This window comes from Mustela lutreola, chromosome 4, assembly GCF_030435805.1.
Source record: "Mustela lutreola isolate mMusLut2 chromosome 4, mMusLut2.pri, whole genome shotgun sequence".
Taxonomy (NCBI): Eukaryota; Metazoa; Chordata; class Mammalia; order Carnivora; family Mustelidae; genus Mustela; species Mustela lutreola.
In genome coordinates this window covers 153,938,994-154,083,172 of record NC_081293.1, presented here as the reverse complement: position 1 = coordinate 154,083,172, position 144,179 = coordinate 153,938,994, and the positions used below count along the sequence as shown (strand labels likewise).

General features: G+C 38.9%; 1 protein-coding gene and 1 non-coding gene across 2 annotated transcripts; one reads left to right on the top strand and one right to left on the bottom strand.

Moving 5' to 3' along the window:
- Window positions 1-23,883: 23,883 nt before the first annotated feature.
- On the top strand, window positions 23,884-130,438 carry HIBADH (3-hydroxyisobutyrate dehydrogenase). The gene is made up of 8 exons (XM_059171437.1): window positions 23,884-24,084; window positions 35,060-35,220; window positions 43,604-43,713; window positions 46,382-46,503; window positions 115,734-115,867; window positions 117,906-117,982; window positions 124,983-125,139; window positions 129,492-130,438. Exons 1-8 carry the CDS (start codon window positions 23,994-23,996, stop codon window positions 129,648-129,650), a joined length of 1,011 nt encoding a protein of 336 aa, XP_059027420.1. The 5' UTR covers window positions 23,884-23,993; the 3' UTR covers window positions 129,651-130,438.
- On the bottom strand, window positions 92,180-92,261 carry LOC131831026 (small Cajal body-specific RNA 18). Its single transcript, XR_009353541.1, has one exon. It is a non-coding gene; the product is annotated as a small Cajal body-specific RNA 18 (non-coding RNA).
- Window positions 130,439-144,179: the final 13,741 nt, after the last annotated feature.

Sequence of the window (144,179 nt, the reverse complement as noted above, 5' to 3'; positions counted from 1 at the left end):
GTCAAACTGATCAGCTAAATCAGACTTACTATCGTTTTAACATTTAAACGATTAGGATAATATCATTTTGGATCTTAATTCCACGTGACAGAGACAGAGGAGAGACCGAGAAGGCATGGAGATTTGCCAAGAATTTGTTACCTGGATAATATAAGACTTTAGTGCTTTTACCTGAGGCTTTCCTTGCCCTATTTTGGGGTGGGGAAGAGGAAGATACCCCTTCGGAAGCAGTATCTTTCATTATCCACTTGAGACATTCCTCCCAGATTTTTACAGTCTGGAGATAGGACTCCAGTTAGGAGAGAAGTGTGTAAGTTCTAGGAGGTGGGAAAAGGGTGAACATGGAAAGGTCTGGGAGTCCTCGTGGGGAGGGCTGTTGAGGAAAGAGATGTGTGGAAGTTGAGAATCTGGAAATAGATTGCATTAAAACAATGCAAACACTGTGTGTTTTTAAAAAGACAGTCTTCATGAAATGCCCGGAGTATGAGTACCCAGTTTGCAGTCTGCTGCGCTAAACCCTTTTCAGAAGAGAAGTGTGTATGCTACAAAGATACAAGCTAGGAGACAGCCTTCCAGTGATGAGATGCTCAAATAGCATTGGGTATTCCAGAAACTCAATCTGACTAAGGGAACTTCTTTAATGCTTCCCATTATCAGAACAGTTCCCATTCCATGGCCTATGTCTCATATTTTGATACAGAATTTCTAGAAATGAAGAAGGCTGTAAGACAGAACTTTATATCTGGAATGATGGAAGTAAGGGAACAGCAATGAGATTATTTACTGCTTTTTTTTTTTTTTTTTTTTTGTCTTGGCTTAAGTGGCATAAGGCACCTTCTGATTTGATGTTTTCACTGAAGATGCTAGGTTATTCTGTCACATTAAGTGAAAACTTTTTCCTCCCAAGTACTTTACATGCTCTATTTCATTTAATCCTCACAATAAACATATGAACTCTATGTTGTCATGCTAATCCTACTCAGGAGCTTGTTAGTGAGCTCAGAGAGCTTAAGTGATTGGCCCACAGTTCCGCAATTAGTAAGTGGTAGAGGCAGGTTTTATTATAAATGGCTCATAGTCCTTAATTCTTTTTTTTTTTTTTAATTTTATTTATTCATTTGAGAGACAGAGAGAGAGAGCACAAGCAGGTGGAGCAGCAGGCAGAGGGAGAGGGAGAAGCAGGCTCCCTGCTGAGCTGGGAGCCCGATGCGGGGCTCCATGCCAGGACCTGAGCCAAAGGCAGATGTTTAACCATCTGAGCCAACCCAGGCAACCCGGGCCTTAAGTCTTTAATGTTACTCTATACCACAGTTATTGATTTCTTTCTTAAAAAAAAATTAATTTAAATCTAGTTAGGGCGCCTATATGGTTCAGTCAGTTGAGAATCTACCTTCAGCTGAGGTCATGATCCCAGTGCCCTGGGATTGAGTCCTACATCAGGGTCTCTGCTTAACAGGAAGTCTGCTGATCCCTCTGCCTCTCCCCACTGCTCATGCATGCTCTTTCTCTTTCTCTCTCACAAAAATAAATAAAATCTTTAAAAATAATAGTAATAATTTAAATTCAATTAATTAACATAGAGACATTAAGCGAAAAATTAATACCACGTGTCAGAGGGGTTGAAAGCAGGCAAAAATTGTTTCCCACTTTGAGAATACCAATTTTACAAAAATCTAACCTCAATAACAGGAAAGCAACCATGTCAAATGAATACTTCAAAAAAGATATCCTTTGGGGTGCCGGGGTAGCTCAGTAAGTTAAAGACTCTGCCTTCAGCTCAGGTCATGATCCCAGGGTCTTGGGATAAAGCCCCGAATCGGGGTTCTCTGCTCACAGGGAGCCTGCTTCTCTGCCTACCTCTCTACCTACTTGTGATCTCTCTCTCTGTCAAATAAATAAATTAAAAAAAAAAAACCAACTAAACTCTTTAAAAAAACAAAACAAAACCTTATGTCAAAATGTTAAAAACTTTATGTTAAACTTTATGTTACTTTATGTTAAATATGTGTTCATTTTATAATTCTTTCCGACAAAGCATTACTTTCCGTGTTATTCTCCGGGAATGGTAAAAACATCCAAAAAGAGAGAGCTAGCCCTGAGGAAGGGCAGGAAGGGCCAGCTCTCTACTGGAAGTAGATGTTTGTTGCTTTTGGTTTTTCAGTACTCTTTCATTTTCAGATACGATTGCCCCACTTCCCCCGGAATATTCTACTTGATGTAGGCAAGATGTTAGAGTTCAAAGCCAACAGCCAAGAAAAAGTTCTTGAGACCTCTTTGGTTCAAAAAGGTGGTTTTATTAAAGCAAGGGGACAGGACCTGCAGGCAGAAAGAGCTGCACCGGGGTCACGAGGAGAGGCTGATTATATACTTCCAAGTTGGGAAGGGGTTAGGGATAGTCTAAGTCTCTAAGGAATTTAGAAGTAGGACCTTAAGGGAGTTGGCTATTACTGGGAAAATGCCATTTATTTATTATGTCTAATAAAACTTGAGTCATGAGATCCTTCAGATGTGTATCAGTGAGTGGGTCCTGTGTTTAGGGAGTAGAGATAAAGGAAGTTTCCAAAGGAACTTTTATATGTTAAAGTAGACTTGCAGGATCCTGGAGGGTTGGACTAAGATTGAGTTTTGCCCTTGGCAAAGTATTAACATCGAGGCAGCTGAGTCCCTAGAGGAAGGTCACTCTGCCTGTTTCAAGGATGTGTCAATGTGTTGTAGGTATTAAAGAAATTTAATATTTTTTTCTTCCTTTGTTTTCTGCATCATACTTCCCTCACTCCACATGATTCTGTCTGCCATTTATGCTCCCCCCATTATAGAAGTTGGCATGTGGTATAGGTCTAGTCTGTTATACTGTCGCATCCTCCTGACTATACACTGGCCCATGGTAGGTATAGGCCCAAGGTGGGCCAGTTAGAGTTCTTCTCTGGTATGTTTATATGAAATTGGGACCTCTTCAATGAAGTTGCCCAAATACAAAAGTGCTGAGTTTTGTTGAATTTCTTATGGAAGATGATAAAGAATAGAGTTTTTCCAGTGGGACCTAATACAGACCAAAATCTAGCAGTGCACATATGAACAGTGGACCGGGAAAGATAGAAACACACAAGTAAGGACACATGAATTATTAAAAGAGCTTGAGCTTTCCCAGGCCCTGGACTGGTATTCAAATATTTACTTTCACCACAGGTAAATCTGAGACAGGGACGCTCCCAGTAACATATAAATCACAAGGTCTAAAAACCAGTGGCCAACAAGTGAGCTTGCTGGGAAAGATGAAACAGGAAAGTCCTGTTATTTCACTTTTATGCAAGCAGCATGCCAATGGGCTGGTTTGCATCCATGGAATTTCTTGTGCTGAAAGGAACTGTGTATGCAAGGAGAGAGGGGTGCTAGGTTTTTAGATGAGATGTAGGCTGGTTCACCATCAACTTTTCCAAGGCTTGGAGCAACCTGGGGGATGGGATTGGTGTGTGGAGGGGTACTGAGGCAGCCGTGATACCTGTGTTTCAATAGTGCCACCATGTGGCTGTGACACCAGCAACAGCCTTGCCCTAGCCCAAGAGACCACCTTGATGGACCCGCTGAATTTCTAGTTTTCTCTTCTGGAGGTCACTAAGTAGGGCTAACCACCCAGTCCCTGGGGTCTAGATTTATTACGGTAGGCGATGGGGAATGGTTATAGAGAAGAAAGATATTTTCGTGCTCTCAGAGAAGTATTATTTGGATAACAAAAGTAGATGGGTCCTCATTTTGATACTGAGGTCAGAGAACTGGGGGTTAAAGGTAGTGGGGTACTAGAGTTGGCTTGTGTCTGTGAGAGCTGATTGCTAAACTTTTAGCGCCCCCATAGGTCAGATTTAATGACAATAGATGTATTAGGAAAAGAGCAGATTGGGAGGTAACTCCATTTGTCAAGTCCAGTTGCGGCCACATGTTGGCTACAGATACAAAAATTTAGTAAAAATCAGTACAAGCATTCTCTAAGAATCCATCAGCTATGTGGAAGTTACAAGTTTTCTTTATCATTTTCTCATTACTTGTAAATTGTATGGCACACATCCTTCATTTATACACATTTATAATAAACATATATTTATACATACTTTTTCCCTAAAGAGTTGGCTGTTAAATATTTACTAGCACACTACTGCTTATACATTTTATATTTATAATGGATTGCTTAAAATAACAAAATATAAATAATTTAAGTAATTTCATTCGACTCACCCACTTAGTTCGAGAATAATGTGACTTCATCTCAAGTCATACTCTATCAATGCTACAAAAAGTTCAGGCTGTTACCAATGCTTAATAAGAAATCCCATATAGTTATTTCCTTAAATGTTTTGATAGTAAGTAGGCAAGTAAATTCCTATGATGTCTGTGGTAATACTTTAAAACCATCCTGAGGGCGCCTGGGTGGCTCAGTTGGTTGGACGACTGCCTTCGGCTCAGGTCATGATCCTGGAGTCCCGGGATCGAGTCCCGCATCGGGCTCCCCGCTCCATGGGGAGTCTGCTTCTCCCTCTGACCTTCTCCTCACTCATGTTCTCTCTCACTGTCTCTCTCTCAAATAAATAAATAAAATCTTTAAAAAAAAAATAAAAATAAAACCATCCTGATATGCTAAGTGCCTAATAGTTCCATAGTTCTAGAAAAAGACATTTTGTTTCCACCCACATAGTTCAAGTTTACATGACCACATAAGTGGTTAGAGCTTACCATGAGCTACTTTTTTGTAGAAAAAGCACACAGGTGAGGAGCACCTGGGTGGCACAGTCTGTTAAGTATCTGACTTTTTGTTTCAGCTCAGGTCGAGGTCTCAGGATCATGAGATCAAGTCCCATATTAGGCTCCATGCTCAGCACGGAATCTGCTTGAGATTCTCTCTCCCTCTGCCCCTCCCACTTGTATTTTCCCTCTGTCTAAAATAAATAAATAGGGGCACCTGGGTGGCTCAGTGGGTTAAAGCCTCTGCCTTTGGCTCAGGTCATGATCTCAGGGTCCTGGGATCAAGTCCCACATCGGGCTCTCTGCTCAGTAGGGAGCCTGCTTCCTCCTCTCTCTCTCTGCCTGCCTCTCTGCCTGCTTGTGATCTCTCTCTGTCAAATAAATAAATAAAATATTTAAAAATAATAATAATAAATAAATAAATCTTTTAAAAAAGAAGAAGAAGAAAGAAAAAAGTAGGCAGGTGAGTTCTTATCCATGACGACAAGCAAAACAATTATTTTGAGACTAAAAAAATCAAAAGAATTATGGAAAGTCTTTGCAAGTCAAACTGCACTGTTTGGTCAGGATGGAGTTAATATGATAGTAAAGAAACAAAAATCAAAAAAAGGAAATAAAATCAGAAGACTGAAGAGAATAGGATGAGAATCACCAACAAATGGAAAATTTTTTGTTTTTGTTTTTGTTTTCTTAATTTATGGAAGTCAGAAAAGAGATGAAACTATATGATGGCTTTAACAGAGGGAAGGAAGCTACAACCCAGATACAATAGGGGCGGTAGGAATAAATCTGTTCAAGTAGAACCTCAGAGATATTCTGGACTTGGAAACTTGGAGTCAAACTGTCAAGCAATAGAACAAAATAAAGATATTCAAGGACTCAGAGCTCCCTTTCATGAGAAGTTATTCGTTGTACTTGAGAAAAAAACAAGGAGAGAAATCAGAAAGACAATGACCTAGAATACAGAAAACATGGAACTAACCCAGTCTTCAATCAACAGAAATCCCAAATGATTGCTAATGCTGCAGGTCTAGAAACAAGACTTTCTTTTCTTTCTTTCTTGTTTTTTTTTTTTTTAAGATTTTATTATTTATTTGAGAGAGAGAGCACATGAGAGGGGGGAGGGTCAGAGAGGTAAGCAGACTCCCCGTTGAGCAAGGAGCCTGATGTGGGGCTCGATCCTGAGATCATGACCTGAGCTGAAGGCAGACACTTAACTGACTGAGCCACTCAGGCACTCTAGAGATAAGCCTTTCCAAATTCAAGCAAGTATTCAAAGGAAACTGAAAATAAATAAATTAACATAAATCAATTCCATGCTACATATAGAGTAAATAAGTTGTTGGAAGATATTTGGATATGGTGAAGAAGGCATGTTCCATTTCTCAAAGGAAAAAATGGAAAGAAAAGAAAGGCAATTAGAAACTCCAGGAAAGGGACACCTGGGTGGCTCAGTTGGTTAAGCTGCTGCTTTCGGCTCAGGTCATGATCCCAGAGTCCTGGGATCGAGTCCCGCACTGGGCTCCTTGCTCAGTGGGGAGCCTGCTTCTCTCTCAGCCTCTGCCTGCCGCTCTGCCTGCTTGTTATCTCACCACCCAACAAATAAATAAATAAATAAATAAAATCTTAAAAAAAAAGAAAAAAGAAACTCCAGGAAAACAAACAAAACTCAAATAAAGCCGCAGTCCAAATATTACCCATAAAATGCAGTGTAATTTTGAGCAATTGGAATAGCTTAAGGAAAAACAGTCTATTTGACTTGTGCTGTGTTGGGCATGTGACGCACTCTCCCACATAGGGAGCTGAGTCCTAGAGGCAGCTGCCAACAGCCAGGTAACTAGCTGATATTGGTTACAAGACTTTCTCTACCTCCATGATGCTCCTCACTATTAATGGGAGCTACCACTGCAATGCCTGAGCCTACTACTATTTCCACCTGCATAGTTCCCAGCACCAGGCTGCAAAAGAACAGAAGACCTCAGCATCCTGTAGTACTAGGAGGGGATTTTCCTTGAGCAGAGAGGCTTGAGGCATGCTGTGGAATGATCTCACCTGCAATCATTTCCAGAGCTAGAAAACTGGGGCCTTACTGGTTTTTAAATCCTGGTGAGAAAAAGTGCCCATGTTTTCTCTGGTGCTGATAGTTTGGGGAGGCTCTCAAATCAAAACAGGAATGAGAAGAGAGGCACACCTACAGTTATTAAATATTTCTCCATGTCCCAAAAAAAGTGTATGCATTTTTTTTAAAGATTTTATTTATTTATTTGACAGACGGAGATCACAAGCAGGCAGAGGCAGGCAGAGAGAGAGGAGGAAGCAGGCTCCCTGCTGAGCAGAGAGCCCGATGTGGGGCTTGATCCCAGGACTCTGAGATCATGACCTGAGCCGAAGGCAGCGGCTTAACCCACTGAGCCACCCAGGTGCCCCTGCATTTTTTAATAGATATATTTATTTATTTGAGAGAGAGAGAGCACACGTACGTGGGTGAGGGGAGGGGCAGAGGGAGAGGGAGAAAGAGAATCTCCAGCAGACTCCCTGCTGAGTGTGGAGTCTGACATGGGACTGGATCCCACCACCCTGAGATCAGACCTGAGGCAAAATCAAGACCTGGACATTCAATCAACTAAGCCATCCAGGTGCCCCTATTTAATTTAATTTAATTTAATTTTTATTTCATCTTTTATTTTAGTAACTACTCTCAAAAGCCCTTGTAAAGAGGTTCTATCAACTTTGGCAATAACTATTAAAATATAAAACGTATGTACTTTCTAACCCATTTATTGCATTTCTAGGAATTTATCCTCAGATTTACACTACACTCATATCTTTATCTAAATATATAAATTTAAGGATGTTAATTTCATCATTATTTATAGTGGCAAAAATTAGAATTGGTTAAATGAATTGTGGTACCTCCTTACAATAGAATATCAGGCAGCCTTTATTTTTTTTTTTTTTAAGATTTTATTTATTTATTTGACAGAGAGAGAGATCACAAGCAGGCAGAGAGGCAGGCAGAGAGAGATGAAGGGAAGCAGGCCCCCTGCTGAGCAGAGAGCCCCATGAGGGACTTGATCCCAGGACCCCGAGATCACGACCTGAGCCGAAGGCAGTGGCTTAAGCCACTGAGCCACCCAGGCGCCCCTCAGGCAGCCTTTAAAAAGAATGAGATACGGCAGACCTGTACCCCTGGGGATAAAAATATATGTTTATAAAAAATAAAAAAATAAAAAATTTAAAAAAAAAAAAGAATGAGATATGGTACTTGAATGGATCAATCAGTTAGGAGTCTAACTCTTGATTTGGCTAAGGTCATGATCTCAGGGTCTTGGGATCCAGCCGTGGGTCAGGCTCCATGCTTATTGGGGAGTCTGCTCTCTCCCTTTTCCTTTCCCTCTGCCCTTTCCTCCAGCATGCTCTCTCTTTCTCCCTCTCTCTCTCAAAATAAATAAAATCCTTAAAAAAAATAAAAAGAATGAGATAGGGTGTGGGGTAACTGGGTGACAGGCATTAAGGAGGGCACGTGATGTGATGAGCACTGGGTATTACATGCAATTGATGAATTACTGGACTCTACATCTGAAACTAATGATGTTCTAAATGTTGGCTAATTGAATTTAAAAATGAGATAAATCTATATGTATGATTTGACATGATCTCCAAGATACACAAAGTACAGAAAGCAAGACTTTAGAGCAGTGCCTATACTGTTTTTCTATTTGAATAGAAACAAGGACATACACATATATGTGTGTGAAATTACTCTGTATTGACTCTAGAGAGTAGATAATATTTGAAATGAGATGGACATTTACTTTGATTGTCCTTTTACACTGACTGAATCTTACCATATGCTCATCAAATTTTTTGGTAAAACTTTAAAATATATTTTTAAAAGATTTTATTTACTTGACAGAGAGAGAGAGATCACAAGCAGGCAGAGAGGCAGGCAGAGGTGGGGGGGGGCAGGCTCCCTGCTGAGCAGAGAACGGATGCTGGGCTTGATTCCAGGACACTGGGATGATGACCTGAGCTGAAGGCAGAGGCTTTAACCCACTGAGCCAAAGAGTGCCTGACTGATTTAGGCAGGCGAGCACATCTCTCTCTCTCTCTCTCTCTCTCTTTTTTTTTTTTTTAATTTCATTAATTTTTCTGACAGACAGAGATCACAAGTAGGCAGACAGACAGGCAGAGAGAGAGGGAAGCAGGCTCCCTGCCGAGCAGAGAGCCCGATGCGGGGCTCAATCCCAGGACTCTGAGATCATGACCCATGCCGAAAGCAGAAGCTTCAACCCACTGAGTCACCCAGGCACCCCGAGCACAGGTCTCTTGATCTTGGGAGTCATGAGTTTGAGTTCCACACTGAGTGTAGAGATTACTTAAGAAGAGAGACAGAGGGGCACCTGGGTGGCTCAGTCATTAAGTATCTGTCTTCCAGTCGTGATCCCAGGATCCTGGGATTGGGCTCCCTGCTCAGCAGGAAGCCTGTTTCTCTCTCTCCCACTCCCCCTGCTTGTGTTTGCTCTCTCACTGTGTCTCTCTCTGTCAAATAAATAAATATAATTTAAAAAAAAGAAACAGAAGGGGTGCCTTGGTGGCTTAGTGAGTTAAGGCTCTGACTTTGGCTCAGGTCATGATCCCAGGGTCCTGGATTGGGCTCTTTGCTCAGTGGGGAGCCTGCCCCCCCCACCCTGCTTGTGATCTCTCTCTCTGTCAAGTAAATAAATTAAAAAACCTTAAAAAAGAAACAGAAAAAAGAAAATATTTAAAAAGTGAAATAAAATTAAAACTAACTTACCAGACTTCCCCTTGTTTTATTGGCTCATGTATCTGGGAATTCATGGGTCCACGTAATGCAAGTCCAGAGTGATGCTGGTTTCAGGTTCAGTCTAATCCAGCCTTCCAGGACTGTTATTCCTCTGTGGGTTGGATTCATCCTCCTACTGGTTTTTCTCATGCTACCTTCACATCTGTGATTCTCTTTCAGAGACAAGGACAACTCTTTCTCAGAAGATTCTGCATGTTTCTTCTCATTTCTTATCGGCCCATCCTGGTTTATATGTTGTTCCTGAACCAGTCCCTGGGACCAGAGGAATGCTATCTGCAGATCAGCTTAGGTCTGGGTTCTAGCACCAGTCACTGTAATGAAGGAGATGGCATTTCCCTTCATTCCCAATAGCCTTGCTCTGGATCAGGGTGTGACCATTTCCCCCAATACGCATGTGAAGAGTCATACTGGTTACCTGAATTAGGATATGGTTAGAAAGCAGAGATGGATATGGGTATCAACCAACAAAATGACCACTATTCCCACCCTAATCTTCTTCAGTGCTGATATGAAAGTCTTTTCACTGTTGCCTGCACAAAACCACCCCAGTTCATCAAATTATTATCAAAGAAAACCAAATAATTTCTCCTCTGCAACAACAGAGTAAAGCCTGACAATAATGATCATAATATGTCTGCTGAAGAGATATGACTTATAAGATGCACTCTCATTTGATATAGATTCAGTCATTTGTTATATCATCCTGTCACTTAGGATGTAACCATTGGGGGAATAGTACTATATCCTTCAAGAGTATCAGGCTTGGAGAAACTGTAGAATAATGATCATCATGGTTAATGTACAGTAATTTACAAACCCCAAAGTGGAATTAATTCATTAGGTTCAACTTTCTCTCACTAGTGATTTGCTACAAAGAAACAGTATAAAATGATAGAAAGACACCCACAAAAAGCCTGACAAGTAAGCAACAGAGTATTTCCTTGCTAATAACAGGACCAAGTTAAAATTGCTATGGACATTCTGCCTGTTCTAAATCTAGTCCAATTTAGAGTAAATATTGGTACTCTCAAGGAAAGGGACAGCAATTCTAAACCTTTTGGTTTATCTGTTTTTCATAGTATGCCCAGCAAGAGATTATATTCCTAAAGGACTGTATAATGCAAATAAAGCTGAAAGTTTCGTGTGTGCCACCTACAAGGCAATTATTATTTTTAAAAAGATTTTATTTATTTATTTGACAGACAGAGAGAGAGAATACAAATAGGGGGAATGGCCTGAATCTTCCTGCTGAACCGGAAGCCCAATGAGGGCCTCAATCCCAGGACCCTGGGATCATGACCTGAGCGGAAGGCAGAGGCTTTAACCCACTGAGCCACCCAGGCGCCCCAAGGGCAACCGTCCTTTTAAGAGGATGGCCTGAATATGAAATATTCTAGCACATGGTTCATAGATTCTTGGCCATGAGTTTAGGAGTGAGGGGAAATAGACTTGGACCTGGAGTTAACATACCCTACAAACATGGGGCCCTGTAAAGGCTCTGTAGGAAAGGAAACCATTTGGTGGTTTGTACTATTCTATTGCATTTTGTGGGTACATGGTTGCAGGTATTATCTAGCAGGTGCATGGTTGAGTGTTCAGTGCCAAATGTGAGCAGGAACAGATGACACATAAATTATCTTTATCAGTAGTCCCATCAAACCTGAGATAGACCCAGAAGAAAAGAAATATGGTTTATGATTGAATTGCATGACACTATCCCCTAGCAGGCTTAGGGGACAGGAAAAGGAATAAGAGCTCCATGGGAATCACCGACTTATCTGTTGGCCAAGAGTATCCTTTATTTGTCGGACTAATGAAAGAAGTTATGTTGCTTATGGGACTATTAGATTCCCTAATGAGTCAAATTAGTTCTCTTGAGAGGGTCCCAGTAGCCCTCTCAGTTTGCACCCTGGCATAGAAGAAAGGCCTGGATCCAAGCTCTGTCTACTGGGACATATAACTAGCCAGAGTTGCATGGGAGGACTTCCTTTCTTCCATGTCACACTACTGTCAGGGTTTCTCCAGAGCTCTGCCAAGCATGGACAGATGTAGGAATAGTTGCCTATATGTTGTGGGAATGCTGTCCACAGAAGTCAGCCTCTTTGACGCTCTGAAAGGAGGCTTAGATATGTGTCAGACAACATAGAGACATGAAACTCTGCCTTGTACCAAAGAAGTTGAGACAGTGGGAAAGGTGAGGCCCAGAAACTGGCGTGGCACTGGCTTTCTCCCATCAAAACTCACCTCAGTGCTCAGTGTCAGGCATTCTTCTCTAATGGGTCCTTGCCATGTTGTGGGAGTAATCTGGAGAGCGTTTGCCGGGCTTAACTCTATAGTTTTAAGCCGTTGATTCAGCTGTGTACCAGGAACAAAGTACACAGAGGCATTTAGGATCAATCAGCTCTGATCAAAGCCCTCAGTGGGCTTTAATTCTGTCAGATTCCTGCTTTGCTTTCCCATTTTTGGTTTTCTTTCTCATTTTCTGTGTGGCTGCAGACCTCTGGGCTTGGCAATATGTCTGGGAGCCCCAGATTCAGACTCTTGGCTCTCCCTCAAGGACTTTGCCTTAGACCTGTTCTACCAGATCTCCTCTACTTGTACTTCCTCAGCTATTCGAAGAAGCGTTATAAACTTTGAAAGGCAAGGTTAGCCCTTGGCTATTGTTTGGTAACTTGGATTTCCTAAGGGTTCCCACTGTCCTAACTAGTAAGAATGGCTCACTGTACCTAAACTGCTTTGTACCAATGATACAGTTCATACCAAACACCTACTTTCCTTCTGGAGTCTGGAATTTTGTGCCAGGCAGAGGGCGCCCATGTGATCAGCCCCCAGTAAAAACTTTGGGCACTGAGGGGTGCCTGGGTGGCTCAATCCGTTAAGCGTCTGCCTTCGGCTTAGGTCCTGATCCCAGGCTGCTGGAACTGAGTCCCACATTGGGCTCCTTGCTCAAGAGGGAGTCTGCTTCTCCCTCTGCCTGCCACTCCCCCTGCTTGTTCTCTCTCTCTGTCAAATAAATAAATAACATCTTAAAAAAATACACACAAGTGTAGCAAGCTTTAAAATGAAATAAATAAAAAACGGACGCCTGGGTGGCTCAGTCGTTAAGCAACTGCCTTCAGCTCAGGCAAGAACCCAGGGTCCTGGGATGGAGCTCCACATCGGGTTCCATGCTCGGCCGGGAAGCCTGCTTCTCTCTCTCCCCCACTCCCCCTGCTTATGTTCCCCCCTCTCTCTCTGTCTCTTTCTGTCAAATAAAGAAAATCTTAAATACATACATACATACATAACAGCTTTGGGTACTGAGTCTCTAATGAGATTCTTTGGTAGACAACATTTTACACATCAGAACTCACTGCTGGGGAATTAAGTGTGTCCCATATGACTCCACTGGGAGAAGATTCTTTGAAACTTACAACATAGCTTCCTCTGGATTTTGATCCTGTATCTTTTGCCTCAGGTACTTTGGCTTTGTATTTTTTTTTTCTGTAATGAATCACAGCTATGAGTATGACTATATGTTGAGTCCTGAGTCCTTCTAGTAGACCCCTAAAACTTGGGGTGGTCTTGGGGTCCCTTGACATGTTAGGTAATATATAGAACCCACTAAAGGAAGACTTGAATGTGAATGATTTTTGGTTTGGTTTTCTTTCTTAAAGAGTTAGGAGTTAGAAACCCTGGCTAGGCCTGACATTACAGAATGTGTTGGGAGACCCAAAGCATGAAAGCTGAGACTAACCCTATGTGGAAAATTGGCTGAGGATGTGAACTTCTCAAAAGACACCTGTTAGGAAAGGTTAGATGGAGTACACTCATGAGAGGTCAGTGTGGGGAAGGCCAAGGAAGGTTTGGAGGACTCAGTATGGGGAAAGACGAAGCAGGACCCTCCCTAAACAGAATTAAAGGCTATGTCCCCCAAAAAGGCAATAGAGAGACAAGGCCTTATCTCAGTAACACTGACGGAGTAGGTTAAAATCTGAAAGTCAGTTGAAAAAAATAAAAAGGAAACTAGTGTTAGTACAAGGGAAAAACTTCTTAAGAAATATCATTCTCCTTAAAGCCACAGTCGTGAATTATTTTAGGGACAAAGTGTTTACAAAGAGAAGAGTAAAAAAGGATGGAGGGAGTTATTGAGAAGGATTTTCACTTTTCTACCCTAGGAAATGCAAACTGTTTGTGTATTTCTATGGATAAAGTAGATTAGATATAGCACTGAATACTTTTTAAGTACCAAGTATTGGAGATTACACTACACAATGCACTAGGCAGTGTCAGATTTCTGTCTCATGGAAAAGCGGGGTTTAATTTGTCAATGAGAAGGCAACATGATTTTTTTGAAATACAAAATGAACTTGGACTTTGGAATCAGATCGCCTGGTTTTGAGTTCCAGGTATTATGAACTATGTGATCTTAGACAAATTAATAGCCTTTTTGTGCTCTGATCATCTCATCTTTTTTTTTTTTAAAGATTTTATTTATTTATTTGACAGAGAGAGATCACAGTAGGAGAGAGGAAGGGAAGAGATCACAGAGAGAGAGGAAGGGAAGCAGGCCCCCCGCTGAGCAGAGAGCCCGATGCGGGACTCGATCCCAGGACCCTGAGATCATGACCTGAGCTGAAGGCAGCGGCTTAACCCACTGAGCCACCCAGGCGCCCTGATCATCTCATCTTAAAATGCAAATAATAATTACTATTATTATTTGTGCTCATAATAATTATAATTATGATTATTATTTGTGCTTTCTGACAAATAATTATAATCACTTCCTAGGGAAAAGACTGCCTGAATTAATCCAGGTAAAGAACTTATAGAACACTTAAGGTGTCTGACATATGGTGCATGCTCAAGAAATTGCAGATGTTATTATTACTGTTATAAGACATGATTACTGTGCTCTTAGAAAGTGAATTCATGGGATGTTCTAAATACCTCAGGGTCATCATGTTATATCCTGATAACTTGAGAAAGACATAAAATAAAACACCTAGAAGTTGGGTCGCCTGGGTGGCTCAGTCAGTTAAGCTGCTGGCTTCAGCTCAGGTCATGATCCCGGGGTCCTGGGATCCAGTCCTGCATTGGGGGGGTCCTTGCTCAGTGGCAAGCCTGCTTCTCTGCTTCTGCTTGCCGCTCTGCCTGCTTGTGCTCTGTCTCTCTCTCTCTCTCTCTCTCTCTCTCTCTGACAAATAAATAAATAATTAAATTCTTTTAAAAAAAATCTACAAGTTTAGTATAAAATGAACCAAAAGTGGTTCACCTGAAGGATAGCTTGAAGGCTCAGAAAACTGTAGTGTAACCGATCTGAAGTTATTATCCTATCTTAAAAACGTGTCAATCAAAAAGCTGTTGTTCATCTTCTGGAGGATAAAACAGGCCTTTAGGTTTTATGACTCTTTAAAAAAACTGGAGAGCCTGATGAAGTGCTTCCAACGTTCAATTTACCAAAGACTGACACAAGAAATATCTGTCAAAAACCACCACCATCATGTCATAAGAGAAAAGATGTTTTACCACCAAAAAAATAATAAATAGTATATTCTCAGAACAAAGACAGTTGTTCCCAGAAAGTCTACAGTCTCGGGAGATATTTTTTTTCCCCCCAAAATAGGTGAAAATCTTATTAAAGACAAGCAACACTCTCTTGGACCAGCCCTTGGGATTAAAAAAAAAAAGCGTCCCAGAGGCAAACATTGGTAATGTCTGTTGTTCAGGGAAAAGGAAGGGTTAGGATTGGGGTTGGGGTCAGGAAAAGGAAGCCGTACCTTCTGCCTTTGACCTATTTTTGCTCTCAGCTGCAACACCATTTCGGATGTGAAGATAGAGATAGGAGATTTTAGCTTTTGATTTTGATCCTGTCCCTGTGGTTACAAAACTAAAAAGCTAATCACTATACATTTAACTCATCTGTTTCCCCTTGTTTTGATTTTACGATCAGGAAGCAGCCTTCTAAGTTCCATGCAGGTCTCCATACAGGGAGAGAATGACTTTACCACATGAACTTTAAAATTCTCTGGCAAGTCACTGAAACAGCTTCTGATGAATTAGCTTTCCATGTAGCTTTATTATAGGGGATGGAATATGCTAACTATGCCTGCTAGGGTATTGCTGTTTTACTTTTCCTAATAAATTAATCAATTTGCTTTCTGGTGTTAACTTTGGTCTCTTGTAATTTTTAGCCAACTTGTCCCAGTCTATCAGGGCCTGAAAGTCCTAGATAGCGAGAAAACGAAATTTCTAAGGTATGGAAGCAGCTGATCTTTTCCCAGACACCGGCATATGAGCCCTGTATTATTATCCGTCAAGCCTTACCTACTCTTCTGATGTTTACAAGGAACACATAAAGAAGGACGGTGGCTTTATTAGCCAAGGGACAAACTGGTGCTACAAAAAAAGACCCCAAGATACAGGGACTTGACTAGTCTAGGTAAAAGATTCAGGGCTGACCTTGTTATCCTGGTCCATATTAGCAGAGCCCAGGTTCCATCAGAGACCCAAGTTCTTTCCATCACTCTCTGAGTATTGCCTGAACCTGTAAATGATCCCCATCAAGTGTGTCCTAACCTTCACAAATTTACATTCTTAGGCACACTGTGGGTGTGTGATTAGTTTTAAAAAATTACCTCCAAGTTAAATCACATGCCTACAAGAGTGTATGACATGTACATGTTTAGTAAAAACATTATTATTTAAAGATTTTATTTATTTATTTGACAGAGAGAGATCACAAGTAGGTAGAGAGGCAGGCAGAGAGAGAGAGGGAAGCAGGCTCCCTGCTGAGCAGAGAGCCCGATAGGGGACTCGATCCCAGGACCCTGAGATCACGACCCGAGCCGAAGGCAGCGGCTTAATCCACTGAGCCACCCAGGCGCCCCCATTATTATTTAAAGAAGAATGAAATGATCATCTGGACCTATCACAAAGTTTAAAAACCAGAATTTTGCTAATAGCTCTGCAGATTCCCGTGTGCCTCTCCCCAGTCACCCCACTTCCTCTTCCTCCCAGAGGTAACCTCTATATTGTAATTGGTGTTAATCATTCTCTTACTTTAATATCATTTTACTACATGTGTATGTATTCATACAAAGAAATACTTTGTTCTGCCTGTTTTGAGCTCTCTATAAAAGTACTTTTTCTTTTGTGACTCACTCAACATTGTTTTTGAGGGTCATGCATGTTAATGAGAGCCGTGATATTGCGTTCATTCTCACTGCTAACATGACATTCCATTTTATGCATACATCACAATGTATTTCCTTGTTCTGTTGGATATTTGCATTGTTTCCAGTTTTTTGCCACTGGAACAACAATATTAAGATCTTTCCTGGGGGCACCTGGGTGGCTCAGTGGGTTAAAGCCTCTGCCTTCAGCTCAGGTCATTGGCCCAGGGTCCTAGAATCGAGAGCCCCATTTTGGGCTCTCTGCTCAGCAGGGAACTTGCTTCCCCCGCCCCCTCTGCCTGCCTTTCTGCCTACTTGTGATCTCTCTGTCAAATAAATAAATAAAATCTTAAAAAAAAAAAAATCTTTCCTGCACAGGGCTCCTGATGAACATATAGATGCATTTCACAAAGCTGAATTTTTAAAAGTGGAATTACTGAGTTTGTGTAACTTCACTGGGTAATGCCAAAGAATTTCCCAATGTCGTTGACCTAATTTACACTCCTTCTAGCTATGTAAGAAAGCTCCTGTTTCTCTGTCTCTTCTTTGTGATTTTAATATGCATCTCATGATTATTAATAAGAAGTTTGTTTATATCTTTTATTCTATTAGCTGTTTGTATGTTTTATGTAGATTTGTAGGATTTTAAAATGTATTGTGGTGGGGCACCTGGCTTGGTTCCGTTGGTATAGTGTGTGACTCTTGATTTAAGATTTGTTTGTGAGGGGCACCTGGGTGGCTCAGTGGGTTAAAGCCTCTGCCTTTGGCTCGGGTCCTGATCTCAGGGTCCTGGGATCGAGCCCCGCATCGGGCTTTCTGCCTGCTTGTGATCTCTGTCTGTCAAATAAATGAATAAAATCTTAAAAAAAAATAAATAAAAAGATTTGTTTGTGAGTTTGAGCCCCACATTGGGTGTGGAGATAACTTAAAAATAAAAATATATAGTGGCTACTGATCCTTTGATGTTTTTGGGTGTTGCAAACATCTTTTCCAGTGGCTTGTTTTTCCACTTTCTATTTGTTATATTTTGATGAGCGGATGTTCTTAATTATAATACTGTTGAATGTGTTAATACTTTTCTTTATTGCTTGCGTTTTTGTGACTTGTTAAAAAAATTCTTCCTTATTCCAAACATACTCTCCCACATTTTCTTTTAATAGATTTAAAATTTTGTCTTCTATACATAAGTCTTCTGTTCATCTGGAATTGATTTTTATGGATGGGGAGGTAGAAAAGGCAAAGAAAAGCAGAGATAAGAAAAAATATTTTTAATCCTGCATTTTGTTTTCCTATGCATGTACATATATATATGCATATACTTACACACACATACACTTAATACAATACAAATTGTATGTGTATATATATATCATATATTTATACTTAATACAATACAAATTGCAAAATGTTGCAAGAACAGCTTTGTATCTTGATTTTTAAAATTTATTTATTTATTTATTTGTCGGAGGGAGAGAGAGAGACAGCACTAGGAGGGGGAGCAGCAGGTAGAGTGAGAAGCAGGCTCCCCACTGAGCAAGGAGCCCAATGAGGAACTCTTTCCCAGGACTCTGGGATGGTGACCTGAGCCAAAGGCAGATGCTTAACCAACTGAGCCACCCAGGTGCCTGTATCTTGATTCTTTCAGTTAACATTATATTATGAGAATTCTCCTATACTACTAAAACTTAGGAAACAATATTTTAAATGTTTTCATAAATGTATGCATGTTCCCAACTTGATCTGTATTTTTTTTAGATTTATTTAATTTATTTATTTGAGAGAGAGAGAGAGAGAGAGAACACATGAGCAAGGGGAGGGGATAGGGAGGGGACCTCAAGCGGACTCCAGGCTGAGCGCAAAGCAGGACATGGGGCTCCATCACACAACCCTGAGATCAAGACCTGAGCTGAAATCAAGAGTGAGATGCTTAACTGACTGAGCCACCCAGGCACCCTGATCTGTATTTTTAAAAATTATTATACCTCACTGTGTGTTTGTAAGATTGTTCTAAGCTTGTGTTGTTATGGGAAAGAAAATCCACAGCTTTATTAGCTGAGGCTCTCTACATGTTTTCTTTCTGACTACAGGTCTTACATAGAAACTAAATGGGGAAGCATTCTTTTTTTTTAATTAAAGAGAAAGAACCCCATGGGATTGTTCAGTAATAACCCCAAAACTATCACCTATCAGCACCCCTTTCTTCAATTCAGTCTCTTTACTGTTTCTCCTTAGGATTTAAACATACTCAAATGTCTTTCCTCTTTAAAATGAAAACAAGTAAATAAAGGCCTCCCTTGACATTTACATCTCTCTAAATTCTTCCCTTCATAGGCCAGGTATTATGAAAAAGCAGACAGTATTTGCTGTCTGAATTTCTCCATTTTGCCACTGGTCATTCTCTCCTCGATCTACGGTGATCTGGCCCCACCGTTTCACTACATCTGTTCTCCCTTACTAAAGCCAACACTAACTCTGAGTTCCAAGAGCCAATAAAGACTTACCTTTATGCACTTATCACTTACATGGTAACAACTGGCACTGTGAACTATTCCCTCCTTGAACTTTTCTCTTGCTGTGACTTCTTGGATATTGCTCCTTATGTCTTTCCTCCGTTGGACCTTCCCTCTCAGTCTTCATAAGCTCTAATTCTTCCACAGACTTCTTTCGGTGTTCTCTGGAGTTTTATCATCAGCCATGTTCCTTTATTTTTAATTTTTTAAAAATACTAAAAACTCGGGACGCTTGGGTGGCTCGGTTGGTTGGACGACTGCCTTCGGCTCAGGTCATGATCCCGGAGTCCTGGGATCGAGTCCCACATCAGGCTCCCGGCTCCATGGGGAGTCTGCTTCTCCCTCTGACCTTCTTCTCGCTCATGCTCTCTCTCACTGTCTCTCTCTCAAATAAATAAATAAAAAAAAAATCTTAAAAAAAAAATACTAAAAACTTTTTTTTCTTAAGTAAACTCTACCCCCAACATGGTGCTTCAACTCATGACCCCAAGATCAAGAGTTGCATGCTCTACAGATTGAGCCAGCCAGGCACCCCAAAAATGTTCCTTTAAAACGTTCATAATGATCCCACCTCCACCTATGACTTCCTTTACCATCTCTTAGCCTGTGACTTCTAAATATGAATCTCTAACGTGGATTCTCCATCTGGCCAACTGCCCTTGGACACATTCACTTCAAACTCTATATAATCCAGTTCCCCATATTGGGAAATTGCATTTTCGACTATTCTGTCACCCAAGCCAACAACCTGGGGCTCTGCCTGGATTACTTCCCTTTCAAGTTTCCTTCAACTTCAGAGGTAACTGGTATCACTGGATTTGCCTCCCAGATACCTTTCATACCTGTCTCTTTTTCTCTATGCCCATTGTCATTGCCAGCATGGAGAGTTCCTGAGCATCTTTTATGCCTTAGCTAGCTTTCCCTCCTATGGCTGTGGCCCTCTAGATTCACTGTGTAGCAGAATCATTTGAAGAAATTAAAAACAAATTCAAATGCTCTACGACTTACTCCAGAAGCCACTTGTGCATGAGGATGGAACTTTGGTGTTTTGAAAACGGTTTAACATGACTTTGGGATTGCAAGCCACTGCTTAATACTCTTTACAGATAAATTCGGCCAAATGTAGAAATGATCTGACCCAGGAAATACCAGAGTGATCGCAGACTATGGAAATTATGGCATGGGCCTCTGGTAATCATCTCTTTAAGCAAAAACAAACAAAGCCAAAAATCTCTATTATTTTTGTTATAGTTGATTTATGGGATATTGACATCTTTTTTCTTTTCATTTGGTTTAAGATATCCTTGGTTCTTGGTACGATGAACGACTTTCAACTGCAACATGGATGTTTGGTTATTATTCTATTCTGGATCTTATTTAAACCACCTATTTTAGCTGGCTTTTCCTAGCCCTGGAAAAGGAATAGAGGGGGCATTGTCTATGTTAATAGGACATTAAGTGTAGCATTCAAGGTTCTCCATTCTGCCCATGTTGACACTGATGGCATGGGGGTGTGGTTCCTCATTACTGGTGGGCTTGGGTAGGAGTTCAACTTCCCATTAGGCTGCCATTGGTACTTCCTTAGCTGAGAGGGATAGGATAGCCTCATTACTACTCCCCATGAGGCCTCCAATGGCACCATAATGGGGATGGTTGGCTTCCTTACACCAGAGAGTGATGAAAGTCCTTACTCTCCAGTAGGTCCCTTCTCTGACTCTCTCAGCAGGGAGAAGGGTTGTCTCATTACTGTCAAGTAGGGGTGGAAGTCCAGTCCAGGCTCCCAACATAGTCTCTGTAAGGAGAGGGATCAGGGACATGTGTAGAGGATTATTTGTTATAACTCAGCAGTGGTATATAAGTCTTGGCCCTCTACTTGGCTTTCTCTGACATGACACCAGTGGGATTGAGGAATGGGGGATTGGGATGTTAGGATGTTGAAGTGTTTCATTATAGCCTGTAGAGTGTGCAAGTCTAGGCTCCTCACTTGGCCTTCCCAGGCATGGGTCATAGGTTTTTATTGTGTGGTGCTTGTCTATAGCAGAGTAATTATTTTGTAAAAGTGATATTTTGGTGTAAAAGTGATATTTTGGTAGGCTGCCCCTTCCTCATACTTTGGCTAAAGAGAATAGCCTTTCACTGGGGCAGTTTTGTCTGTGCCTCTCGGCATTTCAAGGTTTCTAGCTTTTGACTTCTCTAGCACTCAGTATGGGAACTTAAGGTTAAACAAAAACCCAAGTACTTCCCTCCGTCTTTGGGTCCAGAAGTCCCTAGCTAGTATGCCATTTTTTCTCCACGTTTCAGAGTTTTAAAAATTTGTTTTATATATAATGTCCAAAGTTTTTAGTTGTACTTATTGGGAGAGATAGAGAAAAATATACTTATTCCATCTACCTGGAAGCAGAAGCAAAGAGGCTGTAATGTCTTGAAACACAATTTCAAACAAAAGTACATGTCAGAGATCCAGGAAAAAGCTACAGTGCCCTTCAAGATATCAGGGAGGCAATCAAATAAAGCCAACATGGGTAGTAACAGCCTTTGTAAACATAATAATAGCCATAAGCACCTTCAAATAGTAATTACTTAAAAAATGATAATGCTTATTATAAACTTCTGTAAAAATCTCAGAGCCTTAATATATGAATCAGTAAAGGGCTTCTGAGAGGAGATATTAAACTACATGATGCAGGGATATGGAGAAATTGTGACTTATCTCCTGGTCTCAGTTGAGCAAAAGAGTCAAATTTTCAATGCACTCATTCCTTTTTCAAAGCCATGACATTAGTTTGGAGGGGGGAAAAAAAAGCACAAATTAAAAAGTTCTCATGCCCAGCTTTAGTTCTGCCTGCTCTTCTTTCTGAGTCCCTTTCTCCTTTTCCTCCTCCAGGCCAGGAAGACACTGCACATAGGAAGCAACCTTTTGCAAAGAAACACTCATTTTCAAGAAAAGGTCTCTATAAACCACCTGGAGAAACAAAAAGCAGTGGCACACCATAAAAATGACAAAAACGATCTGATTGGATATAAAATCTCAAGAGGACTGGGATATAAAGTTTAGGATCTGGGAGATCAATTGATATGTTGCCCTGTGTTGTAAATAGCTCTGCTATGTAGGCTGACATAATCGAAAAGCAAAGCACATTTCAGCAGTTAATTATAGAAATCCATAGGACTACATTTATTGGTTGCAGGAGGTCTATTCCAGCTAAAATCCAAATAAACTGGAGAGAGATAAGGTAGGACATTCTCCAGAAACCAATTAAACAGATTTGGACAGTAACCCAAATCTAGGAGACTGTCCCAATGCTGAAATAACTTTTCCCCTTTCCTTCCTTCCTTCCTCCCTTCATTTTTCCCTCCCTCCCTCTCTTCCTTTTTTTTGGTTGGTGCCGTGGAGAGATAGCCAAAGAAAGGAGTTGTTTTTGTACCAGTTAGAAATGTGAACCTTGCACTCTGTACTAGTTCCTGGAAACATTTTTAGCCTACCCAGAACCATGAAAGAACCTGCTTGGAAATTATCCAGTTTCTTTCCTTTTCCTTTAGGTACTTCCAACTCCATGACTGACTGGGCAGAAGTGAAAAATAAGGTCAAAGTCAAATCTGTTGATTTTACTGCTCAGATTAAAAGGTTGGGTAAGCACAATCTAGGCAAATGAATAAATAGAATGAATCTGGGGGTGGGGGTGGACACCTTGGGATTTCTATTGCCCTAGACACTCCTCACTGTTTTTTCTCCTATACTACCTTTCTGCAAAGGTTGCAAGTCTTGCTTTGGAGTGTGCGGGCCTCACAACCCTTTTATGGGGTTAGTGGAGATGGGAAGCCCTGCAGTTGTTGCCAAAGGGTTCAGAGACTCAAATATGTACACTAAGCACAGAAAGAAGAATGAATAGCTCACATACATATAGGCTATTTTTTTGGTATTTTCATTTCTCCTTAGTTTTTGCTTACAAAATGCAGAATTTTCAAAACATTAAAGAAATATATATCGGAATAGAGTTCCTAGAAATTCTACCCATCAAATAGAATAATGTTACCAACTTGTTTTCCTACTGTTTCTCAAATTTATGGAGAATTGTTGTGTTAAAGTGAAATGCGTATCAAAGTTATCACATTAGTGGTAGATTTCTGTTGTTTTTCAATGAACAGACACTAAAAATACAAGTACTAACTAACATTAGGAGATCCGCGTATTATTGAACTTAAAAATGGGTCCCTATACTTAGCCTAGGAATTTCTGCTTTTGCATAAAAATTACAGCAGCTGCGACGAATCAGTTTTATTCTCGTCTGCACCGAGGCAGCACGAGCAGTTACACCCTCCTAGGGGGCGGTTCCGGAGGGTCAGGCGCTCGTTGGTGCCAACAGTGAGTGGCAGCCACCGCCTCCCGCACACCCGCTGCGTTTTGATAAACAAGGAGACTCCCGCCTGCAGTCGCTAGACGAGGGAGGAGTTTGGGGGCGGGGCCAGGGCGCTTGATGTGGGTGGGGTTCCTAAAGGCTTCCTATTGGTTAGCGAAGTGCGGAGACCTGAGAATCCTGATTGGTCTGGTTCCCTATCCGTAAGCGGACTGACGACCCCTGTCTCGCCCGGCCGCGCCTCTTCGCGTCGCGCTCCTCCCCCCGTCGGTGGGCGCCCGCCCCGAGCTGCAGAGCGCGTGCGCGTGCGGCCCCACGCCGTGGTGGGTCCCGCCCGCTCCGCGGCGCACACTTGCAGTCAGTGGGTGAGCCGGGAGCCGCGGAGGTCACCGCGGGGAGGCGGGGCGGGGGCAGCATGGCAGCCTCCTTACGGCTCCGCGGAGCCGTCTCCGGCCTCCGGTATTGGAGCCGCCGGCAGCGCCCGGCAGCGTACAGCCTTGCAGCGGGTAAGGACCTCGCGCCTTCTCCCCCCGTCCCTCCTCCGGCTACCCGCTTCTCGCGCCGTGACGGCCGAAGTGGTGTTTTCACGGGAGGCGCTGCGGTTGGGTCGGGGCTGAAAACCCCCAGTTTTGGCTGGTCCCAAGGCCTGGCCTCTTCTGCGGTCACCTCTCGCACAGCTAGTCTTCCCCCTCACCCCCCAGTAATCCCTCTCCACACCCCCGGGATCCAGATGAATGGCTTTCAGCGCCTTTTTGGGGACTTAGGAAGTGGTGGGAAGAGCTTGGGTTAAGGGAGGAATGTTTGGCTCTGGGGCGTGTTTCTTTGGAGTAAAGGCTGCGAAGACAGTTGGAGGGCCCAACCTCAGGGTGGACCTGGCCCCATCCCTGTGACTCTCAACGCCCCCAGCGATGCACCCTGGTGGGCGTGCCGTCGGGCAGTGGGGTTTGATTTTTGTTTAACCACCTTAATCGCGTAGGATGGTCTTACACGCAAGTGGTCGTCTATACAAACCAGGTGACAAGTCATTCCAGCAAAGTTTTAAGTCACCCCCTTGACTAGCACGAGTTGCCTCCTCTGCCCTGCTTTTTTGGTAACTGTGCTACCTGAAATTGGCACTTCTGTCAGATTATTAACCAAGACACTTTCGGCGTCCTTAAAATTGTGGCCTGCACATACTCTGTTTCTCCCCGCACACCATTATAACTTATGGAAGCCAACCATCGACTTAGGAAGAGGCACTTTCTTAGATGCACAGAGATCTAATCTTTGTCGTTTTCCCAATGGAGAACCTGAGGCCCCTTGGATGAATGAATTAAGGTATCCCATCAGGATCCAGAAAGTAGTTCTTGATTTTTTTTCTCATTCCTGCAGCTTCTACTACACCAGCATTCCTCTTTAATTGAAAAAAATTGGTTGATTTATGGAGACATTGCCATTGTCTTTTTGTAAAAGTTTGAGAGTGTAACAATGCACTATTGAGCAGTTTCATACTCAGGATTTTTTAAAAAGCCTTGGTACTAATATTTGTCTGATCACGTAGAAAAATACCAGGCTGGGAATTTAATGCTTGATAGCTTCCCTTCTCAGGCTCAGTAATACCTAAGCAGAACTGTGAATTTCCTGTCTGGCTTAGGCTCTATGTGATGCAAGAGAACAGCTGCTACACAATCACAGTAAGAAGATAACAAACTCACAGAATCTGCTAAACTTGAGTGTAACCAGTATTTGAGCTACATGTATGTATTGAGCTACAAAAAAATGCCTCCCACTTTGGAGATACTTAAATCTGTTAGTCACTTTTCCAGTACTAAATGTAACTCCAGTTTTCACATGAATGAGCTATTGTTTCAGTGTTGATTAGCCAGGGAAGATATATGTACTACTTAGTGGTTTTATAAGGTGTTCTAATGATATTTTAATGAACCTTGGATGTACCCAGTAGAGATATGAAAGTTTTTTGAATTCATGCTGGAAGAGCCTGAGGCCCCAAACTGTCATAGTTGCCTCTCAACTGGGAGAGCCTACCATAGTGCTGGTTAGACTACTTTGGCGTATAATCTTGTTCTTTGGGTTCTTTGACCTTTTGACCCAAAGATGTATGGAGGTAGACTTATGATGAATTTTAAATATTTCATTTTGTGACGATTGCTTACAAACATTTCAACAATTGTTTTTACTTGGAATTGTTTAAACGTTTCTGTGAATTTTAGTTCACTAAATTTACTTTTTTTTCCCCCAAAGATTTTATTTATTTATTTATTTGACAGAGAGAGAGAGAGAGACATAGCGAGAGCGGGAACACAAGCAGGGGGTTTCCTGCAGAGCAGGGAGCCCTACATGGGGCTCTCATGACCTGAGCCGAAGGCAGATGCTTAACTGAGCCACCCAGGCACCCCACTAAATTTACTTTTGTGTTACCTTTTTTTGACATTGGAGTCTTAAAAAATAAATAAATTTACGCAGAAATCTAGAGTCTAGGGACAGAAAGAAACACGTTCAAATAGTAATGTTATGAAGTGTTCTGAATTCTGTGGGAGATTTGTCTCTATTGTATGTTTAGTGTGTTTATATCATATGGATGATATTATTACAAAGATCCATGCAATTTGCTTACTAAAAAAAAGAGAACTAAAGGTTGCTAGTTAATAGCATACTTTAATTTTAAAATATTAAAAACATCAAAAAGGAAAAATAAAAGAAATATTAAACTCTACATATATTACTATTTCATCACCATTTATTTAAAAGTTTTGTATTTTATCTTAAAAGGTAATTAGTTGTAGTTTAGACTTCTTTAAACTGACAGAAAAAAATCTATAATTATAGGCCCTTTGTATTCATTGTGACTCATCAACATGTACATGGAAAAATAATTTGTATCACGGTCTTAAAATGACCCCCGACCAAAAGTGGAATGGGAAAATTAACCGGAATCATATACAGAAGTGGGAATAACTTTTTTTTGTTGTTGTTATGGACCTTTTTGTGTATATGAAATCTACTTTCAAAGCAATGCATAGTATAAATAAGATACACAGAAGTTTATTCCTTAACATTAGCCTCTAGGGTTGCACATAAAGCTCTGAAAAGCTGCATATGGTCCTTGGACCAAAAGTTGACCTTAGACTTGTGAGATTACATACTTGTTACATTATTTCTAAAATAACTCAAACAGTAAAGGCCTTTGTAGAGTAAGTCACCACCCTTAGTTTGGTTAACGCTTAGTATTAAAGCAAATAGAATACTTACGACATAATATTATGTAATAAAATAGGATAAAAGTTGTGTATACAATATAATCTCAATATAATGAGAAAATGCACTTAAAAGACTGGCAGGGCTATGCAAAATGCTAATAGTGATTATTTTTGTGTAGGGAGATTAACTTTTCCCCCATGATGATACTTTTTCATATTTTCCAGTTTTCTACAGTTTTTTTGTATTTTGATATTTAGAGTAGGCTGGTTTTTGGTAGCATTGCATGTTACGAAGCTGTAGATAACTTTGCCCCTGTATTAGAGAAAAAGGACATAACCGATAAATTTTACATCTATAGATTTAGAGCCTAATTTTGCCAAATTTTCTAGCTAGTTTGTTTACCAGTCAACCAGGGTCATTTTTGTATTGTGTTGACTGATTTCTTGCCAGCTTGATTTTAGCTATCATCTGATTCTATTTCTACACATTAATGTGAGTGATGTACTTAAAGGAAAATGTGTTAAGTCTGAAAGTATAAGAATTTAGGGTAAGAATTCTTTAATGCTTATTTGAATTTCTGCCTCTTTAGGAGCATATTCTTCATTGTCCAAGCACTCCTGATGCTTCACCTTAAGTAAGAGCTCTATTTCCTAGAGAGCATCCTCTAAAATACGCTGTGTCCCTTTTCTAACACTCTGGCTCTTCTTACCTGCTGGACAAAATGGCCATTTGGCATAGGACTTGTACCCCCATACTGCTTCTTGACTACTGATAGTAAAAGTAGCAAATACTTAATGACCTATCATGTGCCAGGCACTGCTCAGCACTTTACGTGTATTATTTCAAGGAGTCCTTAAATGTCTTTTAATAACCTGAAGTAGTGACTCTTGTTGATAAAACTTAATGTCTCGGGAAGTTAGGTAATTTCTTAGTTCAGGGGCATATGTCTAAGAAGTGACCTTGCCTGGGTTGGAACCTAGGTCTTGTATATGGCTGTCCTTCAGAGTTGTTCTTAAATATTATCACCATCAGTAAAAGCTCCTCTCTTTTGACATTAAATCATCTAATTATACTACCCTTTCTCTATCTTTGCCACAAGCAAGAATGAAATGAAGAGAACAACTGAGCCCATCATTAAAAAACTTTATCTTCACTGATTTTCATATTGGCTTATCCAAAGCTGAGCCTCAACTATAACAACTAACATCAGTGCTCTCCTACACCTCTTCCAAGATCTCACTGCTAGGAATTGCTATACTACCCATATTTCAAAAGCTGAACTAGCCTTCTGGTTAATATTACACCACCTCCTGCCCCCTTGTTGTTAACCAGTGTGCTGTATATCATTGTCATCTCACTTGGTCCTTTGACCCCTCCCTCCTTTCCCCCTCCAAATACATAGACATACTTTTCTGCACCCTCATTGCATCAAGTCCCTCTCTAGGTTTATCTGTAACCATCTCAGACCTCAGACTTAATTATAATCAGAAATTTCAGTGATGCCTTTGATAGCTTTCTAGTATTATCTTTTTTCCAACTCCTGCTCTTTTTCTGGATGACTTGTATTGCCTGTGGTCTGTGTTCCTCCTGGCTGTTCATTTAAGTAGTGTTACTACTGATAGTCAAGGAAACTTGCTGATTAGATATAATCCTTTTGTTAATCTCTGTAACATTTCTTGTTACATATTCAGATTACCCACAGCATTGCCAAATCATTGATTTTGGGCTGCCAGTGTGTGGAAGCTGTCAGTTGTAGAGAGCCAGAATTACCATTATTGGGTTAGGTTATTTGGAGCTTGCCTCTGGCTCTGAGAAGAAGGGATGTTGGAAAGTCAACCTGCAACGTTTAATGGCCGTGAATCCACTTTGCTGGATCTGTTTTATCACTGTCTTTACTCTGATTGCTTCAGAACTGACTTTATCCCCATATGTCCACTTGATGAAAGTTCTCTCTAGAAAGTCATGTAACATTAGTAAACACTGTGTACCAGTGCTTGTATTTTATTTTATTATAAAAGTAGTTAACAAAAATTGCATGCATAGAGTAAAAACCCAAAAGGTTACAAAAAATAGTCTTTTCTCTATCTCTGGCCTCTCTAGATGTAACAACTATTTCTTATGTATTCTTACAGAAATTCAATAAAAGTTAATGCATATATATTCTTTTTTCCTTATATATTATATGTAATTATATCTAATGCTCTTCAGCTTGCTTTTTTTCACTTAATAACCTATCCTGGAGATTTTTTTCACTATACTTCTAGATAACACATTCTTTTGAACATTTGCATAATATTTCATTGTATTGCTTTCCTGTGGATTATCAAGTGCCCTGTTAATGTGTATTTAGTTTACAATTTTTCTGTTGTTACAAACAGTACTATAATAAAATATATTTTTGTGTTTAGAGTTTATGTGTACTAGGAGTCAGAAAACTATGGCCTATAGCTGGTCCCCTGTTTTTGTAAATAAAATAGTATTAGACTGCAAGCTTGGTCATTTGTTTATAGCTTGTCTGTGGTTGCTTTAAAACTAGAGTGGATGAGGTGAATAGCTGTGACAGGGCCTCATGGCCCAAAAAGCTGAAAATGTTTTCTACCTGACCCCTTAAAAAAAGTGCGAGACCTCCCTGTATCATAAATTCCTAGACATGGAATTACTGGGTCAAAGAGTAGGTACATTTTAATTTTAATTTTCATAATAAAATTCAAATGTAGATAAATTTTTTTCAAATCGCTATCCAAAAGGCTGACCTAATATGTAATTCTGCAGTGTGCAGGAGTACATATTTTCATTAGTCCTTCCTTGCCTGTAATTTTATCAAAGAGACAAATTTCTTCATCTGATAACTGAAAAATGATATTACATTGCTTTGTTTTATATTACTCCAATTATGACAGAATTGAATATAATTTTAAAGTTTTTTTGTCATTTAAATATTTTCTGTACACTATTTTGTGATTTTTGTCTAATTAAAAAATGAGTTATTCGTATTTTTCTTCTAGATTTTAAAGAGCTATTTGCATGTAAACCAAAAAAGTGCTGTTTCTCTTGTGTGTTGCAGGTGTTTTTCCTGGTTATTTGTATTTTGTCATGTTTGTGATATTTTTTCCATATAGATATGTTGAGTTTTTTTCTCCTTTATTATGAAAAATTTCAAGCAAAATTATTGAAAGAATAATACAATGATATTTGTGTAATCTTTGCTTAGTGTTAACAGTTGTTAACATTTTGACCTATTTGCTTTATTTCTTTCCAATATATTCATATCCCATATCTATATATTCGTATCCCACTTGTATCATTTGAAAGTACAACGCAGACATCGTAACACTTCAGCCCTAAATAATGCAGAGTGAATCTCCCAAGAATAAGGATGGTGCTAAAATAACCAAATTATCATTACCTAAGACAATTAGCAATTCCATAACATCATTTAATATCTAGTTCATGCTTAAAGTTCTATAATTTTCTTAAGAATATCTTTTATATTGGCGCCTGGGTGGCTCAGTGGGTTAAAGCCTCTGCCTTCAGCTCAGGTCATGATCCCAGGATCCTGGGATCGAGCCCCATGTCGGGCTCTCTGCTCTGCAGGGAGCTTGCTTCCTCCACTTTCTCTCTCTGCCTGCCTCTCTGCCTACTTGTGGTTTCTCTCTCTCTGTCAAATAAATAAAATCTTAAAAAAAAAAAAATCTTTTATAGGGGCACCTGGGTGGCTCAGTGGGTTAAAGCCTCTGCCTTCGGTTCAGGTCATGATCCCGGGGTCCTGGGATTGAGTCCTGCATCAGGCTCGCTGCTTGGCAGGGAGCCTGTTTCCCTTCTCTGTCTCAGCCTGCCTCTCCGACTACTTGTGATCTCTTTCTGTCAAAGAGATAGATAAAATCTTGAAAAAAAAAGAATATAGTTTGTTCTTTTTTTCTTTCTTTTTTCCAAATCAGGATCCCTCCAAACTTTATGCATTGCATTTGATTGATACATCACTTTAATATCTTATTTGAGAGCTGTCTTCTCTTGTTCTTTTTTTCTTCTTAAAAATCTTATTCATTTGAGAGAGAGTGAGCCAGAGAGAGAGAGAGAGAGAGAAAGAGAACACAAGCCGGGGTGGAGGGGAGAGGCAGAGGGAAAAGTAGGCTCAGATCCCGACCTGAGCCAAAGGCAGAAGCTTAACTGACTGCCACCCAGGGCCCCTCTTGTTTGTTCTATAAACATGTTGACTTTTTTTTTTTTTAAAGATTTTTATTTATTCATTTGAAAGAGAGAGCACACAATTGGGGGGTGGGGTAGAGGGGCTAAGGGAGAAGCAGTCTCCCCACTGAGCAGGGAGCCCCATGTGGGACCTGATCCAAGGCCCCAGGACTACAACCCGAGTTGAAGGCAGATGCCTAACTGACGAGCCACCCGGGTACCCCAACATGTTGACTTTTTAAAGACAGATTTATTGTAATATAGTTGACTTATAATAAACTGCACATATTTATTTATTTGAGAGAGAGAGCACAAGCAGGGGGAGCAGCAGAGGGAGAGAGGGGGAGGGAGCAGCAAACTCCCTGATGAGCAGGGAGCCTGCTCCAGGGATTGATCCCAGGACCCTGAGATCATTACCTGAGCAGAAGGCAGATGCTTAACCAACTGAGCCACCCAGGCACCCCTAAAGTGTGCATATATAAAGCATACAGTTTGGGGTGCCCTAGTGGCTCATTTGGTTAAACATCTGCCTTTGGCTCACGTCGTGATCGCAGGGTCCTGGGATTGAGCCCCATGTGGGGCTCCCTGCTCAACAGGGAGTCTGCTTCTCCCTCTCCCTCTGCCCCTTCCCTCTGTTCCTGCACTCTTTCTTTTTCTCAAATAAATAAATCTTTTTTTTTTTTAAGTAAAGCATACAATTTAATGAGTTTTGACACATGTATGTACCTGTGAAACCATCACCAAAATCAAGATTGTGAACATATCCGACATGCCTCCAAATTTCCTCCTCTCCCTTCACATACACAAACATTTGTAATTATGTATTTTTACACTGGATATAGATTCCTTCCTTGATAGTTGTTGTTTCAGTACTTTAAAGATGATGCTCTACTGTGTTCTCTCTTGCCTTGTTTCTGACAAGAAATCTGCCTTATCTTTGCTCATCTGTGTATAAAGTCTTTTTCTCTGGCTGCTTTTGAGCATTTTGATTATGATGTGTCTTGGTATAGTTGTGTTTGTTTCCCATGTTGGGGTTCCTCGGACTTCTCAGATGTGTATGGTGGAGGGTTTATAGTTTTTGTCAAATTTGGACATTTTTGGCGGTTATTTCTTCATATCTTTTTTCCATCTCTACTTTTATCTCATTTGATGACTCCAGTTACGTGTGTATTTGGCTAGTTGAAGCTGTCCCACAGCTCACTGCTTTTCTTTTTATTTATTAAATTCTCTCTCTGCATGTTGTTTTGGATAGTTTATATTGTTATGTCTTTAAGAGCACTAATCTTTTCTTCTGCAGTATCTGTTCTGCTTTTAACCCAGTGTGATTTTCATTTTACTCATGGCCGTTTTTGTATTACGAAATTCAGTTTTGGGTCTTTTTAAAAAATTAATTAGTTAATTAATTAATTTGACAGACAGATAGAGAGAGTACAAGTAGGCAGAGCGGCAGGCAGAGGGAGGAGAATCTGGCTCTCTGCTGAGCAGGGAGCCCGAGCTGGGGCTTGATTCCAGGATGCTGGGATCATGACCTGAGCTGAAGCCAGTCACTTAACTGACTGAGCCACCCAGGCACCCCCAATTTTGGGTCTTTTTTTTTTTTTTTTTTTGTATCTTTCATATCTCTATCTTTGGAACAATTCAGACTACAGTTATTATCACTTTTAATATCCTTGTCCCCTAATTTTAACATCTGTGTTGGTTTAGAGTTGGTTTCTTTTTGACTTCTAAATGTTGATATTCCCTTGGGCTTTGCTCTTCAGTGTCTTTTACTCTCATTTTACCACGTTTTCAGTTCTCACCTTAAAGCAGATTGTTACCAAATATGTGTCTTTTTTTCTCATCCTATCTCTGAGATGATCTTAATTGGTTATATTTCTAAGTTTGTGGGATGTCTTCCAGCTCTTTGATAATTCAGTTACTTTATTTAAGATGGTGATAGCTTTCTTTCTTGATTTCTCCACTTAGGTTATTACTAGCCCTGTTTTCTTGCTGTCATCTTTGGTCTTTCCTTTATTCTAACCCATAATCCAATCTATTTCTATGCTATTGCTATCCAGTCTATGGCTTTAAAATGTTATGAACTGAATGTTTGCCCCCCCCCCCAATATGTTAAAATCCTAACCCCCACTGTGGTGGTATTAGGAGGTGAGGCCTTAGGGAAGTAATTTAGGTTATGAGGGTGGAGCCCTCATGAGTGGGATTAGTATCCTTATAAAAAGAGACAGGAGAGCTTGTCCTCTGGATCGCTGCTCTTGGCCTCGTTAAGATATAAGGAGATGGCCATATACAAGCCCAGAAGTGGGTTCTCACCAGACACTGGATCTGTTACCACCTTGATCATGGATTTCCCAGCTTCCAGAAGTGTGAGATACCCGATCTCGTCTAATCTTGGAAGCTAAGCAGGGTCAGGCCTGGTTAGTACTTGGATGGGAGAAGTGTGAGATATAAATGTTTGTTGTTTAAGCCACTCAGACTGTGGCATATTTGTTGAAGCAGCTCAAATGAACAAAGAGAGACCTGCACTAATAATACTGTTACTTTTATATTAGTCTTTATATAGTTTCAGTGGTTTATTTTTATTATTAGTCTTGCCTGAGGAGACAGTTCTAGAAAAATGTTGTACATTTGATCTTTGACATCATCAGCCTTAGCAACATTTTTCTAGAACTGTCTCCTCAGGCACTGGAATTAGTTATTAGTGTTAGAGTTCTCTTACAAAGTATGCTTCTCTTTCTGTTTAATATTGTAGCATTTAAATTAGGTGTCATTTCTCTGTCATTGAACCCCTTGTGGGCCAGAAAGTCAGCCACAGGACTCCTATTATACCCATGGTGTTAAACTTAGCACTGGTAGGGTGATGTTGCACAAGAATGACACCCATGTTTAATGGAAATGTTAGAGTCAAGCGTCAAGTTAAAAGGAATTAAATATGTTTCTAACCCAAGAAGACCTCTATTTCATTTTTTTAAGATTTTACTTTACATAATCTCTACACCACTATGGGGCTCGAACTCACAACCCTGAGATCAAGAGTTGCATGCTTCCCCGACTGAGCCAGCCAGGCACCCAGAAGTCCTCTATTTCTTTTCTTTTCTTTTCTTTCTTTTTTAAAATTTAAGTTCAGTTAATTAACATATAATGTAGTATTTGTTTCAGAGGTACAGATCTGTGATTCATCAGTGTTATATAATACCCAGAGCTGATTACAACACAGACCCTCCCAATGTCCATCACCCATTCCTCTCCCCTCCAGCAACCCTCAGTTTGTTTTGTTTGATTAAGAGTCTCTTAGGGTTTGTCTCTCTCAAGGCCTCTATTTCTTTTCTTTTCTTTTTTTTTTTTTAAAGATTTTATGTATTTATTTGACAGAGAGAAATCACAAGTGGATGGAGAGGCAGGTGGAGAGAGAGAGGGAAGCAGGCTCCCTGCTAAGCAGAGAGCCCGATGCGGGACTCGATCCCAGGACCCTGAGATCATGACCTGAGCCGAAGGCAGCGGCTTAACCCACTGAGCCATCCAGGCGCCCCTCAAGGCCTCTATTTCTTAAGCTTTAGAGCTTCAAATAATTTGGTTTTAGGAAATCTGATTGCATTTAAATTAAATTCAGGGATGAGCAGGGATCCATCAGTTGAGAGGATCTGAAACTCAAAGGGGTGACTGACTGTAATTAGTTGGTGTACTACACAGTTGTATAACTAGAGTCCTTGAAAGACAAAGGAAAAGTAAAGCTTTTTAAAGGTTTTTTTTTTAAAAACAGAGAACATTTCAGGGCTCCTGGGTAGTTCAGTTTGTTAAGCACCTGCTTTCAGGTCAGGTCATGATCCCAGGGTGTGGAGTCCTGCTTCTAGCTCCAAGCTCAGCCTCTCCCTCGGCCTGCTGCTCTCCCTGCTTGTGCTCTCTCTTGATATCTCTGTCACGATTTGTCTCTCTTTATCAAATAAATAAAATCTAAAAAAAAAATTAAAGTAGAAAATCTTTATTTTATTTTATTTTTTATTTTATTTTATTTTTTATCTCAGTAACAATTGACTTAACTAATACTGACTGTTTACAATAAGAAATGTCACTGCCTTACTGAAAGTAATTTATTGAAATCAGTATGTTCTAGGTCAATGGCTTCTAAGACTCCAGTTGGATTCATTGGACTGGGCAACATGGGGAATCCAATGGCAAAAAACCTCATGAAACATGGCTATCCACTCATTATTTATGATGTGTTCCCTGATGCATGCAAGGAGTTTCAAGATGCAGGTGAACAGGTAAGGCCTTTTCTTTAGATTTTTTTTAGATTTTGATGTTTAAAAATAAATATGACAAATGAGTGTACACAATGGAATTATAAACCTACTTCATTGTTAATTATATACATGTTATATATTTATTTTTGTATTGTTGTTATTGTTAACTTTCATCCAGCATCCGTCTGTGCAACAAAGATTGAGGTGGTCTGTTCTTTGGCAGGTGACTGCGAGCATTTCTCAGGTTGGGTCAAAGGGCTTGTTTTGGCTCTATATTAGTTTTCTGAGATTGTAACTTTACTGATTGTGCTATGAAAGCAGGTAGTTTGGTAGAAATAGCTTCCCATGGTATTGAGAGGCATAATTTGTCTTAGGACAAGAATAGGTTTAGGGATAGGAAACTCAGTTTGAATCCCAGCTTAGATACTTACCTGCTTTCTTACTGGGGGCAAGTTATTTCATCTGTCTTCCTCATCTATAATATGGGAATCATGACAACCTGTGTCATTAGATTATGAGGCTTAAATGAGAATATATGTAAATGTATTTCATAAATATTGTGTGGCAACACTTTGTGAATATATGTTATTGGCCATTAAACCAGGAGACAACCTAGCAACACTGTGTGCCATATGAAGTACAGAGCTGAGTGGATGAAGGATCTCAAGTGTTCTGTTTTTAGGCTGTCATGCTTGTTTGAAGAATTTCTGGACTAGAGTATATCCTACTCATTTTTAATTACAGACGTAGCACTTGCTTCAGAAACTCAGAATGCTTTGTTTCAAGACCTTGTCATGTAAAAATTTTATGATTCAGATATAGTATTTTCTATAGTACCTTAATTTCTTCAAATGTAAAATTCAAATAGCTATATAGGAAAGATGATAGCATCTACTGCTCAGTTCCTGTTTGAATTTGTTAACCTTTACCAATAACTCATATAACAGGAGATCATATATTAGTAACTGAATTTAGAGTTTTGTTTTTTTTGAGATACGAAGGAAGTTCTGTGCAAGTTGTGGAGTGGTAAGGCTGAATGTAATCCCAGAATTGGGGGAGTACTAAAAATTTTCTGAGAAATATAGAAAAAAAATGAGACAAAAAATAAAATTAAACAGCCCACTTCTGGATGATAGACTTAAAGCAAATACTAAGAAATGTAATGCCTGTGTAAGAGCAGATTAGGTTTCTAGAAATTTCTGCCTTAGGGTAGAATTCTACTCTAGGGTAGAATTTTTGAATACCTGCTGTATGTCTAACAGTCTACCTAGTGCTGCGGAGAACAAAACAGGTTGAGTTGGATCTGGCAGCGTGTTAGGTGTGTCTTGGGTGGCAAGACTCAATACTAGTACAAGGAAGTTTCTATTAAAACTGCGTTTTGATGACAATGAAGAATTGAAGCATTTTTTGAGGATAAAAAAGAATTATTGTTAAGAATCACTTCATTTCTGATAGGGAACTATAACTGTTAAGAGTCATTTCGTTTCTCAGAGGAACTACAAAAATATGTATAATCTTTGCTCACCTCCAAACAGAAATGATGTAGTTTGAAATGAATGTGGTAGAGACAGGATCTCCCAGATTCCTAAATAAAAATGAGAAGATTCTAGGACACTGGTCCAGTTATTGGATATTCCTTTTCCTTGAGATATATAAGTGGGTATGAGGAAAGAAAGAAGATGGATTGTGGGTAGCTGCTCCTCTCAGATTAGTGAAAAGTAAAGAGTTGTTTTAGCTTCTTGTCTACAGTTCCCACCCCTGCCCCCAATACATGGTGGGAAAAGTTCTGAGGCAACAGCCTGGAAGAGAGAATCTTCCTTTCCCACATCTTCTCTTCCTCACATCTCTGGTTCCCCTATGACCTTGACTTTGTGAGATCCTCTGAGTATCGATTATGACAGCAGTGGAGGGTAGGAGAATATGAAACTTAGACGAATGAAAGGAGAAGGATAAAGGATAAGAAAACTTTGAGCCTGAGGGAGAGTATCATGCCATAATAAAATGAAAACATTTATTAAATAATTTATGCTGGCAGCCTAAAAAACGTTTTTGAATAGTGGTGATGTCATTTGAACAAGTGTGATTTCCTAAGATCAGTACTTCAAAAAGTAATAATGTGGATGAATAAGTTGCCTAAAAAACGTTTTTGAATAGTGGTGATGTCATTTGAACAAGTGTGATTTCCTAAGATCAGTACTTCAAAAAGTAATAATGTGGATGAATAAGTTCTGATATATTAAAATGTCAGCACTATTATTTCATAGCTATATTTAGTTTAAAAAATTTTTGGATAAAAGAGCAAATGAGTTTCGTTCTTCTACTAAAAGACAAAGACCAGACATGGAATGGGATAGAAAAATGTAGGTGAAAACCTCGAAACTTATTGCCATTGTGCACAATAGTGCAATGAAGCGTTCAAGGTTTCAGCAGTTCAAGAGTCTGGGTTGATACTTCATTTTAAGAACAAGTGCCCCCCCCCCGCAACTGCCCCTGCCTTCTCCCAACATTGCTATGTGAGGTGAAGCTGATAAAATGGCAGCCAGAGAAAATGAGATCCCCCTGCCGCCAACGATTGCATAGACTGGATAGTTGATTTCTAATGCTGACTGTGCTTTCAGCGAGAAATTTGCAGGGAGAGAAGTTACCAAAATAGGTTCTAAAGAGCTTTGGACATTTCTTTGAAGAAGTGCATTTTTTTTTTTTTTTTTTTGTAAAGCAAAAAGTGGGGATTTTTTGTTTCTTTTAACCGTTTAACTGAAGAGTTGGGGAGTGGTCTCGCCTATGGCACAGCCAAATTTTGGGCATAGACGTTATCAGGTTCCTTTCTGTCTGCCTCTTGTCTCTGCTTTGCTCCAAGGCTCCTCCCTCCTTCCAAGAGGCTACATGATACCCCCCTGCAGTTCCAGGTGAAGAAATGCTTTAGATATTCCAACCCTGGAGGTTTTCTTTAAGCCCAGTCTAGTAGTAGAACATATTGCATGGGTTATGAAAGAAATAAAAACTTTGACATGTTAAAAATGTTTGACATGATTGGTGGTATTTAATCAATTTATTATGCCTTTAGATATTAACCTCTTCTAGGGGTGCCTGGCTGACTCAGTCAGTAGAGCATGTGATTCTTGATGGGGTTGTGAGTTCAAGCCTCATGTTGAGCATAGAGTTTACTTTAAAAAATAGTGTGAATTTGGGGCACCTGGGTGCTTCAGTTGTTTGAGCATCCAACTCTTGATCTCAGCCCAGATCTGATTTCAGGGTTGTGAGGTCAAGCCCTGTGTTAGGCTCTATGGAGGGCATGGAGCCTACTTAAAAAACAAACAAACAAACCCCCCCCCCCCCAAAAAACTTAACCTATTTTGATAGGGTATTTATACTTGGTTAAATATGATTTTGGTCCTTTCCGCAAAAAATGTGGGCATTCCTCTTTCAGTGTCCCTTTATTATATCCTTATTTCTGTTGGAAACTCAGGTTTAACCTACAAAGATGCATCATTTCAACTTTTATAATCTTTCCTAAGAATGTAACCTACATTACAAAGGTAATTATCAAGGCTTTGTTTATTAGAAATCATGAATTGATAAATTGTGAATGCAGTGGTATAAAAAACCCTGGAACCAGACTGCCTGGGCTTAAATCTCAGTTCTACCATTTGCTGGCTGTATAACTTTGGACAAATTATTTAACTCTTATTACTTAAATTTCCTCATTTTATAAGATGGTGATTTTAATAGTACCTTTTTAGTCGTGGAGAACCTGGCATGTAGAGAGTGCTATTACTGCTATTACTAGTCTACTGCTGTTGTTACGGTGGTGGTGGTTGTATCTCTGCCATTTCTCTCCCAAATCTTCATTCCCCAACACCACTCATAGAAACATACTAGTCTTGGCTGAGTCTCTGAGTCCAGAGTGCTTTGGAAGAGAACTAGAGACGTATATATTTTTTTTTAGATTTTATTTATTTATTTGAGAGAGTGAGCAGAGATAGCAAGAGAAAATAGGAACTGGGAGGAGAGGGAGCAGTAGGCTCCTCACTGAGCAGGGAACCTGATGTGGGACATGATCCCATCACCCTGAGATCATGAACTGAGCCGAAGGCAGATGCTTAACCAACTGAGCCATCTAGGTGCCCGATAGACATATTTTTAAATGAAAGAATGATGGTAAAAATTAAAACCATACTAGGAGATAAAGTGATTTGAGAGCATCCCTGTTTAAGAATACGTTCTGCACTGTCCCTTCCATCCCACTTTCATTTTACAGAAGATACCAGTTTCTTTTTAAGTGTTAGGTCAAGGGCATATGACTTGTGCTTCATTTTCATTGTCTAGGAATTTCCTTGGAGATGCTGCTGATCTGTGCCACAGTCTTGGGACTTTTACACCACTCCTGTGTGAGTTTCCTGGTTGAACTAGGCTTAATTAGATTGTCTTTTCTTTTGTTTTCTCTTTGAAAACTTGGAAGCTATCTTGTTGTTCCTGGGTTGTAAGGCTGAGCATGTTTGGTTAAGTAATTGTCTTGGGATCTAAGCTGGCATCCACTCAGGTCTTGTTAAACGAGGACTTTAAAAGCCTCTTACTAAGTGTGCTCCATCATTGTTGACCAAATGCTTTAAGATGTAGGCACAAACTGTTTTTGTCAGTTTTTCTACTGTAGTGTAATTTTGAAGTAACAGTGTGCTTTTCTACTTGGAAAGATTAAAAAACACAGAATGGCAGGTTTAACCAAGGTCATGTTCATCTTATTTCTTAGCAAGTTTCTCTTACCCACTTGGCTTACTTGGAAGCAATGCTGAGCTTAATTTATTTGGAAGAGACAATGAGATTTTTCTTTGTGGAAAGCAACTAGTTAACAGTTGTCGTCTTCTGATGGATACGTAAAAAGGAGGTGCAGTTCCCTCAGATTCCTCTGGGCCTTGATGCTCGAAGCCTCCCTCCTTCCCCTGATCCAGCAAAGCAGATTTTGTCTTTAATTTGTCCAGTCTTCTACTCCTTATATTGCATACCTGCCATTGATGGGTACTAGCATACAGATGAATCTAAATCCGGAGAAATTGACTACAAAAATTCTCAAAGACTGAAGAGATCATGGTACACAAAGGAACCAATCTCCTATAGTTAAAATTGAGATAATGGAAAAATAGAGTCATCTTAATTCATAATAATTTAGGATCTGAAGCAGATGGAATTAGCGAGAGATCTTTCTGGATGGTCATGACAGAGCAGAGCAGTGACCAAGTCAGCCAGGTCAGTGACTGTCTGCAGACAGAAGGTGCAGAAGAATCTTACTAATACTGTACCTTTGTACTGATCATATCTCATGAGCTCTTTTTCACAGAGGCTTTACCTTCCTAGAACTTAAGTGGAAAATTTCTTTACCTAAGTTTCCTTTCTACTTTGGAGATCGAAGCCCTTAAAGATAACCCAAGTCACTATTCTTACTTTATAGATTTAGGAACTGAAGCCAGAGAGGTTAAGTGATTTTCACAAAATCACACATGGGCTTGGTGGCTGAGCTGCAACTCAACCTGGGTCTTTGGCTTCCCAAATTAGTGTTCCTTTCACTGATCCATGCTGTCTTTGCTTATCCATTCAATTAGTAAATGTAATTGAAAAGACTCTAATTAGTTTGGCTCCTAAAGGCTTTTGTGGTTAGTGTCAGACTGGCAACAAGATTTGTTTTTTTCCCCCCAGCTTTTGAGTCATGGCCAAATTTTGTCAGTCAATTATTTCAGAGTCTTGAAGTCATCACACGGAAGTCAAGATGATTTGAATAGCTGGACACACCTGTCTGTGTGTCTGTCTAATAAACTTGCCTTCTGTAGTGCAAATTAGAGACTTACTATAATGTACCAAATGTATATAGTCATTAGATATGGAGCAGTTGTGGCCAATATAGTGGTGACATTCCAGCTATCACGATCATTGTGTGTTTTTTCCGGACCTGTGAGCTTTGGCACTATATAATATATAATTGAGGTATTAGCAGTACTCTGGCAATCCAGGCATCCCAAGAAGCAGATGCTAGGGATGCAGGGGGCTGATTGGGCACCCCATGCACTTGGCAGTTACATGAATTGGCACTGCCAGTTCATGGGTATGAGAAGCTTGGAGGTGTGAAGTATATATACTTAGATCTGTGAACTAATTGTTGGTGCCCCTAAGGGCACCTCTCAAGGAGTTATTTAGGTGGAATTGAATTTCCTTCCATGGAAGAGACTCACTGAATTCCTAAGAGGAAGTCTGAAATTGACTCTTAGACCTCAGGGCTTACCACAGTCTCTGAAAGATCGAGAGAGAGATGGAGCTGGGATAGAAGGAAGGGCCACTGAAATAGGTATGCCATCGTTTTACTTCATTGAAGGGGGCACAAAGAGATGAGGCTCTGTGTAACCCATATTCTTGATACAGTCCTGGAGTAGAGAAATACTGCTCCTATAACTTTTCCTATTCTTATACTCATCTTACTCAGCTCTGTTTTCCTTGAGTCAACCTGAGGTGTTTGCCAGCAAACAGTTGCCTCTTTGAATCTCAGCATTTATTTGGGTGTCAGAAAGGTTTTTACTTAACTGAAGTATGTCATTGTAATTCTACAGAAAAAACAAGGTTGTTTTTTTTTCTTTTTTTCGGAATTTTTAGGGCAAATCCCAGTGATGTATCAAAATGTACTGTTGATGTGCTACAGTGTAGCCTCTAAAAATGCCATATTGCCTTTAGAATGAAACATTGAAAGAGAGGGTATCCCTTTTTTTGTTTTAGGGTCTGAGATATTTTATGTTAGCATTTAATGTTAATATACAAAGTGTTAGGATACTTGATTGCCTGACATGTTAAAGTATGACTTATGAAATTAGTTTATGTTAAAACTGTGTTTGTCTCAAATTTGATTTCTAAGCTAATAGTCTTTGAGGGAAAATTGAATTGTGATTACCTCTAGCTCATAATACTTAGATTACACACTGTTTGCCTTTCCATTCTTCCACTTTCATCAACTGTACGTCAAAGACAAAAAGAAAACGTTAGGTATCATTCTGCCACACAAGAAGCAGAGGCATTCCCATTTCTAGGTTGCTTATATGGTAGTTCACATTTCCTAGCAAAAAATATGTCCATTTCTGATACATGTGTACATCATTCTACAGCAAAATCTTCAGTTATCCTCCTGACAGTCATTCTGTCTTTTTTTTTTTAAATTAAAAAATTAAAAAAATTAAAAACTTAAATTAAAAAATAAAAATTAAAAAAATTTTTTAAGTTAAAAAATTAAAAAAAATTTTTTAAGAGAGTTAAAGCTTTCATGACAGTTGGGGTGATGGGTTCTCTTATTTATTTATTTATTTATTTGACAGAGAGAAATCACAAGTAGATGGAGAGGCAGGCAGAGAGAGGGAAGCAGGCTCCCCGCTGAGCAGAGAGCCCGATGCAGGACTCGATCCCAGGACCCTGGGATCATGACCTGAGCCGAAGGCAGCGGCTTAACCCACTGAGCCACCCAGGCGCCCCGGGTTCTCTTTTTTAAAGGCACGTTTGAATCAAGAAGTGAGCTCCCAGCCTCTTCCGACCTCTTTGGTCGCCAACATGCTGGCCAGGCATATCAAGGGGCATGTGTGAGAGAGAGCAGGGTTTTGGGGAATGCCAGTGAAGGCATGTACATTTCTGCATGCATGCACACATACATAGGATGGACAGTAACTTTCCTTGTCAGTGTGTTTGTGGTTATCATAAGGTGGAAATGAGGGTGGAAATGAGCACACCTTGATGCCTATTTGTGTGTTTTTCTTGTATCTCCAGTTTCCACAAGAGTCCTGGTAGCTCACATGCTCAGCCTTTAATGGTGGTTCTTACAGCTTATTCAGGAGGTGCTCATATCCTTGTCCTTGACCTTTTCCTTTCCTTAGAGGCTTAATTTTTTGCCTTTTTTCCTCTTGAAAATGGAGACTGGGGAATGGTGGTAATTGGGGCTTGAGAATTTACTAGGAGATTTTGCTGTCTATGGAATCATTGGTGAATCCTGGAGTTCAGCTTCCATCTCTTTTGCACTAGATTGTTTTTCTTAGTCAAAGCTTATACCAAAAAGTATGCAGTTTAAGAATCCCAAGTTGGAGGAATCCATGAGAAGTACATCTGTTCCCAGGACTGTTGGGTTTTGCCCTTTCCCCCTCAACTCACTTCACACTTTTTAAAATAAACAGTAGATTCGATTCCATAGAAACCGCATCTATATGTGTATAAGGAATGGACTCTCTATTTTAGGCAGTAAATGTTTTTGTTTTTCATTTGGAAACAAGAATAAGTTTTATTCAGTCACTGTTGTCAGCATGCGTAAAAAGTGGATCCTGCTTGTGCTCTATAAACTGCTTCCATTTTAATTTAAGTAATGTGCCTTTGTAATTTTTTTTTTTTTTTAAAGGTAGTGTCTTCCCCAGCAGATGTAGCTGAAAAAGCTGACAGAATTATTACAATGTTGCCCACCAGTATCAATGCAATAGAAGCTTATTCTGGAGCAAATGGAATTCTGAAGTATGTATTTCTGAACTGTGGAAGTTTTCTTGTTATGATAGTCCATGAATTTCATGTTTGTTAATACTTTAGGAAATTATAGTTATGTTTGTTAAACCTTTCTGTACAGTTTTCTTACTTCTTAAAAGTGAATAATATGGTTTCTCTCTCATTGTAAAGGGTTTATTTTTTCACTGAAAGCAAGCATGTGACTTTTGGGAATAATTTTTTTTTTGTTTCTGTTTCTTTACTTAACTTTTGCATTAAACTTACACTTTCATGGCTAACATGTTTAAGAGACTTTTAAAGCTTGCATTTTAAACTATACAAATGTTACAAGCATAATTTTCTTATGGTTTATAGAAATGCAGGAAAAGGTTTCTATGAAAAATAAAACCAGACATTGGAAAGAACACCATTATTTAACATTTTATTATATTATAAAAAGTTATTGTATGTCCTCTGGGTTAGTACATCTGTAGTAAGAACTTTGAGAAGTTGGAATTAAAGGTCAGCAGTAGCTCTTTAAATAAAATGTAATTTAGGTGAGAGTTTTCTAGCCAGTACTTAGCTTCCCTGGCTTTGAGAACCTTTTTGGTTAATTTCTGTCTATTGCCAAAGCCTTGTGGTTGTTTTAGAATGACAGTGGTTGAATTTCCGATTTAATTTTCTGGTTTTACTCGTTCCTTTTTCTAACTTGTTGAATTTCAGCAAAGAACTAGAACAAACTGGTTGGCCCTGTGGACATATGTAGGGCTAAAAGAAAGGGTTTAATTTCATGAAGCTGTAATACATGAAATACGAGGTTTTTTGGGAATTGAATTGCTTTAGAAAACTAACAGACTTGGAAGCAAAAGACGCTGGGATATTAGGCAGAAAACCGATAAGATAAATGTTTAGATTTCAGGGAAGGTTGAAAGGCCCTCATTTTGGGTGGAGCCCTCAAGCCCATGGTGTGTGTGGTCCTGAGGTAACCTAGCTGTCTCATTATGGAGTCTGTCCCAATATGGCCCTGTGTTGCCTGTCATGTCTAAGTTACTAACAATTTGTTTGGAGACAAAATCCTGTGTTTATTAATATTCTTTACTAAGGAATATGGTAGCCAACTAGCAGAACAGTTTTGTCCAGGAGTGCTTTCAAAGAATGCGGCTTCAAGTTGAACTGTAATTTGCTTTTCATGGTGGTTATTTTCTTCTGGGTCAGAATCATTTCCCCATTTGTAGTACATATGTAATTTTTGAGCCAGTTTCCCGTTTGCTTAAAGATTTAAAAACTTAAGAATATTACTGTCACACAACACTGGGAAATGTAATACTTAATTTTCAGGTTACACAAAGTGAAACTTCCACATACTGAGGTGATCTATACAGAGCATGCTATTTCTTTTCTGTGGAATATACCCAGTCATTGCATTTGGACCAGATCAATTCATATGTTTATTAAAATTGTTGTTTAAAGCATTTTGTATACTATTTTTTATATAGAAAGATTTTTCTTTGTTTTTTAGCAGTGATTTTCTGTTTCCTCCTTCAATATTTATATTTATTCATTTCTAATTTTCCAGTTGTAATTATGATTAAGTGTTACCTGGGTTAGTTAATCTGTAGTAAGGACTTTGGGAAGTTTGAATTAAAGATAAGCCATACCCCTTTAAATAAATGATAACTTAGGTCCATTTCCTAGCCAGTGAAGATAGGCATAGATTATAAGGGAACCATGTGATTATATAAAATCTGCACTTACAGTATAAGTGAAAATATCTTATTATAAGAATGCCATCTACTGGGGCACCTGGGTGGCTCAGTGGGTTAAGCCTCTGCCTTCAGCTTAGGTCATGATCTCAGGGTCCTGGGATCAAGCCCCACATCGGGCTCTCTGCTCGGTGGGGAGCCTGCTTCCCCCTCTCTCTGCCTGCCTTTCTGCCTACTTGTGATATCTCTCTCTCTGTCAAATAAATAAATAAAATATTAAAAAAGAATGCCCTCTACTATTGATGTAAAATATGATAGAAGAAAAGACTGTTTCCCCACTTTGCCAAAGTATGTATATACATTTACTGTAAAGAACAGAAAAACTTTATCTGTGAGATTTGCAGGCCCATTCCTTTATTTTCCTTTCTGCTTCTTTGATGTTTTATTTTATCTTTAAAAAACTATAGTTATTAAAGAGTATGCCACCCTGAAGCAAATGGCTAAATTTCAATGGTTTATGTTTATTCTGCCTAGTGGAAATGACATGGATGTGTGAAATTTGCAATATGGCTTGTTAAAGACAAATAAAGTACTTTTTACAGAGCCTCAGCTACTTTACAAACAAAAATTTAAATCCTACAATAGACCTTTTAAAGTTATTAGGGGTTTTAAATTGCCTACCTATATTATTATGGTATTGTGTTATTCACCTGAAACCAGAATTTATACCATGGAGTTCATTAGATTATTTAGGTTTGTTTGAAAGAGTTTGGGTTTACTTTGAACTTTAATTGATCTGAAAATGGATGTGAGATTTTGAACCAGTTCTAATAATGTTTTTAATACTAAAGCAAAGACCTCCTTGATATCTGGCAGCTTTTAGCAGATTCTAATTCTTTAGGTAGTTGCATGAAATGTTTATTCAGAATTGCACACTATATTTTTAAAACTATAAAATTACAGTTTTAAAAGACTATTATTTTTATTTATTTTCTTAGAAAAGTGAAGAAAGGCTCACTATTGATAGACTCCAGTACTATTGACCCTGCAGTTTCAAAAGAATTGGCCAAAGAAGTTGAGAAAATGGGAGCAGTTTTCATGGATGCTCCTGTTTCTGGTGGTAAGTGGCAGCTAAAATCTATGCATACCTGTTTTTGTTTGTCTGAAATAGCAATTACAGTTTTGTGGTACCCAAGATATACCCAGTTATTTTTAGACCTGTTACAGGAGTCTCAATTTCCTCATTGAAAACAAAAATAAAACAAAACTCACTTTTGTTATTTAGTATTCTCAAAATACATTAACTTGCTCTAAGTCCAGGCAAAAGGATGTCACAACTTGGAAGAATTGTGAATTTTTGGTCCAGATTGCTGTGGGTAGAGCTAGAGCTATTTGTAGAAAATTTAACTTTTTCAGAACAGATTCGAGAAATAATTAATTAGCTTGAATCATTTTTTTTTTAAGATTTATTTATTTATTTGAGAGAGAGAGAGCGCGCACACAAACGGGGAGCAGCAGAGGGGGAGGGAGAAGCAGGCACCCTGCTAAGCAGGATGCCTGATGGGCTCCATCCTAGGACCCTGGGATAATGACCTTAGCTGAAGGCAGATGCTCAACTAACTGAGCCACCCAGTTGTCCCTACTTGAATCATCTTTTAACTGTTAAGGAAGTTGAGGAAGTGGTTAAAAAGAAAAAATCATTTCACAGGGGGGACTTTAGGCCCAGATGATTTTTAACAAGTGAAATGTTACCAGAGTTTTAAGAAGCAGATCATTTCACTTTTATATGAACTTTTCCAGACAATAGAAAAAAAGAGACTTCCCAACTCATTCTATGAGAGCTGAGTAACTCTGATAGTTCAACCAGAAAGAGAGAGAAATGAGAAAAATTTTAGGTCTGTATCAGTCATGAATACAGAAACAAAAAGTTTTAAAAAGTGCCTTAGCAAACTAAATCCAACCATGTATAAAAGAGATCGAACCTACAATCAGGTTTATCTCATATGTACTCAGATGGCTTAATATTAGAAAATCTATAAATCTACTTTGCTGAATTAACATATTTAAAAATCTTATGATCATCTCAATCAGAGGACAAGGATTTTCACTAATAAAATTTTAAAAGCACATTATATCATATTATATCAAATCTTAATGGTAGGTATCTGGGTATTTTGGAATGGTAGAAGCATGGGTATTATGATTTTCCATAATTTGCAAGTTTTCCAAAATTATTATGTAATCAAATATGGTACACTCATGCACACACACAAACATATACACATACATATGTAATTTGTAGCTGAAGACCAGTTTCTAGTTGGGGACTTTCTAGAAAGGTATTGAAGAAACCAATCATTTGCTCAAGACCAAGACTACATTTGTTTCACATTCCACTGCATTAGGAAATACTGTTTTCAGGCGCCTGGGTGGCTCAGTTGGTTGGACGACTGCCTTCGGCTCAGGTCATGATCCTGGAGTCCCGGGATCGAGTCCCACATCAGGCTCCCAGCTCCATGGGGAGTCTGCTTCTCCCTCTGACCTTCTCCTCGCTCATGTTCTCTCTCACTGTCTCTCTCTCAAATAAATAAATAAAATCTTTAAAAAAAAAAAAAAAAAGGAAATACTGTTTTCTATAAAGTTCTAATTTATTCTAAGAGGAAAATAAAGATTGCTAAATGGAAGATTGTCCTTTAAATTAAAAAAATCATCTCAGAAAAAAAAAAAATCATCTCAGTATAATGCTAAAAATAGCCAACAGCTAGTATGGTACATTGTTACAGTAATGACCTTGAATGGCTCACATGACCAAGCCTACTCTGTATGTCGGTGTGCTGCATTGACTTTGAGTTGAGCCATCTGACTTGCTTTGGCAGTAGTATGTTAGCGAATGTTACATAGGATAGACTTGAAAAGCACTTTGTTCATTGAGTCTTGCCCTGTCTTGCCTGTGGGGACTCTTGAAGCCTGGATTAGCTGCCTGGGACATGTGCTAACCATTAAGCATGTGAGTGAGGCCATCTTGACCAGCTAGAGTCAAGTTCCCAGATAACTGCAGCTGCATTTAGTGACCTCAGGCCCGACCAGCAAATGAACTGCCCAGCTAAGATAGTTTCAATTACTTACCCATAGAATTGTGAGCAAATAAACTCACTAAGTTTGAGAGTGTAATGGAGCAATAAATAACTGATGGAGCCAATATAGTTGATATTGCCATAATTACACACAAGTGTTTGTTACTTAATATATCAATTAGTGTGCTACCTGTGCTTGTTTAGTCTAAGCGTTATAAACCCTTTCTGAGGGAGAATGACAGTACTGTAGTTAGCATTAAAGGGCAACTTGAATGCCAAAGCTAAGTTGCCAAAATGAAATTTATTATTAAGCCAGTAGAGAAAAGAGTTTTGTTTGCTGTAAACAGGACCCAGACTTACATCTCTCTATTCCTGATTACAAAGGAGAATGTTTGCCTAAATGTTACCTAAGTAGCTGCCCTGGTGAGCTAATACGAGGTACCCATGTTTGGTAAGATCTGGAAATGTAAGTTGGTAAAAATTCAGTAAGTCTCATTGTGGTGTTCTCATGGACTGCTGGGGGTTAAATAGTATATCTAGCTTTTATGTATCTTTTGTGCTTTTAGAATTGAGTTTTATTATTAGAAGGGACTTGAGCAATAATTTAATTTTACTTTGTTATTTTATAGATGGGAAATTGAGGTCTGAAGGTTAGGGGTTCTCCACAGTTTGATGACCAATCTAGAATTAGAATCTTACTCTCCCAACTCAGGCTAAGGATTTTCCCACACTCCACCAGACCTTCTTCCCTTTAGTCCCACCCACCCTGTGGTAGCCTTTCTGTTTTTGAAGGTGGTAGCCTGCTGTTAATCCCATTTCTAACAATGTTAGATAGTGGATGGTCCTCTGTCTTCTGTCTTAGTTAACTGGCACTGCCATGTAATGAAACCTTTGGTGGGGAAGTGAAGGAAGAATTGCCTTCTTTTCTGACTCTTAGAGGTTAGCTTCTGACCTGGGAGGGGCCTAACATTTCTGTTCCAGAGTCATTTGAGAAGAAATGGTTAAGAGGACATTATTCTTAGATCAGGAGACATCTGGAGAGATGAGATTAGGTTTTAATGTATTGACCCCATCCTGGAATGTTTATTAACTGGCTATCAGGAGTCTTTTGTTCTGCAGTTGTCTTGGGATAGGATGGATAGAGGATAGAGGTTTTTGGGTCTTTCCTGTTTTGGATCCACGGGCTGGTGCTGTTTAATCAAATAAATGTCCAGAAAAAGAGAAAGTAAAGTAGTATTTTGGCATATTCCTAACATGTTTGAATTTGACTAGGATAGGATCTGTTCTGAGGTATAAGGACTTAGAGTTGAACAGGATTATACCTGAAGGCAGTGAAGCTTTTTTTCATGGCCCTCTTGTGTGTCCACATAGTATAGTGTCTATGCCACTGCAAGGACAACTGTGTTATGCTTATGTTTGTGCCTGTTTCTTCCACTACTAAACTCCAAAAAAGGCAGATACCATGTCTTTCTCAACTTTATATTTCCAGTTTATATTTCCTGGTGAGCATGTAATAAAGTATGGTTGATTTAATCAAGAATCTTCCGTTTTTAAAGTGCAGGGTAATTGTTAAATATTTTGAGCCGTCTTGCAGTTTCTCACTCCCAAGCTGTTCTCCAGTTTATTTATTTCCAGATTATTAACCTCTGAATTTCAAGTAACTGCCTCTACGTTCTAACATTAGTAAGATGAGTAGTTTCCTGTTCAGAATGTTATATTGTAATATTAGATGCCATTGGGAAGTGTGATTATGGTCAAAAAGTGGGGGTAGGATAAAATAAGTAGAATAATATTTGGAACAACTTAAAGTAAAAGTTCTTACATTAGAAGTTTAGAAATTAGTAAAACATACTAATAAAATGATTTGTAAACAAAGTGCAAAATAACATAGCACAGCAGTCTTTCCAGTACTTAGCAACCAGAAAGGGAACTCTTTAACAGTTTGATCACAATGGATGGAACTAGAGAGTATTATGTTAAGTGAAGTAAGTTAGTCAGAGAAAGACAATTACCAAATGATCTTACTCATATGTGAAATTTAAGAAGCAAAACAGGATCATAGGGAAGAGAGGAAAAAATAAAATAAGACAGAATCAGAGAGGGAGACAAACCATAAGAGACTTTTAATAATAGGAAACAAACTGAGGGTTGCTGGAGGGAAGGCTGTGGGGGTATGGGATAACTGGGTGATGGACATTAAGGAGGGCACATGATGTATTATTGAGCGCTGGGTTTTATTTAAGACTGAAAAATCACTGACTTCTACCTCTGAAACAAATAATACATATATGTTAATTAATTGAATTTAAATTAAAAAAAAAAAAAACAGTTTGACCATAGCAACATGCTGGGCATTGTAAAAAAAAATGCTGTCTTTGTCCTTTCTGGGATGGCTACTGAAACTTACTTGGACTTTTACCTTATACTCACCTGTATGGATATTTAGAGAGAGAGTAACACCTGATTTGACTTACAGTTGATTCTGGGGTAACAGAAGAATTTTTAGTTTGGGAAATGGAAAATATATTTTAAAGATTACCTAAAGACCCTATAAATGATTCCCAGTTACGTCCAGGGGGAACAAGTGGAATTTGGTATTAGATTTGGCAGTTCTTTAGTAAATATTCTTTAAACAAGGAAGAAAGGACATTGGTTAGCTCATATAATTCTCTTATCACCTTTAGTTTCAGTTTTGTTATACTTCTGTTAATAAACTAAAGAAATTCACATGATATTATGGAGAGTCTAGAACTTTTAGGGAAAGAAGATGACTCTAAAAATGAAGGTCTATTTTTTCTTCAATGAAATGTACTTAATATTATTAGATTTATATAATTCTTACAAGATTATGTACTGTTGGGGTGCCTGGGTGGCTCAGTGCGTTAAAGCCTCTGCCTTCAGCTCAGGTCATGATCCCAGGGTCCTGGGATCAAGCCCTGCATGGGGCTCTCTGCTCAGTGGGGAGCCTGTTTCTCTCTCTCTGCCTGCCTCTCTGCCTACTTGTGATCTGTCAAATAAATAAATAAAATCTTTAAGAAAAAAAAAAGATTATGTACTGTTTTCCAATTATACACTTTTTAAAAAATATTTTAAGATTTTATTTATTTATTTGACAGAGAGAGATCACAAGTAGGCAGAGAGAGAGGGGGAAGCAGGCTCCCTGCTGAGCAGAGAGCCCGATGTGGGGCTCGATCCCAGGACCCTGAGATCATGACCTGAGCCAAAGGCAGAGGCTTTAACCCACTGAGCCGCCCAGGCGCCCCCCTATTATACACTCTTATCTTTTCTGTTATGCCTTGATTCCAAGGGACACATTTCATTCTTCATTTTATTGCATGAAACACTTATTGAGTACTTTTATGTAGTGGGTATGGTCTAGGCACTAGACGTAATGCTTTGAAGATATTCAAAGTCTTTTGCCTCATGAATTATGATTTAGTAGGAATAGAGAGAATAAACAAATAAAAATAATTTCAATGATAAGTGCTATGAAGAAAAAAATGGCAGAGTAAACAGTGACTTCAGGGGAAGGTCCTTTTACATAAAATGGACAGGCTGCCTTCTCTGGGGAAGTGATCATTAAGCAGAATCTGAGTGCACAACTCCAGGGAAGAGTATTTCAGTAGCTGACTGCTCTGTATGGGCTCTGAGGTATCAACAAGGTTGGTATGTTTGTGGAACGTTTATCTTTGTATCACCAGGACTTAGCAGGAAATTGCACTCAGTGTTTATTAAATTGACTCACCTATACTTTGACTTCCCATATGTCTGACCCCATGCCTTTGTTTATCTGTTTGTGATTATCAAAGTAAAGCTACTGAGCTTTATATAAATTAGCCCATGACCCTCGCCTCAAATATGATGCCCCAGTCTGTTTACCTGTCTTGTGTAAATCATATCTTTCTGAAAGTTGTAATCCTTCTTTAATGTCACACATTGTTTAGTCACACCGTTTTGGATATGTGCTTTTTTTTTTTTTTTTTTTTTTTAGTGTGGAGAGGTCTGTTCGGTCTGCTCCAAGGGTGTAATTAGAGCCCTTCACCGTGCTTGGATAATTGAGGAATAAATTCACCGATTGCTTCATATGTCTGCAGAGTTACACAGAGATGTTGAATTGAAGTGACTCTGAAGTGGCACTTGCAGTTAGCGCAAGGCTGTCCGGGCTGGCCAGCCTCATTGATCTGCTAAACTGTATTGCTCCAGTTAGGGATTAATGTCAAAATTAAATAATTGAACTGGTGTGTATGTGTTTGTGTAACAGTTCCCGATCAGGAAACCAAACTTTACGCTCTACTTGGCTGGCTTAAGTCTTTTTTTTTTTTTTTTTTTTTAAGATTTTATTTATTTATTTGACAGACAGAGATTACAAGTAGGCAGAGAGGCAGGCAGAGAGAGAGAGGAGGAAGCAGGCTCCCTGCTGAGCGGAGAGCCCGATGCGGGACTCGATCCCAGGACCCCGAGATCATGACCTGAGCCGAAGGCAGCGGCTTAACCCACTGAGCCACCCAGGCGCCCCGGCTGGCTTAAGTCTTAGTAATTTTTTTGAGGTATTCTTAGAATATGGAGTAGTAAGCACAAAATCTATTAAGGAGTTTCTGTTAGAGTGTTAGACTCACTTTCTAAATGCCTCAATGAAAGTCTCACATAGACTCCATTATTGTTTTCAAAATCAGATTTGTAGTCTTGGCTTTAACTGCTCACTGAACTGGATATCTGCTGTTTTTCCACTAGATCTGTATCTAATTTATGGTAAAGGAACCACAAAAACAAAAATTACTTCTATTTCAGCACATAACACCATTATAGTTAAGGGTCTGTTGGCTTTTCCACTAAAACGTTTTGTTAGAGAAGTTTATAAGTTGGCAATATTACTTGGCTTTGGGCTGAAACATTGCTATTTCTGTCCAAAAGTAAATTCTTTTACCAAATTTCATACAACTGAATTTGCCTTATTTGATAATATGTGAAGAGAGAAGGGCTATTACAATAGGTCTTTTTTCATGTTCTCATAAGCTATTTGATTACACAGTGGTATTGTGTGTGGTGTTTATTCTTATATTTTAATCTTACCTCAGTAAGATTTTATTTTTTTTAATGTTTTGAAATAAATTGTTTTAACAGGGTTGAGAAAATTCATTTTCATGGGTTCTTCCCTTTAAAGAATTGTATTACTATGATGATTTTTAGTTCTTTTTACATTATTAACTTATTAGAAAATTTAAAAGCACTTCGTGGCAGGGGCACCTGGCTATCTTGGGGTAGTGAGTTTGAACCCCATGGTGGGTGTAAAGATTACTTGAAAAAAAGAAAAAAAAAGAGTTAAAAAAAAAGACATTTTGTGGCACGCACTTTTGTTTGAGAGATTTGAATTATTTGGTCTTGAAAAGTATTAGCTGAAGTAAGCCTTTCCTCGGTCTATTCTGGCAGTACTTAAAGCTTTAGTAATTCAGATAATTAATATTTTCTTTAATTTTGTTTCATGGACAAATCCATTTCCTTAAAAATGATGTAAGATTCATCAGTACCAACATACCAGAAAGGGGATAATTAGGTTAGCCATTTACATTTACCCATAATTTTACTTACCACCTTGTATCCAGTAAGTATCCTTTTTGCCTAGGATTTTCTCCAGTTTGCACAAGTAGTTCAGAAATGTTTGGTAAATAAATTCCAGGGATTTCTTTGAAATTAATCCCTAAGAAGAGGTGTCCCCCTAAAAAACCTCTTTTTACATTTTTTGGCACGCCTGATTCTCCTCTACAACAGTTGTCATGGACAGGAGTCTCTATATAAGATGTTAATGAGTTCTTAACAGTTTAGGGAAGACTGCCTACTCACTGCCCAATGTAACATAGCTGAGACAGCTTTAATAATTTCTCCTAAGAAAACAGAAGAATGGGTTAGGGAAGGCAAGGTGATCACTTCACTCATTGTTATTGTTGTTCTCATTTATTGTTAGTGATAATTGTTATTGCTAATGACAACCTAGTTTATTTCTAAGAATTCACTTTCTGGCAGTTTGCAGTTCCTCCATCTCTAAATCTGCAGGCCAGGTTTTAATTGCATTGCAATTTCCAGTCAAGTAACCATTACCGGGGTTGCTCTTGCCAGGCTCTGTCCTGTGGTGGAGGGATGCTGTGTTCTCTTCACCTGGTTATGTTGGAAAGTGCATGGATAAGGCAGGGGTCCTGTCTGAAGTAATCCTAGGGTATTTTTAATGTCCTTTAATTGCCATTCAGGATGTAAGTCAGACCAGACACAATTGGGTCTGGTCACAGCTCAGAACTGCCTACTGGTGTTTATATAAAGGTAAAGTATATTTAGCAAATAAATCCTCTGAAGCTATTATATATAGTTTATTTTTTATTAACATCTGTTGATTCCTAAGCATTGTGAAATTAGTTCCAGTATGCTTGCGTGTTAGGTCTTTATTTTGTTTCACTTGTGATCCCTGGATAGTACTGGAGGTAAAGTGGGAGAAGGAAATGGAATTAAGAATTTCACAAGGGCCTTGTCATGGCCATCAAACCATTATCAGACTTATTTGTGGTTTTCTAGATGTCTGATTTCCTTAAAGTTTGGTAATGTTAGCAGATGAAAAGTAGATTAAGTAGAGTTTAAATCCTCTCTCTATATTTGCTGTATGATTCTATTTTGTTTTGCATTGCTCTGTGTATTTTAGTTGTGAAAATTTTGAATTCAATGCGCATTTCATAGTAAGGACCCTTCCATTAGGGCCAGTGAAGGTATGACAGCAGACTTACCTCCCCTCTTCTTCCTTGCAGTGATTTTAACTTGACCTGAAGGTAGAGGATTTTTGTTGGTGGTGTTTTTGTATTTAGCTCAGATTACCACTATCAACATGAGAGAATGTGAACTTTTTTAGAAGGGTATTAAGAATTTTAAGATTTGTCCCTGACATCTTTTTTATTGAGTTATTGGCTGTTAGTTATGGTCATCCGAACATTTATCTGTTGTGGTCTCTTGAGACAGCATTGTTCTTAGGGAGGTTTTTTGTTATTTTTTTTTAAATGAAACATAATATGAGGCTGGGCATACAAATAATTTTATCATTAATTACATTCCATTTCCCCTAATTCTTATGTGTTAGGGTAATATTTGTCCTCAAGTGGCCATTTTTAATGTACTGTGTACTTATATTAAAAGAGTAGAAAAATAGTCTTGGCAAACTCTGAAATGGTTAATTGGCTTTTCCAGCCAAGATAGGTTTTATAAAACTTCCTGAAAATTAAGAAGTGAGAGGCAAAGAACTTTTCTTCTCATAAATGCCATATTTTATTAACTCTTTACCTACAAAGCTATTTTTAGTATGAATATTATCTTGCAGCATTTTTTTTTTCATTAGACAAGCAGTGGAGGAAGAAGAATAGTTGATTTATTGCAGTCAAATATCTGCAAATATTCCAATAGTTAAAAGAATTTTTTCAACATAAAATTCTAAGTAGAGATGAGATTTTTTTCCTAAAAGTAAATGAAATTTTGAGAAAGGAGTTAAGAGCAACAGCATAATGATGATTTTGAGATCTATAATCTTTAATAGCAAACTTTTAAATATAGCATTAAGAAATATTTGGTGGTTTCTATTGATCTTTAATTGGGGTGTATTTTTATATTCTTATTAGTAGTAATATAAGTTCAACAGCTTTTCCTGATAAGACATTTACATCTTAAATCTTGCACACTGCTCTCTTAAGAGATAGATGGAACAACACTGGATATTTAAAAATTAAAAGGAATAGTCTATATTTGATTCAGAAAAGTTACTTTATATAATATTCAAGGGCTAGTGGACAAAGGGGAAGAGAGAGGAAGGGAGAGAGAGGCTGAGCAGGAGCATGTGGGGGAATGAGAGAGAGAGAGATCCCATTGTCCTTTTCCACGTTAGCTGGTAGTTTGGAGTAAAACTGTAAAGTTAAACTTTTTGGAATTGTTACTACCCCGAGTGGGAATATAAACTATATTGAACAGAGTTTATTTAGCCTGTTAAAAAGTCAACCTAAAACTATAGTTAATTAGTTTACATTATTACATCACTTCTAGTTAGAGACTCAGACTGGTACAGAGTAAGAGGAGCTCTATCAGGTGAGCTGACTGCTACCCATATGGGGCTTTAAGATAATGATGAGTTTAAATTTCCTCTTAGGGCTAAGTGAGAATAAAACTGGAGGCAATAAATACTCTTGGCCAAAGCCATTAAATGAAAAAGCTGGGAATTCTCCAGCTCTTGACTTAAATTGTTTGTTTATCAGCTGGCGCCTAGTCTGGAGTCAAGAGCTGGAGATTTCTATCTGTGACAGAACTTTGAAACTCTTGCAGGACACTTTCATTTCAACTTAAGGTAACTTGAGTTTATAGCTTTGGCTTTAAAGATTACTAATGATTTACTCATTTCCTTACCATTTAACCAGAGTGGACTTTTTCCCAGGAAGGGATCTGTGTTTATTTAGGGCCTTTGTCTGCGGAGGGATTAAAAGGCAGGCCACCAGCATTGTGAACTTGATGGTAATAAAAGGTCACCAAAACACGCCATAAAAACATTCTTACCATGGAATTAATTATACAGTGTAATTTTACAAAGCAGCTCGGTTACTCCATCCCTGCCTCCCCCCCATTCTTAAACATTTCATCTTTTAAAAATTAAAGCTGTGGTATAATTTGGTTTTTGAAAAAATACTTTGCTTCTTTTATGATATATAAACATTGAAGAAATTGTCACATGCAGTTAATTGCTTAAAAATTTTAAAGTTCTTAAATAAAAATTATCATTTATTGTTAAACAATGGGATGAATAACTGGTTTGGCGAGGGTAGAGTCATCAAAGGGATGGGTGGAGCTTCAAACAGCTCAGTTTCTAAAAAAACCAAAGCCTACTTAAAAGTTTTTTTGTGCCACCAGGTGGCATTGCATCCAAACCTGCTTGTGATAAAGGAAGGTTTTTAAATTAAATTCTTTTTTGTTCAAGAGAGGTTATAATACTTTTTTCTAGATTTTGCTTTTGAGGTTGGCTTAAAAATAAATCTAATATCAACATTGATTAAATGTCTTCAAAGACCTGGAAAGATTTCTGAACTCTGCAGATGTCTGCATTTAGGTAGTTAATATTGAAATATTTGCAAAGGATTTTTTTTTTTTAAGTAAAATGAACTTTAGTAGTTGGTTATTTTTGTTTTGCTTTTCTAAACACTTGAGAGAGGATCCTGCCTATAAAACCCCTCACAAATGTTGCAGAAACTCCCCAGTACTGCAAATCACCCCTTCCCCCAACACACTCACACCCGGCCCAGCCCTTATAAAAAAAGTGTCAGCAGGTTTCACTGTATGGGAAATTTTAAAAAGAGGGAAAGACCTCTGAAAGGTGCAAGTTGGTCCTTTTCACAAGCCTGACTATGAGATTCATTAGGCAGTTCATGCTCATGTCTTAAAAGTTGCTTTTGGGAAAGTAAATTCTTGTAGTTTCCTGTACTGATTTTGAGGGAGTCTTTATTGTCTTTTGAATCAGCTCATTTTAAGAGAGTGATAATGTAAAAGCAAGGAAGAAAAACCCTCATTATAAATTTTGTGAAAGTATGATTTTTAAATTAAAATACATATTCTGTTTTATGAACCCACATATATTAATAAACTGTACAGAAACAAATTACTTAATACAGACTATCTAGGTGCTATGATATGTTGTCAGAATAAACAGTTCAGTGTACACTGTATTGATTTTTATCCTTTTAAAAAATGTATTCACCATGCAGAGATTTTTAATGCTTAGCTTTGATCATTTATCAAAAAGCTTTATGAAATTTTACTCATTTTATATTCTTACCTCTTCTGTGAGGCTTCTTAGAAGTGTGCATAACCTGTTTAAGAAATGTATATGTTTTCAAAGTAAATGTTTGACCTCCCACCTTGATGTTCTTGCTTTTAAACATACATGCACACACACACACTTCCACACACAGCAACACCCATAACCCCCTACTTCTCTATATTTTGAAAAACTTGATTGGAATGTGTGTTGTACTAAAGCTAAATATATGCGGACTTCAGTATTACAAAGAAAGAATTTTGTTTTAAAAAATCATAAAAATTTGAAAGTAGTACTTTTGAAAATAGTCTAGATAAAGGTACTCAAGACATTTGACCCTGAATATTTTACTTTTAAACTTGATACAACAGTCTGTTTCTTAGCTTTGTTGTATGCTGATATTTCTATGTATTTAACATCAAAAAGCTGAGGTGGTTTCTCTTTATAGATTGTGCCTGTGTTCTGGAATTGCCTCCTGCTGTCCATGAATTGCTTCTTGGCTTGTTTTGTTAGAATTTCTCACCAGGGTTTTTGTGAGCTCTGTAGCCACCATTTAAAAAAAAAAAAAAATGATACAGTAGACTGGATTAGCAAAAATTATATTTCCCATTCACGATGATAATTGAGTAAACCTCTTGGCTCAGCATACCAGTTTTATGTAATAGAGCCCATGCAAATCTCGTGTAATAATACGCATATATAAAATTGCCTACAATGACTGCTTTTCTAGTTATTTCTGTAATATTAATTAACTATTTTTTATAGAAATTCTAGACACCTACTTTTTCATTAAAAAATAATAGAAAAAAATCTTTACTTGTTTTAGGGTGTGTGTAATTTGGTAATGGAGCATTTAGATTTTGGCTTCTTTCATTTCAGTTGGAAATAGTATTGGTGTAAGTGAGTGTTGCCATGGGAACCTCCACATAGATATAAAAGGCAAGACTGTCTAAGTGGAGGAGGAGGAGGGGTGATGTACTAAAATACCACTGGCCTAAATGATCTATTTTATGTGTGTGTTGGGGGTAGAGGGGAAGCTAGTTTGAGAAAGGAAGAGAAAGTAGTGCAGAGAGTAAATGTTAAAAGTTAAAACCATGTACTCATGCTTCTGGAATCTCATGGGTGCAAGTGTTTTTAAATTTGAAATGTGATTCTTAATTATTTGTGTCATTTGCCTATGCTGGGAGTCTTTGCATACTTTATTTTTAACTGTGTTGATGGAACGTGTTTTTACTTTCTTGATGTTAGATAAAATAGTTAATACGTGAAATGTGATTGGAAGGTTAGGATTTTGGTTTCTGAGATGGCTTTAATTATGATTTTATTAAAAATAGTTATACTTAATTCTCAGATATCTGGAAAATTTTTAAAAACTGTATTTTGGTGGAGACGTTTGGCTTTCAAAACAAAGCTGGCTTTATAGTATTTTTAATACTAGATTTCAAAAGCTAAATAATTTTAATGTTATAAATATCACTCAAGGAAACAATGACTTACTGTATTTGCCTGTGTAATATTGTATGGTTTTCTAAAAAAAAAAAAAATAAAAACAGCAGAAGCAAGCATCAAATCCCTTTGTATCCTTTAGGAGTACATGTGTTGCTGTTAATAAATATGATGAGAGAATAGCCAATTTAACCGCATATAAAATAACATTTTTGTGTTTTGTATATTTAGATTACAAAACAGTGAAATTGTGTCCAACATGAAAAGCAACATCATCATTGCACTTTTAACGGTATGGATTCTGGTTGTCAGATACCCATGTAAAAAAAAGAAAAGACATCAACCTTACAAAAACTGTTTAAACTTACCTTTTTAGTCAGTCCAGAGAAAAAGTAAAGCTGCCAAGGTAATAAAACAAACGGAAGTTTTTAAAATAAAAAGAGTAATTTAAATTAAAAAGAGGGAGGCCGGAGCCCGGGAAGAAAAAGGGTAAAAAAGACAGCACAGCGCTCCCCAGGCCAGGCAGCATCTGATGTAAATTAACCGCAATGGAAGTGTATTGTTTCCAACTCAGCACAAACAATGCCGGGCATCTCTTCTTGAGGGGTGGATGTTTGCGTGGAAAAGGGGGTGTTGAGAAGTGGGCTGGGTTGCAGCGAGTTTAGCCATCAGGGGATTCTGCGGCATAGACCACAGCAGGATGAGAGTAAAGAATGAGAAAGTATGTTTGCATATAAAATTAACCAAGTTAAACCTTTAAGAGGTGTGAAATAATTAATAACCATGAGAGAATGCTTAGTTATCAGTGATCTTCAGAGGTTTTTGTTTTTTTTTTTTTTAAAGAGACTGAGGCCTTGAACTGTGAAATGTTCAGCAACCAAGGTATCTGCGTTGAGTACTTTGGCATAGGATATCTGTTTAGTCTTAGACTTGAATTCTTAAAAAAACAAAACTAAGAAAAATTATTTCTTAGAAAAACAGATAAAAGTGATTAAAAGTCAAGCTTATAAAAAAGAATACTTTAAGAGAATGAAAGTAAGGGCAACAACATCCCTGATTTTTCTTTCAGTTTTTGTCTACTGTGCCCTGCCCCATCCCCACCCCCACACCTCCTTGGGAAAAAAATCTGACAATCTTAATAGAGCATAAAATTGCACATGGCCATATCAATAAATAGATTATAAATAGCTTTGCTTTAATCACCTTAAATAAGTTTCATAATACAGAATTTTCTAGAAGAAAGCAACTAATATTTATTATTAAATATTTTTGGTTTGTCAGGCTACCATGCTGTAGTGTAGTTTGTGTATTTTAGACCATTTAATCCTTACAGCAACCTCATGAAATGCATGTTCTCCTCATTTTTTAGTGAGGAAGGTGAGGCTTATTGAGGAAGGGATCATATGACAGCATGTAATTATTATAAGAATTAACCCAATGTAGCAAAAAAGAAGGCATTTTAGGTACAAGATCTTAAAATGTTGCAAAGGACTAAGACCTTCAAGTCTGGTATTTATTTAGATTGTAAGAATAATGAAAAGGCTTTGATTTGTTTATTTAAAAACAAAATCAGTAGAAATACTTTTTCATGCTCTGTTGATATCACCACTTAGTGACACACTCCACCCCAAATCAAAATACAGAAAAAATTATTAGTCAACTAAAATTATTAGTCGACCAAAAAATTAGTCAACCAAAAAATTAGTCAACCAAAATTATTAGTCGACCAAAAAAGTCCACATATGTAATTTAAAGCAATTTTGTTTTTGGTTTTATATTCTTGAATCTAGTCAACTATAGGAATAAAAGAGATAAGAAAATCTGGAACTGGAAGTAAAAAACTATGTTATAAACCTGAAATAACTTCCTTGGGAGGTCTTTAGAAGTTGGGTATTAAAAAGAGCCAAAATGTATCTTATTTAGGGTATGTTTTCTCTTTTAACGTGTGTTTTAAAATTTTTCTTTTTCCAAAATAAGTTATTTAGTTACGACTTTATAAATGCCAAAAAAATGGCCTTTACACAAAGATTAGTGAGTTTCAGTGGGCACGTATACTTTTTGGTAAGTTTATAGTAGTTAACATTAAGACTTAAGACTAACAGTGTATACAGCTTATTGGTCAATAATAGTAATAATAATAGTAATAAAGAGTACTCTTCAGTCTTATTTGATGTTGCAACTATAATTTGCTATTTTACTGAATTACAATGTGTTGGGAATTGATTTTATTTTGTCAGTGTTTTTAACCCTTCTTTTTAACACGGCTCTTCAGTTATATTACTGAAAAAAAAAATCTCTCAACACCTTTTAACAAAAGGCCTTTAAGAGTAGGGTGGGGTGTGTGTGTGTGTGTGTGTGTGTGTGTGTGTGTGTGTGTGTTAATAGTTTTATCCTAATGATAAGTCTCTAAAAGATGCTTTCTATACCTAATTCAGATTATGTTTACAATAAACCAAGTGAACAAACCCATACTCATTATAGTCTAACTATAAAACATAGGTTTCATTGAAGGTTGTAAGAAAATGTGATGTTTACAACATTTTGCTTTGCCAGTTTTTCTTTGAATTTTATAAAAATCAAGTATGCTGAAGTTTGAAATGCTAATGCATATTTGGAAAACGAACAGAACCCTGAGAATTTCAGGTGTTTAAATAGTCTGACAGTCTGGTTTTATCCTTTTAGATTTCTAACTCCAAATGTGATTAGCAGTAGTTTGGAAAGAAGAATGAAGAGGAAGCCCTTTCCCTTATGTTGGTGTGTTCAACAGGGGAAAACAAACCAACATTCTTTTTACACTAGCTTAGAGCACTAAAGAAGAGCCTGGTACCAGTTCCCAGGTTTTTTTGGTCATCATATATGGAGCTTCTTTCATTTCAGTTTGTTGTCCCATCCTGTTATATCCACATTGTTTCTAGAAATGCTTTTTGGATGGATTACTGTGAAAGGAAAGGGTAGAGCAGAGAATATTGGCAAGAATTTTCTGGTGAGGGGCGCCTGAGTGGCTCAGTCATTAAGCATCTGCCTTCGGCTGGGGTCATGATGCCAGAGTCCTGGGATCAAACCCCGCAACGGGCTACCTGCTCCATGAGAAGCCTGCTTCTCCTTCTGCCACTTCCCCTGCTTGTGTTCCCTCTTTCACTGTGTCTCTCTCTGTCAAATAAGGACTTCAGAAGAAAAATACCCATTTTGGTTTTGTTAAGGGAGAGATCTGGGGAATTCATAAGTATTAGCAATTATATATGGATATAAATTTAAAAATAATAGGGGAAAATAGCACTTCAGAACAATGATTTTGATGTCCATGCCAAAAACCTCTTACTGAGTATATTTACAATATGGTTAAACATCAGAATAACCTTGAAATAAATTCCAAAATGAGGAGTTGCTGATTTTTAATTTGTAGAATGTGTCGTGTGGATATGAGGGTCACGACTGGGGCATGAGTTTTGGGAAAAGATACTATGGAAATGAGCTGTTTGTGGTTTCACGCTCTAACCATTGACCATTTCCCACTTATTTTCCATTGAGAATCATAGATGTGCATTTGTGCGAATGTGAATCTTCACCTGGTACTCCTCCCCTGCCTTGCCAAGACAAAATTTTAGCATCAAGAAATAAGAGGTTATTTTCTCTGTTCTTTTCCTCCACATCCCATAGTACACATGATCTTAAAGGCTGGGAAGCGATCCTCCACATCCCATAGTAACTTAAACTGAATTTTTTTCCCATTAGTAACAAAAATGTGGGTTGATAGACCCTCCATTTACTTACGTCTGAATTTTTAAAAAATCTTTTTTAAAAATTTATTTGTTAGAGAGAGAGAGAGAGTGAGAGTGAGTGAGCACGGGCAGATAGAGTGGTTGGCAGAGGCAGAGGGAGAAACAGGCTCCCTGCCGAGCAAGGAGCGGGATGGGAGACTCCATCCCAGGATGCTGGGATCATGACCTGAGCTGAAGGCAGCCACTTAACCAACTGAGCCACATAGGTGCCCCTACTTATGTCTTGAATTTTTATTTATTTATTTTTATTTATTTGACAGATCACAAGTAGGCAGAGAGGCAGGTAGAGAGGGAGAGAGAGAGAGATAGAGAGGAGGAGGAGGAGGAAGGAGGCTCCCTGATGAGCAGAGAGCCCCATATGGGGCTCGATCCCAGGACTCTGGGATCATGACCTGAGCTGAAGGCAGAGGCTTTAACCCACTGAGCCATCCAGGCGCCCCTGTTCTTGGATTTTTTAATATGAAACCACAATGTTCACAATTACAAAGAGAGGACCAACAACAACATTAAAATTTTTCATGCAAACCTTTTTTAAAGGGAGGAAAAAACCTTTCCTAACTGTTCCCCTCCATCTTTTGGGTCATCGATACTTAATTTTATTTGCATTATTTTACTTTCTCCTGCTGAATTTTAATCATAATTTTAAAAACTAAAAAGTGAATGTAAAGGATTCAAAATAAAGGTTAGGATGAAAAGTTTATGTACTTGCCCCTGTTTTTTTCCCTGCATTTCCCACTGAAATTCCTTAACGTAAGCTCCTTCCTTTCTGCCTTCTCTAAATTGAACCCAAGAAAGGCATTTAGTAAATATTTTTACTCCAGACCCTAAACCATAGTTTTGATGAATTCTTAAGGGTGTCTCTTCTTATGTGAACCCATGTCTTTGATAATGGTTTTTGCTTTATGATGGGCCCTTTAATTATTCTTTCCCAGGAATGATTTAAAACAAATGGGTGGGATCATTCTCATATTCTCTTAAGGTGTTCTGCATCTAACCTTGGTTTGGCAGGGGTGAATGTGTTATTGTATGTTTAGTTTGAGTTGTACTTACTTTGTCTTGGTTGTGCTTCTGAGTAGGCATACTTTTCTGCTTTTCTTTTCAGTGTTCACTCAGTATGTAATTATTGAAATGAAATGGCAATAAAGTTTGTGTGGGAAAGAAGTCCTTGTTTCCTGTCTTTGTTGGCACTTGTGGGTTCCTAATCTCCTAAGAGTCTTGGGATGTAGATCTGTACATCACAACTAGGGGTGAGTAGTTTTTATGGTGAGGAAGAGGGAAAAAGATAGTATTGAAGCAATTCCTGTTTCGGTCTGCAAAGTACAGATTGCATTTCTCTTTCAGTGGTGTTAGGTTTATGGCCCTTTTTTGGGAAAGTGCTATTAAGTGTTTGGAGACCTTTATCTTTCTCCGTTTTGTTGTAGCAGCTGGAGTTGTCCTCTGGTGGTTTTGCTAGGTATGATAAATGTTGTACTAAAACTGCTTGGTGGAAGTTTGATCTGGAAAGATTACAGTTTTTTTCAGTTTCCTGAAGAAAATGGAATCATAGTATTCAAACTGATGGAGAAACAAACCCATTAGCAGATCAGCAATAAGAATGTTTACTTTTCATAGATGCTAGTGATTTTTTCCTCTTCTTTTACAAAGTTTAGGGACAAAACTCAGAAATGATGATCAGTTTTGTCTGCAATATAAACCTTTTCCTTCAAAGCATTCAGGGAGAGATGTCTACATAACGAAGAATTGTTCCTCTTTTGCAAAATAAAAATGGAAGCAGAGATGTTATGCAGTCATTTCTCTTGTGTTCATGCGCTGTTGAAGTCTTAAACAGCACAGCCATCTGTAGTTTTATTGTGAAAAGACTTCCTTGTGCATATTTCTAATATGTTAAGAGGTATATCCCTCTTTGGCTACACCTTTTTGTTTGTTTAATTCTGATTAATTTGATTAGTATAACTTTCAGATAATATGTACTTCTAATAGCTTTTATGCAGATCTGTTGTTTATCTACACTGAACTTGAAAGGTCTTAGCTGCCACTTAGATATTGTATTGAAACAAATGTTTGATCATATCCTTTGACAAACAGGTGGGAGATTCTAACCTAACTACCTGGCATTTGAAGATACTGTTTTTTTTCTTTCTTGAGGGATTCCAATTCTAGATCAACTGGATGTAATCTGGGAATAAAGCTGTAGCCTGAACTGAATCTGTGGAGTGATTTGCAAATAATTATTATCCTCTATTTCAGTTATTTTCATTAATACTTCTTTAATATAGGGAATTAAAAGTTGACTAGATTTTGTATTTGAAACTCCCTTTTCCAGCTCCTTTATTTTTTATGTTCTAACTTTTATGTATTCTAGCTTTAATAGTTAGAAGCAGCATAGGGAAGGATAGTAGGAGTGCCTGCAGTCTTGAGCCCCTTCTTTTTACCAGTTGGAGAAAACGGGTGACGCATCATTGGAGTACTAGGTGGTCTCAGTGGTGTCTGAAGTGCTTGCAGGTCTTTGACTGTGGTTACAGCACCTGAGGTAGAGGGTGCAAATGAATCTGGTTTGGGGGGAATTCTGGCAACACCTCCCACAGTGGGGAGTAGCCTATATACCTGCTGGAAGATTATTGGCTTGCAGCACCCAGTTTTTCTTTTTACTGTGACTGCTAGGAAATCAGAGCTAGATTTTGGCACCTAGTAATAATCATCAAACCTTTTCCCAGCCTTCCCTTTTTCTTTATGGTTTCCATTCTCATTTGTAGCTTTAGCTTATCACATATTTATTTAGTCCTTACGGTTTGGTAGGCACTGGGAATACGCAGTGAGCCTGAAAGACCCGCTTTCCTTTCTCTTAGTACTTAACAGTCCATGCATTTGTGTCATATACTATCTCAGAATCCTTTTTGGAAATAGGGATATGAATCCTAACTCTGGATTTCTAGGGCCTCAGGTTTTCTTACCACTTTTCTATTTAAAAAAATCTTTCTCTGTGTACTTTTATTCCTCCTCCCTTTATCTTCATTTTCTTTGCTTATTTTCCCCTTCAGATTTTTTTAATGAAATGAGTACCCTTATCTCCCTTTTCTTCTTAAAACTTCTGTATATTCTAATTGAAGACCGTGTTAATATTTTACAAAGATTTTATTATATGTATATGCATATGCACACTGAAACAAATGGGATTTTTTTGCAACTTATTTTTTTCATTTAATGTAATTTAATGTGTCTTAATATATAAAAGATTTATGCTATTTAATTATTATAAAACATTCTATTAAGGGGACAGACTTATTATAGAATGACTACTCTTAATATTCTGGAACATAAATCTTTTCATGTACAGTGTATGTGAAGTTAATCAGTAAGAGAAATTCTAAAAAATGGAATTACTGGGTCAGAGAGCTTATATATTTTGAATTTTGGTCAATGTTGCCAGTTTTTTCACTGAAGGTAAATCTTCTATTAACAGTGTAGGAAACTACTTATTAATGCTCTTGTCAGTACTATCTTTACATTTCCAGTCTGATAGTTAAAAAATGGTATAATGTAGTTTTGATTTTCTTTCTTTTAATTTTTTAAAATTCCAAATTACGAGTTTGAGCATTTTAATAATGCTTCCTGGCCATTTTTTTGTTTGTTTGTTTTCTTTCCATTGATTGTTTCTGCCTATCCTTTGGACATGTTTTTTTTTGGATTCATTCATTCAGCAGATATTTGTTGAGTACTTAGGAGTGTTGGGCACTGTGCTGGGCATTGATCTTTTCTAATTGATATGTATGAATGTCAAATGCTCCTTCCTTTATTAAACAAATATTTATTGACTACCATGTACTAAGTACTAGTCTAGGCTTGGGAATAGATCATAGATCTCCTCCCACACCCACACCCACATACACATGTATTCCTGCTCTTAGGGAGTTTATATTTTAACAAGTGTTATTTGTGGGGAGATATATATGTTGTAAATATTTTTGACCAGTTTGTCCTTTCTTATTTATTCATCTTGTTTATGGGGTTTTTTTTGAAATATAGAAATTTTGAATTTTTATGTGGTTGAAATTACCAGTCTTACTTTTTATGGTTTCTGACTTATATGTCCTGTTTATCTCCAAGATTATAAGATTTTAAAAAAGATTTACTTGATTCACAGATCTATACCCCTGGGGATAAAAATACATTATATGTTTAAAAAAAAATTAAAATTAAAAAAAGATTTACACATTTTTATTTTGCTTTACGATTTCATTTTTTAAATTTTTTATTCATTTGGGATTCATTACGGTGGAGGGAATGAGGGTAAAGATCTAGATTACCTTTTCTTTGTATCAATTTAGTGAAAAATCTTTCACCATTGATTTTACAAACTCCAGTAATTTCATATACTCAATTCCCATGTATATTTGGGTCTATTCTAAGCTCTCTATATTCTTCTAGTGATATCTTCTTGTTGATTTTTCCATAAGTAGGACATTTTTACTTTCTGTTGCTTTATTTTCCTGTCTACCCTACCTGGGAGGATAGTCTTTCATTGGTCTTTTTTCTCTCTCAGAACTCCCCAGACTACTTTTGCTTGTTTATTGTCCTAAATAGACACAAGAGTCATTTTATCATGTTCCTCCCAAAACATTCTATTAATATCTTGATTGGGGTTGCACTAGACTATTTATGGAAAATTGATATATTTACAGAATCAAGTTTTAGATTTACTCATTATTGATATCTTTTATGTCTCTTACTAGGATTTTCAGGTTTTCTTCTTGTATATCCTAAACATTTCTTGTACAGTTTATTCCAAAGTCTTTTTATCTTTATTATTATTGTTGGTATATGTGGAGTCCTTTCTTTTTCTTTTTTTTAACATTTCCATTTATTCTTGTTCATAAATATGAGAAATTTCAATTTCTGTATGTTAATTTGAACTCAACTTCCTTTTTTTAAGGTGTTTTTTTTTTTTTTTGAGAAAGAGAAAAAAAAGTGAGCACGAGTATGGGGAGAGGCAGAAGCAGACTCCCTGAGATCTTGACCTGAGCCCAAGTTGGATACTTAACCAACTGAGCCACCCAAGGCATCCCTGAACTCAACTTCCTTTTGAATTCTCTTATGTTTCTAGTAGTTCTTCGGTTGGCCATCTTCGGTTTCCCAGTTCTAAAAATGATAATTTTAACTCACGTTTTCTAAAATTTTTAGAGGTCTTATTTCTTGCTACTAATTACATTGGTTGATACTTCTAGAACAGTTTTGAATAATAGTAGTGGTAATAGATGCACTTGTCATTTTCCTGATATTAATGAGAATGTTTTGATGGATTTGATCATAAACACAATGGTAGCTTCTGGTTGGAGGGAGTTTTTTTTTTTTTTTAAATGTTAAGGCAGTATCCCATGATAATGTGTGTTTTCATTATTAATTTCCTCAACAAATATAAATATGTTTCTAATATGGGTCTAAGACTCCATTGGCAACAGAATAGGCACAATCCTTGCCCTACTAGAATTTATAATCTAATTGAGAGGAGACAGATACTAATCTTTTTTTTTTAAGATTTTATTTATTTATTTGACACATCACAAGTAGGCAGAGAGGCAGGCAGAGAGAGAGGGGGAAGCAGGCTCCCTGCTGAGCAGAGAGCCTGATGTGGGTCTTGATCCCAGGATCCTGAGATCATGACCTGAGCTGATGGCAGAGGCTTTAACCCACTGAGCCACCCAGGCGCCCCACAGATACTGATCTTATCACAAAAAAGTTGTACGGTTTTTTTTTTTTTTTTTAAGATTTATTTATTTATTTGAGAGAGAATGAGTGAGAGAGAACATGAGAGAGGAGAAGGTCAGAGGGAGAAGCAGACTCCCCAAGGAGCTGGGAGCCCGATGCGGGACTTGATCCTGGAAGTCCAGGATCATGACCTGAGCCAAAGGCAGCTGCTCAACCAACTGAGCCACCCAGGCGCCCGTTGTACGGTATTTTTGTTGCTGTAATGCAGTGGGGATATGTTGGGCTAAAGTAGTATTTGGATAGAGAGATTTTCTTGGAGGTCAGGAGGTGTAATTGGACAGAGTAACCATTGATTTGTGACCTTCCAAGAGGGAATGAATTAACTAAGCACTGGAGAAGAATGTTCCAAACAGAGGACATTTGAAGAGAAGTGTGGTGTTGGATGAGGCTGGACAGTTGGTGTGGTGTTGGATGAGTCTTGGCAGTTGGGCTGGCCTCTCAAGCTCCTTCTAGTCATGCTACTCATTTTGTTCTTTGTACTAAGAACAGTGGGACATCTTGAACATTTTAAGCAGGGAAGCTGCACAATCAGTTCTGGATTTTCTAAAAAAGGGTAAAAGCTGGGAAACTAACTAGGAATCTGTTGCAATAGGCTGGACACATGAGGATGGCAGCTTGAGCTAGAGTTATGATTTCAGGAAAAGTTGTAACATGATGTGTGTTTGGTTGTTTTCCTTAAAGTACTTTATATTTCGGCGTTACAAGGTTAGCCTATGAAATTCACAAAGACTCTTAACTTGGATGGGACCAGTTTTGGGGATAAGAACTATCCAAGTTGGTCCCAATAGTTTGCTCTATTGTTTTTATCCTTGTCCTCCATTTCTCCTCCTCTTTTCTTCTTTTATTTCCTGATGAAAAATCTAATCCCTGTGAATCGTATCTCTATTCTTTATTCTTCTATTTATTCTTCTACCTATTATTCTATCTATTATCCATTCACCCAGCAAACATTCATTGAGCAGCTCCTGTTTCCTGTCCTCCTGGGTGCTGGGAAAGAGATGACTGGGCCTTCGAGGTTATCATCACGTATTAGATGAGGCAGATGCATATTCCTAAAGCAATACATGATACTGAATGTAACAGACATAACGTTCAAAATGAAGTTATTGATCCATTTGGGCCGTCTCATAATTGACTTTCTGGAATAGGTGAGGTCTAAATTACATTTTAAAAGATAAATAGAGGGGTGCCTTCATGGCTCCCAGGACCCTGGGATCAAGTCCACTGATGGAATGCCATGGGGAGCCCGCTTCTCCCTCTCCCTCTGCCCTTCCCACCCTAGTGCTCTCTCTTGCACTCCCTCCATCTCCCAAATAAATAAATAAAATCTGTAAACAAACAAATAAATGACAAATAGAAATTTGCCAAAGAAGAAGAGGAGGTCTATTTTCAGGCAACAGAATAAAGCACATGCAAGATGCAGAAACATAAAGTAGCACAGTGTCTTTGCTTAAGTGTGGCAGTTGGATATTTCTGGATTTTGATGTTTCTGGTTGTGAGGGGAGGGAGAAGTAGCAAGAAATGAGATGAGCCAGACTGGTAAGACACAGGAAGTTTCTTCCAGAATCACTGTATTTAGAAAAGTGTTTATTTAGATTGGGGAGTGCGGTGGGTAGAAAAGGATTGTGTGAGAAATTAAGGTAGCAGTACATTTAGTTTTTGGAAGCCCACAATGCCATTTAAAGAATGTTCCTTTTTTGAGGCTAACAAGAAAGGTGTTAGACTTAGTTTCAAGAAGGCAGATTTAGTTGTACTTTTTAGAAAAATACTGTCTTTGTAAATGCCTTATATACCTTACATTGTGTCCTGTACAAATGGTTACAGATAATAAAACTAAGTGATGAAAGCGCCTATATTGTTCAGTGGAGGCTGCCGGACCATGGGGTGGGCTCAGTGATGGACAAGTGAGCAATGAGGGCCCACATCCTTTGCCAAACTTAAAATTTCCTTCCAGGGAGAGACCTGAGATTTGTGGAGAAGTTTTTAAATGATAATTGTGATTTGTATGCAATTAATAGAATTTGTATTGTATCTCTGTTTAGAAAAGCTAAAAGCTAAGCTTAAAATTAAAAGTTGAAGGCTTAGATGAGATGATCTGATACCAAAAACTGGATGGGTGTCCCTTAGAAAGAAAAACTAATGTGGTTGTCTTGCAGCTTTAGCATCTTTCCTGAGATGTTTTCGCGTCCTATTAACCATTTCTCTGTTCCTTGAGGGAGACATTCAAGGATTGCAACCACCAGGCTGCCTCCCTGAAAGGATGGAAGTATAATTTTACTTATTCATTCTTGGTTGTATGTCTTTAATGTGATAAGAAAGTGCTTTTCTAATTCCAGTGCTAATATTATGACCAGACTTTGAAGAAAATGGTATTTCTAGTTTACAGAATTCAGTGAGATCCTTATCTAGGACTCTGAAGGAATTAACAGATACCTTCAGAACCCTCAACAGCTGAAGGGTAGATGGAGGCAGGGCTCTAAAGGGATCAGATGGGTCGTGGCTAAGTGATAGCAGATGTTCCTTTAAGAATCTGCCTGCCAGAGGGTCTGTGAAGGACTGCGCTTATTTTTGACTGACTTCCTTCTGTGGGAAACTTTTATATTTGCGCTTTACGCTTCTGAAAAAAACCAAGAAGAAACTGTTCAGATGATTTAGAAATTTGAAGACCAGTATTTTTTGCTTTGAAAAGTGGACAGATTGGCATAGGAAGGAAATTCTGATAAACAGGGCAGCAAAGTATTTAATTACAGTATGAAAGCAAGTTGGGTATAGTAAAAAGAGCACTTACATTAGGAATCTAAAGACAGATTTGAGTTCCATTGTTCCCACTACCTGTTGTATCTTTAGGTAAATTATTTGATTTCTCTGAGCCTTGACTTTTCTAGGTATAACTAAAAGTGGTTAGAATATTAGTACTGAGTGTATCTGTGTTAGATTATTTTGAGGCTTAAATGAAATAATATGTAAGATGAAAGCTCACTAGTCTGTAAAAAGACGACCATTGAGTCTCCTATGTGAGCACAGTCCTTATTGTAATGCTGTTTTTAAGGCCTTTGCTTTCTGTGAAAATCACATAATGGAATTTCTATCTTTCCTTTTTCCTTCCCCCCTCACCAAACCCCCATCTTCAGGGTTGACTTTACCAGAATGTTCTAACATAATCAGAGTGGAAAAATATACATTACTGTTTGCTTGGGGATGTTGAAACCCGGATCAGAACTCTGATTTGCAAAATAGGACTTCTAGAGCTTTGAGAAGAGGCTGTGTGGTATGATCCAATCCATGGATCCAAATCCATGGGATTTGGATTCTAGACTCAAGTTTAAGTTGCTTACTAGTTGTATAGACTTGGGCAAATTCATTCATTTCCAGAAATGAACCAAAGAATGCCTACCAGAGGGAAAACCACTGTCACAACTGTCTTCATTTTAGTTTATATAATCCCCAAGACTACATTTACAATCTGGTAAATATCTTACACCATGTGGTTGATTTCTAGTTTTCTCTTAGTTTCTGTATATAATAAAGTGGAGGCAGTGGAGTTCAGAGTTAGTTTCCCTACTGCATACTGGCCATATGACCTTGAGCAAGCTATTTAACATCTCTGTTCTTCAATTTCTTCCTATTATGGACATTATAAATAATACTTCATAGGGTTGCCTTTAGGGAAAAGTAGCTGATCGATAGTATGTGCTCAATAGTGTCAATTACTCCTATTTTATTATGATCACTACTGGAATTATAAAGGTGAAAAAAAAGTTCTTAGTTGATAAAGAATTTGAGACTCTGGCAGAGTAGTTTAAGGATGAGTCCTACCTATTGATACTGTATATGAAGATTTGGGAGAAAGATTTTGTTCACTGAATGGGAGGAGAAAAAGTTCTTTTCTTCTATTCTCCTGATTTCTTTTGTCAGTAAATGAGACTGACAAAGGACAGAATAACAAGAGAAAAGCGTACAAGTTTATTTAATATGAGTTTTACATAATGGGCAGTCTTCATAAGGAGGAAAACACCCATGTGCCCCAATGGTTAAAGTTGTTTTTGGATCAAGTTTGTTTTTTTTTTTTTAAAGATTTATTTATTTATTTGACAGATAGAGATCACAAGTAGGCAGAGAGGCAGGCAGTGAGAGAGGAGGAAGCAGGCTCCCTGCTGAGCAGAGCGGCTTAACCAACTGAGCCACCCAGGCGCCCCTTGGATCAAGTTTGATGAAGACTAGAAAGTGGAAAAATATGATAGGACAAAGGGTATCAGGTAAGGCAAGTAAATTGTGGAAAGCTTCACAAGGCGTGTTCATTGGGATTCCTTTCAGAGTTACTCTGTCTCTGGAGATAAGGATGTTCCTTTCCTCTAGGTATAGGGAGGGGAGGGTACCCCTCACTTGAGGATCTTGTGCCCTATTTCAGGGGAGAAAGAGAAGGTCGGGGGGGGGGTTCCTTCCTGCATCTGTGGTTTCTCAAATTTCATCATATGGCAAGGTGCCATATTTTGGGAGAGTGTGTTTTGAACCCTGTCACCATCATAAAAAGTAAACAAAATAAATCTTAGGGTTCTCCTAATTAAAGTATAAGCATTTTAGTAATTTCTAAATGTAGTAGAAGTATACTTCACTTACCCTTTTTTGTTATTTTGAATTTATAAGTAGAAATATAACATGCTGATAAAATATTTCATTAAATAAAAACACACCTTTTCAGTGTTACCTTAACTCCTAATACTGCCATTCCCACATTTAAAAAAAGTCTTACTGTGAGATAGCTATTTATTCTTACAAATATGAATGGTTCCTAAATTGTATATACAGTATATTTTTTACTTTTACATATTTGAGTGAAATGATTTTTCTCTTTTAATTTTAACTTGTGTAAATTTTTTGGAAACCTTTGTTTCTCAAAAGTTAAAAGATACTTGGTTTTAAGAATCATTGAAAATGAAGCATTTGAGGGGCACCTGGGTGGCTCAGTGGGTTAAGCCTCTGCCTTCGGCTCAGGTCATGATCTCAGGGTCCTGGGATCAAGCCCTGCATCGGGCTCTCTGCTCGGCAGGGAGCCTGCTTCCCCCTCTCTGCCTGCTTGTGATATCTCTCTCCGTCAAATAAATAAATAAAATCTTAAAAAAAAAAAGAAAATGAAGCATTTGAGAAGCAGTTTTTAAAAAAAAGATTTTGTTTTTTTGAGAGAGAGAGAGAATGAGAGAGAAAGAGCACACATGAGCAGGGGGAGGGGGAGAGGGAGAAGCAACCTCCACCGCCACCAGCAGGGAGCATGAGGGTGGGGCTGATCCCAGGACCCTGGATCATGGTCTTCGCCAAAGGCAGACACTTAATCAACTGCGCCACCCAGGCATCCCGAGAAGCAGTTTTTAAAAACAATTGATTTTAAGGGCGCCTGGGTGGCTCAGTGTGTTAAAGCCTCTGCCTTCGGCTCGGGTCATGATCCCAGGTCCTAGGATTGAGCCCCACATCAGGCTTTCTGCTCGGCAGGAGGCCTGCTTCCTCCTCTCTCTCTCTCTCTCTCTCTCTGCCTGCCTATCTGTCTGCTTGTGATCTCTGACAAATAAAATCTTAAAAAAAAATTGATTTTAGAATTTTAAGGGCAAGCATATAGATACTAACACTTTTTACTGTTTGATCAAGATCAGGGTAAAAAAGTAAAAACAAGTAGAGAATACAACAAATTATGCTTTTAGAGTGTTGATTTCTTAGATATAATTAATTGAAGAACTGTTAGTGATTTCTAGAAGCAAAATAAAGGAAATATAAATTAGTAAATTATCAGTTATTAGGATGATTTTGTGATATATTCGAAGGTACTATATATTTTGTTATATCTTTAAAATACTGGGGAGGTGCCTGTGTGGCCCAGTCAGTTAAGTGGCTGGGATCCTGGGATCCAGCCCCGCGTTGGGCTCCGCCCTCAACAGAGCTTGGGCTTGAAGATTCTCTCTCTCCCTCTGCCCCGCCTCCCATTTGTGCTCTCTCTAAATATAAATAAATAAATCTTTAAAAAAAAATACTATGTATGCAGGCTGATATAAAAATACTGTATATATTATACAGTTACATATATTAACAAAATTTCTTGCTTTGTATTTACCTTGGACCTCCTTTCCTTATTTATTTCTAGTTTTATTTAGAAAATTAGGCAAACCAGGAAAGCCAGTAAACTTCCGTCCCTTGTATTATAGGCTTTAAACCTGAATGATGTTTCAGGGTTGGCTTTTGCTTAGCCAGCTGTCTTCATTCTTTCATTTTTGCAGTCAACAGTGAAGTGTTATTTTTAAAGCAAAGATTCTAAGCATTTCCTGTGCTAGAAACATTCCTTAGGGAATGGGGTCCAAATATCATTCTAATACCTGTTTTCACTAAATTTGTGTTGGTATTTGTATCATTGCATGACTCATAAGCAGGCATTTACTTAGACTCTCTTCCTCCTAAGCTGCATTTAGAAATGGTTTATTGCTTTTGAGTACCCATAACCCATATCATCTCCAAATTATTTATTGGTTAAGATGAGTTATTAAAAGAGAAAGAAACCTAATTGAAGGGGGAGGCAAAGAGGGTACATTGAGAGGAGGGAGGAAAATGTAGGGAGGAAGTGCATGTTGGGAGGAGGTGTGCATGGCTGGGGAGGGGCAGAAAGGAGTGCAAAGTGCAGACCGGGCAGGCAGTGAGCCATCAGTGTGAACTTTACCTGAATTTCTTGTCACTTCTTCCTTTTTACTTAAAAGTGGGTATTAATAAAAGTACTACTACAGCATTTTTCTCCTAATAATTCCGGTTTTTTTTTTTTTTTTTTTTTGGTCCTGTTTAACTTGTTATACCGGATTTTCCTTTCAGCCATTAAGATTTAAATTTCTCATTTCTGGTAGTAAAATCATCTGTGTCAAGCGTAGGGAGGCTGCAGCTTTAACACCACTTCATGTCTGATTAGAAGGTTTTCTTTTGTAATTAATTTTCCTCTGCGTTCTTTGTGGAGAACAGTAGCCCACTGCAGAGAGGTTAGAATACCGTGGACTTTGGCTGTTCTGCTTAATGATACAAGGGAATAGCAAAGCAAGAATAAATGAGGTACTCTTTGGTGAGCAAAAAATGTGAACTGACTGTCAGTGTGAGATTGGTTCTAGGAGCAGTTAGCCAGCAGTAATAGGGCACACTTGAGTAATTGAATTTGCATAACAAGGCTTGCTGAAGAGATCTGACAGGCCTAGAGATTTGTCTAGCTAGAGAGCTCCAGATGGACGTGACCATGCAGCAGCTGGGTGGCACGTTGCTCAGCATGGACAGCACCGCCCAGACTGGCAGCTGGACCCTGGCGACTGCGGGGCTGTGGCAGGCCAGCTGGTGGCTTCTGACAGCCAGCGGCCCTGTTAGAGAGCCTTTTCATAATGGCCTGTCAGGGTACCGGACCTGCAGGGACCGGCAGGAGAATGTCACAAGTCACCAGCGAGGGTTGTTAGGCTAAAGAAATCTGTCCCAGGGAAGTAGAGGTGGTCACCGTTACATCCACAAAGCTCACACTTCCCAGAGTGATTCCTCTCTCTCCTTTTCAAAGATGCTACGGCTGTTTTTACACGTTTGCTCTAGACTGCAGTCATTCTGGATTATGTTGTATTCTTAAACGCTTCAAATCAGATTGGCCATCTTTCTGAGATCCCATGTTGACCATCAGTTGAGGTAGAAAAGAATATTGTTTTTCATGTTTCTCCCTCTGTGTTTGTATATTTATAACAAGGGCGTGTTTTCTTTCTGGGAAATTTCGGTGATAATAATTTACCTCAGATTTATTGCTCAGAGGGAAAAAAGACTTGTTTAAAGAATAAATTGCAAAGAAAGTAAGTGAACTGGTAGGAAGTCAGTGTGTTCAGATTACCCTCCCTCCTGTGCCCAGGTGGACTGCATTTATATGGAGGAATTGTATAACCACTCATCTTCTCAGATTAGAATAAACATGGAAGAAGGCCAGTTTAGTGCTTGTTATTAAAAAGTTTACGTGTGTTCTTAAATTGAGAATTTTGTCATTTTGTAACATTCCTACTCTAAAAAATCATGTAACTGTACAACAGGACTTTTTTTAAGGGCAGGAAAACTCTACTTAGAAGCATTTTCCAGTAAAGTGAGAAACTTGCTGTTAGAAGGTCTAAGCTCACTTTTCGTACAACCAAATTCTAGTGAAACAAAGCAGTCCATACTGGAGCAACTTGAACTTTATGACAGCAAGAACAGTCCAGAAGACTTACCATTTTTAACCTTCAAATTGGCAAAGGTACAGAAGTCTGTCTTTACTGGAGGTAGGGGAAATATGGAGCTCTGTTGGCTGCTGATAGGTATGCAAATTATTTCAGCCAGTTCAGAAAACAGTTCGGCTGTATGCATCAAAAACTTTAAAATACGTATATAAATAAATAACTCCTCTAGTAATTCTACTTCTAAGACTTTATCCCCCACATTGAGAATGTATGTAAAGATTTAGCTCTACGAATGTACTTAGAGCATTGTTAACACTGGTTCTCAGTGTGCTCTCATGAACCTCACGTGTTCTCTGGTTCTCATGTGTTCTTACGGATCTCCGGGGCACCATGAGGTCTACATTCCTTTCATAATAATACTAATATTACAGGGCAAATGGAATGGTGGGTAAAACTATAAGACCTTAGCATGAATCAAGACAGTGTCAGTGTATTCTTCACTGTGACACACATGTAGTTTTGCTTAAGACTGTCCTTGATGAACCAATAAAATGTGTTTTTTTAATATCTTGTGTGATGAAATGGAAAGTATGCACAAAACACGTCTGCTACTATAGATAGTGTGATTTAATACTTTTGTGATTGACATCCCAGCTAAAGTATCTACCTTTTTGTGGAATGCCAATTTTATTTTAAAGAATAACTGACAAGACATTTTATAGAAAAAGAACAAAGTGAGTCTCTTACTTCAAGGAAAGCAACTAATAGTTATTTGTTGCCAATGATAAAAATTGAATCTTTCAGGCAAAAATTAGAATTTTTGAAAACTTGTGTCTGATGCTATGATCCTGATAGCTTTCTAATGGTAAAGACTTACGATGAGATTTGTTGTATTATTGAAGAATGTGAATTACTCATATCACATTTTAGGAATTTGGAAGATCTACGTAACTCACTGAACCACTGCTTTCCAAAAGACCACTGTATGATGTTACAGAATTATGCCTGACTGGGGTGCCTGGGTGGCTCAGTGGGTTAAGCCTCTGCCTTTGGCTCAGGTTGTGATCTCAGGGTCCTGGGATCGAGCACTGCATTGGGCTCTCTGCGCAGCGGGGAGCCTGCTTCTCCCTCTCTGCCTACTTGTGATATCTCTCTCTATCAAGTAAATAAATAAAATCTTAAAAAAAATTATGCCCGATTAAAATATGCATTCAAAGTGCAAAACAGATTTTAATGTAGCAGACTGAAAAAAGTTTGTTGATAACAATTTTAGATTACATATGTGCAATTAGTCTTTATGAAACCACCATGTGTCAAGTTCTGGTATAATATTAAAGATATCCACAATGATCTGAAACATTATTAAATTAATCCTCCCTTTACCTACCACATATCCGTATGAAATCAGCTTTTCCTTTATATATTTCAACCAAAACAACATATATCTGCTTCTGCATGCAAGCTAGTATGAAAATTCAGTTGTTTCCTATTAAGCCATAATTAAAAAGATTTGCAAAATTTACGACAGAGATACTCTTCTTAGTAAATATTCTCTTGCTTTGGAAAGTCTTTTTATTTTTCATGAAAGTGTGTTAACATAATGGTGGGTTTATTATTTTTAAGTAAATTAAGAAATATTTTATAACTTTCTTAGTTTTAATTTCTAACTGACAAATACTGACAGAATCCACATAAGCAAAAGCTCTGGGGTCTTTAAGAACCACTGATTTAAAATAATGATGACTTGGAAAAACCTGAGGCCAGGAGGAGGGAATTAATAGTTAGGGATTAAATGACATAATATGAATCAAAATGATTAATAATGGACACAAAAAAACTTTGCAGCGTTTTGTTAGGAAAAGGAGATTGTAAAACAAGACACAATATGGCTTAATTTTTATAAAAAATTATTATAGATTCTCTGTTTATTACAAAGGTATTCTCTGATGCTAGGGTGTTAAGCAGTTTTCTCGGGAAATAAGGTAGGGAAAGGTTTTTTTTGTTTTCTTTTTTCTAAGATTTCATTTATTTGAGAGAGAAAGTGAGAGAGAGAGAGAGAGCACGAGCATGAGTGGGGACAGGAGCAGAAGGAGAAGCACACTCCCCGCTGAGCAGGGAGCCTGATGTGGTTACTCAATCCGAGGACCCTGGGTTCAGACCTGAGGTAAAAGCAGACGCTTAACTGACTGAGCCACCAAGGCATCCCAGCAAGGTGATAAAGTTTTAAAAACATTGTTAGAGTGTTAGGGCTGGGGTGCCTGGGTGCCCCCAGTGGGTTATGGCCTCTGCTTTCTGCTCGGGTCATGGTCCCAGGGTCCTGGAATTGGGCCCCGCATCGGTCTCTGCTCAGCAGGGAGCCTGCTTCCCTTCCTCTCTCTCTCTGCTTGCCTCTCTGCCTACTTGTGATCTTTGTCAAATAAATAAAATCTATAAAAAAAAAGAGAGAGAGTGTTAGGGCTATATCACAAGATACTGTTTCCTCCAGACTTTTGATGAAGACATCTTTTTTTTTTTTTTTAAAGATTTTATTTATTTGACAGAGAGAGACACAGCAAGAGAGGGAACACAAGTAGGGGGAGTGGGAGAGGGAGAAGCAGGCTTCTCGCTGGGCAGGGAACCTGCCATGGGGCTCGATTCCAGGACCCTGGGATTATGACCTGAGCCGAAGGTAGACGCTTAACGACTGAGCCACCCAGTTGCCCCAGAAGACCTTTTTTTAAAAAAGATTTTATTTTAAAGTAATCTCTGCACCTATCATGGGGCTTGAACTTGGAACCCTGAGATCAAGAGTCGCATGCTGTACCAACTGAGCCAGCCAGACACCCTGAAAACATCTTTTCTTTACTAGTTTTGTGACATTGTCTAAGTTACTTAAGCTGAAGTGTTTTCGCTCTTATTTTAAAAATTCAGTCAACAATAGCTACCTGTTAGGCTTGTTGAAAGAACTGAAGTGTCATATGCCTGGGATATAATAGTTGATCACTAAATATACTTCATTCTAACATTCGTCTTAGCTCTAAAATTCTGTATATTAGCAGTGTGTCTATGACAGAGGCTAATAAAACTCCTCTTGAAATCAAAATAAGTGTCCTTTGAAAACAAGAAGAGCGTATATCATGTGACTATCACTTTATTTTGGTGAAAAAAATTTTATGAATAACCTTTATAATTCAGAAAGCAAATAGCATCATACACTTGCCTTTGGTAAAAATAGGTAAGGGAGAGTATTATTTCATGAGCTGCAATTACATAGTAAGTCCCCAGCCAGGTACTGTTGTAATGTAGCCGAATGCTTTTCAGAATTTATCTCATTTAATTCTTGCTTATAATCCTATGAGGTAAGTACTGCCCCCCCTCCCATTTTGCTGATAGAAGAAAAGATTGAACAAAGAGGTTAAGGATCATGTCCTAGACATTTGTGGAGGTGTAACAAATTTAAAACCAAGCCTAGCTGACTCTGAGATTTCTGCATTTTACCCATGTAATATACTACTTCTGATTAAGAAGAAATGATAACCACCAGATGAGCACAAGAAATGGCTAGCTCTGCTCTTTACCAGCTGGATGGATTCTGAGGTAGGGAAAAGATTTGATTAAAGTTCATAAATTCTGGGGCACCTGGGTGGCTCAGAGGGTCAAAGCCTCTGCCTTGGGCTTAGGTCATGATTCCAGGGTCCTGGAATCGAGCCCCGCATCGGGCTCTCTCCTTGGCGGGAGGCCTGCTTCCTCCTCTCTCTCTCTCTCTGCCTGCCTCTCTGCTTACTTGTGATCTCTCTCTGTCGAATAAATAAATAAAATCTTAAAAAAAAAAAAAGGTCATAAATTCTAAGATCTCAGATTGACTCATTCCTCAGTGTTCAATTAAATTAAAATAGTATGTAAAACATCATAATCATTCAGTAAATGGAAGTGATTCAGTAAATGGAAGTAATTATTAACTCTGACCAAGCCAGAAGTTTGGGTTCCTGTTCCTAAAATAAGAAAAGGAAAAGAAAAAAAAAAGTCACTGTAGGTACATAATCCCTTCCTTGAAACTCTCGGAGCATTGTGAGTTTGTTTTTGATTTTTTAGGAAGATAGTAACCTTATATTTACCATATATTATGTGACATCCCTAGTAGGGTCCAAGGCAGCCCTCTGTAATCAGACACATTCTTTCTGCAGTGAAATAATTGAATATTCAAACTAAGCAGAATAAATGGAGACTATAAATAACCTCACCTCAGTTCAGGTGAGGTTTTGCTGTAAAATGAGTGAAGAAAAAGATCTTTTGCTTTTAGCAATTTTTATATAACAGTTGTAAGAAAGCATACAGTGATGTTTGAAGGAGATAAGGAAGCATGGGTTACCTGCCAATTGAAGACGACATTGTCAGGTGATAGTTCTGTTCAAAGGAGACTCTAAATCCTAAATCATTGCAGTAAGTCTTCTTGACCCCAATCTCAAATCCTAATTGTATCCAAAGAGAGGAAACAAGTACCTCTTCTTTCATGTCTCTCAAATAAATGGACCTCTCTTTTAGTAAAGCTGGGGACAAAATCAAGTACCGTATTTCTTCTAGAGGATCTCCCTTTATCAAAGAAACCATAAAAGACCAAATCTGTTTGAATTGGTCTGTCTCTCCAGATTTCTACTTACGATAGAATCTTTTTTCTTTTTGGTGAAAGTGGAAAAATGATATTCAGTGTCTTGGTCTTTAAATGCTGAAAGACCTGCAAATGCTAAATTTTCCTGAAATTTGAAAGAAACTGTGTTTATAGGCTGTGTTTGGTCATTCCTGAACAAAAGTAATCAAGCTACCTTTTGTAAAAGAAGAAGAATTGAGTATTTTAAAGGAAGGGAACTTTAGGCGTTAAAAGGATAAGAAATACAGTTGACGGCAGTGCCTGAGGGGGCTAGAACTGAAGGAGAATAATGAAACAGCCTCTTCTTCATCCCTGTCTTCCTCAGTCTCCTCTTCCTTTCCAATCCAGTTTATGTTCTGTGGTATAGGATAAATGTCTCTCTTATACCTCTTTCTCCCTATTGAATTAGATCCCATCCCGGAGCAAATCCAGCTATTCATTTGCCCTGTACCTGCCCTTGAGTAGCTGAACATGGTGGAGTAAATGGATGACCATGTTGGCCTGGTTTCACTTGTAAATTAATGATCACTGATCGCAAGTGGACTCTTAAGACAGCCTGACAGTTCATTCACTCTTTCCATCACCTAAATGATATTTCATACCTTCTCTTCTCTCTTCCAACCACCAGTGACCTTCCCCAGTGGCAACTTTCCTTCTTACTTTCACAGAGAAAATAGACAGTTATGAAAGAACATCCACATGACCCTATGATCACATCTACAAGCTGACATATACTCTGCCTTCCTGTCCCTGGATGAACCATCAGGGGTTTATCTGAAGCTAACCTCTTTACTTCCACTCCGATTTCTACCTCTCTCTCTTTCTCCCCACTTAAATCAGAATCTCTAAGAGTTGTTTCTAATATGTAGTCTGAGTTGATAACCACTCTACTAGATTATAAGCACACAAAAGTAGAGATTTCTTCTGTTTTGTTCACTGCCTAGATCAGAACATAACAGATGGTAGGTACCCAGACTTGGGTTGAGTGAATCGATGAGTGAGTGGAGGTATGAATCTTCCTAAAAAGGAAAGATATAAATTAGAATATAAATTCTGAAGAGCACAAAACATACCCAATAAATCATTTTTACCAAGTATTTTGGTAGATATATTTTACCAAATTGGAAGCTAAAAATCTTACCAGAAATTTGATTCTTAAGAGTTTTTTTTTTTACTGAATTCCTACAAATAAGCTTACCTGAAAATTTTTCCTAGAATTTTTAGGCAAATAATTCTAGTTACCTAGATAGTTTTTTGGTTTCTGGGAGCTGAGATTTTTTTAATTTATTTTTTCCTGATTTCTAAGTGCTCAGGCTTTCTTTTTAGTGGCAGTTTCACAAATGAGTGCATCTGTATAAATCCCAAGGTTCTTTTTACCCCGCACTGCTGCTTAGAAGACCTGGGTGCAGATGCTTGCTCTGTGACTTTTTCTAAATCTATTAAGGAGGCCAGGGATGGTGATTTTTATATTGAGTTATATCTATTGTGGTCTTAGTATAATTGATTGCATTTCATTCATTAAAATCACGGGAAGAATTTATTTGCTCGACACCATTATTTCATGAAAACTCACAGGAAAAGCAACTACATATATATTCTAATTTGGTTTTGTATCACTTTTCACCAAACCCTAATTTATAGAAATCTGGTTCTTCAAATAGACTTCTGTGTATTTTGAAAGTATATAAGTGCAATATACATACAGTGTAGTTTCAGTTTGGAAGTAAGTGTTACGGAATTACATAAGCTGTAACTCAGTAGCTTGCAGTATGTCATAGAAACAGTTTGTGAGAGGTGCCCTGGTGGCTCAGTCAGTTAAGCATCTGCCATCCGCTCAGGTCATGATCTCAGGATACTGGGATTGAGCCCACTTCTCCCTCTGCCCCTCCCTGCCCATCCCCAGTTTGTGTTCTCTCTCTCTCTCAAATAAATAAAATCTAAAAATAAAAAACCCAAAAAACAAACAAAAAAAACCCCCACACAACAAAAATCAGCCTGTGTGTGAGCCTTACTTCCAGGTTTCTTTACTAATATGAGTCAGAGAGTAGTAGGATAAAAATACTTAGCTTCTTTTTTTGGTGGTTGAGTTTTTATTTGTAAAACAACCCTCAGATGGAACTCAGCGAGGTAATTTCCATACATAATGCTCTGGTAGATACCCTAGAACAAATACCATTAGTGTGGTTACTCATTTGCTTGGGAAGCTATTGCCAGGGAATACTCAAAGCTACTGGAGAGAGAAAGCATATATATAAACTTGATTGTTAAAATGGAGATATAGAGGAACTCAGCAATATAATAATTTAAATTAATGAAGAATTATTCAGGTTATAGAAATTTAACTCCTGTTTTAAGAAAGTATCTTTGATTGATCAAAGTGCAGGTATTTATCTACATTGGTTTTTGGGTCAGAATTTTTCCTTCTTCACCTCCTGCCTTTTTAAAAGATAGTAAAAATAGAATTCATGAAACATTTCTAAATCATCAGTATATAGGGATTCCATTTATATGTGGATCAGTGCTCTGCTATCTAATTTATTGTTCTGTTTTTGATCTCAATTAATAGGCTCTTCCCCCAGTTTCCCAAACTTCTCTTTGCCTGAACTACTCACCCACACCCAAATATTTTTAATAAATCTCCTGAGAACAGGGACATCCTCATATGTAACTCCAAAACTATCACATCCAAGAAATTTGACATTGATTCAGTGTCATCTAATAAAGAGCCCATATACATATTGTTTTCAGTTATCCTCCAGATAAGTGGGTTTTCTTTGATCCACTGTCTAATAAAGGTTCATGCATTACATGTCATTGTTATGTGTCTTCAGCCTTCCTTAATCTAGAGCAGTTCCCATACTCTCCATTTAAAAAAACAGTCTTCCGTGATGTTGACAGTTTTGGAGTCCAGATCAATTATCTAATGGAATTTTCCTCATTCTGGATTTGTTGGATTGTTTCCTAAATATTGGTCTCAGGTGAAACTCTTGGTTACCAATGGGATCCCAATTTAAATAAAATCTTTGCAAGCTTGGCATTCATTGGTAGGGAATCTTGACTTGTTCTGCCTGTTGTCAGATGATCTTAGAGGCCCAGCCTCTCAGTGTTACAAAGAAGCAGGAGTTGGTTTACTTTTTGTAGATTCTAAAAACCTAGCTTATTGTAATGAGGAAAATTTCGTCCTGTTTTTAGTAAAGATCAGCTGTCTCTTGGGTGAACTAATGAGTTTTCCTGAAACCTGATTGTAGCATATATTCTTTCCTCTTACTTCTTGGAATCTGGAAATGACAGCATTAAATAATCTCTAATGAAATTTCAGCTTTTCAGGTTTACCTACAGCCAGAAATGGCTCATTGTATAAAGCAGAAACAGGCTAAATTGCAAGTGAATATACTACAATTCACTGAGAAAAAGGAACTTTCACACCAGCCTTCTTATACCTGTGCTCGTGGAAGGAAATATGACATTCTAAATTCTGTTTTTAGATCTTTTTTTTTTTTTAGATTTTATCTATTTGTCAGAGAGAGAGGGAGAGCGAACGAGCACAGGCAGACAGAGAGGCAGGCAGAGGCAGAGGGAGAAGCAGGCTCCCCGCCGAGCAAGGAGCCCAATGTGGGACTTGATCCCAGGATGCCGGGATCATGACCCGAGCCGAAGGCAGCTGCCCAACCAACTGAGCCACCCAGGTGTCCCTGTTTTTAGATCTTATCTCTGGTTGTTTCTGATCTTATCTCTGGTTGTTTTGAAACTTGTGTATCAGAAGTAAGTTTAACAGTGAGCTTTGTAACCAAAATGATATCTTGCTTTAACCCTAGTTAATGCTGTCTGTTTAAAAAGATAAAGCAAACATTTTAAATGACACAATGAACTATAAAATCATGTATCTCCTAAAAGATGTTTCCCTTAGTTGTAACCAATGTGTATATTTACATGCTGCCTTCAGTTCTACCTTTTCAGAACCTTACCAACTCTCACTTAGCAAAATTTGCATAGCAAATTCTCTAAAAATATTTTTACCTAAAGATTTGACTTTATATTTTCATACTAAAGAACAGTAGATGTTAATAACAGTGAGGAGTAAGTTTCTTTCTTTCTTCCTTTTTTTTTTTTTTTTTTGAGGTCAGCAGTGTTTATATTAATCAGGTTGACATTTCTTGCTGGTGGGTCATGAACTGTTGATAATAGCATTAAATGGTGATTCGGTTCTTACAGAAGGTATAACTCATTATCCAGCTACTATCTTAAATCATCACAGGAAACAACTGGCACCCCACACCCACATGTTCTGTAGAAGTAGTACATGAGGCAGTACATGTCTTTCTTTTGTTTGCATCTTTAACTTATTGGAGGCTTAGTCATATTATCTAAGGAAGCTACAGCATTGCCACTACTTTAGAGAATCAGGATCAATACCATGTCTGATTTGGGGGAGAGTGAAGATATATGCATATCATTCTTTTAATAATATATCCAAAGTCGTCTTTTCATATTGTGAGCCTTTCTGAAACCTTGTTTGAATAATGAGTATAACTGGGTAGGAAGTAATAAAATCATATGTGCTTATAGAATTGTAAGTTGGGTTTAACTTAAAGTACTACTATAGGCCTTTGAATACTTTAAAAAGATTTAATCATGCTATGGGAGAGATGATGCTTGGAAAGTTTGCTTTGTGTTATAGAAGTAGACTTCTTGATAAGTGTCATCATTATTATTTTAAAAAAAAATCTCTTTAAGAAAAATTTAAGAGGGGCGCCTGGGGCGCCTGGGTGGCTCAGTGGGTTAAGCCGCTGCCTTCGGCTCAGGTCATGATCTCAGGGTCCTGGGATCGAGGCCCGCATCGGGCTCTCTGCTCAGCAGGGAGCCTGCTTCCTCCCCTCTCTCTCCCTGCTTGTAATCTCTCTCTGTCAAATAAATAAATAAAATCTTTAAAAAAAAAAAAAAAAAAAAAAAAAAGAGGGGCGCCTGGGTGGCTCAGTGGGTTAAGCCTCTGCCTTCAGCTCGGGTCATGATCTCAGGGTTCTGGGATCGGGTCCCGCATCGGGCTCTCTGCTCAGCGGGGAGCTGCTTCCTCCTCTCTCTCTCTCTCTGCCTGCCTCTCTGCCTATTTTGTGATCTCTGTCTGTCAAATAAATTAAAAAAAAAAAAAGAAAAAAGAAAAATTTAAGAAATGAGCTGGATTTTTTTTTCACAGTTACAGTTATTAATCAATTACCTTTTAAGATAAACCTCAGTAGTATGGTATGCAGTGATCTGAAATTACGGGTACCTTTGAATTTTAAAATAAAACGAAAATAAAACGTGTTTTCAGCATGTCCCGTGTGTATAGCGAGTGATTAGATAATAGCATGACTGTCATGTTAATTTGACATAAGTTCTAATTAGATAATATAGAATGAATGAAGTTCATTCTGTTATTATCTAATACAGTTTCCAAGTATTAATAAAATGCCCCAAACACCCACATAGGGGTTCAGTCACAAATTGTTAATATGTGGAAGCAAGAGAGCTTTTTTTTTTAACCCCTTTGTATTTGTCACACAGAATGAATTTTAAAGAGAGAAGAACGAGTGAAGGCAATACTTCCCTTTATAGGGAAAAGGAATATTAACATCTTCAAAATAACAGCCTTATTTAGGTAAAAAGGTTTTTGGAATGTATGCTGGTTGCCTCTTTAAAAGAAACAATATAGCGTTAGAAGATTATGGGCCACTAGAGGTCACTGTTTAGTAATCAACTTTTAATGAACCAAAACCGTCAGGAAAGCCAATAAATTACAATGTGGATTTTTCTAATTATGAATTCATATTTAATCACTCAATGACAAGTTAACTGTGGCAGTGGTTCTATGTATTTTGCATACGTGGTTATGCTAATATACTATTCTGTTTCTCAGATGCTGGTCCTCCATCATTAGAGTAGTACACTGCTGAAGGCTTTGTTATCTAATCCTAATGACTAATTATGAGACGTAATTAACTTTGTTACCACCTCCACCCCTTTCATGGGCCAAAAGTTCTTTTAAAAATAAAGTTTCACTGTAAGGGAAAGTTACATTTACATCATCATAGGTGTAATGGTTCTGGTCCATTCTTCCCTCTCTCCCTTGTCTAAAGACTTCATGTCTGTTGGTTTCTCTTGCTTCCATCCCCAGCTTCTTGCTGTTGTTTCACCTGGTGTCTTAACTCTCTCCTTTGGGTTCTTTTTCCATTTTGGTGTGAATCAGCTGCTTTGTTTTCTTAGCGACTGAATGTTTCCCCTCAAGCTTCCCAGCCTTCATTCAGTGAGCAGTAGAATGTGACTCTCACTGCACATCTGAAAGGAATCTCAGGGCAGGCAGCTTGGGCCGAGGCAGCCAGCAAAGGGAAGAGCCCATGGGTGCGAGCAAGTGTGCCGCCCCGGTTCCTGCCGCTGCCGCCGCTATGAGCAGATGGCTCTTCTCAGCCTGTCCAGCCTGGAATCCATTCAGGAAAAGGCAGATTTCCCTACGCATGTGATAAAAATTTGTTTTCTTTCTTAAAGGCTCGGCTGGTTGCCCCAAAAGAGGCCTCTGAAACATAGCGAAAAACTGAATACTGCACATGTTGTTTCCTTTGCCTGCGGGCAGTACGACATTGTGCTCAGAGAGCAGGTACCTTGGCATGGCGCTGGTCAGGCTCCCTCGGCTTCCTGTTGCCTTCACTACCCGGTGGCCAGTGCTGTGTGCTTACAGCCACTGTTCTGGGATTTGCTTCCCTCTGCATTAGGCTCACAGCTAATACATTGCTCCCCCAAGCCTGCGCCATCTTCTCAGCCTGCCCTTCTGTGCCCTCCACAGTCTGGATCCAACTTAATTTTCTGTTGTTGTTTTTCACTACTTTTCTCCACATGCTGTAACTTCTAGCCAACCTAGACCACTCACTCTTTCTCATATGTGTACCTCATTTACTCAAGTCTCTGGCTTTTATTTATGTTTTTCTTCCACTGGGATTTTATTTATTTATTTATAAAAATCTTTTTTATTTGAGAGAGCGAAAGCATGATGAGCAAGAGCCGGAGGGAGGGGGAGAGAGAATCTCAAACAGTCTCCATGCTGAGTGTGGAGCCCAGTGCAGGGCTGGATCCCACGACCCTGAGATCATGACCTGAGCTGAAATCAAGAGTTGGATGCTTAACCGACTGAGCCACTTAGGTTCCCCCTGCTAGGATTTTAATCTTTTTTTATCTGTCAGTGTTGGCCCAAACAAATGCCTCCTCCTGTGATTTTCTCTTCAGGCAGAGGTGATCATGCCTGTGAACCATATGTAAGGGACTTACCATACCTTGCATTGTAATGACACATGTACGTGTGTTTTTCCCTCATCTACATTGTATATCCATTAAGTCCAGGGATTCTTGGCAAATAAATTAAAAATGCTAAAATTCCCAACAAAAAACCCATTTGGCAGTGTGTCTTGATTTATAATTTTATGCTGGGAAAATTAAAATAATTTTATAATGCCAAAGTTTGTGAGTTGTGGGATATCCTTTGCTGGAAATTTTTTTCACAAAACACAGACTTTTGTCCATTAAAATGCGTTATATCTGAACACTTATGAACTAAGAGTTAACTTGCTTTTCTTGATTATGCACTTTGTTATATCTTTGGGGCTACAGGAGTTACTAAATCTCCTGGGAGAAAAGTGTATTTTATACTTTGAAATGATGCTCCTTATATTTGCATAGTTCTATATTGAAGAAATTTGAGAGTTTAGTTAAAAACAACCTTTTGCTTATAAATGCTGCAAATTTCTTGTGTTCTGTAAAAATAAAAAGAAATGTGGAGGATATGTGGATTTTGAACTTCAAATTTTTTTTTTTCAGTTACTATTTTCAGTGGTTTAATGTAGTATATAAATTCCATACTATTAAACAGAGAAGTATCTGTCCTGGAGGAGTAATAAGTAAAAAGGTTCACATGCCTAAACCTATGTATCCATTTTATTATAACAGAAACTAATTTGCAGGGATTTTGTTTGTTTATAAATCAAACATGTAGAGAGTTATCTGTTTGAATTCAGAATGCACTTTTCATTGGCAACAGCATCTAATATATTTAAATCCCTGTTTTTGACTTCAAATATATTCAGCCCAGAATACTCTGAAATTATGATGTTGCTGCAGGTAAGGATTTCAGAGATCCAACTTGGGATGCCAGCTAGGTTACTAGGTCTTCCTGCCCTTTGAGAAAACTACGTACATCCTCCTCTTCTTCCTTCTAAGCTGAGGGATCTAAAAATTTTCTGTGGGGACTCACATATTCTTCCAGAATTTCAACTGTCTTATCCCTTTAGAGTTTTCCTAATTCTGTATTCCCATGATAGACTTTTCTTCTTTCTAGCCCTGCATTTTTATCTCTTGGATCCCTTTAGTCAAACTTATTCTAAGTCAAGCTCATCTTTTCTATGAAACCGTTCTTCCTCTTGATTCCCTTATTATAGCATACCATAGTTTTCCAAATTTTCTGATCTTTTAGGTTAATACTCTGAGAATAGCACTGTTCAAGAGAAATACAATGTAAGCCACATGGGTAATTTTAGGTTTTCTAGTAGCAGCATTAAAATGTAATAAGAGGGATGCCAGGGTGGCTCAGTTGGTTAAGCTGCTACCCTTCGGCTCAGGTCATGATCTCAGGATCCTGGGATCAAGTCCTGCATCCAGCTCCATGTCCAGTAGGGAGCCTGCTTCTCTCTCTGCCTCTGCCTGCCACTCTGTGTGCTTCTGGTTGCTCTCTCAGACAAATAAAATCTTAAAAAAAAAAAAGTAATAAGAAACACAGCTGAACATCATATAATTATTTAATTATTTCTCTAATTATGTAATTAAAGATTTTATTTTTAGGTATTCTCTACACCCAGTGTGGGGCCCGAACTCACAACCACAAGATCAAGAGTCGCACACTCCGCCAACTTTGCCAGCCACGTGCCCTAACATCATTTTAATAATATATTTCATTTAATATATATATTTCAATATATATTTCATTTAACCCAGTATTCCTAAAATATTATCTTTCTCATGTAATCATTATAAAATTATTGAGATATTTTACACCTTTTTCCCCCTCATGTCTTTGAAACCTAGTGTGTATTTTATACCTAAAGCACGTCTCATTTTGAACTAACTCTGTTTCAAGTTCTCAGTAGCCCTACACGGCTTATAGCTACTGTCCTGGGTGCTGCACAGCCTTTGAGTCTTTTCATTACATCTTTCCTCATCAGCCTGTGGCGTGTTGTGGTTCTGCACTGTCTGCCAAAGTTCTTGCAGTGCTTGCATGGAAACCTACAGGCTTGTCCTCCTTTCCTCCTCCTATCCTTCTTTTCCTATTGTGAGGATTATAAATGTATGTATACACACACATATATGTATATGATATAAATTGGTGGGTTGGAGTAAGTCATAGTCCTTGTTTTCAGGAGCTCACACTCTAGTAAAGTGAGATGGGCATGGAAAAAGATACTACATTATAGTACAGCTTAATAATTGCCATAAGAGGCATAAATGAGTTCCGTGATAAATTGATGCTATATTTTGGGTTATTTGTATTTATTGAATCTGATTTGTAGGCCAGTTGCTTTCCTAAAAAACTGATAGGTATTTATCATGCATTGTGGAGTTGGGTGAGGATGTTCCAAGAAAAAGAGATAATTTTTGAGGTTTGGAATTGGAAAAGGGCATGACATATTTGAAGAAGATTAAACTAGAGTCAGTGTATCTGGAGTTTTAATTGTTCCATATTCAGCTACTTACGATGTCCATCTTCTTTCCTTCCTTCCTTCCAGGAGAGAGGGAGACAGAGAAGAGGGGGATGTACAGACAGAGAGACTCTTAAGCCGGCTACACCCCCAGCGCTGAGCCTGACCTAGGGCTCAGTCCCACCACCCTGAGATTATGACCTGAGCCAAAATTGAGTCAGTTAACTGACTGAGCCACCTAGGTGCCCTGCTTACTATTTTCTAAACACATCCCATACTTTTTTGTTTTTATGTATTTACTTTCACAGTTCACTTCACCGAGAATTTCTCTCTGCCCCAAGTCACTCCCTGCCAGCATATCAGGATCTTTTTCTTTTTTTTCTTTTTTCTCTTCTGGTCTCAGTCCATTCTTAGCACACATTCCATCATCTGGTTCTAGAACTCTGATTGCTCAGTGGTCGTGTCATCATTGACCAGGGCTCACAGTCACAGCAGCAGAGGCCTCCCTAACTCTCCCTCATCTCCAGCCCAGCGTGCTGCCACTCATCTCCCCACCCCAGTCCTGAGCCACACTCCAGGCGAACAGTGCCACCAACAATGGGACTGATCATACAAGGAAAATACTGCAAGCTCATATGGGGGCTACATTGGGGACTCAGGGGTTGGGGACTCCCTGCCCTCCAACACTTGCTACACTCCCTGGGACGCTGATCGCCACCACCTCTGACCTGCCCGCCCAACCCATGCCCACCCCCCCACCCATCCCCACCCTCACCAGGCACAGCATATCAGGATCTTAATCATCTTTCCTGGCCCATGTTGATCTGATCTTTTCAGTAAAGTTTTGCCTATTCATTTTTCCTAATTTCAGTCCACAAATGGCTGTAAAGTTTTCCTCCTTTGAATTTTGAACATTTTTAAGACAACTAATTTTCTTATAATTAAAGTTAATTTTATGGTGCAATAACTCTTGTTTGGATCACAGAACTTAATTTGAACAGGAATCCTGTCTTAATTATTTTTGTATACCCCAAAGAGCCAAGAATGGGTAACTTGTATATCGAAGATATTCAGTAAATACTTAATTTGTGTATAGTAAATATCTTATGAGATGTTTCAAACAAACAAAACTAAATAAGTAAAGCACAACATTAAAGTGATCTAGAGATTCCCAGTACTTAATGTTTCCTTTTAGATTACTTTCATGGAGAGTATTCATAAACTTGATTGACTGCTGTATCTAGTTGAATGAAATTTCTTGATTTCACTTTTAAAAGTAGATGTCATAAAAGCAACATTCTGTTGTAAATTTTTAGTGTAATACAGGTACTAATGGCAAAGATGAAACCTGTTTTATTATCAGAAAAGAGTTAAAGATATCCTGGCATAAAAATAAGATGGGAATCAATCTTTCCTTTGACATTTAAGGACCCATTTTGTTTCTTTGCATAGCCATCCACTGCTTCTGGCAGTATGGTGGATTAGGTGTGTTAAAATACCCTCCTGTCATAAAACATCCACGTGCTGGATCAGTTACAGCTAGCATACTTTTAAATGCATTTCAGAGTCCTCAAAAAATAAGGGAAATTCTTAATGACTAAATAATTGAATAGTAGCCTGAAATCAGAGTGAGGGAACCCAGAAGCTCTGTCTGCTCTTGGGGCAATGTTGATTCTAGGAACCAGGAGCTTGGGGTATTTATACTCATGGGTGAAAGATCATGGTTTTTTTTAAAGATTTTATTTACTTATTTATTTGACAGATCAGAAGTAGGCAGAGAGGCAGGCAGAGAGAGAGAGTGGGGGAAGCAGGCTCCCTGCTGAGCAGAGAACCCGATGCAGGGCTCGATCCCAGGACCCTGGGATCATGACCTGAGCTGAAGGCAGAGGCTTTAACCCAGTGAGCCACCCAGGCGCCCCAAGATCATGGGTTTAATGGAAAACTCGGCCTTGTGCTCACAGAAAGTAAGAAAGCTGATCCCTGCATTCCATTCACCCCCTGTATAAAGCCAAAATACCCAGGGACCATTCCCTCAGGGAAAAGGGTGGCCTGGTGTGCCTGCTGGTAAAGGGGACTAACTGGTAAATCTATCTGTCTTTGTTGATTATAGGTTATAAGAAATAAAATACATCAGTGTCCCTTGAATTTTTGTAATTTGGCTCTCATGGATGAAGAGTTCAGATTTAAACAGTGCACCCAACTGGGAGAACACTCAATCAATACATTTAAAGGCTTTATCATTATTATTATTGTTTTTTTTTTAAGATTTTATTTATTTATTTGACAGAAATCACAAGTAGGCGGAGAGACAGGCAGAGAGAGAAAGGAGGAAGCAGGCTCCCCGCTGAGCAGAGAGCCGATGTGGGCCTCGATCCCAGAACCCTGGGATCATGACCTGAGCCGAAGGCAGAGGCTTTACCCCACTGAGCCACCTAGGCGCCCCTCATTATTATTTTTTAAAAGTAGTCTCCATGCCCAGCATGGAGCCCAATGGAAGGCTTGAACCCACAACCCTGAGATCAAGACCTAAGCTGAGATTAAGAGTCAGATACTCAACCTACTGAACCACCCCAGTGCCCCAAATTTAAGCAGTTTTGAGTTGGTAAGGCTGGTAGGGCCTGTCACCTACAAAAAAAATAAAAATCCTTCTGGAGAAAATCATCTTTAATCCAGGACTCTCAGAATTCACAAAGTAAATTCACACAGTAAATGTGAGCTAGCAAAAAAAAAAAAGGAAAACAAACAAACAAACCAAAAAAAACCCCCAGGCCCAGATAAGTTATCAGAGCAAGAGTCAATAGGAACAAACAATTCAATATCTAATACCTTACAGATACTGAAGCTCCTCAAATAGAGTACAAAATGAGTATATATAAAACATTTAAATAAATAAAAGGTGGAATTAAAAATAGGTGGAAAAGGAAGAAGAGAATATTAGAAAAGAGTAATCAAATTTTGAGGAAAAAATATTGAAATTTAAAAATCAGTAGATAAGTTAAATGACGCATGAGAGCTGAAAAGAAAATTAGTGAATTGGAAGAGAGATCCAAAAAAATAACCCAAATGCAATACTGAAAGACTTAGAGATGGAAAAGATAAAATGAAAATATGAAAAGAAAGAAAATATGAAAAAAGAAAGAAAGATTAAGAAAAATGAATATATAGCTAGGAACAAAAAGTCAAACATGCATCTGAGTGGAGTTCCATATGGAATGGAGGAAAATGGTCAACATAATAATAACTGAGAATGTTCCAGAATTGGCATAAATCCACAGAAACAGGAAGCACAAGATATACCAAATAGTAGTAAAAACAAAAAAGAAGAAGAAGAAATCTTACTAAGGGCATGGTTGTAAAACTGTAAAATACCGATAGAAGATGAAAATAGCTAGAAAGAAAAGACAGATCACCTACAGAAGAACAAGAGTTTGATACCAGACTTCCTCTGAGCATAATTGAGGTATAATTTGGTACAATAATATTTACCCATTTTAAGTTTTAAAAATTGATTAGTTTAGACAACTGATAATCATCATCACAATTAAGCATGGAATATTTCCATCACCCCAGAAAGTTCCTTCATGCCCCCCATTTTGAAAGATTTTTAAAGGTAATCTCTACACCTAATGTGGGACTTGAATTTACAACCTCAAGATCAAGAGTCATATGCTTTACCAACTGAACCAGCCAGGTACCCCTCCTGCAGGCCCCTTTGTAGTCACTCCTTGCCACCAGCTCTAGTAATCACTGATGGCTTTCTATTACTGTAGTTTTGTCTATTTTAGAATATGTAACAACATCATATAAATATGCCTGTTGGGTTCATACAATATATAGTCTTTGTGTGAATAGCAGACTTTCTTAAGAGCAACAATGGCAGCCAGAAGACATGGAACAATCTTGTCAAAGTACTGACAGATAACTTGTCAACTTAGAATTTGCATCCAGCAAAGCTATTCTTCAAGAATGTTGGGGAGATTCCAGTTATGGTTAAGATAGAATGAAAAAACACTGACCTTTTATTGAATGTAACTAAAAACCTTGGGCAGAATGCATGGAGCAGCTATTTGAGAACTCAGAAAAGTAAGTGGTAGGAGGTAGATTGGAGAAGGAGAAGAGAACCTGAAGTACAAAAGCTCTGCCAACAAACTCCCTAAAACCCTTCCCCTGCACTTTGTATTTTCCAGCCTGGAATCTAAGGCAGTGTGAATCTGGAACTGTGCATGGGTATAAACAAAACAAAACAAAAAGTTGCAAGAGAAAGGAACTTTCTGGTCTAAGAAGCAGGAACAGGGGCCTTATGAAACAATTCACTTCTTATTTTACTCTTAGCACTGCCAAACTGATGAGCCTTTCTCCTGAAATTGCAATTTTGTGGAAGCAATGGTAGCCATGCAGACTCTTAAAAATATGAGTGGGGGTTGGGGGGTGCCTGGGTGTCTCAGTTGGTTAAGTAACTACCTTTGGCTCAGGTCGTGATGCCAGAGTCTGGGATTGAGTCCCGCATGGGGCTCCTAGCTCTGCAGGGAGTTGGCTTCTTCCTCTGACTTTCTCCCCTCTTATGCTCTTGCATGCTCTCTCTCTCTCTCAAATAAATAAAATCTTAAAAAAAAAAAATGAGCAGGGGATTCCTTCTCTCTGACCAGAGGAAGTATGGTCAAAAGAGTGGGGAGGAATCCCTGTTGCTTTTTACTTTCTTTATTCTTCTTATCCTTGGCCCCAGAGACATACCTTTTTTCAGGAATCATAGGACATTATATACAGAGGACCACAAAGGGAGGATTGGAAGTGGGAGAACTAGAGTGTCCATGGGGGAGCAGTTCATAGGATGAAACTCAAGAAAGGGGTCCTGTATGTTGTATAAATTGTTGGGATCCCCCTGAGTCATACAGTATGGATCTCTCCTGAACAGCATACCAAAGGATATAAGAACTTTATGGGTTAGACAGCCCTCCAAGTATCAGATTGGCCCCTGGCTGATGCATGTGTAGAACAGATTCAAATAGTACTGCAGAGACTTTGAAAACTGAACTGACATTGGGACCACAGCTCACAAAAGGCATGTTACAATTTGGTTTGACCCTAACCTGGTTGATTGCTTGGTAAAACAAACAGACAAAACCCCAAACCCCAAATATTCTTCATAGAATTTGAACAAGACCTAGAGTCTCATGTAAATATTCCAGATATCTGTGATATGATTAAAATAAAAATTACTTGACACAGGAAGAACCAGAAAAGTCTGATAAATTCTCAGGTGAGAAGACAATCAAGATGCCAAACCTGAGATTACAAGGCAGTGACTCTAAAACAGCTATCATAACCATGTTCTGAGAAGAAAAGAAATAGAAGCAGTTAAAGCCAAATTGAAATTTTATAACTGAAAAATACAGTAACTAGAAATTTGAAAAAAAAATAGTGGGTGTGTTTAAAAGCAGAGTGGCTATGACAAATGAAAGAGTCAGTGAATTTGAAGACAGAAATGACTTGAATAGAATGTATCCATTCTGAACAACAGAGAGAAAAAAAGACTTTAAAAATAGAGCCTCAAGATCCTATGAGATAATATCAAAAGGCCTAACATTTGTGACATTGGAGTTCTAAAAGAGATGAGAGTGTGGTACAGAAAAAAAAAGGCATTTGAAGAAAAAAATGGCTGAAAGCTCACCAAATTTAACAAAAGACAAACTTATAAATCCAACAAACTCAGTGCACCTGAAAAAGGATAAAAACAAAGAAACCCATGCCCAGATATAGTATAATCAAACTGCTGAAAACCAGAGAAAAAGAAGAAAAATCTTGAAAGCAATCAGAGAAAAATGATGCATTAACGGGGCAACAATGATTGGAATGACTTCAGAGAAACTATGAATCCCAGAAGACAGTGGAACAACACATTATAGTGCTGAAACCCAAGTCATATATGGCAAAATATTCTTAAAGAATGAAGGGATATTCTTAGCTAAAGGAAAACTAAGAAAATTTACCTCCTGAAGAGCTGCTCTAAAAACATAGGTATTGCACCTAATAGAATAACCTTAAAATGCAAGATGCAAACAAGTATAGAACCACAAGGAGAAATTGACAGATATGGCATACCATCATAGTGGTGTTTACCACTATACACACACCATAAGAGGTGTATATAGAACCTCTTACCCAGAAATTGAAAGAGAAATGTATTTCCCAAGATTTGGAAAAATTAGGGACACCTGGCTGGCTGAGTTGGAGAAGCGTGTGACTTTTGATTTTGGGGTTTTGAGTTTGAGCCCCACATTGGGTATAGAGATAACTAAAAAAAAAAACAAAAAACAAAAGAAAAAGACTTGAAAAATTATTAAAAGTTAATCACACAGGGGCGCCTGGGTGGCTCAGTGGGTTAAGCCGCTGCCTTCGGCTCAGGTCATGATCTCAGAGTCCTGGGATCGAGTCCCGCATCGGGCTCTCTGCTCAGCAGAGAGCCTGCTTCCCTCTCTCTCTCTCTCTGCCTGCCTCTCCATCTACTTGTGATTTCTCTCTGTCAAATAAATAAATAAAATCTTTAAAAAAAAAAAAAGTTAATCACACAATAGACCACAAAGCAAGTCTTCAGTACTGAAGCATCTATATCTTATAGATTGTATTCTTTAACCACGTGCAATTTAATTAGTATCAAAAGCAAATAAATAAATAGATAAATAAATCTTCTGTACATTTGAAATTTAAAATCACATTTCTAAAGAATTCATATTCTTTAATCAAAGAAGTCATATAAGAAAATATATTTAGAACTCTAAAGTGGGGATGCAGCTAACACAGAACTTTTAGGAAAAAGTAAATGCAAATTTTGAATGGAATTTGAAAGTATATGATAAAGAAACAAGCTGAGTGTTACAAAAAGCTTCTAGGGGCACCTGGGTGGCTCAGTTGGTTAAGAGTCTGCCTTTGGCTCAGGTCACCATACTAGTGTGGATCAAGCCCCACATCTGCAGGGAGCCTGCTTCTCCCTCTCCCTTGGCTGCTGAGAGAGCTTGTGCTCTCTCTCTATGTTAGATAAATAAATGAAATCTTAAAAAAGCTTCTAAAATTAAAAAAAATTTCCTGAATAAAAATGAAATATATATTAAAGGATAAAATGAACTTAACAGCAACAAAAACCAAGTAACACAATTTTTAAAATGGGCAAAGGACTTGAGTAGACACTTCTCCAAGGAAAGTGTACAAATAGTCAATAAAACAATGAAGAAATGGGGTACCTGAGTGACTTAGTTGGTTAAGCGTCTGACTTTGGCTTAGACGCTTAGTTGGTTAAATGTCTGACTTTGGCTCATAATCTCAGGGTCCTGGGATCAAGCCCCATGTTGGGCTCCATGCTCAGTGGGGAATCTGTTTCTCCCTCTCCCTCTGCCCCACCCCTGCTCATGCATGCTCTCACATAAAATCTTAAAAAAAAAAAAAAAAGAAAAAAAAAGATGCTCAACATCACTAGTCATTACAGAAATGCAAATCAAAACCACAATGAGATACCACTTCAACTTAACACTCATTAGAATCTAGGCTATTTTGGGGAAAAAAATTTAAAAAAACCCACCACAAAAACCAGTATTGGTGAAGATGTGGAAAAAGTGGAAACCTTTGTGCACTACTCATGGGAAGTAAAATGGTACACCCTCTGTGGAAAATGTTATGGTAGTTCATCAAAAAATTAAACAGAGTATTACCATATAATCTAGCATATACCCAAAAGAATTGAAAACAGGAACTTGAAACGTTATTTGTACACCAGTGCTAATAGTAGCGATTTTCACAGTGACCAGAAAGTAGAAACAGCTCAGGTGTCCATTGATGGGTGAATGGATAAACAAAATGTGGTGTGTACATATAATAAAATGTTAACAGACTTAAGATGGAATGATATTTCTGATAACGGGCTCCAACATGGATGAACCTTGAAGATGTAATGCTAAGTGAAATAAGTTAGACATAAAAGGACAAATATTGTATGATTTCTTTCCCCTACCCCTTCCCTCTGTCAGTCATCAGTCTGTTCTCTGTATAGGTCTCATTCTGCTTTTTGTTTATCCTTTTGTTTTGTTTTTAAGTTTCCCTGTGTGAATGAAAATCATATGACATTTGTCTTTCTCTCTGACGTATTCCACTTAGCATAATACTCTTTTTTTCTTAAAAGATTTTATCCATTTATTTGAGAGAGAGTATGAGAGAGAGAGAGAGAACCAGTGGGGGGATGGAGGGACAGAGGGAGAGGAAGAAGCAGTCTCCCTAATGACCAGGACCTTGGGATCAGGACCTCAGCCGAAGGCAGTTGCTTAACGGACTGAGCCACCCAGGCTCCCCTAGCATAATACTCTTTAGGTCAATCGATGTTGTCGCAAATGTCAAGATCTGGACCTTTTTATGGTGTCATGTTGCTTCTCTGTCTTGGCTATTGTGCAATAAATGTAGGGGTGTCTGTATCTTTTCGAATGAGTGTTTTTGTTTTCTTCAGGTAAATATCCAGTAGTGGAATTATTGCATCATATGGTATTTCTTATTTAAATTTTTTAAGGAACCTCTGTATGTTTTCCACAGTGGCTGCACCAATTTATATTCCCACCAACAGTGCATGAGGGTGCCTTTTTCTCCACATCCTCACTAAGACTTATTTCTTATCTTTTTTATTTTAGCCATTCTGACAAGCGTAAGATGGTATCTCATTGTGGTTCTGATTTGCTTTTCCCTGGCGATTAGTGATGTTAAGTATTTCTTTATGGGTCTTGGCTGTCTGAATGTCGTCTTTGGGAAAATGTCTATTCAGGTCCTCTGCCCATTTTCAAATTGGAGTATTTGGGTTTTTTTGGTCTTGAGTTATAGAGGTTTTTTTTTGTTTTAAGATTTTTATGTATTTATTTGTCAGAGAGAAGAGAGAGAGCAGAAAGCAGGGAGTGGCAGGCAGAGAGGGAGAAGAAGACTCCCCGATGAGCAGGGAGCCCGATGTGGGGACTCAATCCCAGAACCCTGGGACCATGACCTGAGCTGAAGGCAGATGCTTAACTGACTGAGCTAAACTCAGGTGTCTTGAGTTGTATAAGTTCTTTACGTATTCTGGATATAATATTTTCTAAACCATACTTTACAGGTTTCTGTGATTTTCCTCATCTTCTGTTTTCATTAACAAATCAGGAAAAATTTTTAATAAAAATTTTTAAAACTTTAAAATTTTTAATAAAATGCTATTCATTATTTTCTACATTATAAGACCTCTTCCACTTCTCGTGTTGCTGGAAATTTCTTCTTCTTCTTCTTCTTCTTTTTTTTTTTTTTTTTTTTGTTGTTGTTGTTGCTGGAAATTTCTTACTCTCAGTTTAGTAGATGGTTATTATGCAAAGAGCTCTGGGTCGAGGGGAAGCAAACAGGTGAACAACTATAATAGAGATCAATGTGATCAAATAAAATGTGTGTGGGGGATGCACAGACAGGCTTATTGGGTACTTATGGGGTGGGGGTTGGAAATGACACTTGGCTGAACTTTAGAAGAGTTAGTAATGCTAGCTAAGCAGAGCCTGAGATGGGTGCTGGAGTTGGGAGTAAGTGTGGGTATAGCATACCAGGAAGAGACAGCATAAGCATAGGAAGGCAAGAAAGAGGAAGTTCATCTTTTGTACATAGGGGAAAAAAGGAATCATCTGATTTGGCTAGAATGTCAGGTGGTGGGTGTCAGGGGCTGAGAAGTTAATCTAGAAAGGTGAGCTGAGATCAAACTTGGAAGAACCTTGTATGCCATGCTGAGAAACTTGTAATCTTGAGGTAAGTTAGAGATGTTGAAAGATTTCAAGGAGACAGATAAGATGAATGGTTCTCATGGCATTGGTGACAGTTGGGTTCAGGGGAGAGTGTGCAGGCAGGGGAAGACCAATTAAGGTGTTGGTATTTTAGGTGAAAGATGAGCAGAGCCATGACTAGAGCCAGTAGCTGGGAATGGAAAGAAAAGTGGAGGAAAAATAAAATAATGTTTTGTTAAGTTGGTAGAGTAAATTCATGTTTCGATGTACCTGTTCTGTTCAGAGTGCATGAAAATCATAGAATATAGTAATAGAATATACAAGAAGATAAGTAGGAACATAGTTGTGCTCCAGGATGAGATACATGTCTCCATGGACCAAAATCAGACTGGAAATACAGTGTATTGAGTGACGCTAAACCATCTGCTAGCTAAGTTCTGGGTCCAGAACTGGGCAATAGTGGGTGGGAGTTCTGTTCTTAGGAAAAAAGTACTCCATGGGAGTGATGGGGACTGGTCCCAGGTACACAGCTGGCAGACCAGGAAGCTCAAATCCCCCACTGACCATTGCCTAGGGCTATAGTTTTTAGCAAGCTTTGAACCTAGGACATGGAAAGACATTACAGTGGTAAGACGAGGCACTGAACTAAGCCATCTGCTGGCTCCATGACAAGATCTGTGATTCCTAGTATCCCTAAAGAGCAGACACCCCCCAACCCCCAGCCAGTGTTAAGAACTGGTCCTAAACTGGGACCTCGGAAACCAAAAAGAGAAAACCATAAAATCATAGGGAGAAGTGAGCACAGATGGCCAGGGCAAGGGCATGGGGAGTAAACAAAAAGTTTTCCAGGCACAATGAGTCTGCAAACTGAAATTCTACATACATAAGAAAGAAAATAGACAACAAAATAACTGTACCAAAGGAATTATTAAATGATGTACTTTAGTACATCTAAGAAGAAAAAATCAGTCTAAAGAGAAAGAGAATATAAGGAACAATGATGAGCACAGAATGATTTTTTGAAGTCGTTATTAACTTTATTGACAATTTAAAAAACATGTTATTGTGTGTGTTTAAAAAGGTTAAACTAGGGGCCCCTGGGTGGCTCAAGTTGGTTGAGCAACTGCCTTCGGCTCAGGTCATGATCCCAGGGTCCTGGGATCGAGCCCCAAATTGGGCTCCCTGCTCAGTGGGCGGCCTGCTTCTCCCCCTCCCTCTGCCTATTTGTGATCTCTCTCTCTCTCTCTCTCTCTCTGTCAAATAAATAAATAAATAAAATCTTTAAAAAAAGGTAAAACTAAAACTCTGGACAGTAAGATGTATTGTGTTTGGGGGAGTAGAGTGATGTCTCCTGGCTTAATGCATACTAAGGCTCACATCATATTTAAGAGAAAATAGAAATCCTGAAAAACTTCTGATGTTATTAGTTAGTTATATGTGTTTAAAGTTTTAAAGGATTATCATTTAGAAGAACAGAAAAGCAATCGATAGCTAGAAAAAAACCACAGGAAAGTAAAGGAATTTAGAAGACTTTTATCAATACAATAAAAGGCAAGAGAGGAGGGAAAAATTTTTTCAAGGAAAAATGAAAATAAATACAAAATGTGCTAGAAATATGTCTAATCACAATAAATGTAAGCAAATTAAATTACTTTTCATGAAATTATGATTTAAAAATCTAGCTATCTACTCTTCTTGAGACATGCCCAGTTGTCTTTAAAAAGGAAAAGCTATGTCGAAAGGGAAAGAAAATAACCAACTAAGAAAGTACTAACAGAAAGAGAAATTTCAGACCAGAATCAACAGAAATTAATAGATTAGTGGATATAGAAAGGTAGGAAGATGTCAGATGACTCTAAGGTAGCATTTCCTGGAGCATAGCCCTAGGGAAAACTTAATTCTGAGGATGTTTCTTAAAAAAAGGAATTTTGTGATCAAATAAATTTGAGAAATGGTGTATTTTCCTATCCCCCTCTTGGAAATATTCAGGTTCATATTTGCATATTAAGTCGTTAAATTCTTAGACATTTAACTTTGTTTAGCAAGGTATATCTATTTTATCCGAAAATCTTTAATCAATTTGAGGAACTATTGGGTGGGAATTTGGAAATGACTAAGAAAGCTTTCAAATGGAAAAAAGAGCTTCAGGAACCAAGAATTGACCACATGGTGCTGCTGAAAACACTCTCCTTTTTTCTGTCTTTATTATTTGCTTGTTTCTGCTATGCTTTGCATGTCAACCCCATTACCTTACTGCACACACTCTTCCTGTGAGCCCTCAGCAGCCATAGCTTAGCAACCCAGGGAAGACCTCTCGGTTTTGTTGTATTTGCTTGGCCCCATGGGCTAGTTGCCCTAAGGATGGGATGCCCTCATTGTCCGTGAGTACAGCCCTTTGGCCAGAGTAGCACGATTTGTTGACAGAAGGAGGATGGGAAAGGTTATTGGCTGGAAACAAAACATGGCTGCCACATAACTGTAAATATCCATTAATATCTTGTGGCAGTCATATTCTTGGGAACTGACCTTGAGAACTGCTGCCCTGGGATTTCTAGTGCTATAGTAGTGTCTTAACTGAGAGAGGACACATAGGAGGAAGAACCAGTTTGGGGTCTGCGTGAGAGAATGGCAAGACAAAAGTTGTTTAAACATGTGGAGCTCATTAGATTGGAAATACTTTGTTTGTTTCGTTTTAGATTGGAAGATTTTTGAGCCTAGAGACTATTAAAATACCATCCTGCCTTGAAGTTGCCTGGCACAGTGCTGTGAACTATAGTAGGGATTTACTAAAGTTGAAGGGATATATGAATTAGCTGCGATAAATTGATCAATTTCACAAATTAGTAGAATTGGAGATGGGATTCTACTCCAAGCTCCAAGCTGTTGATTTGCACAAAATAATACTGTTAGTGTCAGAACTGGAGCTTGAATGGAGCTCTGCTGTGCCTTCCCTACACTGCTACTCACTCTCCATATGCAGAACTTGGGTCTTCTTACCTAATTGCCTGCTTAGGGTAAAGCCTTTTTCCCATTTGCTTCTGCACAGGGGCTGCCTTTTTGTAGGTGGTCTGCCTTGAATTGAAACATTCTACAATTCATACAAAGGCACCACCATTTCTTATGCCTATAGGGAAAAAGGAAATTAAATAAACGTAGCCTCTTGGCCTAAATCTGGCTTCATAATTAGGCAGAGCAGCAGCCCTCACCTTGCTCCCAATTATTATCTTGGGATTATTGCCTTCTCTAAAATCTTAGAGTCATTTCATTTCACTTTACATCCTCTCATATTTTATATCCCCACCCTTCAGCCCAACCATGCCAAGACTCTAGGTGGCATCTAATTTTTATGAATGTTGGCATATCTATGTCTATATCTATATCTATCTGTGGCACATACAACATGGTGGAACTTCTTTTTTTCCCAACTACCATGTTTGTGGCTGAAGTTTAAATACCAGTTCCTATGGATTTATAATCGTTTGCTTCTTTCTGTAGCCTGTTTTTGGCTTAACCAGTTCTTGATTGTAGGTCATGTGCTTTGGTTAGTCTCTTGCTTTTTTCAACTTAACTCCTCGATGACCTCTTAGCAGAACTTGTACATATTGTCTTTGAGGGAGCCACCTGGCCTAGTTAAGTTAAGATAGTGCTGGGAATTGGAGGATCTTAGTTTTACCCATTTGCCTCAACTGTGTACATTTATGTATTTTCTATTAATTGTTATTTTTTATTAATTATTATAAGACTAGGCTTTCCTCAGTTTTCTTTAGACAACTACATATAGGTTCATAAAAATCATTATATTAAACATTACTAGCATGTTAAAAGTTAATAGCATTTCGCTGAAATCCTCTGGGGTTTTAGTGTGTGAGAATCAGAATACCACCAACAAAAAGAAATTCTTTAAATTTTCTTTTAAAATTTATTTTATTTTTAATTGTGGTAAAATATACATAACATAAAAGTTATCATCTTAACCATTTCTGAGTAGACAGTTCAGTTCACTAGAATTTACTACATTCACATTTTTGTGCAACCATTACCACCATCTATCTCCAGAACTCTTTCTATCTTGCAAAACTGAAATTATATGCTCATGAAACAGCAACCCCTTATTCCCCTCTCTGCCCAGCCCCTGGAGGAGAGTCGCTGTTTTACTTTCTGTCTTTATGTGAATTTGACTATCTGGGCACCCCATATAAGTGTAACCATCACAGTGTATTTGTCATTTTGTGACTGGCTTATGTGACTTAGCATGATGTCCTCAAGGTTCATCCATGTTCAGCATGTGTTAGAGTTTCTTTCTTTTTTAAGGTTGAATAATATTCCATCGTGTGTATATATCACATTTGGTTTATCCATTCATACATTGATGGACATTTGAGTTATTCCTACCTTTTGGCTATTGTGAATAATGCCACTATGAAAACTGGTGTATAAATAGCTCCTCAAGATCCTACTTTCAGTTCTTTGGGGGTATATATCCAAAAATGGAATTGCTGGATCTTACAGTGATGCTATTTATATTTTTTGAGGAGCTGCCATACTGTTTTCCATTGTGGCTGCTTCATTTTATATTCTAATTGTGCAGTTAGAGTGCACAAGCATTTTGATTTCTCACATTCTTGCCACTGCTTGTTGTATCTATTTTGCTTTATAGTAGCCATCCTCATGGGTATGAGGCTTTGTTTGGTAATGAATTCTGATTCATATATATTGAGCTGGAGTCTAGACTTGAATGACAAGTTGATTGTTGTCTTGGTACTTAACATACTGACGAAGTCACAACGGTTGGCTATGCACATAGTCAGGAGGTAGGGTGTATTAAAGGGTAAGGAGGGAAGGCTGTCTATGAGATGGTGATGTGTGTAGTTTATTGTTTATTTTCAAAAAAGGGGGAAGAAGTACTCCTTTTTGCTATGATTTGTTCTCATGAAACCAGATGAAGAATTCTCCCCACTTATATTGTCAACATTCAGTAGTTGCCTTTATCACATACTTGGTCTCACAACACTTTGTAAATGTTTTATTACACAGGTTTTCAGTACTTGAAGTCGACCACAAATATAATGATTTTTTTTTTATTGCTTCCTATAGGAGTGTTTTTCTTCTTAATAAGGAAATAACAACTGAGATCCAAACCCTGTGTAAACAGCATGTCTTTGACCCGCATGCAAATGTGGTTACTCTTCCTTAATGTTACGTTTTGCAGCATCAGAAATGGTTACAGAACAATAAGTAACAGCTGAAGGCCTAGAAGGAATGAGAGTGGACTGAGTCCAGCTTCCATTTAGAAGCACCTCTTCTTCAGCTGTGCCCACTCCAAAATTCAAGAGTCCAGATTCTCAAAGGGATTCCTGAGTGGATTCAGAGACTATAATTCCTCGTTAGCTGAGCGTAGCTTTTTTGCACAGCCTTCTCTTTAGTTTCTTGCTGTCCTCAGTTTACTTTGGTTTGCTATGAGGTTATCATCTTGCCTTTTCTTATTCTTTCTTACTCTCTACCGTCTCTTCTTTTTACCTACCCCCAAAGTTGTAAAGAATATATGTGAACAATCAGTTCTCTGTAAAATAGAGGGCAGGTGATCATCACACTTGTTTTTTTCTCAAGCAGACTGGAGGGGGGAAAGCCCCAGAGCGGGTGGAATATGGCAGGAATTGGATTACTCAAAATCTGGCCCTGTTTTTTGCTTTGTGATTGTTAATGCTGAACACAAAGAATGTATAGAAGATAACAAATTCCTATCACAGAAAAATGTTGCAAATTATGCAGCTCCTAAAGAAAGTAAAATAGAAATAAGAAAAGTCTAATAAAGTTGCAAGCATTTAATGAAAAGTGTTTTTTTTTTTTTGTCTCTCTTTTTTAAAGATTTTATTTATTTATTTGACAGAGATCACAAGTAGGCAGAGAGGCAGGCAGAAAGTCCGATGCGGGACTCAGTCCCAGGACCCTGAGATCATGACCTGAGCCGAAGGCAGAGGCCCAACCCACTGAGCCACCTAGGCACCTGAAAGCTTTTTTTTAAAAACTTGGCTTTTAGAAATTAATTTTGAAGTTGAAAGACACATTGTCTACAAGGTGGAGTTTTTAAGATCACAGTCTCCAGTGGCATTAAGTTAACTTTCTCCTTGGACTCCAGACATCAAGCTTTCAGAAGCCTAGACTTAACATTGCACTTCAACACTGGGCACCATCTTCATCTGGGGTGAACGTCAGGGAATTGGTTTTTAAAGTGATTTTTTAAATGAAAGCAAACCATTTTATTCTCTGATTTCCCCATCCTTTAAAAACCCCACTGTGTTTCTGTCTGATGGCTTCCATACTGCACTCACTGGTCCTTCTCAAGCCCGCCCAGCTCCATGTGGAACGTTCTGTTGCTCTTTCAGCATAAGCAGGTCTATTGTGATATTTATCTGAATTCAAACAAGGCTAATTAAAAGAGCTGCTGACAGTTGTTGTGATCTGACTTTGACTGCAGCTTGATGGTCATTATGGGTAAATAATGAACCAGGTCTGCAAATGTAGCAGCTGCCAACTTGGGATAGAAGAACGGCTATTGCTTCCAATTTAAGGATCTATCGACTGTTTCCTTTCTCCCTGCAGATCTTCTGCAGAAAACTAATGTTTTCTGCTGCTGTGTATTGTGGTTTCAGCTGTTTCAGATATAGCCTATAATTTCCTTCTTTAATATTTAACTTAGGACATTATTAGCTTTCAGAGTTAACAACTTTTCTATTTTGAAGAAGTTCGGCTTTGTCCTTATGCATGCTATAACTAGCTAACCAGCTATAGTTTATTTATATGCATTTCATTTGAATTATGCAGGAAACGGCTAGTCGTAGAAGAACAAGGTATAGCTTTATGAATATGTTTCAGAAGGCTGTGTAGATGTTTTGGTTTTGGTTTTGTTTTTAAGAGATCGATACCTGTCCCTTGGTATTGTTTTCCTAAAGTTAAGAAGACACCTGCTGTTAAACCTCAGGTTCCGGTTTTGTTCACCTCATCAGGGACTTCCGAAATATTTTGATGCAAAAGCTCTATCAGTGTAGAGGAACTTCAGTGATTTATATTAAAATGCAGTATTGAATATATTGTCACTCCATCGTGAGCTTTTCCTTGTCCTATTAGCAAGTGGGGAGGGACAGGTGTATGAAAGGTAAGAGAAAAGGCACACTACATTCATAGATGAATGTCCTTCCCTGCAGATTTCCCACACTTACAAAATATAGCTTCTGGATTTAAAAGTCACATTCTAGACTTTAACAGCAGCGAGTACTTAACAGCACATCGCTAGCATTTGTTCACCTGCGGAAAAGGCGATCTGCATTATGTAAAGCACGAGGCTGCAGTGCTGCTTTGTGCATAATGCAGCAGAGCTTTGAGATCTTGCTGGGAGGAAATGATCCCAAACATGCCCCTGAAAGACAGGTCTTATTTTGAAAAATAATGATGAAAAATTGCTTATTTCTCCCATGTGTCCGTGTCTGTGTTTATTTCAGGAAAAACTAACTAAACTTTGTTTATCTGACTCTACAGTAGTGTCGAGAGTGTTTTTGCTTTTCTCTTTCCAGCACAGATAATGCCAGAAGTAGTGTTAACAAGGGGTTATGTTATGCTGGCTTATGTTAAACCAGATCACCCCCTAACATGTGCAGAGCCATTCATCTGTGTCACCAAAACCCAAGAGAACATCTGACATGGACTCTGAAACAGAAACAGTGATCACTTACAAATCAAACATGGCACGCTCTAAACTGATTGTGCACGGCAATCTTTTCTAGAAAGGACAACTAATTGAACATGATAAAGTGTAAAGTTAATTAACACCCTTAAATTTGTTGATTACTTTCACGGGATTATATTGTTCGATGAGTAGCAGCTTTCTGTCCCAGCTGTCGCCTATTTCAGTGAATGTCCCCGGTAAACAATAGAGACACCATAACAAGTCGTAAATGGTCCCTGTGACAGCAGCCCCTTGTGAGGCTGCATCTGTAGAAAATGATTAGAACAATTGCATTTTAAAGACGGCTCACATTGCAGCCCAAGTCCCATTGGTCCTCTTCTTTATCTCTTTTGATGGCAGACTGGTTAAAACATTTAAGTTCTTTTGAGTAAATTAAGTGATTTACTGCGTTTTGCTGTATATCAGTGAGAGTGCTTTGGTGGCAAGATTTTTTACAGTACCAAAAATAAATACAATTTGATTGTACTTTCTAGATTTTAGTCTCTTCTCTCTCTGGATTTGAAGGTCTCTTTTTGATAGTCCTAGGATTAAAAATGATCTCCTTATTTGTGACTTGTAAATGGTTATTCTAAGTTATCAGCACTTGCATAATGGATTTTCTGTCATAACCCTTGGTTCAGCTTCTTAGTAAGGCTAAATTCCAAATTTCAATTCTGTGCTGCTCTTAGGCCATAGACCTTGAGATACTCAGGCTGCGTAAGTTTACTTGTTATATTTAATTTTTTTATAACATTTGTGTGATAACCATGTAAAATACCTCTCCAAAGTATTCTTACATTTGAGCTTACATTTGAGCTTACATTGAGTGTGTATGACAAGTGATTTTATCACTGTCTTCAGAGGGAGGAACCAAACTTATCCAAGTGGGGTGACCTTGAATTGTGACCTTACTTCAGGTGTCAACTCAGATTACATGTTCTTCATTTTTTGGTGTCTTCATGATAACGTCTCTGTACATACGCATTTTTGCTTTCGTGTGTATATGCAACAATAAGTGAACATGCTATTACCTTTAAAATAATCCTACTCCAAAGTTGAGCTTTTTTGATAAGCTAGAAAACACTGTCTTACTTAGTATTCTTGGTTATTTTAGTAACCATTGATTTCTTCTCTGCTCACCTCTTAAAAAGACAATGAACATTTATCACACACATGTTATATGCTAGGTGCTGAGATTCAAACAGCTCTTGCCCATAAAGATCCTTATAAGACACACCAGAAAAATCATTGATTAGAGTAGTGTAAGTGCTTTATTACAGATACCACTGGGAACGTTATAAAGATAGAGAAAGGGGATTATGGTCGTGAATTGCTTTTTAGAGTTGACTTGAGTTGAGCATTGGAAGATAATTGGGAGTATGCCAGGCAAAGAGGGCCAGGGAATTTCATACAAGGGAGTTGCCCAGGAAAGGCGTGGATACATTTAAAAAAAAAAATCACTACACATACCAGCTACTGTAAATAGTTGGGTATGTCTAGCATGGTGGTTTTTGTTCCAGGGAATAGATGAGAAAACCAGAGAAGTGGCTAGAGCCCACTGACAGAAGTAAAACTTAAAAAATCAGAAGCCATTTTAGGAGAAAAAAAAAAGAAAGTTCATTGTTTCCTATGACTCAAGACCAAAGGGAAGAGTGAGTTGTGTAATTCTTTTTGGTGAACATAAATGCACAAGTACTTCAGAAAGAATAACTTTTACTTAATAGAAAACAGTAGTGTGGGATGCCTGGGTGGCCCAGGCAGTTAAGCGTCTGACTCTTGATCTTAGCTCAGGTCATGATCTCTGGGTTGTGAGATCAAGCGCTCCATCAGGCTCCCCACCGGACCTGGAGCCTGCTTGGGATTCTCTCACTCCTTCTGCCGCTGTCCCCTGCTTGAGCATGTGCTCTCTCTCTTAAAAAAAAAAAAAGAAGAGGAAGAAGAAGAAAGAAAACGATAATGAGACGCTATGTACAAATACTGAGTAATAGTGAATAATGTCTTCAGCTGCTAGTTATGTTCATGTTGACACATAATTTGAAACTTAAGCCTGTTTTGGTTTTTAAAACAAATAAAACTGCCAAAGATTGAGACACAGATAAACATAAACTATTGGACTGAGATGATTATTGTTAATGTTGATCTGTATTGTGGGTAGGCTGAATTAGAAACATATATAAAACAAGAATTGAATTACCTTGAAAAAATTACCTCTGCTTTTGATACAAAAATATGATGAACATTTTCTATTTGATTTACCATCTCCCTCATAAAGTAACCATGAGAATTTTTAAACCGTGTAACTCAATTTAAGGAAGAACTCCATTTCCCTTGAGGCTGCTTTATTCCACTCCCAAACAGTGTTTGCCAGGACCTCTAAGATACTCAGACCCATATTTAAAATTCATTGTGAAATCTTATGGTTTCATATTTGTTCTTAATCCTGATCCTCAGTTTTCTGTTTTTTGTCTAATAAGCAAACTTGAATCTGTTGTGAAGAGAAATAGGGTTTTGTGTGTATTTAGATAATAGGCAGAACTCAGTGTCCATATGTAAAACATACAAAATCATTTGCTCAGTTCATGTTGTTTTAAACTGCTCTGAACATGGTCTGCAAATAGATTGACAATACCTGTATTCTTTTTATTTTATTTATTTTATTTTTTTAAAGAAAGGGGGAGGTAATCTTTTTCTTTTCTTTTAGATTTTATTTATTTATTTGAGACAGAGAGCACAACTGGGGAGGAGGATCAGAGGGAGAGGGAGAAGCAGGCTCTCCACTGAGCAGGGAGCCTGATGCAGGGCTTAATCCCAGGACCCTGGGATCATGACCTGAGCTGAAGGCAGATGCTCAACCAACTGAGCTACCCAGGCGCCCCAGAATACCTATATTCTTGTCAGAGTTTTCAAAGCTTACCCGCAGTTGATGGCAAGACCATTACTCTTTGAGAACAGTATTTCTTTTTTCACCCTTTCTCTTCCTGAGAACTCTTTAGCCTTTCAATGATGGAGGTAAACAGATGGGAGGAAAGAGGGAATCAGGTTTTGGTGGCTGCTGTCCTCATCCATGACACTTGGTACATGATAGACACTTTTGGCCTTCACTTCTGAGTAGGTGGTATGTGTCTCTTTTCCCTAACTGTATTTTATACCTTTTGAGGGCAAAAGACTGTGTTTTATACCTACTATGACCTTTTATTTTGGACCTTCTGGAATAGTTGTATCTTAAATATTCTCCCATGCACAAGGATGGAGCAAATTGCTAAAGGCACTGAACAGATAATTGCTGATGATATTTTTCCTCTTTGAACCTCCAGATGACCATATGCAGACCTCTTCTGTAGTATGCATCTGTCTTTTACTCTTTACAGTTGTTTGCCTTCTCTCTTCTCCCATCTCCATATACATGTGCACACACACTTCCACCACCACAAAGACTAGGTTTCAAACTCCTTGAGGACAAGGATATTTCTTCTTCCCAGGGTTAAGAACCACTGACAGATGGCTCTCCAGTGGTCACATTTTTTATGTCCACCATAAATAGGAGTGGAAGGAAAGAAAGAAGGAAGGCAGTTTAGGTAATGGAGGCTTCTTGTGATATCTTTGACAGAAAGAAAGAGGCTGACTTTGAGACTTGGATTAGATTTAAAGTGTTTCTCCCCGCCAAGGTTGATTGAAATTGAAGTAGATTCCAGGAGAAGTGGTAGGTGGCTGTCCTTTTAAAAACAGGATGGTCCAGCCACCTACTTTGTATGGTTTGGACATTTGCCTTTTCATTTGTACAAATGCGTTCAGTTTTTCTGATTCTGTGGTCATGGGAGAGAAGCACTGGAGTTGTAAATGCTGTAATACAATTAAGTACAGGATATATTTTGATTTTGTATATACAGTTACTAAAATGTAAAGTTAAAATACTCCCAATATTCTAGCAACTGTGTAAGTGTGTAGTCTGTTTTGGGAAATAGACTTGAATTAAAGTGGCATGACAGTATAATAAATGTATTATTTATTACTGATAGAATCCAAAATCTGTACAGGATCTTCTATAATCTATAGAATGTCTTTTTTTTTTTTTTTTAAGATTTATTTATTTATTTAATAGAGAAAGATCACAAGTGGGCAGAGAGGCAAGCAGAGAGAGAGGGGAAACAGGCTGCCCGCTGAGCAGAGAGTCCGATGTGGAGCTCGATCCCAGGACCCCAAGATCACGACTCGAGCCAAAGGCAGAGCCCACTGAGCCACCCAGGCGCCCCTCTATAGGATGTCTTACATAGCTTTAGAGTTCCACCTTCCTAGATAGTATTTCCTAAGCTCAAAATGGTTCCATTTATTTTAGGATTACTTAGATCTTAATTTTTCTTTGCAATGGGACTAGGCTTCATAGAGTCACACATTTAGAGGAATGTGTATGGAAGACAGGATTTGGTCCTGAAGAATTCCAAACCTTTAGAATTACCCAGTTTAGTAGGCCCTGACATTGGATTGTGGGCTATGAAAAAGTCCTAATAATGATGCCACCACCTTGAGAGAAGGAGTGTGGAAGTACCACAGACCTCTGACTTGAAAAATGAGTTGTTTCTTTTGTGGTCTCTTGCTTAAGTAACTTATTTCTTCTTTTTGAAGCATGTGTTTGAACAAGTGAGAAAGTATACCTGTCAAAAGATTAACCAGCTGAGAACCATCGTCAGCATTAATTTTCCTTTAATAAATGACTCTCTGAAGCTATTTAGTAATCTGTAATCTAGATACAAAGCTATGACCTATGATGGATAGTGCTGGATTTGTTTGTAAGGTTTGACTTAAGTTGTCTACTTAATTCCTAGGTCAGAGCAACAGGATTAGGACTAAGGGTGGTTATGTGGTTTGAATAAAAATGGGTATAGAAATTGAGCAAAAGAATTGGAAAATAGTAATGATGATCTACCATCTTAGTGAAGTAAATTAGAAACTAACAAAGTGACAGTCACTTAAACTTCAACATTATAGAATGTTCAAAGAACACAAACTGGCTAATTAAAAGCATTTGTTATAATTGGGTTTTGTACATAACCATTTCCAAAGTGTGTCTGAAAATATTGTGAAATGTAATTTAACCTTATGTGTGAGCATCTCAGGCTTTCATAACACATGGGCACTCCCTTTTCCACAATTATTTGGCTAACATAATGCTGACCTCTTTTGCTTTTAATGATTAGTTAAAATAGCATCAACTGTAAAGTGGAAAAGGCTGCTTGGCTTGGCAATAGCAAAATATTCACAATTTCAGTGAAATATGGATCTCTCCACTTGGGCTTTTTATAAATAAACTATGTATTTCATTGAATAAATTAAATTAAAAAGTAGGCCATTACTTGCAGTTGTCTGTTCTAATGGCCAGGTTTGATACATGGCACAGACAATTACGATTTCTTTATTCCTAGCTGTACTATAAAATAAAGTGTAAAGGCAAAAATCATACTAATACAGCTCTCCCACATGCTTTTCTGGTTTTGATCAACAAAATCTAACTTGAAAATTATGAATTAAAATTTCTCTAATATTAAAAACAATAATAATACTCTTGGTTTTATTTAGAGTTAATAACAATTTAGATGAATGAAGCTTCCCCTCCTTTTTTTAGGATATGCCTAGGACAGGTTTTGTGTGCTAACCAATCATTTCAATCAATGAATATGCATCAGACCTTTGTTAAGAGCTGTGAAGGAGTAGCCAGACCAAAGCTCATTTCTTCTTCCTGCTCACAGCACTAGGAAGAATTGCCCAAAAGGCATATAGGAGGAAGGAAAAGAAAAATCATATAACATTGATTGGAAAATGCACATCAGAATAATCAGTCTAAATAAGCAACTGTTTTCTTTACCTTGAAAAGGACTCTTGCCAGGGGAAAGAGCCAGGTCTTCCACTTTGTAGATATCATCTGCAAATGGTACACGGAGAGCAAGCAAATGGGCCGGAGACCCCCCAAATCCAGACTTAGGCAGCAGACCCCTCTGGCTGTTCTTGTACTGGTCAGGGCACAAGTTACCTTTTACTGGATAGATTTCTTAGAATAATAGGTGCATGTGAATTAATGCATATTTTAGTTTCCCATATTACTCATGCCATGAACTCAGAATAAGAGTTTGAATCTGTATGTCCCTTTTGGTTTAGGATTAAACTCCATGCTACTTAATTTTCAAAATATTCTAGAAGAGGGCACCTGGCTGGCTCAGTCTGTAAGCGTGACTCTTGGTCTTGGGGTCATAAGTTCAAGCCCCATGTTGGGTGTAGCGCTTCCTTAAAAATACACACACACACACACACACACATATTCCAGAAGCGATTTAGACTATCTTTTACATGCCTGACATAAATACAATTTGGAGGCAAGATATTTTTATTTGTTTTGAGATTTTCTGTTATTTTATTATCTACTTAAACACTTGAAGAAATGTGTCCTTTTGTTCTATCCCTTTACCCCCCAAACCATTCAGGTGTGGGAGCTGCTCGGTCTGGGAACCTCACATTTATGGTGGGAGGAGTCGAAGATGAATTTGCTGCTGCCCAGGAGTTGCTGGGGTGCATGGGCTCCAATGTGGTGTATTGTGGAGCTGTTGGGACCGGGCAGGTAACATCTTTACGTTAATGACACTGACTTGATGATATAGAATTGGCTAATGTTTATTTCTCTTTCCAACCACATTCGTATTCTTCTCAACTCTGTTCAATCTGTGGATTCCTTGCTGAGAGTTTTTGTTTTGTTTGTTTTTGAAAGAGAGAGAGAGTGCTCATGGGGTTGGGGTTGGGTACGGGCAGAGGAAGAAGAGGAGAGAGAGAATCCCAAGCCCATGCCCAGTGTGGAGTCCAACTCCAGGCCAGATCCCACGATCCCAAGACCCTGGCCTGAGCCAAAATCAGGAGTCAGATACTTAACTGACTGAGCCACCCTGGTGCCCCCTTTTTTGCTCAGATTTTCTTAAATTAATTTGGAATAAATTAGTTTTCCATCATTCCTGTTGGACTTAAGCAGACATCAGCCAATTAACTATTTAAAAAGATGTTGAAAGTTCCATCATTCAGATTCTGATGTATCATCCTAGTGACCACAGAAATCATTCTTAAAACTGCTTCCATTTGAAGTGCTCGTGGAATCTGAGTTGCTGTTATCCTCCATCTAATTATTTTATAAGCTCTGTCTGTAATACAGTCAGGAAGAAATAACCTACACACTTTAATTTTTTTCTTGAAAAGCAAATAATTTTCCTTTAGAAATATATCAATTCTCTAATCAGATAGAGGTGAATGACAACACTGAACTCTGAAATCAAACTAGCTGCCCCCCTCTCACCAAAACACATGCTCTCACTAGATCTCCCCTCATCTTAATCCTTGGTCCTGGTCACTGGCATCCTCCTTATCTTACTCAAGACTTTGGTATTATTTCAGATATACCTATTGTCTCCATTCTCTTGTCCAGTTGCCAAGTTCTGCTGATTTTTGCTTCAGTATCTTTCGTTGTTGACAGTCTTCTCTATTCCTCACATTAACTGGTCCAGTTTCTCATTAGCTCTGTGTACTGCTCAGAAACCGTGGATGCCGGGTTTACTGCTCTGCCCGACACTATAACCGAGACCAACTCCATTAAGATGTTTGTATACATAGACATCCCCATTCTGAAACTTTGAATAGATGCCTATTTTCTGTCAGGTCAAATTTTAACTCTCCACCCTTGCTTTCATGGCTCTTACCCCAGTCTTAACTATTAAATTTCTCACCATTCCTTAAAACATATGTACATGAGTCACTTTTCTTACTGCTCTCAGGAACATCCCATGCTCTGATATATTTAATCCCTCTTACATATTTGTCTTTTTCTTTGATCTCCTCCTTTCTCTCTCTTGCCTATTTAGATTCCTGCCTGGCCTTCTAAGAGATGGGTTTCAGCTCCATTTCCTCTCTGCTTCTGCCCTCAGTGATCTTGGAGTTTCTACTGTCTTTGTCTTATAGCCATACAATTTTCCACTCAGTTGTTTTTGTTCGTGTGTTTGTTGCCTTTATCTTTATTGTGTTAACTCTGTTGCCCCAATTAGAATGTCAGCCCCATTCCATAAAGAGCACTTGTGCTTGGGATTTTGTGTATAACATGATGGCTAGAGCTAACACTGCTGTATGATGTATATAAAAGTTGTTAAGAGTAAATCCTAAGAGTTCTCACCACAAGGAAAAAAATATATATGTACACGTATTTTTTTGTATCTGTATGAGATGATGGATGTTAACTAAATTTATGGTAACCATTGCATGATGTGTGTCAGTCAGATCATTATGCTGAACAACCTAAAGTTACACAGTGCTATATGTCAACTCTATCTCAATGAAACTGATAAAAAAAAGAGCAGTCATGCCACATAAGATCGATCAATCGGTATGCCTTATAGTCAGAGCCCACAGGAGGTGCTTGGTCACCACAGTGGGGTTCTGACCCAGTGGAAGGGTCTGCTCCCAGATGACCTGGTAAGCTCAGAAGGAAGCATGTGGCACCACGTTCCTTTGCCCATTTGAGAGGATCAACAGTTAAATGCTCTGAGAGTTGGGTAAAAAACAACTTCCTGTGAGCTATGACTTGAAAATAAAAGGTATTTAATATGTACTCTGTTTATTTTCAGGCTGCAAAGATCTGCAACAACATGCTGTTAGCTATTAGTATGATTGGAACTGCTGAAGCTATGAATCTTGGAATCAGGTTTGTTGACTATATATTTTCATGTACTAACAATTTTTATGAGCTTCCCTATTTGATTTTCTGATGTTGAAAAAAAAGTTCATGAGAGATAAATGAGTTGATCCAGGAACATTATGAAAGTACTTCATTATTGAACTTTAATAGACTTTGCTTATTTGACGACCAGTAGGACCCTGGAGAGCATGAATACTCTGCCATAGCCATAAAATGTATTGTGCTGTATGTTCGAAGTTACATTATCCCTTTTATATAGGAGCTCCATTTCTGCTATTGTATTGAAATACAAGAAACACTTTTACTATAAAATTTAAGCATACTTTGGCAGTGTAGGACAAATTTGTATAAAACAGCATTTTAATGTATAGTCACTTCCAAGTGTTATCATACCACATGACTGGTTTTATGTATCTACTTTAAATATAGTCTCCAAAATCTACATTAAAAGGGCCCTCGGCTTTTTAGTCTTGGGACAAACTGGATGGCAGTCATAGAGCTGCAGCTCATGTGCATAATTCTTTCATTTTAACTTGCTTGTGGTTTTGTTACTTTACCTTAAGGACCTATCTTTCCGTTAAAATAAATTGGCATTTATACTTTGCTTAAAGTGATTCAGGAATTTTGTTCTCCTGTGATGATCATCATCCTTTAGAATGCTTAAGGTTAATGTCTTAATTTTAGCCTTTAATCTTTTGGGTTAGGAATGTTACATATGATTAATCACCTAATTAATTTTTTGAATGTTTTGTATTTCATGAAAATAAATTTACGTTTCTTACTTTAGAAAATGCTTAATTAGGCAGATGCTTTATTCAGGTGTTTTCTTCATACTTCCCCTGGCTGCTTACCAGATATATCACAAATCAGAATAGTGTTTCATATCACAGCTTTTGATAAAAGCAATAAAAAGAGCCAAAGTGCTTGAGATATTTTTTAAAACACAGTAATGGATTCACATTTCCTCTTAATTACCATATCAAGATGCCGTTGTTTATTGAATTGCCCTTGTCTCAGATGTTAAACTATCTTGACCTATTAAGTTGTCATGTTGTAATTGAGATAAAAGAGGAATTTGCTTTGCATCAGTGCTAATTGGTTTATCAATATCCTGTACCATTTACATTTTAAAATTGAATGTCTGTAAGATGGTAAGGCATATCTGTACAAAGCCGTAATAAAACTGGTAGTATACAGGGAACTGTTCAGAGTGGTGTGTACTGTAGCCAGTTTTAGGCTATGGGTCACTTCCTCATAAGTGAGAAACTTGTTACCAGTAACTTGTTTTCATGTCTGTCCTCTAGACTAATTTCATGAAAGAGGAATATGTAAACTTCTGGAACCAAAACTGCATACAAAATTAATTGGTGTTGACAATAGAATTAGAGCGTTAGGATGCATATGCATTTTCAGAATTTTATCTTCATTCTTCTGGGTATAAATTAATAATAAAAAAGCAAAAGCATAGATCACCTAGGCTATGCTCTACTGAAATTTCCCTCTCTATCTTTGCCAGTTTGTTTTATATCCTGCTTCTTATCTGAGCATCACTGGATCAGGGTATTCCTGAGGCACAATGATACATCCTCTGGTCTTCCTCAGATAATGTTCCTAGCAAAATTCTTATTAGATGGTTACTTGCTATTCTAAAATGAAATTTTTATATGGTTAGTGCTTATAGAAGTCTAACTCCAAACACCAGGTAATAAAGAATAGTATGCAAGTCACTCGAATCAAATGAATTGAATAAATGTGTACAATGAAATATATACATTGGCTATTACAGTGAATTGTGATTACAAAGAGAAAATGAAAAGTGATAAAATTCCAAATAGAAATGTTAAGAGCAAAAGCAACAATAGATTTTCCTTTATAATTGACCTTAATACACTGATAAAAACAGTGTTTAGAAAGATGAACCTTTTAATGTTTAATTTTTTTGGAAACTGTACATAATTAATTATGTATATATCTATATTTAAATATCTTTCTGTATACACACACATATATATTTATATAAATTTGTACCATTATATATTTATATATTTACATATACTACACATAAAGAACGGACACAATTAGGAACTCCCTAGTTTTACTTAACTGTTATAATAATTTGTAAGTTTCTGGTGCTTCCGGTTATACTAATGGGTTGCTTATTTTCATAACATTAGGATTTTATCAGTTTTGTCTTACAAAGACTTTCAGTGGGTTGAAAGTCCTAAAAATGATGGCTTTTGCTATTGTCTTTGCTCGGTGGTTTACAGACGTGGTTTAAAATGACAGGATTGTTCTCTAATAGAGTATAGAGAGTGGCCACGATTTATTGAGCTTTGCAAGGTGAAAGAGAAAATTGGCATCAGCAACATAAATTCCCAAGTAGTAAATTCCCACAAAGTAGTATAGCATCCAAGTGGCTCAGCCACATTTATATTCTGTTCACTCTGAAGTGAAATTTTTTTAGAACATTAATGTCAACATTTACAAATTGAGTCACCTAATCCTAGGAAGTGATCATTTCTGATTAACTTCATCCTCATAAGTCAGCATTTTTCCTAGAATGCTGTTTCCCATTTTTTTTTAAAAACTGGAAGAATAAAATCTTATAGTTTAAAACTCTTATTGACCCTATGATCTTTTACAGTGATTCTTTATGGATGTTAGTGAAATTTTTAAAATGCTATAAAAAAAGTGAAGTATAAAAAATATGGGTATACAACATATTTTGAGAATCTTTTTTATTGGACCTTTCTACCTTCCAGTTGGGTTCTAGTTGGAACTTAGAACGTTAGTTTTCTGACACCAAAGGTGACCTGCTTGCATTAGAGAAGTTTTATTCCTGTGCATCAGGACAGAAGAATTGTGATAATGGAGGGTTTGTTACTGTGTTTTTATTTTTGCTCCACTGGAACTGACTTTTTGTTTTTCTCTTTATTCGATATTAGTGGTGTAGCAGGCCATTTGCATTACTAACCAGGGAGGGCCCAGGCCCCTCTAGCAACAACCAAATTGTCTTCTTCCCACGTTAAAGGAAACTTAAAACAGTTGAACTTTTGGAAGGCTGTTCAAGATGAGAACTTTCCCACAAGCATAATTTTAGTTTCTTGACTACTGCCCTTTGGATGCTGTTAGGTTTTCATTTAGGTGATGATGACCTGAAGCCTCTTAGTTGTATACCTAATCCATATGCAGTAGATACCAAGTGGCAAAAGATTCATAATAAAAGTTTGACCGAGTTTCTTAATAAACTGACAAAACACCATCGTATTGGCTTATTGACTATTAAGTTCACTACCTGTGTAATGCCATGAGACTCGGGATGGTGGGATTTTGGGTGTCTGTCCATACCTGCATCCCAGCTCCGCTACAGACTTAAGCTTTCTCATCTATAAAATGACAGAAATAATAGTACCTAGCTACAGGGTTGTTGCTAAGATTAAATGAGTTGATCCATGTAAATCTTTGAAAGCAGTTCCTGGCGCATTATTATGCTCTATGTGATAGATATCGATGTGATTGTTGGCGGTGCTGGTGGTTAGTGTTTGAATTGAGTTTTACTTTTAAAGTAGTTTCTTCATAGCACTTTTCACCAGCTGTTGTGTCTATTTGTGTGTTTATTTATTGCCTGTCTCCCCAACTAGAATGCATGCTCCCTGAGAGGGGTTGGTTTTATCTGCTCATTGCTGCATCTTAAGGACATACCTAGCACATAGTACGTCCTTAGTGAAGGTTTGTCACATGGATGAAAAGGGAAGAGATAGAGAAGGGAGACACTTCTCTTGCCTCAGGTGAACGTGACCTGTGTGTATGTGTCTCAATGTGCTCATTCCTGGAAGGCAGACACAGCCTCTTCTTAGCTTCTTTACTCTGTCTCCTTGGCTCCAAGCACAGTGCCTGCACATGGCAGATCCTGTAAACAATGATGAGTAAGTGAATGATTGATTAAAACTGACATAGTCTTAAGTATTTCATTTTCAGATCTGTTTCTGTGATACAAACATCTCAGTTTAGTGACATAATTTGTTTTGTTCTTCCATAAAACCAGACACCATAGATACTTCTAGAGAATAAAAGGTCAACAAACTTTTTTGGTCCTTTTTAAAAGCCTCAGTTACGTGAAGGCAAACATTTGGATTCTCTTTAAAAATATTTTTTTTTTACAGTGTATGCATCATTTTTACTTCTCTCAAAAGTTCATTTAGAATTCTTGTGATTTAAAGGTGAGTAGATTTGACAGTGACGTTTGTTTGAGTTGTATTATATATGCGGTCAGAGCAATGAATTCATTCTCTGTTTATATCAGAGAACATTCCAGCAATTGTAAAGCCACATGCATGCACGCGCACACTCTCGAACCACATCCAGTGGCAAGTTATTATGGGGACTGACAGACTGTCATCCTTTTGATGGCTTGAGCTGTATATCTCCTGAACAGCAATGGGGCTCTTATGCAGAAAGTATCATATGTTCCCAGCCAATTTACAGGGAAACAGCAATAACATTTTATCATGGTTGAGAGCCCAGTAGCTGCTTCCTATTAAACTTGCCCTTTCAGATACCTGTCTTGGATTAATTTGTTGATTTCAAATGGAAACTCAGTCTTCTCCAGTGAAGCATGACGTTCTAGGATAGACTCTCTGAATGACAATTACTGTGTATTCTAGCTGGTTTCAGACCATTACAAGCCTTAGGCACAGTGGAAGACAGAGGACTTCAGTAACTGATTTTAATATTATGTCTAATTTTAACTGTCAGTTATATATGTGCCAGTGAAAGAATCCTCAGAAAGATGAAATGCAAAACACTTCTAACTTGCTCTTTTTAATGATACATTTTGCTGTAGGGTGGTGAGTCGGGGGAGGAAAAGCAGAGAGGGAGCAGCCGGCTCCTAAAGGGGAGTCAGCACAGTGGGGATGCATCAGATTTGAAAGTGAGCACATAACAACTGCCACCTGGCTTTTTTTGCGTGCCCCTCGGGATGCTTCTAAATAGTACTATGTTCACCAAACAGGGTTCCATAAATCAGTGCCAGTATTTTTCCTTGAACACTCAAGAAAAATGAAATGTAGGGTTTTACAAAGGATAATAAGCTTTGCTTACCATTTTGGTGAGTACTAGAGAGAGAGCATGAACTGCTGTAGCGGGAAATACTGTTGTGAGCTACTGTTGAGTATAACCAGGGAGATTACAAAGAGAGGAGCATCTCTGCTGCTTTAAATATGATGAGCCATTTTGAAAGAAAACCTAAATTCCGAAGCGCCTAAATGATATTTCAAGTGAAAGGGAAGAACCACGTTTTGGGGTCTTAAAAATGTTCCCCACTCATGGAACACAGTAGGCATCGACATTCTTGAACAGTGGTGCTTAAAGAATATTTTTGCAGTTAGAGCAGATGAACTCGTTGTTAATATACATGGGATTTTTAAAAAATTAATAATTTTCACATTATTCCCTATGCACATCAGCTTTATCTTTTCCCAAGTTATCTGCTAGAACAGCGTACTGATGGCCTCATTTTATTTAAAAGGGGAAAGAAAGCAGCAATAGCAAACTACACCAGTAACAAACTTGGATTTTTATAAAAGAATGAATGAACTGTTGGGTTTCTTTCTGGCAGTCCACCATTGAATGGAATGTATGGCAGCCAATTTAGAGTGAATCTTCTCTGTTATAATCCTTAAGAAAACCCACTGTAATAATATGGCCCAGCATATGGATTCACATATGTGGCATGTCATATATATTCCTTGGACCATGGCTACTTCTCGAAAGCCTGATCATGTAACAGTTGTATTATGTGGTAAATCCATACATATCCTGACTATGAGCCCTAGCCCTCCGCTCTAGCATTGGAAGAATGTTGTACTGGTTATGATACTCACACTGGGAAATAAAGACATAGGTTTCAAACACAGGAAGTAAACAAGAACTTGGGCATGCCAAAATGCGCAATCTGTTTTACATTTTTGTGTGTCTCTTTTCAGCCTTTTTGTTTTGTTTTGTTTTGTTTTAAATTCTGGAAGAGATTGGTCCTAAGAAAAAGCAGAAAGCTTTTATGACAATTATCTTATAATGGCTCTTTGTATGAAAGAAACTAATAGATTGCTAGGTAGAAAGTTTTATTTGAAACTCGATTCAGTGATACTTAGTCAAACTCTGCTTCCCAAGCTGCATTAAGATACTCAGAATCAAAGTATTACAGCATTCTGATGCTCTTTTTTTCTGGGTCCACATTGAACAGCCGTTGATGCCATCAGCTCAGTGATAGAACAAATGATGTTTCCGCTTGGGCAAGCTTTGTTTTATCAGGATCAGTAACCTTATCAGCAGTTGACCCAGAACTATAATGCATGTCTCTGAATAGATAGCATATGTCACAGCTCTGTGCAGACTTGCTTCATAAGCAGGATCATCTAATGAAGATTTAATAAATAAGGAAAAGTTTGCGGCAAGAAATGTCTTCTTTTATAAGGATAACTTAAGCTCATCTTATGGCACATGGCTCATCTCTTGCATCCATTCTTGTAAAAGCTAACAGAATAAACATGCATATAAATGCATCCACAAGGACTCCCATGATGCACAGTTTATCTGTCATTATTTCTTTCTGAAATATATCATTTGTGAGTGAAGAATGTAGAATTTAGATGATCACATTGGTTTAAGGTTCTTGTGTGACACATAAATGCAATAGTATCCAAAAGACTAGAAAACCCATGTGTGTGATAAACCAACATCACTTCGGCAATTGTGGGATGTTTCTCCAAAGTAGGATAGTGTGGAGGGTTTTCTCTCAGGGCAGAACTTCCTGGCTCTGAAATATTAAATCACTGGCTTTTAATGCCCTATAATTTAAGATTCAGTTCTTTGCTCTCATCAATCTGCTTTGATTTTTGAAGACATACAATAAATGGAGAAAGAAGATGGAACATCCTCATACATAAGTAAGTCACGCATGACTTGTACATTTTGACATCTAACACTTCTTTTCTTTGACCTTTGACAGGTTAGGGCTTGACCCAAAACTATTGGCTAAAATCCTAAATATGAGCTCAGGACGGTGTTGGTCAAGTGACACTTACAATCCTGTGCCGGGGGTGATGGATGGAGTACCGTCGGCTAATAACTATCAGGGTGGATTCGGAGCAACACTCATGGCTAAGGTATGGTAAATGCAGAGACGACCCAAGGGAGAGGGAAGAAGTGCTCAGTGGTCTAATCCCCCACCCCCTTTTAACAAAGCATATGTGTATAGAAGGCAAAATTACTAAAATAGTGATTCACTCACTCACTGGAAATGATTAAAAACTTCAATTAAAAGCTTTGATTAAAAACCCTTATCATGTTCATTTCAGATGAGAAGAATAGGCTGGGAGTTTGATTTTGTGTGTTTTGGGGTTTGTTTGTAATATGAGTTGGTAAAATTTCATTCTTCATCAGTAATTTCCATTAATTTACCAAGTCCTTAGAATGGGAGGGCTAAGAATTTTCTGATAATACATTGATATTGGGTGTACCCATCACAAAAGAGAGATCTTTCTTGTGATACTAGATTTCTAAATACATCTTCCTGCTTTAAGAACATGTGTGTATTTATGTGAAAAGTCATTTGAAAAAACAAATTGTTGACCTCATATCTGTGATCTCAACTTTAGAAAATAAGCTTGTTGGGGAATAGCCTTCCAGGTTTCTGCATAGAGCTATTCCTTACCCCACCCTGCCCCCATAATTGACTCTCTGCCCTGACCCTTTACAAAAGTAATAAAGCCTATACCTGGACACCATATTCAGCTTACATTCCTTTATTTCCATGGCCTTCTGTCCATTCTGTGCCTTAGTATGCCTTGAATTCATGCAGTCCCCTCCTCTGCCACTACGAGTGCCTTGGCTGAGCTTCCTTTAGATTATACCACATCAGCCCTTTACTGGTCTCCTTGCCTTTCAGAGTCCTCTCTGGTTCATTTTCTACATCACGGGAAAGAGAGGGCCCCTGAGATCTAAAACTCCGAGTGTCCCTTTTCTCCCACCATGTTTCTCTCATGGTTTCCAATCACTTGTAGATGAAAGTCCACCAGCAAACTGATGATTTAGTCTTTGCTTGGCCTACCTGCTCGTCTCTGCCATTGCAGCCCCTCTCTTCGCTTTGGCCGTACTGAACTCATTTCTCCTTGGCTCTCACTTGCAAACCCCCAGCCTGGCTGCTCCCCTCTGCCTACACCCCGTTTGTCCTTGCGCCCTCCATCCCAGCCTCTGGCACGGCTCCTGGCGTATGGTCAGTATGCTTTAAACATTAATGGGATAAAGCAGTGCTTGAACTATTTCTTATTTTGCAGTTTGACTTCCCCTCATGTTTCATTTAAGAAAATACTGATTTTTATGCCCGTCTGCATCCATAGCCTCCACACAGGCTTTTGTACTTGTGCAGTGTGGCTGTTGTTAGAAACAGGAAGTAGCTCCTTAAGTGTATTGTTTTCATTGAAGCTGCGGGTGATTTATTAGGGCACGTGGAAGGATGGAAGAATCGCATTTATGCTCAGTTTCCATTCTATCTCCATATGAAGTGGGTTGTGAGGCACTAGCTTATTCGGTTCCGGCAATACCACTAATGGTCAGAGCAGAGCAAGCAGCTAACAAGGAGAGTAGTAAGAAGTAGGAGGCTTCTCGTCAAAAGGGTCAGGTGGATTTGTCTGGCCTCAGGTCCTCTGCAGTGCTGACTTTGTCTGGGAACTCCGCCCTTGCTGTCCTCCCCTGTGTGGTACACCTCTGCTTTTGCCGTTTGCTGTGGGGACCCTCCCCAGGAAGAAGCTGCCACGGTTAAGGTCTTTTCTTTAAAACGATGTTCTTGATCATCAACGATAGCACTTTCCATTAACAGCATGAGACCGCGCGGGAGTGAAACAGACGGAAATTACTGTTCTCCTTTGCTCTCATCAGTTGCAATTTCCCTTATAAAGAGGAAGACTTACCAATTTTGCTTGGAATGCGAGGACTTAGAAAGGAACTTAAAAAAAAATCTGTCATCACTTTGGATTGCTATTAACAAAAACGCACCATAGCTAATTAAACTCGTATAGAGAAACTGATGGAGATTAAAGAAATCCCCGTTGATGCCCCATTGATTAAAGCAGTCCTTCCTGCTTGAGCAGATCAAGTCTTTACTTCCTAAGAGATGTTTTACTCAACTGCTATTAAATGTATTGTTCTAGGGGATATGATGTTAGTGTGTTGTTGAAGTAGAGGCTTATACATTTATTTCTAGGTCTTAACATCATAAAATTCTAACATGCTATGTGTATATAATCAGAACATAGTCAATATGAAAACTAGATTAATCTTTTGCACTCTCCAGCCTAGATGTCTGTGATGGCCACTGCAGAACAACGTATGGAAAAGCATGATGACTCTTGGTCCTCCCCCAAGGGAGGACCATTTCCTGGTAACATAACAACTTGGTCCTCCATTAACTTGTTGAAACCTTATTACAGTTATTTTGTATTTTTTCCTGAACTAGCCACTTAGCTTTGGATTCATAAATATTTTATTTGATTAGTGAAGTGGAAAATCTGTTTATTTTAAATTACATATTATAAGCTTCAAAGGACACCTTCTTTATGCCGTTTGCATTTCAAGATGGACAAGCCTCTCACACTTTGAGACACTAACCATTTTTCTCTTTTCAGAATGTGCACCCTTTAAGGCAGCAGGCACCAAAGCTATCACACTGTCCGTGTCTGTGGTTTTGTTAGGTTTTATCTGGGGTATGCACTTGCCATTTGAAAATCGCTTGACTTGTCTTCTCAGTAGTTTTGTGTCCCCTTCGGTATGTTATGTTTAAGTCCAAGTTCTTCTGTTCCAGTTAACTAGGGTAACAGTTGAATGCAGTCTATGTAGATTTTCTCTCCATCTTTTGAAAATAACACGTCTTGCAGATACGCTGCCAAACAATAGCAACAAGAGAGGTTTGGCTGGGCGTAAGCAGTACGGCACTTGTATGTTTGTTCACTGGGGGGGTAATGACTAAACTCCCTTTTTAGTTTTAGGAAGCTATAGAAGAATTTAAGGTTAAGCAGTTTTTTCAAATCTCTTGTCTACCTGTGAAAATTATACAGATAAGCACAAAGTCATGTTTGCACATATACCATCATACAAATTCAAGAGACTTATTTTTCCTTTGAATAATGGTTTTCCTTTGAGTGGTTAGTATTGATAACTGCTCTGTTATCAAGGATGTTCCTCAGAGTAGAAGCGTTTCTCATCTTGCTTCTTGTTTTCCCCTTTCATTTTTTGCTGACTTTTCCACTGGGGGGAGAAGTTAGGATGGTAATGATAAGAAGATCATCTAATTGGTTTTGCCACCAGTTTGCAGCTGTTATAAAATCATAAATAAAATGAAATTTGGGGGATATTATTTCAATTATCCTAGCCTTCATTGTCTCCCAGCAACCCCATGTATTTCAGGTTTGGACAAAATTCCATTTTTATGGTAGTGGATTTTCATTAGCTACAGTTTAACTATCAAAGATGTATAATGTTAACTTTTGCCTATTTTTAAGCAGCCGTAAGTTTTCTGAAACCCTCAGAATGAAGCATTCGCTCTCTTAGATGTTGAAGGTTGTTTGTCATGAAGGCAGATTTCCCATTGCACTTAATGTCCCAACTCCTTACCACACAATTGAAAGCTGCCGTGTTTTACCTGTGTCCATCCTGGACTCAGTTCCCTCTCCAGCCCCCTGGCTCACATGCAGCCTCATTGGCCTGCTTGCTATTTCTTGAATATCCAAGCCATGTCCCCCAACACCTTGATGTTCCGTCTACCTGAACTCTCTTCCCCTTACTCTCCAAAGAACTCACTACTCCCCGACATTCAGATTGTAGGTCAGGGGTCTTCACCTCAGAGACGGCGTCCCTAAATATATCCTCTACCAGGACTCCCTTCCTTCCACCCGGCCCTTGCTGTTCGCCACTTCCCAAGCCCTTGCCCTGCTTTATTTTTCTTTATAGTGCTTGTCATTGTCTGAAGTTCTAATATTTGTTCTGTTGTCCATCTTCCCCAAGCTTCATGAGAACAGTGACTGGGTCTTATCATGCTTGTATCACCAGCCCTTGGAACAGTGCCCAACCCAAAGCAACTGCTAAAATGTGTTGAATAAGAGATTGAACGGGTATTCAGTCATAATGGGGTTTGTCTTAGGCTTCCAGGCTTCTGCAGATTTGAAAAAACATTTCCCATGTGCTCTCATCTGTATAGTAACCCCTGTCCAAAGTCAAAACAAAACAGGTCTGGGCGGAGGAGTGGAGAGGACGCTCAGAAATTAAGGTTTCTGTCCAGAGCAGTTTTACAGCTCTATGAAAGTACTTACAAAAATACATATAACTTGGCACAGTATTCGTAAGTATCTCATTTTTTCAGACCTCATTTCTCCTTCTTGGAAACCAAAGCATTAGGAGCCACAGTTCCAAAATGAGCTCTGACTGCCAGTCTCAATGTGTTCCCTCCTGCCCTTGTTTGATTTAGGATCTGGGGTTGGCACAAGACTCTGCCACCAGCACAAAGAGCCCAATCCTTCTGGGCAGCCAAGCCCATCAGATCTACAGGATGATGTGTGCGAAGGGTTACTCAAAGAAAGACTTCTCGGCCGTCTTCCAGTTTCTACGAGAGGAGGAGAGCTTCTGAGTTTGCCCTTGGCCGTGGACACTGTTGAACACCAAACTATCTTGGAGCCTCCTTTTAGCTCACTCCACAAGTAATGGGTCTAATCAAAGGTCACCTGTCTGCTTTTGATTGTCTAGGTCCCAGTAAACTGTAGGATTTTTTCACCCATTTTTAACTGCTAATTCTTTTTATCTGTTTAGCAAATGTGTTATTGGAATTTATTTTCCTGCAAGCCACTGATGGTCTCTGCTAACCAGCTGATTAACCTTTTTCAAAAGTTTGATCCCTGAGCATCTTCAACTACATCATTGCATACTTCAATCAGGGTGTTATTTACTCCACTTCACAAATAAAACCAAACATGTTTTCGCCAGGATGAAACTGATCTGAAAGAAAAGAAAAGAAATTGATTTGGGGAAAGGAGGGAGAATAGGGGGACGTATAGTGAGTGACTGCCTGTGTCCCTCGGGAAGTTTGTCCTGTTACCCAAGTGGTGGTATTCGTGCAGGATTGGGGTCACCAATTTTCCAGGGAGTTGATAAAGCTAGAGAACTCCTTGCTGCATGTTTTAGAATTTGGACTCTGTTACATTACCTTAGTGTGTCCTTGTTACAACTCCCAATACTCAGCAAACTTGTTTTTTATATTTTTGCTTCCTTGTACATTCTTACTACCTATTTTTTGACTTCAAAAGAATGACATCTTTAGAATTGTTTCAGAGCCAATGATATATGCTTTAGATAATTATTACATTATTCTAAATATAACTGTATTATTTTGAACTCAAATAAATTTCTATGCAGATAATACTTTCTTGGAGTTTTTGTGTCTTTCCAGCCATTTGGTGAACAACGAAATGATCTGACAAACTGGTGTTAGGGACTGATGGGGAAAGGGTGGGAAGAAAAGGATGGGAGGGAAGTCAAAAGGAACAGAGTTTCGCTTGGGCGGTGGAGGTCAGCGTCCTGCTGGGCTCTGTTTGAATCCTTAATGGGCATTCATTTGAATATTTTCTAGATTGTGGGTGCATGGGAACTCAGCCTGCATTAAATGGAATATCCCCCAGTGTTGAGTACAGTTGCCACTTTCCCTACCACAGCCCCTAAGAATATTCTTGTTGATAGACCTAGACACCAAATTTGGCAGAAGTACTACTCTTGTCATCATTTTGCTGGTCATAAAAAATTCCAGGCACTGTTAAAAGGGCTGGGGCTATGGCAATGAACAGAACAAAGTCTTGCCCTTGTAGACCATAAATTCTGGTGTCTCGTGTGTGTGTGTGAGGGAATGTGATAGACAAGAAATAAATGTTTCATGCATATGTCAGATAATAATAAGGCAAGAAGGCAGGATAAGGGGGGAGGATGGGAAGTGCCCGTCCGTTCTGTTAGGGTGCTTAAGGTGGCATTTGAACGGAGATGTGACAAGGAAGTGAGGAGACAAGCCATGCAGGTATCCGAGGAAAGAATATTCTAGGAACAAGTAACAATGTACAGAGGCCCAAAGGTAGGATAATGTTAGATATGATGAATTACAAGGAGGCTGTAAGTGAAGTCACAAGATGAGGGGAGCCGGATCTTGTAGGGCCTTTTAGGCTAGGTTAGGATACTGGCTTTTTTTTTTTTTCTTTTTTGAGAGAGAGAGGGCAGAGTTAGGTGCGGAAGGGGCAGAGGGAGAGAAAGAGGGATAGAGAAACTTTAGCAGGCTTTGCGCTCTGCACAGCGCCCAGTGCAGGACTCAATCTCAAGACCGTGAGATCACTACCTGAGCTGAAACCAAGAGTCAGACGCTTAACCAACTGAGCCTCCCAGGCGCTCCTTGGCTTTTATTCCGAGCAAAATTAGCATTGTATTAGTCAGCCAAAACAAAAGCTAACTGCTACATTGCCACCAAAAACTTAGTGGCTTAAAATAACAAATGTCTATTATTTTTCAAGATTCTCTGGGTTGGCACTGGGCCAACTCCTCTGGAGCTGGAGGGTCTAGTTTGGCCTCATTCAGCTGGGACAGCTAGAATGGATGGGGCTTTTCTCCACATGGTCCAGGAGGCTAATCTGGATTTCTTCACCTGGTGGTAGAAAGACTCTCAACAGCAACATAGGACAAGCCCCAGTGAACAGACACTTTGTGGGGTTCTGCTTGTTTCATGGCTCTACTGTCCCATTGGTCGAGGCAAATCACATAGTCAAGCCCAAAGTCCAAGGAGGAGTGGACAACATTAGAGTAAGGGCACAAAGAAAGGCACTAAGGTGGCCAGTTTGCAAACATCCTATCATGCCAGCCCATTGAGCATTTCATTTAGAGGATTGATGTGGTCTCTCCTACTCTTTAAAGGGATCATTCTGGCTGCTGTGTGGAAAGTGGAGTGTAGGGGCAAGGGTGGAAGCAAGGAGACAAGGTAGGAGGGAATTGTAGTAATCCAGATGAGAAGCAGTAGGGGCTGGGGCCAGAATGTAAATGATGGGGGAGGCAAGAAGTGGTTAGAGTTGAATATAAAAGATCCACTAACTGAGGGATAGGACGAGAAAGGAAGGGAGAAGTCCAAGGAAGAATCCAAGGTTAGTGGGAAAAGTGAAGGAAAGGAGTCACCATTTACTGTGGGGGAGATGTGAGGGTTTTAGGAGAAAAAAACTGTATTTGAAAAACAATCTGAGGGGTTTGAAGTGGCGGGGGTTGGGAGGTCAGGGTACCAGGTGGTGGGTATTATAGAGGGTACGGATTGCATGGAGCACTGGGTGTGGTGAAAAAATAATACTGATATGCTGAAAATAAATAAATTTAATTAAAAAAAAAACTGTATTTGAAGTGCCTACTAGCCACATAAGTGTGGAAAAGCGAAGGTCCAAGACCCTGGTCTGTGTTACTCTCACTTTCGATGGTTGGGAACAGGAGGCAGAACCAGCGAGTGAGACTGAGGAGGAGTGACAGTGGCTGGGAAAACAATGGGAGCCGTGACCTGGCAGCCAAATGAGGACCGTGTTTTAAGGAGGAATGGGTATTTGTATCAAAAGCTACTGATAAGTTGAGTATTGAATGTTAAGAGCTGAAAATTGATGATTCAAATTTGGCCTAGTCATTGGTGGCTCTGACAAGTGTGCTGGTGTGTTGGAAATGGCATTGAGCATGAGGGAATGGGAAGAGAAGTTGGATGCAAAGAGTAGGGGCAACTCTCAAGAAGTTTTGCTGTAAGAGGAAACACAAGTGGGGTAGAAACTGGCAGGGATAGGGGGTCAAGGGAAATTTTATTGACATTTATTGACATTTTAAGATTGGAGATGCTATTGGGTTATCCTGATGGAAGTGGGATGGTCCAGTAAAGGAAAGAAGTGATGCACGGAAGAGAGGACACCTGTCAAGCGATTTCTTCCAGCGGAGAGGGAAAGGGACAGGCAGGGTTGGATCTCTGTGTCGGACTCGTAAGCATCTTACGTGAAGGCTATTAGTGCTAGAAAGGACTTGGCCAGCCTCTCAGCATATGGAAGTCCGCCCTTCTCTGACCATTACTTTTCTCATCTATGAAGTTGTTATAAACGATGGAGCTGCATAGTCAATGCTTGCTTGGAAACTTGAAACAAGAAAATAACGAGTGAAGGACAATCCCAAGTGTTGACAAGCATGTGGACAGACGTAAAACCCTCATACGTTGCTGCCAGGAGTATAAAGTGGTGTGGCCACTTTGGAAAATACTTTGGCAGTTCTTGAAAAATTAAATACAGAGTTACCACAGGACCCAGCACTTCTACTCCTAGATATGTACTCAAGAAAAACGAAAATATACTTCTGCACGGAAACTTGTGCATGAAATGTTCATAGCAGCATTAGTCATAAGAGCCAAAAAGAGGAGGCAATCCAAATGTCCCCCCACTGATGCTGCATAAGCAAACTGGCAAATCCATGCAATGGAAGAATGGCCATTAAGAAGAATGAAATACTACCATGTAGTACAACATGGACGGATCTTGAAAACGTGATGCCAAGTGGAAGAAGCCAGACACAAAAGGCCACGTATCTAGGATTCCGTATGGAATGTCAGGAATCGGCATTATCAACACACAGGAGATGAGTGGTTTCCAGGGACTAATGGTGGGGGAGATAGGGAGTGACTGCTATTCAGTGGAGTTACTTTTTAGGGTGATGAAAATGTTCTGGAATTAGATAGTGATGGTTGCATGACTTTGTGAATGTATTAAAAACCACTGAATCGTATACTTTTAAATGGTGAATTTTATGGCGTGTGAATTATATCCCATGAAAAAGAAAAACTAAGGAAAACTATCATGAGTTGCAATCTTTCTCTCTTCATCAGTGGTTCTCAACTGGGGCAGTTTTGCCCTGAGGGGACATATGGCAGTGTGTGGGCATATGTGTGGCTGTCATGGGGGGGATGGGAATGCTCCTGGCATTCAGTGGGTATATGTTAGGGATGCTGCCAAAAGATCCTACAGTGCACTGGACCCCCCACAATAAAAATTATCCTGCCCCAAGTGTCCACCATGCAGAGTGTGAGAGAGCCTGCTCATGTGTACGTTCCACAGGTACCTCAGACTTGGTATGTCAAAGCCTGAGCTTCCTGTCCTCCTGCCCAGCAGACCTGCTTCTCTGACTGACCCCTGTCCCATCCAGGCTCCCAGGAACCATCCCCAACTCCCCTCTCCCTCTACCCACTCCGCATCGTGAGGTCTAAACCCCTGGATCCTGCTTCAGGCCTTCTTGGCTGCTTGTCTGAGATGCTCCACCATCTTTGCAATTGCTCTCCTTTTTTTCTAACAGTTTCCTGAGGTACAATACACTAAATGTACAATTCAGTGATTTTTAGTAAGTTCTCAGAGTTGTACAATCATTACCACAATCTGACTTTAGAACGTTTCCGTTACCGCGACCCCCACCCCCACATCTCTTGTGCCTGTTCACGGTCATTGACTATTCTTTTTTTTTTTTTTTTTAAGATTTTATTTATTTATTTGACAGACAGAGATCACAAGTAGGCAGAGAAGCAGGCAGAGAGAGAGGAGGAAGCAGACTCCCCACTGAGCAGAGAGCCCGATGTGGGGCTCGATCCCAGGACCCTGGGATCACGACCTGAGCCGAAGGCAGAGGCTTTAACCCACTGAGCCACCCAGGCGCCCCGGTCATTGACTATTCTTACCGTCCACCTTCTAGCCAAAGGTAACCACTCATCTTTCTGTCTCAGATTCACAGCTGCTGCTTGGCCACCATTTTGCTTCTTTAGTTCGTCCTTCACATCCCTGCAAGAGGTATCTTTCTCAGACTGACATCCAGTCCCATCATTCCCCTGCATGAAATCCTTTAGCCTAGGATGCAGTCCGAGCTCTGCAGCATGGCGTCCATGGCCCTTCACGCTCTGGCGCCTGTTGTTCTTCACCAACTTTGTCTGTGGTACCCTGAGTGCCAAAGGTTGTGAGCCACAGCACTTGTCATTTTTCGAGGACACCACGTGTGTCACAATTCAGTCCCTTTGCGTGTGCCACTTCCTTCACCTGAAATGCCCTTCTCCACTCCTAGTCGGCCAGCTCAGGTGCCGTATCTCCTAAAAGGTCTTCCTCAGCCATGTCAGGCCAAGTCGCTTCCCCTCTGTATCCATAGATAGTTCTTTGATGACATCTCTTATATCATAGGACTTATCCTATTACGTCACATGTGCTGGCTTGCCCAACTTCCTTCCACACCTGGAGTCTATGAGCTCTTTGAGGGCACAGAAAGTGGCACGTTCAGCTCTGAGTCCTGTGTCGAGGTCAGCACCTTGTGTTTGAGTAAGAGCTCAGTGAATGTGTGAATGTGTGAGATGCTCCACTGAATGACTTCAGTGGAAGCTATGGCATTGCATTTGTGTCAGGCAAACTAAGCGCGTGAACTTCTTTCTTAAAGATTCTTCCTTAGCAGATCAGGTTTATTTTACTCTGTGTTATCCATGATGCAGTTTGTTACACACAGTTGCCCAAGAAGTCTTCCAGAATGTGAAATTTTGATAAATTTTTCTTAGTTGAAAGATATTCTGGGGAAAAATAGACATTTTTGTTAGCAAGATTTTGTCTCTTTATGTACTTTTTTTTTTTTTTTTTTTTTTTTTAAAGATTTTATTTATTTATTTGACAGAGAGAAATCACAAGTAGTTGGAGAGGCAGGCAGAGAGAGAGAGAGGGAAGCAGGCTCCCTGCTGCGCAGAGAGCCCGATGCGGGACTCGATCCCAGGACCCTGAGATCATGACCTGAGCCGAAGGCAGCGGCCTAACCCACTGAGCCACCCAGGCGCCCCTGTACTTTTTTTTTTTTTTTAAAGACTTATTTATTTGAGAGAGAGACAGTGAGTGTGGGGTGGGGGTAGGGCAGGAGGAGAGGGAGAGAGAGAGAGAATCCCAAGCAGATTCCCTGCTGAGCACAGAGCCCAACGTGGAGCCAATCCTAGACCCTGAGCTCATGACCTGAGCTGAAATCAAGAGCCAGACGCCCAACCGACTAAGCCACCCAGGCACCCCTGTTTATGTACTTTGAACGTCAACTTGCATGCACATATTCCTTTATGAAGCACGGTTGTTCCAAATGTAATCTCCTACATGGACCTTGAGACAGAAGGTGAATTTCATAATAACACAGGTTTGACTTATTTAAGGAATTCTGTGACTCGTTCCTGTTTAGGAGACTCTTTTGCTATTCTGTTGATCTGACATCACGATAAGGAAGCATATGCTCGGCCCCAGTGAAGTCCAGTGGTAAGTGAACTCCAAATAGCTTGGGCCTACTCCTTGGTCATTTTTCTCATGCAATGAATTTTTTTTTTTAAAGATTTTGTTTATTTGTCAGAGAGAGGGAGAGAGCACAAGCAGGGAGAGTGGCAGGCAGAGGCATTGAGCAAGGAGCCCAATGTGGGGCTCGATCCTAGGACCCTGGAATCATGAGCTGAGCTGAAGGCAGATGTTCAACCAACTGAGCCATGCAGGTGTCCCTCATGCAATGAATTTTTATCTTGACTTATCTTCCAGACAATCAGAAATGTGTATGATCTGTCCAATTCTTCTGGGGAATGGGAAGCGACGGGGGATAAAGCAGATCTGAGTGGAAGGTGGGCCAGCGTTATCCGTGTGCATAAATCCCACCCAGGCTACTGTCAGGAGCCTGCTGCTGCTGGGGGAAAACAGCACCACTTGCTTCCAGCCTCCGCTGCGTAACTGCACCCTCGAGCATTTTCAAAGGGCTGGCCAATGGCGAGGCATCTGCCCGGGCGGGGTTTTTAACTTTCAGTTCAGTTGAAGAGGAATCTTAAGGCCATCAGAGGGATTTGTAATGTTCCGTGCAAGGTGTCAGACCCATAAACCAGTGTGTCCATCGCACCAATGCACACATGGAATTGCCTCTCATTGGTGGCAGAGAGATGGAAGATGACCTTTTACTATTTAATTGTATTCATCATTTCATAATTCAAGAATACCTAAAAGGGATGAAGACTTCTTCATTCAAACTAGAATTCACCTCTTTCAGAACGTGAACAGGAAAATACAGTGAAGCAGAAGCCCTTGTGCTGTCCAGTGCCTTTGGTTACCAGAGCTGCCCGGTGAGGAGACAGGAGACCTGGGTCCCCAGATCAATACCAACCTGTGTGACATCACGTGGAGAGTTTCCTTCTTTTGAGAACGAGAGCAGCGCCCTGATCTGCAACATTTGTTTTAGCTCTAAAATTCTGCTTCCTTTTGGTTAGGGGTTTGAGAAAATGGGAGGCATGTGCTTCTGACAGTTTTGGGACTCTCTCTGGTCAGGTATTATTTATTGCTCATAGAGGCATCTCATTTATTAGGGGTTTTTTTATAGCCGGGAATAGATTCAGAGATCAATACATTTTTATTAATGATGGTCCGTCATGCCTGGTAAAGAGATGGCAGGAGAGCTCATCTAGAATGAGCCACTTGAATAAACCTGACACACAAGCTTAGCTACGAGCTGCATTTTGGCAGGCCTCTCTGTAAAATAATGACATTGGCAGAGGGAAAGACGATGGAAACCTTCCTCACAGCCAGACTCATAAAATCAAAGGGCAGGTTTGGGGTGTGCTTCCCAGCCCCGGCTGTATATGCAAATCCCATGACTTTTTGCGTGCAGCATTTTATCTTCAAAAGGACAAAATTTGGCATTTGCTGTAGTCATTAAAAATGATAAATGCCTAAAATGCTTTAGAGTTGGGATTATTGTAGGTTAGAACAAATATTGCTTCAGTACCCAACATGATCTTAGAGTTGAAAACTTCTCACTGATGTTGTCAAACCAGAAAGTTAAAAAAAAAAAAAATCCTTCCTTATTTTCCCTTTAAATCATATGGAATTGGGCATAATTGTTGCCAGTACTCCTTATAAAAATGAATGGTCTGGAAGTGACTTACTTTTGGAAGTGAATTACTCCTCCCGACACCAGTAAGAGATAGCCTTGTGCCCTGAAAGAGTTAATCCACCTCCAGATGGAGCTTTTCAGCCCTCTAAGCAGAGTTCAGACAATATCAAGTTCCCTATTCTTTTACATTTGTTTTGGGCCTGTTGAACTTAATTTTCATTCCATTTATGGGTAGAATTTGAAATATGATAATTTTAGACTATTTGCAGCCTTTCCCAGAAATTTCCCCTTGGAGCTCCAATCTCAGAGACTCTAAGAGCAAACGTCATTTTAATCCCTGTCTCTCTCCTCCTCTTAGTGACCTTAACCCTGACCCCAGGTCTGTTCTCTATAAGTGCCAAACATGATTCATTCTCCTTGCTTGATTTAGTTTTGTCCCTTTAATGAGCCAAGATGACCAAGGAGACCTGATAGCTTATTTGCGCTAATATAAGTATGCTCTACTAGTTAACTCCTAACTCATTTATTTGGCTTTTACTTTTGCCTAGAATTGACCCTTTGTCTCAGAGGCAAGGCCCATGTTTTAGACAAAGGAGGTTCGAACAGTGAACGTTAACATGCGAGTCGGGACACAGCCACTGCACTGGAAAGAAAGAGAAAGCAAACTGTCGGAGAATGAGAGAGACTTGATATTCTGAGCCTCAACCACCACGGTACAGATCCATTATACATGTTCACTGAGAACGTATTTTATTATGCACTTATGGCCTCATGCCCTCCTGCTCGGATTGGAGCTCCAGCCCTCCTAATGTCTGCCAGTCACGCATTTCTCTGCTAGTGTCTTTGCAATCTGAGTGTCTCATTTCTCCAATTTCTGATACTATTTGTGAGTACAGGAATGGGTTTTTCACTCAGGGTTTAATACATATTCTCTGATTTTTTTTTTTTTACCCCCAATGTGGCAGTGGCAGAACTGGACCATCAAGGACATGTACAAGGTGATAAGCAAGAAGAGACTTTTTAAAAGAGATTTACGATGGGTTTAGTTTCCCTGTTTTCAAGCTTACCACTTTCAGCCCAACTCATTTTGGATCGGTAGGGATCTGACCATGGGGTTCTGATAAATGTGTTTTTATCCTTGTGAATTTATGCTTGCTTCAGTGTCAAAAGAAAAAGAGAAAACGATTAAGGAGTGGTATGACTTTGAGCGGTGGCTCGATCCTTGATTATGGCCCTTCCTGGCCATCCCATTTAACTTCTGGTTGGCCCAACTAGGGACATTAAAAGCTGCCTCTTCCTGAGGCTGGGTGTTCCTCCGCTGCATTGTACTCAAAGCAGTTCAGCCTGGCTCCTTCTGCGGGTCGGTGACACCCTCAAGCTTATACACCCGTGTCACCACAAATCTTAAAAGATGCAATTTTCTGGGTAGCTCCATCTTCCTCAGATGAACAGAGGGCGGGAGTGAAGGCCAGGGCTCTCATCTCCATGTTGGGACCAGGATGGGCGGACACCTCTGTCCGTCCTCACCTAGGCTCCGGGGAGGCCGCTGGCTATGGCTCCGAGACAGGGTCTGGCTCATGCTGGAATATCTTTTTTGGGTTTTTTTGTTTTAAAAAATAATCTCCTTATTCTTTTCTGAAAATACCTCGCCGTGCTTCTCCTGGAATGGTACTGATGGCATCCCTCGTCCACGGTCCAGCTGTATATACATGCTCTCTTCGGAAGGAACCAAACTTCAAAGAAAATTCTCCTTAAGGCAGTCAAGGAGTTATCTAATCTCCGGCGCTTCAGAGTTGGGGAATCTTCTTGTGTTAACCTGTTATGCCAGATGGTTTCCTCTTCTAAAAAAAATAGAAAAATCATAAATGAATTCTGCTTGGTCAGGTATTGTCATCTTTGTAGAGAATTTTCTTCGCCTGATGTCCTATCTGATGGGCCATTCTATGTATTATATGCTACATAATCTCCACAAATGGATACCGTGCCCCATAAAACTGCCATACTGTTTTCAGAAACTAGTAATTCACAAAGTAAACCTGAGACAGTGCTGTTCATAAACACAAATTGCAAACAAGAAGGTAGTAAGTGGAAATAATGCATTCATTTAGGAGTAATAAAGCCTTTGATCTTACTTTGAAGGAAAGAGTCTATGTTTAAACTACCCATTCAGGGCCAGCCAGATGCCCATAAAGAGCAGTGCTTTGCTTTGATAGAAAATCACGGAGGCCTGTCTAGCAGGTCTGGTTTGTAAACAGATTAGTTAAGGGCTCATCAGGACTGATTTGCATAGGACTCAGCAAACCCCAGTCACTTTTTCAACCTTAATGAGCAATGCCATTTCCAGGTTGGAAATGACACCGTTGTTGTTGTTTTTTTCTTCCTAACTAGAAATCTTATAATTACTCTGTGGGAAAGGGAAAGAATAGTGAATCCTTGCTGTCCTCAGCTAATGGGAAAATGATGACCTGAGACCTGTTTTGCTTGCTCTAAATGGTGAAGGATATAATGAAGGAAGTAGGCTATGAGTTTAAAATTAGGTTACACAAAGGTTTTCTTCTCTATGTTATTTGAGAGATAAGGGAGGATTAATCCAAATTATAGTAGAAGAGGTAACATGCAGCTGCAGGCTCGGACCACAAATATTTATTTCTCTACAGATGTTTATGGAGGACCTCCCTGGAGCCAGGCTGGATTCTCTAGGCCCGGCCTCCCTCTGTGCTCAAGGCAGAGGAAGGCCCTGCCCTCACAGAGCCTACTTTCCAGAGCCACTGTAAAGAAATGGGAGAAGTAAAGGAGAGGAAACAGGCCAGCATAATCCCACATTCTGAAATTTTTACTAATTAGAAACCATTTGCTTGAAACATGGCAAGATCAGTATTCCCAGAGAAAAAAAAATCCCCTCTGATCAATAGAATTCCAGTTTTATTTTTGATTTTCAGAAGACTCAGTCATCGCTTTGATGTCAGTGGTCAGGAGTATCTCCTCTTTGTAAATTTTGGAGTGAAGAAAATATCAAAACCTTTGTTTACTCTGCTGACTTGATAGATACCAAGAGGAGCAACTCTGTAGGGATGAAGGGTAACTTGGAAAAGAAGCACTTTCAAAATAAAACGAGCCGAAACAGGAAGTTCTCAACCGGGTTCTCCCACAAGTGCCATGAGCCGATGGCGGACAATGGCCTGCTTCTTTGTCTGGCGAATGGCCACATTATTCTGCTTGTAAGAGATGTTTTTGGACGTGGTAAACATGGGTGACACTAAGTTGCTCAGTTGGGAACTTGGGTTTAAAGAACAACCTTCAGCCTTTGTGTCCTACCTCATCAAGGTCAAGCACCTCAGCCTTGCACTGCTTCCTGGAAGCGAGATCCAGTCAGCACACTCCTATAAATGTCACCTTGGATACATTCCACTCAGGGAGAAAAAAAGAGAGAAAGGTCCAGCTCTGTCTGGTAAGTGTTAGAAGAGAGGCTGGGGACAATTTCATACTGATTTGGGCAGGACTCCAGGCCCTGTCCAGGTAATTCAGATGGATAGGGGACATAAAGGGAGGCCATGCCCTTTGCTTCTCCAAATGGATTTGATTAGGCTGAGGAAGAAGAGGAGGCCATGTTGGGTTGCCTGCTTGTGAAGACTGCTCAGGAGAGGATTCAGTAAAATCCATCTGTGACCAAGTAAGACTCCCAGACTCCTTAGGAGAGCAGAGTCATGTGAATCCTGTATCCCTCGAGGGAACGCGGGTGCAGCCTTGGAGGGCCTTGCCGGACCCCTTTCTAGCAAGCCCATTCCACTGTTTCCTAATGGGGCCATCTCCCTCCAGCTTGTCCTTTTCTCTATGTCTCATAGCTTCCATATGGGAATATACCTGATGACGTCTCCCAGGCCGGTGCGCTTGCCTGGGGAAGCCCTCTAGGTGGGTACTAACAAGAAGGCTCCAGTCTGCCTCTCAGTGATCTTCTTGACACCCGGGGACAGCTGCATCTTTGGTGCACAATAGGGGGAATCTGGGCTGTTGTACTTCCTCCCCCTCTTTCTGCAGACGCCACTGCCCAGTTCATTTCTTCCAGCTCAGGTTGGCATGAGGCAGGTCAGCAAGACCACTGCTGGAGCCAATGTCCAAATGTGAGCTCTGTGTAGGCCAGACCATTCTTCTGCCACTGATACCGTCCAAGCACCTACTATGGTGCCTGGCGCATTGTAGGGACTCATTAAATACTGCATTTGTTGGGAAAATGGATGAATGAATGAATGAGAGTGATACCAAATTTATCTTAGAAGCATCCCCAGTTTTTAGTAGTAATACTTGACACTCCTGCTCCTTTGGCTCACTGGGAACAGAGCTAAGGCCAAAGTTTCCAAGAGCTCTGCTTCTAAGGGCTCCAGGGCAAGCGGGATTGGAGGGAATGGGTCTGGTTGTGGTGAGGCAGGCTTGCCGGTTCTGAAACAGCCTGGGACGGGGCTGTGTACATGGTGTCTGGCCCCAGAGTTTGGAAGCTTTCTTGCATTAGAAACAAAGAACACTTAGCCCCTATTATTATGGGTCCCAAGGCTAATTCCAAGACATCAGGAAAAGTCCCTCTAAATGGCCAGTTGCACCTGTTAAGCTATTAGCACAGTCTCTGACCTATAGCAGATAACTCATAAACGTCCACATCTTAGTGTGTCTGTGGCTGGATACTGGCCGGGAAGATCTGTGACAGGAGATGACCTGTGGCTCTGAGATTCTCCTTCTACCAACACAGGAACCCCTCATGATAGAAAGTCCAGAGCCTTGCTTGGTCTTGGTTTCCTGAGGTTTTATATATGAGTGAGATAAGTTTCAAAACCCTCCTTTAGGGACGACTGGGTGGCTCTGCCTGTTAAGCGTCTAACTTTGGCTCAGGTTGTGATCCCAAGATCCTGCGATCAAGCCACATCAGGGTTCTTGCTCAGCGAGGAGCCTGCTTCTCCCCTGCCTGCTGCTCCCCCTGCTTGTGCTCTCTCGCTGACAAATAAATAAATCTTTTTTAAAAAACCTTCCTTTATTTTACAGACTTGCAATCAGACTTTTGAAAATAATGATGAAAACCATCCTTCTTCCCCCCACACACCTGCTGAATCTTTTTTTTTAAATTAACATAAATATATTATTAGCCTCAGGGGTATCTGTGAATTGCCAGGTTTACATATTTCAGAGCACTCACCATAGCACAAACCCTCCCCAGTGTCCATAACCCCACCCCCCCTCCCTCGCTCCCACCCCCCAGCAACCCTCAGTTTGCTTTGTGAGATTAAGAGTCTCTTATGGTTTGTCTCCCTCCCAGTCCTATCTTGTTTCATTTTTTCCCTCCCTATTCCCCACGACCCCCACCCTGCCTCTCAAATTCTTCATATCAGAGAGAGCATATGTTAATTGTCTTTCTCTGATTGATTTATTTCGCTTAGCATAATACCCTCTAGTTCCATCCATGTCGTTGCACATGGTAAGATTTGGGGCTTTTTGATGGCTGCATAGTATTCCTCTCTGTGTGTGTGTCTGTCTGTTGGTGTGTGTGTATAAAACATCTTCTTTATCCATTCATCCGTCAATAGACATCTGGCTTTCTTCCATAGTTTGGCTATTGTGGACATCACTGCTATAAACATTCAGGTGCACATGTCCCTTCAGATCATTACATTTGTATCTTTAGGGCTATTTACCCTAAATAGGGTCATCTGCAGAATCTTTTAACATAGCAGCATTGAGACAGTAATGTTGGGCCACGAAGGGGTCAGACCTGAGTGGGAATCCCAGATTTGCCATTTGCCAGTATGTGGCCTTCGACAACTGCCAGCCTTTCTCTGCCTATCTTCTCATCTTAAGATGGGGATGATAACTATACCTACATCACCAGGGAGCAGAGAGGCTTCAAGAAGTCTGTGTGTAGTGTGTGGTACAGTGTTGGCCACAGAGTAAACTCTGTGACCCAGCATTTCATCCCCAGGAAGGTACTGTAGAGAAATAATAAAGCTTCTATTTATAACTAAACACGTAAAGCTGTATTTATTGGTGTACTCGTTCATCTTTGTTTTAGAGCATTAACAATTTGGTCGGTTCCTTCTCTGTGCCTTGGTCTCCTTATCAGACTCTTTCCAGCTCTTGACCAAGCCCAGAGTCAGCTGGTAAGAGGGTTTGTTTCTGCAGGTGGAAGAAAGGTAGAAGAGCTACCCAAACTCTCGGAACCCCAGAATGTATCCTCTAT

Bases quoted from the DNA above. Each gene is read 5' to 3' on its own strand.
- HIBADH (XM_059171437.1), top strand. From the start codon at position 23,994: ATGGCAGCCTCCTTACGGCTCCGCGGAGCCGTCTCCGGCCTCCGGTAT. The intron at 46,504-115,733 runs GTAAGTGGCAGC...CAAACCATTCAG, and splicing joins GGATGCTCCTGTTTCTGGTG to GTGTGGGAGCTGCTCGGTCT. The intron at 125,140-129,491 runs GTATGGTAAATG...TGTTTGATTTAG, and splicing joins GAGCAACACTCATGGCTAAG to GATCTGGGGTTGGCACAAGA.